Genomic DNA, 133,326 nt, shown 5'->3' with positions numbered 1-133,326 from the left:
AAGGCTATGTGGCAGGCACTGATGGTATATATGTTTGATATAGATGTTTCAATACACATCTGTATTTTGATTAATTTGTGTTTTTTTTTTTTTTTTTTTTTTTTTTTTTTTAAAAAAAAAAAAAAAAAAAACCTTAGGGTTATTTTTTTGTTGAACTTATAAACTTAATGTTTAAATTGCATGTGCAGGAGGAGTTTTATCTCCCGATATCTATAGATGAACAAAAGGCACAGCACGAAGCGTTCCAAGATATGGGACGTAAGCACCGTTCGTGGAAGCATTCTTTTAAAACACAGCTACAGATTCAAGACGGTGACACGCCTGAGACTATATGTGCAAGAGTGCCTGCCAAAGTTTTTGAGAAGTATGACAGAGCAGATGTGGAGCATCTGCTGAGAGAATGGTGTATCGAGCAAAACAGGGTACGTAGGTCTTTGATTGTATTATTATTATGTGTATTTTCAATAATTGTTCAATAAAAATTTATGTCTCATTTTAGTGTGTCAATATATGATTAAGAAATATATGTTCACTGTGTAGGATGCTTGTGAACGGATGAAGCGGATGTGAGTGCAGAACGACCTCCCTCGTTGCTTGGGATCAAAGAGCTATGCCAGATTTAATCACGATGAGGTATAGACATATATGTAGATGTTAATATATTTGTATATAATTTTTTAAACAATAATGTTCCTGTTTTTTATTTATTTTGAAAATTTTTCCATCTTCATTTTTCATTTGGATGTTGACAGGCAACAACTTTTGGCACTCCTCCTACTCTCGCGAAATCATTCGTCAAGACGCACACCAGGCGGGACGGGAGTCACTCGAACGAGGTTACACGGGTCCTATACATATGCTACTAATCTTATCGTTTAATATTTCTAAGTTATGCATGTGATAACTTATATATTGACTACATATGTATTATATATTGACAACATACTGGAGAAGATGACACAAAGTAAACCGAATGACCCTGCTGCTACCTAGAGCGTTTCAGAGGACACAGTGCGTTGGGCACCAAATGACGCGTACGAGCAGGTGCTTGGGAAGCCTGAATACAGGGGGAGGGTTCGACAAGTTGGGCCGAACGTTACTCCTGTATGGGGCACATCTTATTCCTAGTGCACCAGTTCACAGGCAGGTCCATCACAGTGTACACATCGGAGCTGCTCTGTACATGAGGGTAGGCTTGCCAAGATGGAGATACTGCTATGGGCTCAAACCGACAAGAATGACGCATTAGAGCAATGTATGAGGCACTTCGAGTCCATTCTTGCCTCCATGGGGGCACTACATACGAGCCCGGTTGCTCAACACTCTCCACAACACAACGGAGGTAGTACGTCGTTTGTCGTTGGTAGTGCCTCTACAGATATGATTACAATTGTGTAAATTGCTTATTTTTCCTCAATGCTATGGACTTAATATGCATATAGATTAATTTTTCAATTTTTTTTATTATTTACAGGTAATGCAACGACGATTGGGCCGCTGTCTCCCCAGGGTACGGTCTCGCCCCTTGGACGGCAATATTCACCATCGCCGCTCGGCCAACACTCTCCCTCTAGGACACCCTCACCTTCTACCCCGTCCCTTGCGCATCAGTCGCCCGTTGGCGAGTCAACGCCTGGTAGGGGAAATTGTGATTCCCAAAAACGTCGCTGTGAAGATTTGTTGATTTTTTGTAGTGTCATTATGTACATAAACAATAACAGTAACGTTTATTTATAAATAATTTATTGTTGTTTTGCTTCACATTTATTGCAATATTGTTCAAATTTGTATTTATTGTAAATTATTAAATATTTTGCAAAAAAATAAATTTAATGAATTATTTTTTCAAAAAGAAAAATTAAATAATTTGCCAATTTTTGGCGACGTGGATGACAGTGGCGACGTGGATTTGGACCACGTTGCCACAGGTAGCCACATGTCCATAATCGATGTGGATTTGTTCCACGTGACTGACTGTCGCGACGTGGTCCAAATCCAAGTGGCCATAGGCAGCCACGTGGCCACGTGGGTTCTTGCCATGTCGCTGACACGTGGATGACATGGATATTCCACGTCGTCCACATGTCGCGACGTGGCCAGTATGCCACATGGCCCAGTGACAACGTGGACAGTGTGGCCACGTTGCGAAATGCACATTTCACAACAACCTGATCTGCCACGTTGTGCCCACATCACGGCTGACACGTGGCGAACTGCAAATGGCCAAAAAAAACTTTTTTTGTAGTGTAATATCTCACGTCGTCATTTGTTTAAAAAAATTAATTAAAACACAACAAAAGCCAAAAGGAGTGGACAAACGTGTCCCACGCGCACATCTCCTGGCCAGTAATTCAAATTTTTCATTATTTTAAATTTTTTCAATTACTTTTTTTATAAAAAAATAAAAAATAAATAAAAAAAAAAAAAAGCTGTTGCCTATCCCGTGTTTGTAGAGAGATGTACACTACAAACAGGGGGGAAGGGGTACATCTGGAGAGATGCAGTACCCCTGCCCCCCTTTCCCCTGTTTGTTAAAAAAAAAAAAAAACAAAAAAATACTCTCGCCTCTCTCTTGTTTTCTTGAAAAAATATTTCTCAACTCTCTCGTCTCTCTTTATCTCTCGTCCCTCTCTGTCTGATCACTTTGTTTGTATTTTTTTTTTTTTTAGCAGACGACAACTGGATCGCCACTACCTGTAGAAGCTCTTTTTTGTCGTCGGTGACAGAGAAACTCTTCCCCGTCATCTCGTCGGGAGCTGGTGCGTTTTTGGGTTGGATTTCATCGGGGGAGGAAGGGGTTGGAAAACTGGCCGGTGATGACGAGGAAAAGAGGCCGGTGGTTTTTTTTCATCATCGGGAAATGAAAATCCGCTCCGGACGTTGACGGGGAAGGAAAATCTGCTCTGAATCTCGCCGGATCTCGACGACAACGATTTGGACGAAGATCCGACGCGGATCTCGCCGGATACACCGGCCCTCGTCGGAAATCCTGTGAGATATACATACGTATATCGTATACATATTGGGAAGAGAAAAAAAGAAAAGAACAGATCTATTATTCTCTTTTTTCTTTTTTCTTTTAAAAAAAAAAAAAAAAGATTTTTGGCAACATGGGTTACGGGTAGGTGGCAAAAAATACATATTTTTTTAAAAAAAATAAAAAATAAAATAAAATTACATTTAGCGACACGAGGTGGCCCTTGGCTAAAAGTCAGGTGGCTAAATAACCACGTATATGAAAAGCCACATGGCTAATTTGCATTTAGCAACATCTTTATTAGCTACACAGAACCCACGTGCTTAATTGCACGTGGTGAACCATTAGCCCCGTGGATGTGGCACATCCACGTGGCTAATTGCAGGTGGCTGAAAAACACATTTTTTGTGGTGACCTTTCGATCGATCCTGCAATTGATTGGCTACATGAGTTGCTTCTAAAATTGATCAAAATGGTAGATTGAAAGGAGGTTTTAATAAATGATGGAGGTCAAAAAAACCAAAGAGAAATTAAGCTTTTTCTCAAAATTACACAAGGGCTGAATATCTTTATTTTACAAGAGGAAAAGGTTTGTGGGTCCATGTGTGGGATCCACATGGTCTCACAGATTTAATGATAATTTTAAAAAATAAATAGACGAGAAAAAGATCAAGAGAGGATGTATAACACATCTCAATAATTAATGGTCCCACGGGCTTTATATGATGGATTCATGTCACACTTCAACACATGTACGGTGAGCTCATTCACTTTCTTAAGGTAAGACTTCTTATTTCTTAGTACACCCAATTCTTATAGACGACTTGGACTTGATAAAAAGAAAAAAGATGTCTTATCACACCCTTTCATTTTTTTTTCTTTTTAAATAATAATAATTCTTTAAGCTAAAAACAAAAATTGGGTGTGATAAGAATAATAATTCATTTTATTAACTAAATGATCAAAGCCCATCACAAAGATAAAAAGAAAGAAGAAACAGAGTTAATATATATATATATATATATATATATATATATAGAAAAGAGAGGAGAAAAGGAAGAGTCTTGCATCTGTATTCAACTTTTTTTAGGAATGCTTACACAGCAATTCAGACCGTACAACTTTATCTTTGATTTTTTTAATTTTAGAAGCTTGCATATTTGATTTAGACCATAGAGCTTCCTTTTAGTTTCTAGGTGTTGAAGTAGAAGTTGAAAAGGGTTTGGATTGGAAGAAAATGTGAGATTTGGGTTGCTTCCGGCCCTAACACAAAAGGCAAGTTTCATGTTCCAGGTCTAATGGCCTGGATTATTAAAAAAAACTATCCTCACAATTTCTCTAAATTGCCGGGGATTTTGATCCAATTTTGTGTGCATGGCTCTTTGGATTTTAATTTGGAACTCACTGATCGGGATCACTTATCAAATGATGTGAATTTATGTCGTTTCATGTATTGAACGGCATGAAAAATGCTACATATTAAAAATGTGGCACGTTAATAATGAGAATTGAGTATATTTTTATCAGGTTCTTACACTTTATGTCGTATAAAAGTTTTGAGCAAAAAACTGTCTTTTTGTTTAGTAAAGAAAAAAAGTCTCTTCAAAAGTGGAAAAAAAAAAAAAAAAAAAAAAAAAAAAAAAAAAAAAAAAAAAACCTTTCGAAATGATTTTTTTTTTTTTTTTTTGCCTCAATAACATACTGATACTCTCATATTACTTTCTATGTCCAAAAAAATATAAGCGACTTATTCCAACAGATGCACTACAAAGGATCATCACTCCGCCACATCAAATTAATTGTCCACGAAAGGACAAGGGTGGCAACTGTAGTATGTTAGAGAGTAAAGGGCATTTTTTTTTTGCCCTCTCACGAGTACGGGTGATTGGCAGATGACTTGTGACAAATGGTCTCATTACTCGACACGCATCGTACAACCAAAGTTTACCCAATCTTAGGGTGACACCTTGCCAAAACGATTATCTGAGAAGGAAGTCATGTCTTGTATAAGTGGAAAATTCCACAAAAAAAAAAAAAAAAAAAAAAAAAAAAAAAAAACTCTTTTTGCTCTATACTCTCAAAAAGTACCCCAATTGAATTAAGCATCGGAGATATCCCTCACCAACATACCCGGCAAGCACCACACTTACCTTCGACTCTTTTATAGGTATTCTCGATTGGGGTCTTTTTTTTATTTTTTATTTTTGAAACGGACGTACTTATCATCTCATTGACATAGTCAAAACATACATAAAACTTGATCCCAAAAACTGGAATCTAGGGACACAAGCGCTCCCTAACAATGATACTAGAGATACATTCTGGGCTTTCCTGTAACCAAATCTCTGCCAGCTTGAAGTTTGATGCCTCCTTTGCTAGTACATGCGCTGCACTATTGCATTCTCGGTGAACATGGGCAAATTTGGCCATCCAGAATCCTTTGATTTCCTGGTTTATGCTTTCCGTAAATTGGCCATTCTTGGATAAGTATGGAGGAGAGGAGGAGATTTCTGCAACCACCTGTGCTGAGTCCCCTTCAAAAATAGCATCTAGGAAACCCTCTGCTTTGCTAAAAAGAACCACCCAAAGTGCTGCCATTGCTTCAGTAGTCTTAGCATCCACAACTATGGATTTGAAACTACACTGTGCTCCAAGGATCTCACCCCTACAGTCTCTAGCTACAATTCCCAAGCCAATACAACCCTCCTTAACATTGATCGCTGCATCCCAATTTATCTTAATAATACCAGATGGAGGGGGTTGCCAGTTTTTTTGTCTTGCCATAGTGGGCAGATTATTACTTTCAATTGCCGTCAACTCCATATGATTACAACGTTTAAACTCCTCCAAAGTTGACACAGCCCCTTTAAACACTTCCGCAGGATGCCGAAAAATCCCTTCAAAAATCAAAGCGTTTCTTCTAAGCCAAATTTTTCTAGCAATAACGATTAGAAGCTCCACCTCTTCCTTGGAAAATCAATACATAAATTCATCTAGTAACACAGCAAAAGAAAGAGATGCAGAGCTACATTTCTGGAACCTTGACCCCGCATTCCCCCTCACATCCTGGGCTACCGAGCAGGACCAAATAGCATGGATGACCGTTTCAGCCTCTCTCTTACAGCAAAGACATAAATTGTCCTCCACCACATTCCGCTTGTGAAGGTTCACTCTGGTAGGTAACATTTCATGACATGCTCGCCAGGTGAAAATTTTTGCCTGATTTGGAACATTCAATGACCACAGGAACTTCCACAGACCTATATCCTTGGCCTCAATTGAACTTTGCCCTCCATATACTTCTCGCATTTGTGTTCCCAGGTGGTTAGCGCTCCGAACGAAAAATTGGCCATCTTTGGTCTCCTTCCATATCAGTCTATCTAGGGGAAGGCATGGACTCAGAGGAATATTCTCAATGACCTTAGCTTCTTCGGGCATGAAAATCTCATTTATAATTTCCTTCTTCCAAACTCCCTGACTGTAATCTATTAACTCCCCCATCATAGTGTTTTTGTCTAACAACTGTGGGGGAGACTGAACAGAATGCGTTCTGGGAGTTGGCAACCAGGGAGTGTTCCAGATTGTAATCGATCGGCCATCTCCAACTCTCTATATTAGTCCCTGATTTAGCGATTCTCTAGCATTACAGAGATTTCTCCAAACAAAAGAGGCTCGAGAACCCACATGTGCTTGCAGAAAAGAAGAGTTTGGATAATATTTTGCTTAAATGACTCTGGTAATTAACGAATTAGGATGCTGGATAAGGCGCCACCCTTGTTTTGCTAAAAGAGCTTGATTAAAAATGACCAAGTCTCTAAAACCTAGCCCTCCAGTTGATTTCGACCATCCCATCATTTCCCAACTCATCCAATGAATCTTGGACGTCTTGGACATGTGACTCCACCAAAACCCTTGCATCATAGCATTGATCTCTTTGCATAGCACAACGGGTAGTTGGAAGACACCCATACAATATGTAAGGATGGCTTGCACTACCGCCTTCAACAAGACTTCTTTACCTGCCTGAGAAAGGAAGTTTACCTTCCAATTTGTCAATCGCTTCTGCACCTGATCCTTAATAAAACAGAATGATTGGTTCCGATATTTTCCAACAAAAGTAGTCAATCCTAAATATGCATCAATACGGTGAGTTTCTGTTAAGCCCGACATTTGGATGATTTCCTACCTTCGATTCTGGCTTGTATTCCGACTAAAGAAAACTGAAGTTTTCTGAAGATTTATTTTCTGCCCCGATGCATTTTCATATTTTTCGAGTAGCCGCATTAATCTTCTCCATTCCACTAAGTTTGCCTTACAGAAAATGATGCTGTCGTCTGCAAAGAGAAGATGACTTATCTTCGGACCTATGAAGAGGTTGGCACTCCCGAAATAACACCTTTCTCCTCAGCTTGACCAAGCAAAGCACTAAGGCCTTCTACACACAATAAGAAGAGATACGGTGATATCGGGTCCCCTTGTCTTATTCCTCTTGACGATGTAATATTCCCCACTGGGTTGCCATTGACTATCACAGAATACCGCACAGATGTAACACACTTCATCACCAAATGAACGCATCGTGCGTCAAAGCCCAATTTGATCATTGCAACCTCCAAGAATTGCCATTCAGTCATGTCGTAGGCTTTCCTCATATCAAGCTTAATGCCCATATACCCCACCTTCCTCCACATTCTGGTCTCAACATGGATTGTGGCGCAGTTGGACTGGTAGAAGCATGCTGAAAATTCATCTGGTCCCGGGGCCTTCAAAGGAGGCATCTGGTGTATGGCTGAGGAAATTTCTTCAACTGTGAATTCTGCCATTAGAGTCTGGTTAATCTCCAAAGTCACTTCCTATCAATTGCAGCCAAGCAGTCATCCATATCCATTTCCTTCCCTGCCGTGAAAAGCTTCGTAAAGTATCCTACAAAGGAAGCCTCAATGTCCTCCTGGGAGTAGCACCACCTCCCATCCTTATCTTTTATTTTCATTATTTGAACCCTTTGATTTCTCTGAGTGGCACAAGAATGGAAATATTTTGTGTTTCTGTCGCCCAACTGCAACCATGTTTCTTTTGCCCTTTGCCTCAACTTCATATCTTCTTGTTCAAGGACAGCATGCAACTCTTCCTTAAGTGGATGTTCTGCTTCCAAGGACTCATTATTCTCATCCATTTGTAAGTGTTGGAGCTCCTGCAGCTTATCCTGAATCAACAAATCCCCTAAATTCGTTTGTTTGAGCACCCACTATTTTATAGCCCTTCTACAACCGTTAAGGTTGCCTTTAACAGTCTGCCATGGACATTCTATAATTTTCTTTCCTCGCCAAACTTGTTTGATAACTCCTCCCTACTCCTTATTCTTAGCCCAGCTAACTTCATAACGGAACACCTTATTTTTCTTCCATATTCGATCATTGGCATGAGACATAGTAACCATGACCGGATTATGGTTTGAGATAGGTTGCACCAGTACTTCCACTTGTGCCATGTTAAACATTGTACACCACTCCACATTTGCCACCGCCCTATCTAGCCGTTCTCTAGAGAATTCATTGCCCTGCCTCTCGTTCCTCCACGTATATTTTGGCTCCACATACCCCAAATCAGCCAATCTGCTATCTGTCAAGGCACTCTAGAAAGTTCTCATCTAGGTTAGGGGTCTGATTGCCTGGCTAGTTTTTTTAGCAGCTGAGGTGATTTCATTGAAATCACCTAAGCACAACCAAGGAACAGGATCAAGCTTGGCCAAATATCGAAACAACGCCCACGAATCCCCCCGCTTAGCAGTCTCCGGGTGACCGTAGAAACCCTTTAATTTCCACTGGGAGGAATCAGTCGTACCTCGTATCACAGCATTTATGTGTCTACGGCTGAAATTTTGAATTTCCACCAACGAAGAATTCTTCCATAACAGCATTAAGTCCCCGCTCTTACCATGACAATCCACCACAAAATAGTGATCAAAACCAAGCTTTATTCGAATAACATCAGCCTTTCCCTGCATTATCTTGGTTTCCATAAGAAAAACCAAGTTTGGGCGCTTTGTCTTCACCAAATGGCAAAGGACCAAACTGTCCAGAGATTCCCAAGCCCCCGGCAGTTCCAGCTCAGGACTATCATTGCGAACGGCGAGGCTGGCACCCAGCCTCCGCCTGGACCATCTAATCATCTTGGATATGGAGAATAGCTTTCCTACCCTTCTTTGTCTGCTCCTCAATAACATCTTCATCTTCATCCACCAACTTTCGCTTTCCAATAACCCTGCTATGAGATTCAGTAGATTTTCCCAATCCCGGTGAAACCCGAGTACGTTTAGTTACCTGCTTCTTAGTTTCAGATATCTGACTTTGAGTCTTCTTTGCCCTCTGTCGTGTAGGTTTGGTCACTGCTCCCTTCTGTAGATAATAAGCTTCCACATTCTCACTCCACATATCCTCTTTTTCGACACATGGGAAGTAGATGTTCGTAATCGGGTCCTTTTCAAGTTGGATAGCTTCACCCTCCTGCAAGCTAGTCCATACCATCTTGTTCAGGCCCGAATCCCACTGGCCCATGCACTTTTGTGGTAACTTTCCTGATTCAGACTTTTTCAACTCACCCTGGCCCTCAGGCGCTGACTTTCCAAAGTAGAAAATTTCCTTTCCGGACCCACCCCCCGAATTATGTTCCTTATCAGCGACACTTCCATTTTTAGCCAAATTTCCATTATCACACGATAATGGGCCATTTAAAGTTTTGAATCCCAACGGATCCGTCTCCTCCCGATCTTCCACAAGAAACAGTTCCCTTAACTCATACTGCACCATATGGGATCCATTAGCCGACTTTAATAGCTCGACATGGGAATTATCTTTATCATTAACTCCATTCCGTGATTTTTGCTCTGAATTAATGAGCGGCTCCTCCCCCAGTATGCTAGGGTTTTCGCTTGTATTGCCGCCCGTCAACTCTTCCTCCACCAAGTTCTACATTTCAATGTTCCTAGTGGCCCGAACTGTCCTTACCTGCTGACTATCTCCGTCTTCACCACCCCACCGGTTTCTGTCAGTCCATGTATCCCTCTGGTTCCCTCGTCGAATAGGGAAAGAAACTCGTAACCAAGTACCATAAGGATCTCCTTCCAGGCCAGGGTTGCGACGGTTTCCTTCATTAGCACATCCTCTCCTTCCATGCAAAATAACCCCGCACTTGAAGCAAAATTTGGGTAATTTTTCATATTTGAAAGCTATCCATATTGACCTCCCAGCTACATGCAACATTCTTCCACGGGCCAATGGAGTGGTAAGATCCACTCAGATTTTGACTTTGAGATATTCACCCCATCCCAGCTCAGTATCATGGACATCAACTTCCTCCACGACTCCCACCGAGGCCCCAATTTTCTCCCCGGCTTCCTTTCCCATGCACGCCAATGGGAGGTTATACATACGGACCCAAAACGACGTATGCTCGAACTGCATCTCCGCTGGGGGAGTGAAACCATCAAACTCTGCCAAAGCAACCAAATTTCCATCAAAGATCCATGGTCTACCCTCCAGAATTTGTATTTTATCACCCTCTTCCTCAAATTCTACAATGAACATATTACCACCAATAATCTGAAAGGTTACAGTGCCTACTGGGCGCCATATCCTTATCAACGGAGCCCGAAAATAATCTTTAGGAACTATACGATCCGCCAACAATTTACCTACCAAACACACTTTTCCTCTATGCACCATGGGTGCAGTTTCCGAGATCTGCATTGATACTCCTTCATTCTCTATCTCAGTAAGAGAGAACTTTCTCTACCTTTTCGATAACTCCTCCGCCTTCTATCGTTAGACAACTATATTCCTTACCCAATATGACACCGAGAGAACCAAAAAAACTCTAAATCCAGGTTAAGAAACTGGATCAGAGGTCAATAGCTTCACCACTTGGTTATCAGAGAGAAAACGCGTAAAGGGAAGGCCCTTGATTGGGGTCTTAACATGCGGTGATCTGCATCAACAGTTCTCATTGCTTCTAAACTTCCTACTCATGACATTGAAATATTCCATGAGCATGTTATGGATTCATTTGAATAGTATTTAACATGAATATTTATTTATCAATATGATAAATATCTTAAGCAAATTTGAAATGAAAGAACTAAAATATATTAAATCACCATTATTCTAAATTAATATTCTAACACTCATTTTCATATGTGGACTCAAATTCTCTATCAATAAGTAAGGCACGATCAACAGCTGAAATATTTAACTAAAATTAAGATAAAATGTGAAGTCAAGGTGGATCTAATAATTTTAAATTAACATTCTAATACTCCCGATCAAAGTATGAACTCAAAGTCACTCAACATGATTATTGCATGATTTATTGGATTTTCATGTATGAGGAGTATAACTAATTATTCATGTAAAAATGTTAGATCGATCAATACAACTAATTATTATCTAAATAAATAAAGACCCCATTTAAACTTTTGGCCTTTAGGCATCTTAATCTATTGAGTTGCCCTTCACATTCCTCACATAAATCTACAAGGAAACTTCAAAGCAACACAAACAAGTAATGGTACCATCGACTTTAATTATGATGGATTCATGTTGTAAAAACCAAGAAAATAAATATGAAATTTATCAATTAATAAATTATATTTATTAAATAGATGAGACTAGAAATTATATTCTAAGTGATAATATTTTCATTATGGAAATATAGTGAGTTTAAGATAGAATAATGGAGTTAAAATGAATAAATAATAATAATGGGTCATAGTTGAATAAATAATTAATTGTGTTAGTAAAAATATAATTATATCAAATATAGGGTCAGGGGTTAAATTGTTAAATGATAGAATTATTAGAAATTAAGGTCCCTTGCCATGTGTCAACACATGATTGGGTAGGAAAAGATAATATTATTTCCTCCCAACCACCAACAATTGGACAAGTGTCCCACTCACTCCCTTTCTTCCCCTTTCTCTTTCTTTTCTCTCCCTTTCCCCCCTCACGCCTCCTCCATTCTTCCTTCTTTCCCCTTCATCCCTCTTCTTTTCTCCTTTGTCCCACACACACACACAAGACCGAGAGAGACACGCAGAGAGTGAGATGCAAAGAGAGACGATGAGCCAAGAGAGAGATCGACACCGTGGGAGAAAGACTTGCAGACCATAGAGAAAGAAGAAGAAAATGGTGAAATAAATGGGTTCCGGCCATGGGGTGTATGTGAGGTAAAATCTCTAGCTTTTCCTTGTAATTTCACCCTACCCATTGATCTTAGAACTATAAAATTGTATGGGTTGTTATTAGTTTTGTATGGGTCCGAATTTAGGGTTCACTTTGGGTGAAAATTTATGGGTTCTCTCTTGTTTTGGTTTCTACCCGAAATGCGTATGGATTTCGTGGGTTTTGAAGCTTGATTTAGTTCATTTATTTTGATGTTTACCAATTGAGGAAAGGTTTGATTTTTAGTTGTGATTTTGGAAGTTTCCGATTGGGACTTTGATTGGTGTATTTTGTTGAATCCGAATTTGGAGTTGGATTTGTGGGTTGGTTGATTAGCATGTTGATGTTGAAATTTTGATAGTGTTATTTTGTGTTAAAATTCTAGAATAGGTGCTGAAATTTGGATTAGGTTCCATGGAGGTTAGAACCGATTGGGTTGAGTTTTGGAAGGGTTTGGTTAGTCTCTTTTTGTGGCTGTGTATGGAGGTAATGTTGAAAGGGTGTTTGATTGATGCTTGTGGTTGGTTAAATTCTGACTTGGAGTGTTTTAGTGAGCTAATATGGAATGGTTTATGATGGTGTTAGATTGTGGAATATTGTTAAGTGTAGAGCTTGAAGTTGGGGTATTTAGATCCTCATGGTTTAAAGGAAAAATGCGGATGAAATAGAGGATAGGTTGTTGTGATGTCTAATAGAATAAATTGAAAATTGAGTAGTTAAAGAAAAGAATAAATAGGTAAAGTGTAATAAGTGAATAAATGGATATAAAGGAAATACAAGAATTGATAATCAAGTTAGTCAAATAAACATAGATAACGAGTTAGATATTGAAATATAGTTCATAAGAAATATGGATGATTAATGAATCAATTCTTAGCATAATGTTTAGCTTAGAGTCTATGTATAGGCTCCAAGCTTTGGTAAATGGATATATTACAAATGTAATTGTAATCTAGTTTAATAAGAGTTGTTAAATTAATATGTTGAATAAGATTAAGGTTATATAATCTAAATTACTTAGATGATTAGTAATTAGTAAGAATGTAGAAGTACATAAATGTACTCTGAATCCAATAAGAGGTAATTTAGTAACCAATTCACCTATCCATGTACATAGTATTTAATTGTATCATCGGATTAGGTTTAAGAGTTGTATATGTGTGTGTGTGTGTGTATATATATATATACACACATATGCATGCATATGAGTTAAATATATATTGTTAACTTACTAAATAAGTAACGAGCTATAAAAAGAGATTAACAATGATAATATGATACAATAGTAATAAATAAGCCAAAATAGTAAACGTGTCTTAAGAGTAATAAGCGAGATAAGATATGAACCTATAACCTATGATTAATTTAATAGTAACTAAGGGTACCTAGCTAGCTTTAGAAGCAGGTGATGGGACATGTGAGCACGTGGGAAGTTTATGTGCCATAGAGTATATAGTTCAATAGCATAGCCTAACGTCATGAATGTTTGCAGGCATGCGTTATGTTTGGAAACTTCAACTTGTTTTCCAATGTAGAGTTCAAGTAACTAGAACACGGGGGAATATTCGAATCATGAGTCCTACGCAGCCAAGATGAGTATTCTACTCACTAAGAAAATTACTACTTTTAAGTATTTCTATAAAATAAATTGATGTGTTTTTATTACCGAACCGACATTATGCTGATTATATATGTTTTGGATAATTTAAGTAGTTTCAATTATGTTAAGATATAATAATGATGTTTATGAGAATTGTTACATGAATGGAAAGTGTGATTTAAATTGGTTTGAAGTGTTTGATTGCATGCTGCGGTTGAGATTTAACTTTATGTATTTGATGCATGCTTCACTTGGAAATTAAGTTATGCAAATTGTTTAAAAAAATGACATGTTGAACTGTTTATTGTTTTATGAAGAAAGCATGTGTTAAATGCATAGTTCTTGAAAAGCAAATATATAGTGTTTAAGTATTACGCATGAAGCATGTGTACAGAATAAGATAATAGTAAAAGAAAGAAATAAAAGACTGAGGCAAGCCTCCAAATTCTTCTATGTATCGTTCCAAATTGTATGAAGGGATTAGTCATTGGGGTGTTATTGCAAGCTTTCACTACCTCGGGGCAAGCCCCATACAGCAAAGAGAAAGGACTTTGTATGTATGACTGAGCCGACGCATCAAAGGCACTAAGCTTCAATGTACTTAGATATTTACGCTACCATACTTGGAATTGCTGATGTCTCTGTATAGCTAGGCATGATGCCATGTTTTCCTACTTAGACGTACATGTATGCTCGAGTCCACTCGCGTGCATGTATGCCTGAGCGATCGATTATAAAAGTGATATGTTGTAGATGAGTTTATATGTAGATGTTTCCAAGGTGGGATGACTATAACTTTTATATATATTCACAACTACATAGTATGCTTTAAATGTTTTCTTGATAGTCAGTGTTTACTATATTAGCTATAAGTGTTCTCAAAAAACAAAAGTTTATAAAAATGGGTAGCTGTTATAGTGTACGTAAAGCTAAAAGAAAAGTCGGTTCTTTGCGAAAACTCAGTGATTTTTATACTACTGAGGTCTCAGTATGTTTTATATTGAGACTTTAAACTCATTCTTTTAGCTATACGGATGTGGCTGCCACCACAACCATAAAGATGAGGTTTCTTGGTTGCAGGTACTCCAGTCGTAGTTGATGATTTTGTAGTAGTGTATTTGGGATGTTATGACTGAAGCTCATCGCGACGTCATAATTGCTGAACCACGGGTTGTCCACTATTTTGTAGGTTTATATATAGCTTGTGACGCTTGTGTCACTTATTCTTTGTAAAGCCATTCTTATTGTGTAATTATTATATTGATAAGACTTAAATAGATAGATGTTAAATGGCTCTTGTAGTAATTATATGTGATAGAGGTATATGTTATGATTTCCGCTATTCAGGTTTATGTTTCCACCGCATAGTTAGATAGACGTTACTCTGATTTACCAGGTACATATTAGGGGATATGTATCATAGGTTAGCTTTGCGACACACCGTCATGTCACTGTGAGGATTCATTTATATTTTTAAGAGATTAATGATTATGCAAATGATTTGTAAAAAAAAAAAAAAATTGGTTTATCACACTTCAACATATACAAATCGAGAGCTCATTCACTTTCTTATTAAGATAATACAAATAACTGTAAATGAAGCCTTCTTATTTCCGATCACATGCAACCACTTGTTATAGACGATAAGATCGATGAATGTACCATCGGAAAGTGGCTGTGTTGTTCTCCGATGGAGCAAATATATATATGTATGAATGTGATTACTATATTGGACCTTCAAGATTGTCTTCAAGTCCATCATCCGGATAGCAGTGACGATGAGGATGTTGCTCCCAGGAGACGTAGGGCTCCAGGACTGCTCCTATGGCCGAGGAGGACTGAGTTTCTTATTTATTTTATTATTATTATTGTGGATGTTTTGTTGGTTTGGAACACTTTAATTTTTTTTGTTAAACTGTTGAACTTATATTACTCTGTTTACCTGGGTCCTTTTGAGACCGTTAGGGGGAGTAATTTTTATTACAGTTGACTTTTTATTACTCTGTTTTACCCTTTGTCCCTTTGTGACAAAAAGGGGGAGTAATTTTCATTTTTAGACCGGGAATGTATTTTCAAACCGGTCAAATGATTTTTGTCCCAGAATGGCCAAAGGGGGAGTTTGTTAGTATTTTAGCCTTATTCTGTTTGGACAAAATTACTTGTGTGTAAAGATGCTGTAAAACAAGGATTCCACTATTTAGAGCACTCTCAAAAGACTCTGCATTGCTTAAAAGTTAGAAGAAATTCGGGTTCCCCGTCAGCCGTCCGGACGACGTGTCATCCCGTCCAGACGCCCATCTGTCCATTGTTCATGCGTCTGGACGACGTGCCATACCGTCCGGACGCTCAACAGACCAAGCATCATCCTTTCGGACGACGTGTTTTTCCATCCGGACCCTCTACTATATCGAGAAGCTTCTGTTCTAGCTTGCATCGTCCGGACGTCTCAGCAGCCCGTCCGGACGCCCATCAATAATCGATCAGCTTCAAATTCTTTCCAAGTTCAGAATAAGGGAAGATTGATACACCCATCCGGACGATGTGGTTTCCCATCCGGACGCGCCCATAAATAAGGCAAGAATCTCAATTCAAATACCATCGTCAGGACATCAATCAGTGTGACGACCCGTTTTTATTATTATTATTATTATTATTATTATTATTATTATTATTATTATTATTACAATCATAAACGAGTCCTCACAGTGGCACGACGATGTGTCGCAAAGCCAACATATGTTATATATCCCATAATATATACACCTGGTAAATCATAGTATAACATATAACTAACTATGCAGCAGAAACCTAAACCTGAATAGCGGAAAGCATATAGCTTATACATCTATCACAAGTTATTTACAATACAGAGCCATTTAACATCTATATGTTTAAATCTTATCAACATAATAATTAAACAACATGAATGACTTATACAATAACAAGTGACACAAGCGTCACAAGCCATAAACAAAACCTATAAAATAGTGGACAACTGTGGTCCTGCAATTACGATCGTCGCGGCGAGCTTTGGTCATAATATCCCAAGTGCACTCCTACAATACCCTCAACTACGACCGGAGTACCTGTAGCCAAAGGAACATCTATACGGTTGTGGGGGTTTGCCACATCCGTATAGGTGGAATTATGAGCCCACCATCTTAGCATAAATAAATACACTAAGACCTCAGAGGTATACTATTCACTGAGTTTTCGCAAAGAACCAACTTTTCCTTTTTAGTCATGCATATACTATAACAGCCACCAATTTTATAAACATTTGTTTGAAAACCCCCATAGCTGATCTAGTGGACACCGACTAATAGAAAACATTTAAACATACTTGGCAGCTAAGACTATATGTGGAAGTTTTGTTGTAGAAACAACTACGTACGATCTCACCTACGATAATACTTTAAGGTTTATTTGCTTAGGTTTACATAATCCTTACGTTAGAAATCAATGGCATTAAAATCATGCAACTATCCGATAGAAATATACATAAACTCTTTTTCATTAAAACTCTTATGTATACCAATACGTATAGCAAAACTACCCATAGTATAAAAACATCACTCATCAAAACCATGCTATAAATGATTATGCAATGCACATCATGGAAATTAATCCAAGCATCATGGGTTACCCCAAGCATCATGGAAATTAATCCAAGCATTGTTTCCCGTGGGCTATGAACCTCACTTCGACGCACGTTTAGCGTTCATATGCATATGCATCATGCCTTAAATCAATATACATTTCATTTCATGAATCATGTCTTTAACACAGGCTTTCTTTATAAAAACATAAACAATTCTACATGACATTTCTTAAACAATTTGCATAATTTAACTCACTCTAAAATCATACCCATGTTCCATTGCAATCATAGTTTTCAAAACTCCTAACCATAACATACGGTGACTCCATTCATTTAAACTCCACATATCATATTCATACTTCAAAACATCATCATAATTTAAATATACTCAAAAGTACTTAAATCATCCAAAACAGTTCATAATCAACATACAGTTGGTTCAAGTTTGTAAAACAATATATATTTTGCAATTCATCATATATGAAAATAATACTTCTCAGTGAGTAGAATACTCACCTTGGCTGCATTGGACCCATAACTCGAACTTCCACTAGATTCTAGTTACTCGAACTCTACATTGGAGAACCCATTGAAGTCTCCAATTATAACACGATCCTGCAAACATTGGTAACATTAGACTATGCTATTGAACCTAAACCCTATGACACATAAACTACCCACGTGCTCACACGTTGCATAACCCGCATGTAAAACTATTTGGTACCTTTAGCTACTATTAGGTTAACACTTAGATTTAGGTTCATATTTTATCCCACTTTAATCATAAAACGCATTTGCTATTTTATTTGTCTCCTTATTATATTTACATCATATTGTCATTATTGTTAATCTTTTTATAGCTTATTGCTTATGTACTAACTTAGCATTATTTACCGAACTCATATATATATATATATATATATATATATATATACACACACATGCAATGCTTAACAAACTTAAACCTAATCTAATGGTACACTTAAACACTTGGTGTATGTGGGTAGGTAAGTTGGGTACCAAGTTACCTTATTATCATTATTAACTATAAGTCTTATAGTTGTTTATCCATTTAAACTAAGTGTATTCGGTCCATATACATGTATATGTACATATATGTATAGAATGCTTACTAAGCTACGTATAACCTTATAACACACTTAGGTGCTTATAATACATAGATAAGCGTGCTAATTATTTTATTACATTACTAAATGGATTCGAAGTCTATTATGTATTTCCATAGTATTACTAATTTACATTTGATGTCTTAAGGTTATTTGGATAATTTACAACTCTTTCTTCTTCTTGTCTTAACCACTACACTTAACGATTACTAACCATCTATGTAGTTTAGGTTGTAGGACTTAAACGGTTTAATGGACTATTGACCTAATTAGATCGAACTATAACCCCATATTTTGTTTGCTTTCTACCATAACATTGGTACACTTATCCATTAACTCTTTCCAACCTAGAAGCTTAGCGATTTATATCTTAAGAGCTATCTTAGTATCTTTAATTATGTTAGACTAAAGTCCTACGGTCCATTTATTTAACCGTTTTGCCAATTCATTGATTTATTCATTCATTATACTAATGTATTTTATTTACCCATTTGTAATTTCTATCCATTTACAATTGTTTGCTCTTATGTGTTACTCCCTCCAATTTCCACTAACATAATTTCTCTAAACAATACACTTAGACAACCACTCGACCATAAATAATCCCTCTTCATAGGGCTATTAACACAACTTATTACAAACCCTCAATTATCAAACTCCATCAAACCAACAACAAATCTGACACAATCAAAGCCCAAAACCTTAAATACCCATCCGGCAAATGCCCAAATCAGCCAATCAAATATATTTACAAGCATTTTTCCCATCCATCACCAAGACCCACTTGTCTAACACAAAGACCCAAAACAATCTAAACAAGGGAAGATCCAGAATTTCAACCCAAGAAGAAGACTCGTTTGATTTTTTTGCACTAAGCCCACAAAAGGACCTAAAATCAAACATTAACCACATGGACATCAACTAAAGCTTACCAAAAATCAAAACTATATGTGAGGAAAACAACATTCGGCCAACTAACCAAAAATACCATGAAACCCTAGAATTTCATTTCAAGTAAAACCCATTCCAAACCCATAAAATTATTCACCTAAATTAGTGGCTTGAAAAACCCTAGGATTTCAACCTAAACCAAACCCAAAGAGAATCTGATTTTGCAACATAAAATCAATGGGCAAAGGTGAAAATACAAGGAAGCTAGGGATTTTTACCTCACCGGACATCCATGGCCAAAAACCCCATCTTTTCTTCTTCTACCCATGGCTGGACAGCATCCATTTCAAAATCTCTCTCTCACGATCTGTTCTCTCTCTTGGCATTTCTGCACTTCGGGCTCTCTCATGGGTTGCTATGTGTGCGTGAGTGCGAGTGAGAGGAGAGGAAGAAGAAAGGGAAGGGAAAAAGAAGAGGCGAGCTGCTGTGTGGGGAACGAAGGGGAGTAGAGGAGAAGAAAAAGAAAGAAGGAAGAGAGGGTGCATGCGTTTAGGTGAGAAAAGAAAAGAAAAATGTGAAGGAGAGAAGTGTGCTGCTTGTTTTTTGTTTGTCTTTGTTTATTGATTGGAATCACGTGTAAGAAGAGTGAGCCATGTGAAACTAAAAAGAAAGGAAACAAGTGTGGGCCCTATCCTAAGTGAGAAAAGTCAACAAATGGGGAAAAATGGGAGAGTGATGCGTGAACTAAGGAAAAGAGGAGCCAAGGTTATGTGATTACTAAGATACCTCTCAAGCTTAAATAGAAATGAGAATAAAGTGGGGCTAAAACTTGTCAATTTTTACATGGGCCAAGATGGTATTTTAATCCCCCTTTTTACCCATGGGCTACTATTTCTAAAACATACAAGCCCACAAAATAAAATGAAACTATCTTAAATTATTTATCACCCTAATTCCACCTATTATTATTTAATTGCAATCAACCTATTAATAATATTTTACCCATCTATTTAATAAGCACACTTTATTAATTGCTAAATTATCCATTTAATTTCTTGGTCTTTACAATCAGCATTGGTCCGGACTCACGCACAGCAGATATGGAAATTGCGTGTTGAATAATTGCCATCCGGACGCGCAAAGCCTTATATGGAAATTACTTGCAGCGGACGTGCGACCGTCCGGACGTCAGTGTCTCACCGTCCGGACGCGGCTCTTAAACAAGAAAGATTTTCAGCAAAATTCTCGAAAAATCTTGTCGCACTGTTGCTCGTCCGGACGGCTCAGGTTCACCGTCCGGACAGTTTCCGTACATATTATAGCAGTCGCCCATTCTGCACCTCAGCCTATAAATAGAGGCCCCTGGGCATTGAGAACTGCAAGAATTCGGTATTGAATTCCTCAAGTGCTCAAAGAAGTATTTTTGAGAAGCCGCCTAATTTCCTCTGAAGCTATTGCAAGTGTGTTGTTCCTGCGCTACATCTGAAGTCTATCTTAGGGGTCGACCTTAAGGTAAAGGATTCCATTGAAGACCCCTTCAGGTAAGGAGACCTGGTTGGAGGCGTTCGTGTTGGGTTACACGTTAGAAAGCAAAGTACGACTACTGCATCAGGTATATGTGAGTGTTACTATCTTGTATCTAACTTTGTCTTCTAAATAGTGGATATCCTGAGTTTGGCTGCCCCAGAGTGGTTTTTCTCTTAATTGAGTTTCCACTTCGTCAACAAAATATTTGTTTCATTTAATTCCGCATTTAATATTTTGTTGCACACTATTCACACACACAGTTAAATTTAGAAGTCCATTTCTTTTTTCAAAGTGTCATAAGTGAGTAAATGGATATAAAGGAAATACAAGAATTGATAATCAAGTTAGTCAAATAAATATAAATAACGAGTTAGATTTTGAAATATAGTTCATAAGAAATATGGATTATTAATGAATCAATTCTTAGAATAATGTTTAGCTTAAAGTCTATGTATAGGCTCCAAGCTTTGGTAAATGAATATATTACAAATGTAATTGTAATCTAGTTTAATAAGAGTTGTTAAATTAATATGTTGAATAAGATTAAGGTTCTATAATCTAAATTACTTAGATGATTAGTAATTAGTGAGAATGTAGAAGTACATAAATGTACTCTAAATCCAATAAGTAATTTAATAACCAATTCACCTATCCATGTACACAGTATTTAAGTATATCATCGGATTAGGTTTAAGAGTTGTGTATGTGTATATGTGTGTGTGTGTGTGTGTGTGTGTGTGTACACACATATGCATGCATATGAGTTAAATATATATTGTTAACTTAGTAAATAAGTAACAAGCTATAAAAAAAAAATTAACAATGATAATGTGATACAATAGTAATAAATAAGCTAAAATAGTAAACGTATCTTAAGGGTAATAAGCAAGATAAGATACGAACCTATAACCTATGATTAACTTAATAGTAACTAAGGGTACCTAGCTAGCTTTAGAAACGGGTGATGTGACGTGTGAGCAAGTGGGAAGTTTATGTGTCATAAAGTATATAGTTCAATAGCATAGCCTAACATCATGAATGTTTCCAGGCATGTGTCATTTTTGGAGACTTCAACTTGTTTTCCAATGTAGAGTTCAAGTAACTAGAACACGGGAGAATATTCGAGTCATGAGTCCTACGTAGCCAAGATAAGTATTCTACTCACTAAGAAAATTACTACTTTTAAGTATTTCAATAAAATGAATTGATATGTGTTTTTATTACCGAACCGACATTATGTTGATTATATATGTTTTGGATAATTTAAGTAGTTTCAATTATGTTAAGATATAATAATGATGTTTATGAGAATTGTTACATGAATGAAAAGTGTGATTTAATTGATTTGAAGTGTTTGATTGCCTGCTGCGGTTGAGATTTAATTTTATGTATATGATGTCTGCTTCGCTTGGAAATTAAGTTATGCAAATTGTTTGAGAAAATGACATGTTGAACTGTTTATTGTTTTATAAAGAAAGCATGTATTAAAGGCATAGTTCTTGAAAAGCAAATATATAGTGTTTGAGTATTAAGTATGAAGCATGTGTACAAAATAAGATAATAGTAAAAGAAAAAAAATAAAAGACTGAGGCAAGCCTCCAAATTCTTCTTTGTATCGTTCCGAATTGTATGAAGGGATTAGTCATTGGGGTGTGATTGCAAGCTTTCACTACCTCGAGGCAAGCCCTATACAACAAAGAGAAAGAACTTAAAAAGAGAAAACTGGGGCAAGCCCCATATATCTAAAAAAAGAGGAAAGAAATAAAAAAGATAGAAAACTTAAGCATGCATAGCTTTGTTTAGTGGAAGTGTTTAAGTTGCTTTCATGATATGTAGTAGTTTTTATGCTAGGCGTATCTGTATGCCTATGAGGCTGATATGAACAGCGCATATGTATATGTTTACGGTCGGATTGCATTGATTTAAAGGCATTGAGCTTTAAAGTACTTAGATATTTATGCTACCAGATTTGGAAACGCTAGTGTCTTGGTATAGATAAGCGAAATGTCATTTGTTTTCCAACCTAGGCGTACTTACATGCTAGAGTTCCGCTCGTGTGTATGTATGATTGAGCCGACGCATCAAAGGCACTAAGCTTCAATGTACTTAGATATTTACGCTACCATACTTGGAAATGCTGATGTCTCTGTATAGCTAGGCCTGATGCCATGTTTTCCTGCTTAGACGTACTTGTATGCTCGAGTCCACTTGCGTGCATGTATGCCTGAGCTATCGATTATAAAAGTAATATGTTGTAGATGAGTTTATATGCAGATGTTTCCAAGGTGAGATGACTGTAACTTCTATATATATTCACAACTACATAATATGTTTTAAATGTTTTCTTAATAGTCGATGTTTACTGTATCAGTTATAAGTGTTATCAAAAGACAAAAGTTTATAAAAAATTGGTAGCTGTTATAATGTACGTAAGGCTAAAAGAAAAGTCGGTTCTTTGCAAAAACTCAGTGATTTTTATACTATTGAGGTCTCGGTATGTTCTATACTGAGACGGTGAACTCATTCTTTTAACTATACGGATGTGGCTACCGCCACAACCGTATAGATGAGGTTTTTTGGCTACAAGTACTCCAGTCATAGTTGATGATTTTGTAGCAGTGTACTTGGGATGTTATGATTGAAGCTCATCACGACGGTCGTAATTGCTGAACCATGGGTTGTCCACTATTTTGTAGGTTTATATATAGCTTGTGACACTTGTGTCACTTATTCTTTGTAAAGCCATTCTTGTTGTGTAATTATTATATTGATAAAACTTAAACAGATAAATGTTAAATGGCTCTTGTTATAATTATATGTGATAGAGGTATATGTTATGATTTTTGCTATTCAGGTTTATGTTTCCGCTGCATAGTTAGATAGACGTTACTTTGATTTACCAGGTACATATTATGGGGTATGTACCATAGGTTAGCTTTCTGATACATCGTCGTGCCACTGTCAAGATTCATTTGTATTTTTAAGAGATTAATGATTATGCAAATGCTTTGTATAAAAAATAAATGGGTTGTCACACTTCAACATATACAGATCGAGAACTCATTCACTTTCTTTTCTTTTCTTTTCTTTTTTTTAATAGGAGCTCATTCACTTTCTTATTAAGGTAATACAAATGACTTTAAATGAAGCCTTCTTATTTCCCTGTCACATGCAACCACTTGTTATTGACGATAGGATCGATGAACGTACCATCGGAAAGTGGCTGTGTTGTTCTCCGATGGACCAAATATATATATGTATGAATGTGATTACTATATTGGGTACACTCTGGCGTCCACCCTCTTGAAACGTGCAAGGAATGCTAATTCTTGAATCGCCTCCGAGATCTTCTCGATGTATGGTACAATATCCATTACAATCAAAACAACCGCAGCAGTTGGTACGGTCTCCTGGAGATTGGCATTTTCCCAAAGCCACGTCGTATTGAGCAAGGATTTCAGGTTCTCCACGATCATTTTTGAGTTTACAATATGGGGATTAACTGATGTTGTCCGGGTCATCTTTTTGAGCTCTGCTGCTATTTCCTTCAGTGCTTTGCCAGATTCTGAGCAAATTTTTGCGCATGGCTCTTGGATTTTGCTTTGGAACTCGCTGGGTGTCTGAAAGGAAGAAAATAAAATTTTAATCCACTTGATCTGTGGAGAAAAGTGTCATATATATGCATGCTTCATGACATGTCTATGAAAGAGATGATCTATTTAGAAATGGGCATTGCTGATTTTACTTGGATCTTAGAGTTAAGGTAGCTGTTAAGAACGTCAACTTTGTAGGCACATTCCCGACTAAGGGCTCCAATTTTAAGGTACTGTTTCCAAGGATGACGGAACCCAAAACGACTGTTCCACAGCTCCCATCTCGCTAGATTAGCCTGATGAGACATTAAAATCAATCCATATCAGCAAACAAAAGAAGCTAGTTTAAATCTTTCTTTTGCATGTTTGTTACTGGAGAGATATAACGAGGATGACGATGACAACTTAATTTATACCCACCATAGTTTCTTCAGTGTCTTTTGAAGTGAGAACGCTTTTATATCCTTGAAGAAATGATTTATCATCCATATTCGACAGCCCTTCTTCTGGTATGTTGAAGTATTCACCCCCAAATCCTGTAAAATATATAAAATAGAAAGGAGTTATATATATGGGTTGTAAAGTATATATATACGGATCGATATTATTTTGGAAGTATATATATATATATATATACCTTCTAAGAAATTCCCAAGCTTTTCCATGTTAGTAGCTGCCAGATTGTGAAGATTCTCACCAATCCAAACAGGGCATATACAGATGCATATAACTATAGCAACAAAGCTACCAAGGATGATTGTCACAAGCCTCTGAATGGCCATCTTAATCATTACATGGAGTTCCTGCTTTCCGTAACTCGATATAGATATCATGCAGAAGGTCAATATGAATATCAACAGCCCATAATCGTATCTTGCCTTCATTGCGGGAACGAATCTCACAAATGTTACTGCTGCAGCTGCATCACGTACACCTCCAACAATCAATTGAGTTTGACAAATTTTGAACTAAACATGCATTAAGGTGAAACTACACTCACACTATTTGCAATCATACCCCCATTAAACTTTAAACAGTGATAATATACCCCTTCAAATTATCAAACACTTTCAATTTGTTCATTTTATTAGTATTCTCTATTAACTTGACGGAAAATACATCATGTGACCCATACCTGATTCAATAGACATTTGAAAGATCAAGCTTTATAAGTGAAATTCTACCTATTAAATAAGATGAATGCTAGAGCATCTACTGTGGTCCTTCTTAGATCATTACGTGCTTACTTGGTATAGAAGAAAAGAGGAATGGAGAGAAAATCGATTAGATAGGCAAAATTCGACAAAATTTGCCTTTTTGTAACGTTTTGGTAGTTTGGGGGCTAGAGTTCAAGCGTTGGAAGTTCGTGAGGCTAACTATTTGCAAAACAGTTGGCAGCTTTGAGGGCTAAATTATAATTTTTTCTTTTTTCTTTTTTTTAATTAAAAAATGATGCCAAGTCAGCATAAAATGATCCAATAAAAATCACAGTAAATGCTCTAGCATTTCTCATTAAATAATGCCAATGTCTTATTACATACGTACCTATCATAAGGGCAAAGACCCCAATTACTATGGGCTGTCCTATCGTACCCAACAGAGTTGCTAGGCAATGGACTCCAACACCTAGAGCACCACCTGATAAGGTTGCCAGCATCCTGTTCAAGCCTTTTCCCAGTGTTGCTCCTTTAAAAGATGGCAAAGGAAATGCCAAAATCATAATTGTTAGCCCCATATATGTCATAAGTTTTCTATTGTAAATTAGTTTTTCTCATAGTAAATAAATTCATCAATCAGAATTCTTGTAAACAAATTGCAAGCTTACCAACAGAAAACTCGAGGACAAGAGTGACTGTCATAACAGCCCATATTGCATTGTTTTCAAAACGAAAATCATGAGAGAGTGGTTTGATGTAGATGACTAAGGAAACCAAGTTGATAGCCAGTCCTACTTTTAGCGAATGGATAATTCTTCTTGGATCATCTTCTCCAAGTTTCTTCATCTTCTTTGCAACATCGACTGCCTTAGCCCATAACTTCTCAGGCATGGCCTTGAGCCATCCCCATCCACGAGTGAAAGGTCCACCATTTTCATGACTTAGAGATTCAATATCCATTGCTATGCGTTGAAAGGAAACAATATTGCAGTAGTTGAGAGAGAATGATGCGGTAAGAGGTCGGCCGACAAGAGTGCAAGGAGACGACGGCTTGGCAGCTATATATATATATATATATTGTGACAAACCAGTCCTCTCTAATTTGTTCGCCGGTGGGAAAATTGTTTGGTACGTCTACACTGCGTCTGCATCCATGTCACGTACAGACTCGCAATTGTTATGAACAATGTGTAAGAGATGCATGGCCAAGAAAAAAGAGATTTTTTTTGTTCCCGATCTGTAGTTAAGTTGCTTTTCTAGCGGTTTGCTAGATTGTGTAATTGGTTGGTGGTTTTATATAAATGTTAATAAATCATCTAAAGAAAAAAAAAAAAAATTAAAAATAAGAGGTGAATTACGAAAACAATGTTTGAATTTAAGATATTTTCTATGATACTATGATAATTAGTGACGACTTATTCCAAAATATAAACCAATAGAAAATAATAAGTTTAATCATTTTAGTTAATATTCTAACGAAAGAGTGGAAGGTGGTTTTGGTGCCGGCTAGGAGTGGCAATTTGTTCTTGAGTGTCGAGTTTAAGTCATGTCGAGGTATGAGTATAAGATTATATAGGTTAACCATAACCCGACCCATTTAATTAAATGGGTTAAACTCTTCAATCCTAACCTTCTAATTTTTTATTAGGTCCAACAAATCCAATGACATGAAAGATTTTCAACTTTAATTTGTTTGTATTTTGGAGCCTATTAGATAATTTAAATGGATTTCAGGCATAAGGCATTAATTAGACCTAAGTAAATCTGTGAACTGTGACTGGAATATCAGTGAGGCGTCTTGGTTGTCAACGTCAGATCGAGCTATCTCAAACGAGAGTTTAATTTGGGTGCATGGGAAACCATGGCCAAAGGTCAACAGCCATGAAAGGGCCAAAGGTCAACAGCCATGCATGAAATAGCCAAATTCATGACATCCATGCATGCGTTCCATCTATTCGGATTTCGGTATAATATAAAATTGACTAAACTCCACGCCCTACAACTTAGAAGAAATGCTGTAAACACGTGAATGTCAACGCCCCCCTCCCCATTAATATTGATGACCTATTTTTAAAGTTATTAATATTAATGACCTATTTTTATCGTCATTTTTGTATTTCTGTGGGTTCTTAACTTGTTATTAATACCATTATAGCTATAATATCAATAATAATACGTCACCTCCGGAACTCTTTGGGCTGTATATATCAGTAAATGAGAATAATAAAAAAAAAATTACATAATCGAAAATACTATTTTTTTTTTAACATAATCATGTATTACCCTTTCATATTCCTTAACCTCCTATTATGATTTTATTTCTATAAAAAGGAGTGTTGAGTAGTATGTACGTAAAACATACTGTAAAAGAGAAAAATCATACAAAGTTTTTAAATAACTAGTTTCACATATTGCAATCTCTTTATCTTGACTTGTTATTTTCTTTGATTTTACAACACGTTATCAGCACGAAGCTCTAACCAGTTGTTATGTTCTTTTAATCTTCAACATCAAAAGCTATCTGTGGGATATTATTAATTCATTATAAGTCTCTTTTAGATTTAGTAATCTTATTATCTATTTTGTTAATTAACATTCTAGCATATGCTTAGAAATTTTTATTGTTTTAAGAATCATATTATAACATCTGAATCTTATGATCCATGTGAGATTCATAAGAAATAAAATGTAATCATTATACTTCTATGAATATTAATATTATGAATCTTGGAAATACTATTAAGAAAGAAAATCAAGCATCCTAGCAGGATTACGCTAAAGTAATAATTTTTCTTCGCCATCATATGCATGATGAATTAAAAAAAAAAAAAAAAAAATTGAGTATTTTACAGTAAAAGATCCCTTGACCTTATGGAATAGTTTAAGGATGAGATACGAGTACTAGAAGACAGTTATCCTCCCAAAAACTCATTATGGTTGGATGCACCCGATCAAGTTGCACTCTTTAAAATCAACTCACAATTAAAACTATGTAATGAAAAAGTCACTTATGATGATATATATCATATTTCATGCCTCGAATGTGCTCCTGCAGCAGCAATATCGAGAATGTAATTTCACAAGATATTTTGAATTAATATTTTGTCTTATAGTGGCTGAGCAAAACAATGAGTTATTAATGAAAAGTCACTAATCTCGTCCAATGGGTTTTATACCATTTCCTGAAGCAAATGGAACCTCATTTCATGGCAATAAAGGAAACCGTGGTCGTGGACATGGACGTAGTAAAAAAAAAAAAAAAAATTATAGAGGTCAAGGGAAACATATTCATAATTCTTACCAAAAAAAAAAAAAAATGCTCCTTACCACTAAAAGTAGAACCATAATTAGACGAAACAAAATGAAAACAAAGGTTTACAAAATAAACCTACAAAAACCTATGAAGATAAATGTTACAGGTGTGGTATAAAAGGATATTGGTTGCATACCTGTCAAGCCTTCATAAAAGAGAAAGAAAAATGAATTGAAATGAATTTTGCCCATCACAACAATCCTGTAAATTCTATGGTGTTTCTTGATACTCTAAACGGATTGGGTAGACTATCTTCATGATGTTTCTAATTTCTTTGAAGACTCTAATAGAAAAACTGATCTTTTGACTGGTTATTTATATGTCAACAACAATTAATATGTTTTCATTATGTCTTAATCACATCATGTTTACATTGTCAACTTTATTTGTATTTTATTCTTTTCTTTTAGCGTAAATAGATTTAATATATATTTTGTTTATATATGGAGGCATGAGTCATACTGATGAAATGATTCAAGATAATAAATATTTTCAAAATTTAATATTAAACAAAGCTAATGTCAATACAATATTAGGTTTATCAAATATAATTGAAGGCTCTGGAAGAGTGAATATCCTGCATGTTGCCAAAAGAAACAAAATTTTATATTGACGATGCTTTGTATTCTTCTAAATGTAGAAGAAATTTAATCAGTTTTAAGGATATTCGTCTAGATGATTATCGTGTTAAAACCACTAACATGCAGATTTTAGGGGTTTTAAAATATAAAGCATGCCTCTGATTTTAAGACATAAAAAACATAATGTCTTAAAATAGAATTTAAAACTTAATAATAAGACAAAAGAATCCGGTAGCTCAATCGGGTGGGGAGCACGCCTCATGAAGCGGAGGTCACTAATTTGAATCCCCCTTCTCCAAAAAAAAAAACCCAGTTATCACTACAAAAAAAAAAAAAAAAAAAAAAAAAAAAAAAAGGCATTTATGGACGGTTTTTTTCTAGACGGTTTTTAAAACCGTCTAGAAAAAAAAAATTTGCAAACAGTTTTTTCAAAACCGTCTGTAAAAAATTTATTATGGACGGTTTTATTAAACCGTCCATAAAATTGCAGACGGTTTTAACTAAACCGTATGGAATTTAACATTTCTAGACAGTTTTGGATGAAACCGTCTATAAATGTTATTCTTAGAGAATTTTATGGACGGTTTTTACCAAACCGTCCATAAAATTTCATTTCCAGACGGTTTCATTTAAAACTGTCTGGAAATTTTTTTTTCATGCCATATCATCAATCCGTGTGATGTCCCCAAATTTAACCACATCCATCCAAATTTTTTCCCAGCCAAAATCACAACCGCCCATTTCCTTTACAGCCAAAAAAAAACATATGTATATAGAAAAATCGATCTGGCCTGAAACATCACAACCGGCCAGAAACCCTCCCCCCCATGGCCACCACTTCTCTTCATTTCAGCGTCAACCTCAGCTCCTCCGAAACCCAAACACACGCACTCACGCAAACCCAACAAAGAAAAGAGAAAATGGCCTCGCTATCGCTATTCCTATCCCCAAATTTCTAATCCCTAATTTCCTGATACCGAACCATTTTTCTCTGTCTCTGAGACTGAAACCCCAAGAATCTGAAACTGGAAATGGCCACCACGACCACGACGAGCGTCAATACAGGCGGAGAGGATCGAGTCCTGGCCACAGCGCAGCAGATCGTGAAGAGCCTCAATGCGCCGAATGTACCCCAGGGTCCATGCCGCACTTCCTTGGCCCACTCTTCCCGGCTGTCCGCCGCATCCCCACGCCCCTCCAAGGCCTTTCGACCTCTGCATGTTCGTCACCGACGGCGACGGTCCCTCCTGGCTCTACCCCAACAATGGCGACGGTCCCTCTTGGGCCCTATCCTGCTGAAACCCCCAAGCAGTGGAACCGAACCGTCCAGAGAATTTTCATTATATAATCAATTATATTAATAAAAATTAAAAGGGAACCGGAAAAAAAAAAAAAAAAAAAAAAAAAAAAAAAAAAGGTAAATCTGGACGGTTTAGGACCAAACCGTCCATAATTTTCTGGACGGTTTGGTCCCAAACCGTCCATAATTAGTTAGGGACGGTTTGGACAAAACCGTCTGGAATTCCAGACAGTTTTGTTCAAACTGTCCAGAAATTTATTTAGTGGCGTTATATCAATTCCAGACGGTTTTTTCGCATTTCTGGACGGTTTTAAACAGTCCAGAATTTGCTTTTTTTTTTGTAATGTATGCACAACTTTGTGCGGGGGGCATTTTCTCTTAAGTGAGGCTTCATCTCTTTGATACCTCGCACTTCATCCTCTATTCTCCTTTCTTTTTTAATATTTGTTACTCTTTTCTTCTTCTTACTGACTGTATAACGTAGAGAAAAAAATGAGAGATTCTGATGAGAGAAATTCCAGTTCTTTCTTCCTACTTTTTTTCTTCTCTTCGCTTCTTCTCCCTTTCTTCGCCTTCCTGGCCCATCGTTTTACTCTTCTCTATGACCCAAAACAAAGAGATGAGAGACTGTGGGAGAGAGGGAGATACCGAGAAAGGAAGAGAGACCCGAGACTTGAGAGACCCAGCCCGATCGTGGAGGACCCGTAGCAATCCGACAAACCCGGAGGAGCCGAGAAAAAGGATCGCCCATACCATTGAAAAAGGATTACAGATCATGGAGTCAAAGCCGAAAAGGAAAAGACCAGAATGGAAGCATTGAAGTTTCTGATATTGGACATGTTTTTGTTTTTTGGAATATAATGGCATTTTGTATATAGGAAAGGGTTGGACATGTAGTTTATGTAAGTAGTTGGAATTGCATGCTGATTTTTTTTTTTTTTGACAGATTTCGGTGTCTTTAAAAAATTGGACACTTTTGGTTTGGCTGATGAAAATTGGACAGGTTTGGTTTATGGTGTAGTAAATGCATGGTTTTGGTATGTTTGGACAGATTTGGTAAATGCATGGCTTTGGTATGTTTGGACAGATTTTGGTTTATGGTGTGGTAAATGCATGGTTTTGGTATGCATGGTTTTGGTGAAAGCATGGTTTTGATATGCAGGTTTTGGTAAATGGGTTTGGACAGGTTTGATTTATGGTGTGGTAATTATGCTTAACACAAAATTAGAGTGGACATGCTTGGCTACAATATCACACAACCGGACTCAAATAAGTTCAGGTTCAACACATAAAGTAACATTTAACACCACCCTAAACAACAGCACCATAAATACATACAAAAAATGGATGATGTGTACAAAATAAAATCACCATAAACCCTGCCCAAAACAACATCACCCTAAACCCTAAACATCATCACCCTAAATCTTCATGGTAACAACATACGATCATGTTTGGAATCGAATACACCCTTTGATTCTGATCCAACCATAAACAGATACACAATCATCAATATCCATGTACATACAATTATTGTCTTATAAATCTTCTTCATTGTTTGGTAATTGATCCCCTGAATCTCCATTTCTTTTCGAAGGGCAGCATTTTCAATCTCCATATTTGCTCTCGACTTTGGAACTTCAGCTTCAACTATAAGTCGGAATCGTTCCGGCTTCCTCTATCCCCATATTCGCCTTCAACTTTGTAACTTCAGTTTCAACCATTGTACGACATCGTTCAGCTTCTTGAATTAAACTTACATGCCACTCACGCAAACGACCTACCACCCTCTCTCCATGTGAACATATTTTGGGATCAACCCATTGCCAAAAACCACAAGCTCGGTTTATCTGCAAAACGATAACAAAAAATAAATCAAAAAATAAAATAAAAAATAAACAAACAGTAACAAAGGTTATTTCTAGCTTATGTTATTTGAAAATTAATCGTCATAGGTTATTTATTCACTTTTCCATATCATTTCAAAAAAACTCATTAATCTTCAAAAAATTATCAAAGGATAATACATGCTCCAAAAAAAAAAAACTACAATAGTTGCATGACAAATGGGGCCATAAATAAATAAATAAAAACGTACATTATATCTCTTAAGCCACAACTTAACCTTCATAGTACAGTAACATTTTCAACTAAAAATTTGAAACGTTACTGCCAAATAAAAATCAACCCAGTCCATTTTTTTTAAAAAAAAAAATTTATATAAGTACAGTAAAAGGTAGAATTGAACTAAGCAGCATTGTTCTTCTTAAATATTGCTGTAGATTTTCGGTTAACAGATATGCGACATACCCAGCTGAAAATATACACTTAAAAGTCTAAACCCTAAATTACCTTGTAATTCTGGCATTTTACAAACCTTCTACCGAAATTCTTTTCGGTATAGGAGGTTAACATACAAGCCGGATGCTCGCAATAACAAATCGGCTTTACTGTAGAAGTTGCCCACTCCTTGTCGACTCCGACTTCGTAGAAGCAGTGTCGATGGTTGCATCTTCGGGAAATGTTGTGAAACTGGTCAGAAATGTCGAAAATCGGAAGCCCAGTTCGAAAACCCTAGTTCCTAGTTCTTGCAGAGAGCCGTTGGTGAAGAAGATGAGAAAAATGTGCGAAAAATGGTCCCTCTCATTTCGAAAAGTCAAACACGCACGGGGGTATAAAGACTGGATGAGGCGGGGGTATTTTGGGGAGGGTTTCTGTCTTAAACGGTCACGTGACTTGCACGTGACCGACTTGCCGTCCAAACGAACGGGCGACTGGATGGAAGGTCGATTTTGTCACACGTTGGCAAGTTCGGGGGAGTCATGTTCCAATTTTGGTACATTGGGGGGTAAATCGCCACACCATGGATAAATCAGGGGGGTTAAGTGTAATTATCTCAAAAACCAAATAGAAATCAGGCTTTTTCTCAAAATTACACAAAGGCTGAATACCTTTATTTTACAAGAGCAAAAAGTCTATGGGTTCATATGTGGATCCATATGGCCTCACAGATTTAATGGTAATTTCAAAAAGTGAATAAATGACAGAAAAGACAAAGAGATGATGTATAGCACGTCTCAATAATTAATGGTCTCGCGGGCTTTATATGCTAGTGAGCTCATTCACTTTCTTTAAGGTAACATTGACGACTTTAAATTAGGCTTGGTAATTCGAGTCAGCGAGTCGGGTTCGTGTCGACCCGGCTGATCCGATTACATAATCGGGTTCAACACGAACCTGACCCGATTATTAATCGGGTCATAACTTCAAACCCGAACACGACCCAATAATGAATCGGGTTACACGACACAAACCCGACGAACACGTTCCTACTCACTGGCTCACTGGCTAGTGGCCACTGCTCACCGGCACCGCCTCATCCCACAGGCGGCACAGGCCACGAGGACGGAGGACATGAGGTAGAGTAGGTTCGACTAGGCTGTCCAAACTGGGCTTGGACAGTTGGATCCGAGAACCGATCCGGCGGTTCTCGGATCCAACTGTATTCAACTTTTTTAAGGAATACATAGAAAAGAGAGGAGAAAAGGAAGAGTCTTGCATCTGTATTCAGCTTTTTTAAGGAATGCTTACACAGCAATTCAGACCGTACAGCTTTATCTTTGATTTTTTAATTTTAGAAACTTGCATATTTGATTCAGGCCGTAGAGCTTCCTTTTAGTTTCTACGTGTTGCAGTAGAAGTTGAAAAGGGTTTGGATTGGAAGAAAATGTGAGATTTGGGTTGCTTAACTTGCTTCCATTCCATAACACAAAAAGCAAGTTTCATGTTCCAAGTCTAACGGCCTGGATTATTAGAAAAGCTATCCTCACAATTTCTCTAAATTGCCGGGGATTTTCAATTTTGATCCAATTTTGTGTGCATGGCTCTTGGATTTTGCTTTGGAACCCACCGATCGGGATCTCTTTTCAAATTATGTGAATTTAGGTCGTTTCATGCATTGAACGACATGAAAAATGGTACATATTAAAAATGTAGCATGTTAATAATGAGAATTTAGTATATTTTTATCAGGTTCTTACGCTTTATGTCGTATAAAAGTTTTGAGTAAAAAACTGTCTTTTTGTTTAGTAAATAAAAAGCCTTTTGGATTTTTTATTTTTTTATTTTTTGTCTCGATAACATGTTATATCTTTAATATGTAGCATTTTTCAAGCCGATCGATGTAAAAAAGTGTTTGAATTTATATAATTTGATAATTCAAAATTTCTCTAAAATTGTAGAGGATTCTAATCCAGAACTCACTAGGTGTTTGACAAGAAAAAAAAAATAAAAAGAAAAGAGGAAACTTCACTTAACCCCTTTAAATTGTTGTTTTTGCAATTACCTTTCTAAACTTCAAAAGCTCTCAATTTAGTGTATCTTTTAAATTTTTTTCAATTTCACCCATCCACTAAAATTACAAAAAGTTTAAGAGTATAATTGTAAAAGTGATCAAACATAAAGAGTGGTAAGTGTAATTTTCTCTCATAATTTTCAAGAATGTTTTCTCCCCTTTTCTTTGATTGTGAGAAATGAATGGTCCCAAGAAAGAACCCTATGACTCGAATTAGGCTCTTTTTTTTTCTTTTTTCTTTTTTCTTTTTTCGATTACGGACTTAAAAGGGAAATATAAAATCTTTCAAGGGGACATGACTATTTAAATCTGTGACTTTGAAGGGCAAGAAATAGGTAGAGTTCTTTGTATTAGTTTTGTTGAGTATTCTTTTGTCAACAAGTGAGCTTGTTTAGTAGATCAAATGTGCAATACTTCATTAGGCTCTGAACCGTCTGAAACTGATCATTGTGATAAAGACGAGCTTGAAACAAATGTTAAAACTCATTCAAATGAGTTGATTTCTTGTAAGCGTCATAGAGAGTACGAGATCTACGCGATGACGGGTCTTGATCTACTATTTTACCATTCAAATTATGTCTATGTAGTATTTTTTCCAAGAATAATCGGTGCTTTTATGTAGGGATCAAGCGATAGAATACATGAAGAGGGCTGATCTTGTGATCAGAAGGATCTTAGATGTGCTATTGAAGAGACTGAACGTGAGAGACATTGACAAAGCAAAGGAATATATGTTAGTGGGGGAAATGAGACTTAAACCTCATTTACTATCCTTGCTGTCCAAGCCCCGAGCTCACGGCCGGAGTAAGCCGTCACTCTGATATATCAATGATAACCATCCTCCTTCAAGATGAGACCGGTGGGCTTTACGTGCGAGGAAGTACTAGAGAGGATAGCTGGATACATATCCCCCCAGTTCAGGGATGCAGCTCTTATCATCAACATTGGGGATGTGCTACAGATAATGAGCAATGACAAGTACAAAAGCATTGAGCACCTGGCATTTGTAAACAAAAGCAAGAATAGAGTTTCAATCCCCATTTTTGTTAACCCAGGACACGATGCCATTATTGGACCTTTGCCGGAAGTTTTAGAAGGTGGAGAGAAACCAATGTACAAGCACCTTGTCTTCTCATATTACTTCAGGCATTTCTTCAGTAAGACTCACGATGGAAAGAAAACCATCGAATTTGCCAAAATATGGATCTGTACACTTTCTATTTCATCTGAATAATACATTCGGACACTAAATACTTTTTTAATGGTACATTTTAAACAGCTAGAGCTAGCATTCGGGTTATCATCTCAACAATATAAGAATATAAGAGATCCCTGTATCTTATTACTAAACTACATTATGATCGATGGAGGTGCTCGTAGCATGAATTACTGAAGGCAGACAAAGACAGCATTCATTGAGAGAGAGAAGCTTTTTATTCAATACCTACAATAAATTGTCAAAATTGATGCTATCTATTTGATCTGCCTTGGTCATTAAAAACACAGAATATAAACACAGAGCACCTATCAAAAAATTAAAAATCAATATCAGAGAAAGCAAATGAGAGGTGATAAATACACTCGTCGAGGTTGGCAATCCCCCTTTTTCTTGCAAGGGAATCGCCTAGTACTCGCTGCTAGCAGTTACCACAAAATCTGCTCCAACCTACAGTAAAGCACAATTCCAAAAAGAGATTACCAAATCACTTCCCACCCAGGGACTTTCCCTTGTATTCATTTCTCTTTCTTAGCCCAGGCCTCCCCTTTGCACTCACTCCCAGCAGTAACCACAAAACCTGCTCCAACCTGGATTGAAGGGCAAAGTGAATCTAACAATGAAACACCATCCACAAGCACGCATGAGAGAGAGAGAGAGAGAAAGAGAGATTACTTGGCAATCTTTCAATACAACACGCTCTTGGAGCTGTACGTTGCTGCAAATCACAGAACCTTGAATCGAACATCCATCCGCAATGGTGACGTGATTCATAATAACTGAATTAGCAACCTAAATAAGAAGGAAGAAAATCCAAGAGTTGAGACAAATATCTGAGTTTGAATCTCTTTTTCATCATAACTATATGATAGACAATCCTAAGCATGCCATTGTGGCAGTCAGTTATACTGTAGTCTACAGATAAACAAAGCTGATAATATATACTATTCTTCTGTCCATCAACATTGAAAAATCATCATACCTTTACATTAGAACCTATCCTGCAGTGACGGCCAATAACAGAGCGTTTCACACTACATTTGTCACCCATTTGTGAACCTTCGCCTAGCATACAATGTGGTCCCACCTAAGACCATTAAACCCCATGATGAGTACACCAAGAAATGACCCCAACAATGGATATTAAGCAATCAACTGACTGGTGGTAGAAGTAAGGCTGTGTTTGTAGAGCATTCAACTCACAGTTGTTTTTGACCCAAGCACTGCTGAAGGATGGATGATGTTGTTTTGAGGAGAGAAGGAATACCCTGAGAGATGACTGGCCTCACCTATGACCTGACCCATATAGAACAGAAAATAAGCTCAACCAGATTAAGCATCATAGCACCCAACGCAGGCTTTAACTGTGTAATTGACTCACATCTCGATTTACGTCACTGAATGCTTGAATGGAATTTAAGCGCATGCAGTACTTGCTGTTACTGGCAATATAAACACAGCATTTATGGGTTCTTCGAGCAGAACCGTTGGTACCCAATCCATAGAGTTCATGAAAACTTGGAGTAGACACATTAGCAAGGATTTGGGACAGCATTACTTGGTTCTTCTGGGGATTAACCTTCTCGTTTCCATTTTCTTCTGCTTGTGGTGCACCATTTAATAATACTTCTGACTTCTAATGTTTGTGAAAGCAATATGAGCAGGTTCAGAGACTATAAGAAAGGTAAGTTTTTCACAACAACCTAATATGCAGAGACTATATTGAACTAACCAGCTGGCTCCGGACAAGATAAGGCAAGACATCCTGCCTTAAGCTTTGAAATGTATCCTTTTGATCTAAAACTTCTTGTAGAACAGACCTGGGATATAATCAAGGAGGATATATTCAAGACTATAACACAACCAATTTAAAAAAGTATGCTAGGAAATCATTGGGAAGCAAATAAAGTAACATGTTAAACCTCTTGAATGCATACAAATGAGCATCCATGAGATCAGCTCGGATTTCCATCTACATTAAGGATGAAAATAACAGAAAAGTGTTAGAACAAGTGGAATCATGCAAACATATACCAAAATTAGGCACTGAAATTGGACACTTTCCTTTTAAGGAAGAAAAGAAGGCCAAAACACATATATAATGAAGTTCATCATAAGCCCATTTGCAGCTGCAAAAGGTTTAGCAAAAAAGAAAAAAAAAAAAAGGACTCAAGGCAATCCATTACCTGGCCAACCGCACGGAGTATGTTCTTCTGTATTCGAATATCATTTTCTAGTTCAGCACCTGGCAAGGGTTGCAAGATGCTGCATCAGGAACACAACTGCAAACATCCTAAATAAAACACAATCTTGAAGATCTAACCTGTAGCTATATATAATAAGAACTGCTTTGTGGGATCCAGCCCTATAATGTTGTAGCGTCCTGGCTTCTTAGTTTTGTCTTTTCCACCAGAGGAACCAGACTCCGAAGGTCCACTAACAGGAGCAGAACATAGCATTGCAGTCACTACTGCATCATGCCGTCTATGCGCAGCCGCTACTGCACCGGGAGGAACGTTAGAAACAAGATCACCACTCACAACCTGCAGAAACATAAGAAGCCAACAGCTGTAAGAAAAAACTTTCTAGAGGTCAATAGCTATAAATTTTGATAAGTATCAATAGCTATAAATTACATGCTAACCATGATGTCCTTCGCAGTCAGGCGGTGGGCAATGGCCCGAAGTGCACCAGCTGTTCCAACATCCTCCGCGACTGCAGCAACCTGAAACGTTAGGGTAATACTTAAGCTCTATCTATTTGGAGCATCAAATTAGGTTAAGCAGCACATGGTGCAGCTAATATAGATGACTTATGAGTATCATGGCAATCATCTAATCTTATACTACTGAAAAACTGCATTTCTATGAGACAAAAAAGGAATCTACAGCCTGCTGACTTTAAGAACTGTGAAAATGCATAAAAGAAATCATGCTTGCATGCACAAGAGAGTAACAAATTTTTTGTACTATTTTTCACTGCCCACAATTAATTTTTCATCATCTGAAACAACACTGGAATAACACAGATGCCAAAGCTATTCAGAATTGCAGCATCAACCATTGACCAGCCGAGCAGTACAGCAGTAACAAAATATTTGTATGCGTAATTACCTACAAACTTAATGCCATTTATCTCGTATGTAGGATCCATTTCTATTTTAAAAGAAAAAGAAAGAGGTTTTCTAAATCTAACTAGAATCAAGCCTACATAAAGCAATGGCAGACTTAAACCTAACTCAAGGAAAGTTTTCTCACTAGGTAAGGTTCAACTAGAAACTAAAAATCACTCTAGCCCATGAGCAGATTAGAACTAATGCTATTGTACCTCAGGCTGAAGCTGAGTGATCTCAGGGATGTGAGATTTATTTTATTGATTCATTCCCATAGATTGAGCCGGGGAGGGGAAGACAAGATTCACTGGGCCCCTTCCAAGAGAGGGATGTTTGCCGTTAGATCATTCTATAACGTTCTTGTACCTCATTATAACACCCCCTTCTCTTGGAAATGTATTTGCCAGAAAAAGATCCCTTCAGAGCGGCTTTCTTTGCTTGGACAGCCGCCTTAGGGAATATCCTTATCATGGATAACCTTAGAAAACAACATGTCATTGTAGTTGAATAGTGATGTATGTGTAAGAGGAGTGGAGAGTCTATGGATCATCTTCTACTCAATTGTGAGATTGTCAGTACCTTATAAAATGCTATTATCAGATGTGTTGGTTTAGTTTATGTTATGCCTAAAAAAGTAGCAGACCTTCTCGCTTGTTTGAAAGAGGTGTGCGGCACTCCTCAAGGTGTAGCAGTGTGGAAGATACTTCTATCATGTCCTTTGTAGTGTCTTTAGAGGAAAAGAAATTATAGAAATTTTGAAAACCGCAAGAGGACGGTGGTGGAATTAAAGTCTTTCTTTTTCAAAAAAAAAATTCCGCTAGACAACTACTCCAGATCTCAATGTGCTTAGTTTTCTTGATTTTCTTAACCCTCTACCTCTTTCTGGGTAGGTGTTTCTCTTCTATACTTGGATTGCCCCTTTTATGCTTTTCAATGAAAAAAAAACCCATGGGTGGTCGACCACCCATTGGGGTGGTCGGCCACCCACCAAGAGCCGGGGGTGGCCTCCCACCCTCGAGGGACTTTGGGGGTGGCCGCAACCACCCCCGAAGCCAAACCTGGGTGGCCTATGCCACCCCCCAAAAGCTCCGGGGGTGGTCGCACCACCCCCGGAACGCCTCGGGGGTCCACCACGAGGTGTTCCGAGGGTGGTGCGACCACCCCTAGCTCCATATATATAAAAGAAATAGTTTTTCTGAAAATTATTGCATTTACCCCAAGGAATAGATATTCTTCTTCGTAAATGAATAGGTATTCCAATGAGAATAATTATTCTAAGGAATAGACCCATATGAAACAAAAGTATGACTATTCCTATGGAATAGTCATTCCATTTCAAGGGTCTATTCTGCGAACCAAACGGGGCCTTATTGTATTGGAATCTACAAAGAAACAATCCAATTGATCATGATACACAATGTTGATTGTATCCATACGATTTTGCACTTCAGCTTGGAGAAGAGATAAGAGGACCCTATGGAAAATGTGATCAGAAATCTATAACAGAGTCCAACCACAACAACCAAATCGATTATATTCATGCATAAGGATACTAGATTCCCTAAGAGCTAAGACCATTCCAATGCTCTTTTTCGCCATTCATAAACTGCACCAATATTTAGGATAAGCATGAAAATTAAAGCTTCTATAAATATAGATATACCTAATACATCAAAACTCATTACCCGTGGATAAAGCAAAACCTTTGGTCAAACCAAGAGCACCCTATTCCTATATAAATAATATAACCAAAAAAAAAAAATGGTGGATGTAAGAATCCACAGCTGACCATATCCTTCACAGAAGTAAAACCAAAACACCCATCGCAAACTATCTAGCCACTCATTATATCCTACATCCAAGTATCTCTTCCAACCTAGCAGGAAGATCCACCTTATTTCAAATTGTTTCAAACAGTTTGTCCAATTTCTAAAATTAAACACAAGGCACGCCCTTTCCTCCAAACTTAAGAATCTAGACAAACAAGTGGCAAGAACTTCAAGGTTCAAGCTGATGGAATGCATTCCTTGTACCACTTGGACTTGTAACATCAATCACATTATTTTCCTAATATCCTTTATTAATTGGTGCATTAGTTAGTCAACTTAATTACTTGACCAAAAAGCAAAAACAACCAGCATTATCACCCCCACTTTGTGCACTATTTTACTGCTACTTTCGCCATATTTTTCATTATCAACAGAAGCTGATACCGAAACATGGATGCCAAAATATCATGTTATATTACTTCCAAACTTCCAAATTCATCTTCCACATGGATTTTGATCATTCGCCAATTGTCAGTACATCAAGATTACTGCAAAGTACGCATTCATACAATTAAGCATGAAATTCTACAAGTATGCAGCAAAAGTTATTCCTTTCTAACGCGGGAAATACCTCGACATGCAGGCGACCAACATAAGCCCCAGTTATCCAACCACCAACCCGAACAGCCGCATCTTGCCCTTCAACCACCTAAACAATCATACATATAAACAAATCAACAAACCAGAAACCAAACAAAATTTCAATCATTTGTACAACAAATTAAAAGAAAAGCATAGAGAAAAAAATAAATTAAAGATGAAATTAGATTAAATAGCAAGTAGAACAGGAACCGTACAACGATGAGATCCTTAAGGTTACTTTGCTCTAACAGCTCCAGAACGTACGAGAGAACCGGCCGGTTCGCCACCGGAAGTAGAGGTTTCGGAACCTCCTGCATTCAGAAAACCATTGCAGATTGTAGGAATTTGTTAGAGAAGAAAACTGGAGGCTAAATACAAGGAGGACATTAATCAAGGGACCGTCTGTTTCTGGGGGAAATCGAGAGGGAAAAGAAAAAGGGAAAGGAAAATTTGAATTCGGAGAGACCAAAAGCAAAGCAAGCAGAGAGAGGGACAGAACCTTGGAGACGAGAGGGATGAGATTCTTGGAGGCGCCACCGGCCAGAACTACCACTTGGAAATCCATCGGAGCAAAGCAGAGCAGAGGAGAAATACCAGAGAGAATTAATTAGGGGTTTCTCTTTCTCTCTCTCTTTCCCTGTGTGTCTTCTGCCTTCTCACTTCTGGTATGGACTACGGACTAGTGAATTGTATATATAGAGGTTATATTATACTTTAGAGAGTAGTTGACATATGGGGATGTAGCTCAAATGGTAGAGCGCTCGCTTTGCATGCGAGAGGTACAGGGTTCGATACCCTGCATCTCCAGCTTTTTAAGTTTTATTCATTTCTATTTTTAACTTGTTTGAGCAGGTCTGAGACAGTGCTCGAGCAAGTGGGATCCATAAAGACTATCTCACATTTGTTACCTTAATTGCTAATAACTAAGGATACAAACCCAAAATATAAACTAATAATGCAAAAGGCCAAACCTTTCTAGATTATCACAGATTCACAGGTCAGATTCTCTCCCTTTCATTAAAAATTAGAGAAATAGCATTTCATGGTCTAGATTTTATGTTTACATATTTAATGGTATATATTGTCATACTATTTAAAATTTTAAATAAAGTGACACTATATATACCAACATAACACGGAATAGAATTCTTTTCATTTTAAGTAAAATGAAGATGAGTCATTTTATAGGAAGAATTTTATTTTGTTACATCTAACGGTGTACATCATATCACGTCATTTAAAATTTTTAAATGACCTGACAACATGTTCTTCATGACATCATGTACACGGTTAGATGTAGTAAAATAAAATATTGACCATAAAGTGGTTACTCTTCATTTTACTTGAAATTGAAAGAATATTTGTCAAAAAAAATTGGAAATGATTTATTTTATGGTTTAAATTTTATTTTATGGTAACACAACAAAACAAAATTTAAATCATAAAATAAATCATTTCCAATTTTTTTTTAAGCATAATGCATAGTAGCATGAATAATTAGTTAAGGCACCAATTTATGAGTATAAGCTCTCAATGTTCAAATCTTCTTTTTTTTCCTTTTTTTTTTTTTTTTTCTATTCAATAGGGGAGAGGGAAAGGAGAAATATTAAAATCTCATTTGTTACTACTTTGTGTGGCTTCTCTTTTGCCAATATATGCACATATATGCAGGATCCATGTACAATTATATAAGAGACGTATTGTACATTCTCTCTTGATCATTCTCCCATCCTTTTATTTTTCAAAATGAGCATTTGATACGAGGAGACTGTGTATTCAATGAGAGGAAATGAATCATTTCTCATTATATAATTACAGAATAATAAAATCAAACACAAATCATTATTGGATTTTTTTTCCTAACTCAAGTGTAATTTCTCTCTCCCAACACATGAATCGCTGAAATCTATGGCATTGATTTGGTATGCAATTGGTCTTTCTATGATTGGGATCTCCAGTAATGTTACAATTTAGTCAGTATATTGTGACAGTTTATATAAGACCCACCTACCCAAATAAATTTTGAATTTTTCAACTCCTTACTCGAACAGATAGATCTTATGTGAACTCTCTCACATGTATTGTCCAAATATTTAAACAATAAACTACTCGAGATCCTTATCAGTCTCTCTATCTCTGGCATGGTTGCCTACCAATTGGAACTCTAAGCTTTTACCTGAGATTTGTTTGCCTAGGGTTTGCTTGTCCTTCTCAGTTTCTGATTCACTAGAAGTTTTGAGAATTTTTGGTTTTCACTGGAATTAAGGGAAATTAATTCCCGTAGGGCGAAGGGTATCGGGTTAAATTTTAGGCTTTTCAAGATTTTTGAGGATTACTAAAGAATGTCAGTTTGACTGAAATTTGGAAATTCAAAAAAAAAAAAAAAATCATATTTAATTGATCAGATAAAGCATGAAAGAGGACACCTGCATGCCTATTCTCACTCTCCACCCTGATGAGATTGGGATAAGTATTCTCAGTATTTTTTTTTATTTTTTTTTAAATTGCTTGTAATTTAGACAACACATATAAGAGAAGTCACATGGACTTACTTGGCCAAGTACGTGACCGGACAGTTAAAAATTTATTTCAGTAGATGAATCTCATATGAATTCTCTCTTAATATCCTTCCGATCAGCATGTGAATTGGGAGCATCCAAAGAAAGAGATCAAATTCACTTCCCGTAAGCCTTTCAAAGATAAGGTTATGGGTCCTACAATCCAGGTTTCTTGTCACTAACTGAATCCCAAGAGCCTTTCAAAGATAAGGTTATGGGTTCCTTCAATCCAGTTCTTCTCACTGACTGAATCCCAAGAGAAAATGAAAATAAGGAAGAACATGAAAAACTGAAGTGGATGTGAAGGATGATTCTGACAACATGACTTCAATTCACATCCTAGCAAGGAAACAATTCTTTTCATTTAGATCTTTTTGTTATTACTACAAATATGTTTTAAAGTAATTGAAGGTTTAAAACTATAGCTTTATCAATACAAAAAGTTGTAGACTTTTATAGTATCTTAAAGTTAGAATTCATAAATAATAATAAATAAATAAAAATTAGGGTTACGGCGTAATTGAACTGAGAACGGCTTAGCTCGTGATAGAATATAAATTAAATTATTAAATATTTTATTTTCTATCAACTTAAGCTTTTAAGATAAGTGATAATTTGATATGGTATAAGAGTCAAATATCCTAAATTCGAACCTTAACTCCGTTTTTTACCTTTCACCTTTCATTTCAATTAAATATTCTATATGATGTTATCTCACCAGTTAAGGGTTTGTTAAATGATTAACTTCATTTATTTCTATCCGTCAATTTTTTTGAAATAAGCGATAATTTAACCGCTCATATTGTTTGAATCATGTTTGTTCAAATAATTTTGGGTATAGTTGAGTTTTTTTTTTTTTGTCATTTTTCTTTATTGTTTTATTCAATGATGATAAAATGATTTATGTATCATCTTTAAAATCGGAGGAATAATTTTCAATTTGATTGACTTGTAATATGTTACCCTCACGACCTCCCCTCAGATTTTGGGTTTCTTTTTTTAGTTGAGTGAAAATAACATTATAACAGCAATTCTAAGCAAAAGAAAATTACAAATAACCAAAAAAAAAGGCCAAAAAATAACACGCTCCATTGTAGCAATTTGTTTCACACCTCTGCGTGAGAGGAACCTCAAGATGGAATGAGTAAGAGGGAAAGCTGCCAATGGTTCAAGTGGTAGCTGCCCATGCTCGTATTTGTAAGTGCAAAATGCACATGAAAAATTCTTAGTTTCAGACCAACTACGGATTGGGCTTTGAAAATTATGAGATTAAAGTACATTCAGATAATGAAATATCATGGGTTGTGAAACAAATAACAGCAAGGCAATATATTTTGAGGTCTACAACTGGATTTAAAAGTTTTCTTATAGGTAAAGAGCTAGAGGAGGATGGATACCGATAGGAACCCACGACTAATTGAATAGAAATAGATAAATAATGACTCCTTTTGGATAGGAGAGACCACAATTTCTCACTTAGGGTAGAAGAACACCACAATACTCTACTTAGAGTAGGAGAAGACCACAATGACAAATGTTAATACAATATTCAATAATTCCATTCTCTATAATCTAGACCTTGTTTTATACTAGAGCTACTAACACACGACCACTATATGAAATATAACTACCCATTACCATTGAATATAACTTATACTAACCTATCACAATATAACTTCTATCAACCCACTAATACCAACTTTCCTCAACCTCCTCCATGTGAAGATCATGGGCCATGGGCTGCTTTGCTGCCACTACTAATAGCAGTTGAGACAAGTTGCTGCCACTACAACAATCAAGTACGTGGGTTAGCTTGGGACTCCATCAGATACAAAATCATTGGATCTACGGGAAAGAACCAAAAAGGGTGCAACAAATAACGTCCGAGGACCGAGTCTAATTATTTTCTAATTCTTGAGATGCGAAATTACTAACATAGTATGCCTTACATGTCATCTACTTTTAATATGGAAAATTTCACTTTAGGGTATTGAACTATAAGCCTATTTAATTTAAGGGTACTGAATTTCAAAATGTTTCAAATTAAGATATTCAATTTTTCAAACGTTTCAATTATAGGTACTCCGTTATGATTTGCTATTAAATCCTACCAAAATTCTTAAAATACCCCTAATTTTTTTTTTAAGAAAAAAAAAAAATTGCTAGGATTTAGATGCTGGTCAAAATCTAACAGAATTTACAAAAATACTTATGCTTGAATCTTTAAAAAAATTTATAATTTTTTTTAAAAAAAATAAATACATGAATATTTTAAAAACAGGATTTAACGACAAATCTTAACGAAATATTTGTTATTAAGATGTTTTAAAAATTAAATATTCTAATTTAAGACGTTTTGAAGTTCAATAACTTGAGTAAAGTTCCCAATTTTCAATTTTAAATTTTATTGATGAATGTTTTAATATTAAAATATTGTAAATATTTTTTAATAATGAAAATTGGTTGTTAAGCGCTGTTCAACCTGGAACCACCTTCGAAAAAGGTTTGTGGGTTTCATCACTCCCAATTCCCAAAACAACTTTAGGTAGGTACGACAACCTTTGGAATATGCTTAGACTAGTCGCATTCAGTTCAGCAAAATTACTCACAATTTTAGCTTAAAAAAAAAAATATATATTTTTTCATTTTAACTACCATACTTTTTCAAAAGAACCTACATTTAACTCTTTATTTTAGTTATTAATTTTTATTATTCTATTTAAATATTCATTTTTAATGATTTCTTTATTATTTCCTTGAGAGGACAAAGAATGTTACAAATTTTTTCAATTTTTTTTTTTTTAAATATATTTGGTGAGTAAACCAATTCACCAAATGTAAATCATTTTGGTTTCCATTTTACCCTGGATAAGAATGCTCTCAAGGGTTGTCACCACTCCCTTGACATACCACCTTACATAAGTCTTGGGGAACTCCAATTTTCAATACTAAGAAAATATTTAACAATAAATATAAATATTATATAATATTAATTAAATTTATAATTAAAAATAAACAACACGTTGGACCATGTAACCACATCAGCACAACTAGCTCCCATTCTCCCTCCATAAGTAGCTTTTCTTAATTCCATCATATTTATTTCCTCACATTAAAAGCAGCAATAACCGTCCAGAAGAAGAAGACAACCAATGAAGTAAAGAAGACAGGCAATTAACCACACACAATTTTGTCCAAACACCATTGTAGCCCATACCCAAATTCCTAATCTTAAAAAAACCTTCAATTAGATAGCGCCAAATTTGCGCCAAAATAGGGCCAATCAACACACTGTCTTCCATATATGCACCCAAAACGACGCTTTCCCCCATAATCCCTAAGGACACGCGCAACGACAATCACCATGTACGGTGTGCAGGTTGCGAAGGTCCCCCCTCGGCCCCCCTAACATGCGCCATTCAGCACTCCACAGACACACAGGCGGCGCGTCGAATCACCTCCGGCAGATCCGCCGCTCTGCTCCACTCTCCGCCAGAGGAGTCATAGACCAACACAAGCCCTTCTCTCAGACCCCTCGAACTCCTCCCACTCCGCCGCAACAAGTCGTCAATGCAACCGGTGACTTGCACCAACACTACCTTCTCGCCCACCCCCACGCAACTGAACCTAACGGTGCTGTCTAGTCTAACTTGCGCCGGTAGTGGAGGGCTCTTTAACCTACACCACTCCCCAAACCCACTATTGCCACTGCTACTGCTATTGTTACTGTTAGCGTTGATATTACCAATGCTTTTTCTTCGCGCGTCGAATCTCCAAAACGATAGCTCCACGGCGTGGCTGGCGAGGACGTACACGTGTCCGGCAGCGGCGCAAGCCGCCACTGCGCAGCCGCCTCCGGGTACGGCTCGGCTTCTCAGCCACCCACGCGCCTCCACGTCGTACAAATCCATTGAGCTCGCGTACACGTGGGCCTCCGTGTTGGCAGTGGTGCGTGAGGGCTCGTTCCCCGATGCGCCGATCTTGAGCCCCCCGATCACGTAGAACACCCCGTCCACCGAGGCTCCGATGCAGCCGTACCGCCTCCTCGGAGCGTTGGCGACCACGCGCCACGTGTCGGATCCAGGATCGTACTCCTCCACCGCGTTCGGACCCCCTCCGGCAGCGTAGATCTTGCCGGAAACCACGGCGGCGGCGAACTTCTTCCTCGGGAAGATCATCGCCGATCTCGGAACCACCGTTCCGGACCAAGTGTCGTAACGCACCATCGCGTTCCGACCGATGATAAAAATCTTAGGACCCACCGCGGACAGGCGAGCGTGGAAGAGCAACCCATGGAAGTTCCCGAGAGAAACGGCGTTGTCGGGGAGGAAGAAGGCGACCTTCCAGAGCGCATCGGTCTGCAAGCGCAGACTGGCGGCGTAGAGGCCCGAGTCGGTGGCGGAGACCGCGAAGACAGAGTGGTGGAGTAGGCGGTAGGAACGGCGGAGATCCAAGAAGTGAGAGGAGTCGAGGAGACGGGCCCACCTGGGGCAAACGGCGGAAATGGAGGGCAGAGAAGAAGGTGGGACCCGCGAGAGGCACTCCAGCAAGAGGTCGTCCGGTAGAGAGGAGACAGTGGTGGTGGCGCATTGGTCGCCAAGAATGTGGGTCTGGGATAAGGATTTGGTGTCGTTTGGATTGGGGAAGCAGGATTTCATGAGCCACGAGAAGTGGCGAGAGTTGCAGCTCTCTGACATGTGTGGCGTTTATTAATTACACTGAGACTGAGAGTGAAGCTTTCGGGATTTAATGGAGGATAGGATGGGGGGAGACTGGGCGATTTCCTTCACAAAAGGCAAGGAAAGGAGATGTGTGGTGGACTGCTTTTGACTGCTATTTACTTGCCATTTACAGCTGATATTGACGACTGCCTTGCCTTCAGGTACAAAATACAATTATTAAAAAAAAAAAAATTTAACCATTTAATTTCCTTTTAAAAATAAAAACTCATGAAATTAGCATTTAAATCACATCCTTTGCCGCTTTCCTTGAAATAAAATGTTTTCATATGTGTTTAATTTCTTGAATAAAAGTTTCATAGAGCTTTTATTTATAGGTTGGTTACATATTAGATAGGTCTTATTTTTCCTCTTAAATTTATTAGAGATAAGGTATCCGTTCAGTTAGAATTACAAACTAGCGGTTTCAAATAAGTTCCCTGCAAATTTGGGTTACTATAGTTTTTATTATAATTTTTTTCGAATTAATATGTACCTGACACTTATTATATCGAGTATTATATCGATCATTAAAACATAAACTATCACGTGACCGGTTACATCACATTTATTATATTTGCAAAGTGATGTGATAATTTACGTGACACTTATCACACTGACCACTAAAATGTGGAATAGCACATGAGTCATGACAATGACTAACTAGGGATACTAAAATTATTACAAATTAACTTGTTAGTTCTGTCATACATTGACTATTAAAATGTAAATTGTCAGGTGACATTCTTCTTAATGCTTATCATATTTATATGGGAAAAATACATATAACATCTTCAAATTACCATCTCATTGTCATTGTTCCTTCCTAAACTACTAAAAAATGTCAATGTCCCCCTAATTACAAAAATACTCTTCATAAAACTATTAAAATAAAATAAAAACTAAAAAAATTATTAAAAAATAATAAAATAACAAAAATTTATACCAAATAATAATAATAATTTAAAATTAGTTTTTTTTTTAAAAAAAATTGTTTTTATAATTTTCAGTTATTTTTTCATTTGTTTTTTCTTTAAAAAAATCGTTATTTTTCCTTTTTTTAATTTAATAAAAAAACTTGTTTTTATTTTTTTCATTTGTTTTATTTATAAAAAAAAAAATCTTTTTATAATTTTCAGTTTTTTTTTCCTTTTTTTTTGGTCAAAAAAAAAAATCTTTCTTTTGTTTTTTTTTTTTTTTTTTTTTTGTTTTTTCGTTTTTAAAAAAAGTTTTTTAGTTTTTTTTTTTCAAATTTATAAGGACATTTTTGTCTTATTCAAAAAAATTTAAGGTCATTTTTGTCTTTTTATTGGTCTTAAGGGAAACATTGATATTTTTTGATAATTTGAAGATGGACATTTACATAATTAATAATTTGAAGGGTGCATTGACAATTGAATATAAATTTTAAAAAAATATGTGTACTTTTTCTTATTTATAAACTAATATGACAATTTACATAACATTTATTACATTAACTGAGAAAATGAAAAATGTGGCACGAAACAATTCACGTGACATTAATTTTCATAAAATATAGACCGTCACAAAATTTGCAAAGAAATTATTAAGCCCAAGTATTTTCTTTCAAACAACTTCTGATTTATTATTATTATTAGTCTTATTTTCCTATCTAATTGCTACAGCTTTTAATTGCCTTAAAAGTCAAGAAGCCGAAATAATAAATGAGGCATTCATAGTACTGCGTGGAATAGCACGTGACATTATAATTCCTCTGTAGGCTATGCATGTGATCTATTTCTTGACAATGACATTATGAATAAGATGAATATAATCAACATAACAACAACCATAATAATCAATAAAAATAATAAACCACGTGACTTCTCCAATGAGAGCAACAAAAAGACCGACTGCATGCATTATTTATTTCATATTTCCTACTTGATATGATTGACTTACCACCGAAAGTTTCCCCAGTCTTATATGCATGATTCCCTCTTGAAAAGGATAGAAACTAATTAATATATTGGAAATGATTAACCACACTTTTATCTCTAATTTTGGCTAAACGTATGATAAATTATTGTTTACTTTTTAATTTTTAATTTTTGCTGTTTGAATTTTTGTGAATTTAAAATAGGTTATTTTGTTTCTTTTCCGTTCAATTTTTAGACATTAATATTTTTGTCAAATCACTTTAAAATAATATATTTTTTTATTATTAGAAATTAAAATCTAAAAAATAAAATCCTTAAAAAAGTCTTAAAAGAGAAGGCATTTCCACGGCTAACTAATTCAATAACATCATGAGTCTTCTTTTTAGTATTATTATTTTGTGTTTTTTTTTTTTTTTTTTTTTACACCATTCATTGGATTCTTTCTCACCAAGTACTGGTTCTTTCTCCTTCGTAAATTACATTTCTGCATCAAGCTGATCCAGATTCTCTCCAAAAAAAAATCACATGCAAAAGATATATTCCACAGTGCACATCTATTATGATGTACTGCCCCCATGTGCCATAAGCCCTTATGCATTTGGATCCTCTCCGGTTCAAATGAATCGGAGAGTATTCATTTATTATAAAAATAAGGATATAATTGTCTAACAAAAAAGTGAAAGAACAATTATGGTCTCACTTTTAAACTGGATACAATGAACCGGAGAGGATCCTTTTTCCAAGGTTATCTAGTGTACTCAACTTTTCATGCACAACTAGCCTATAGGATAAATGCGCCGAATAGTTGACCGCATGTTAAGGTATCAATTGAGAATGCCCGTAAAGAGAGAAATTAACAAAAAAAAAAAAAAATGCTTATCAGAGCGAACCAACGAAAAATAGCTCTAAAGTATGAATAAAATGAATAGCAAATACGATAAACAAGATGCTTAATTATATAACAAATTCTTCCCTAACATCTTCATTGGAAACCAACCTTATGGCTAATATTCCATGTCTCAAGTCCCACGATTTCTCGAATCTCCTCGCACCTCTTACCTCATGCCGAAAATCATGGAGGCAGTTATTGACATGACTTGGAAAGAAGTTTCACACAAAACTATCCCGATGTTCTCGGATTCGCGGGTTGATAGATCATCGGGCAGGGTCCACATGCCCAACATACACGTACGTCCAGGGACACTATTATAAATTAACCAAACAAGTAGAAACCATTCTGCCTTCTAAGTCCTCGATCCAAGCACTTTCCACAGAGGTAAAACCCTTTTGGTGGGTGTCTTCTGCCTCCATATATAAACCGATGACTATCGCATTGGCCACGTCCAATGATTACCGTCTACAATTTGCTGCACTTTTTGCATCTTTCCCTAAGCCTATATACAAAGGAATGCCACCATTCCCAACTTCATATTCAATTGGCTTCTTGCATAGCCTTTAATAACATTACATGTAACCCAATCGTACCATATGCCATTCCAAAAATCGGTGCATAAGTTTCATATGTGCTTCATCATTGCAGCTTTGTTTCATTCTTTCCTTCCTTTTGATACCCAGAACCCGAATTCACTTCTAGGTAAACACACGGATTCCCAAGCAACATTGACACCTAGTTTTCAATTCAACCCTTTTCCATAAAAATGCCCTCAATGGAGGAATAAACATGTTTAACCAATGGAGGACCAAACCACGTACCGATGAGCCTCTAAGCCCAACTGCGAAGAAAGCCCAAATAAACACTACAAAAAACATTGCTTTTAGTCACGTGGCTACAGCATCCGGTATTGTAGCCACATGGCGATTTAGCCATGTGGATAATATACCACATGGCTAAATGATTTGTGTAGGTAATTAGCCACTTGATTTTTTACCAAGTTGCCAATTGGCTACATGTTTGAGAAGCCACGTGGCCAATTTATTAAAATTATTTTATTTTTTATTTTTTTTATACTTATATTTAAAAATTTTAGCCATGTGGCTTATGTGCACGTGGCCACATGGCTATTCTGAGATAGATCTGTGGTTGAAAACGGAGCTGGAGTCCGGAGAATCACAGCCGGAGAGGTAGAGATCGAGATAGACTGATTCTCAGAGATGGAGGAGATTCGGCCGACTCACGCTCGCAGACCGGATTTTGAATTTGATTTTGGGTTTTTCTAGTTTTAGTTTGATGATTTTCGGCGAGTGGTTGAGTGGGCGACTGGGTTTTTGTTGTTTAGGTTTAATGGCCGGCGAATTGGGTTTTTTTTTTTTTTTTTTTTTTTTTTTTGGTTTGATTTCCGGTGACTGGATTGTTGTTGTTTTAGTTTATTTTTTTTTCCATTTTGGGTTTTTGTATTTTTGCCGGTCCTGGCCTGGATGTATGCTGGATTGGAAGAAGAAAAAAGAAAAACAGAACATAAATTTGTGTTCTGTTTTTTTATTTTTTTTTAAAAAAAGAACCAAAATTTTAGTCACGTGGCTAGAATTGCCTATTTTTTTAGAAAATGAAATTGCATTTAGCCACTTGGGATGGCACGTGGCTAAACGTCACATGGCTAAATAACCACATATATAAAGGGATAGATGGCTAAAAGTGCATTTAGTAACAACCGAATTCACTGTGTGTAATGTACGTGGCTAACAGTTAGCCATGTTGATATAAAAAACTAATATTGGCCTCAAGCTGCCTTTTATGGAGGAGTTTCAGCTGCAAAATAAGCGAAAAGACTGCCGGTCTAAATACCAGAAATACTCTGACGCCCAAATCACTAAAACCCTAGTTTAGAGAGAGTAAAACTAGTAAAAGCTAAGTAAAATAGGGGTAGAAGAGAGCCAGGATGTGGTACTGCGTAGGGTATATATATGGTGGACCTTTCACTAGGCTAATATGTACGAATCTTAGGCCTCCTTAAACTTTCTTAGTAGATGGGCCTTAGAAGGGTGTCAGTATGTAATATCGTACTGCATGTCCTCCACCTTTAAACAAGTTGAAACGTCCATTCTGATGCAAACATATATGTTCTTGAGAATTAGAAAGCAAATTTCTTGGGTCAATGGGATAGCTTAATGTGATCTCAAATGTCTGTTTCACATTTTCAAAGAATCAAAAACATAAACGTTCTCTTCATCTTTAGAAACCCCACAACTCTTTTTCCTTTTTCTATTTTTTTTTTCTCAACAAGCCCAAAACCCCATTTTGGGATGAAAACTCCATTGTTTTGGGCATTAAAGAGCCAATTCCCAATATATATATATATATATATATATCATTAATTAGTTTATTTTTTCTCAGCATCTATATCATCAGAATAGGCTCTTCAACTGACCTTTTTGGACCAGCAGGCCACATGAAAGGAGAATAAAGACAGACGCTCCTAATGGACTTTCCGCGCGCATTTGATTTCTGCTTTTGCCTTCGGGTCTAGATGACAATAGGCCAGCGTGGGATTTTTTTTTTTTTTTTTTTAATTTTTTTATTTTTTGGAGCAATCATAATTCATACATAATCATGGATACAAATCCAAGCAAAACTGCCACGGCTGCCATTGCCAGTCTTACGTGTCCATTCTAAAAGTTTTTTTTTTTTTTTTTTTTTTTTTAACTTTAGAGCTTATTTTCTTAATATATAACTTGCTAAAATATTCCTTATTCTTAATGCATTTCTCATAGAAAAATAGATTTCTGTCATTACCATCTTTACATTATTACATACAAGCCTTTCATTCAATAAACGGAATGCTTTTTTTTTTTTTGTTTTCCCTGCATCTTTTTTCTGATACAAAAAAGAGTGGAATTTGAATAAATTACATGGGGAAAGGCTAAACCTTATGCAGCACCAATGCAATTTTCATTCTACTGGCCACAACACTTTTATTTTAACTTGGCGAGCCAGCTGCTGGGTTCTCGTATGCCCCATTGGACACTTCCTGGCTCTGTCACTATTCGTAGGCCAAGAAAAAAGTCATCGTAACTAGCTGTTTTGCAATACAAGTCTAGCACATGGCGTCTTCCGTTGAGCTGCAGAAGGTGGAACCCGAGGCGGCAAACAGGTCGAACTTACTGCAGCGAAGAGGGTGGCACTGGTATCGGTTCAGTTAGGGTCCATGAAAAGGACGTCTACGACGATGTTCAAAGATCATGGCGCTCGGCAGTTGATGCATAAAGAACATTGTTGCTTGGCTTCCATTAACAAAAGGGGGGCACCTACTAAAATGAGACAAACAAGAAGGGAAAACAAGCGGACAATAAAAATATTAGCCATAGATTTGCCTCTAAGGTGGGCAATGTGCGAGGGGGTAATGAAGGAGGAGTGAGGTGAGGGGACAATGGCGAGGCGCGTGAGCATTTGCGGTGGACCGAGGGAGCCGGGAGGGCGGGAGGAAGGGAAGCAAGGGAGGGTAGCTCCAGCCTCCTCTTCCTCCTCCCTGAGATTCTCACAAAAGAGAGGAGGAAGGTCTCTTAAGGAGAAGTTCTTTTGCTTTGTAGGGGAAGACATGTGGTAACTTGACTTTCCCGGCAGTGGTAGTTGCTTTGGGAGCCTTAGAGATACGAAAATCAGGCTCCTATAATTGGCATATTGTTAGATGGTATTCCTGGAGTGGTTGCAAAGGTTTCTACTATATCTCGTTGGGTTGGAAAGGAATCATCCAATGCAGAGATCTTCAATGGGTATGGTTTTTGAAAAACATAAAGATATGAAGAAATTAGAACTTTTTGAAAAATAAGATTTTCAAAATTCCAAATTAGTTGAAGAAATTTCTTTTAATTCAATCTATTAAATTAACACTTGTCTCAAATACATGTCATTCTCATGTGTAGCAGACAATTGCAATGCTTTATTTGCTTCTTGCTCTTTTCATCATCAAGTAAAGGGATCAAATTACTGCTAGCTCCGGTGAGTTATTGTCGGATTGATGCTTTGGCACTTTGAAGCATGGAAGCTAGAGGACATCCAATAACTTATGGTGCAGCCAGCATTCAGCCTCATCTGTTGGGTCATATCCTAATTTATTAGAATATTAATTAAACTATTGAATTTATCATTTTTTTTTTTAAAAAAAAAATTATGCTTTTGAAATAACCGATGATTTAACATGATATCAAAGCAGAAGTCCAAAACTTGAATCTTAAAAAAAAAATATTAAAATATTAATTAAATGATTAAATTATCATTTCTCATCGACTTAACTTTTTGAGACAATGTGTAATTTATCACAATTGAAGTGTAGGTTTAGGTTGAACTCTAACTATCTTTTGTTAGCCAAATTTAGTTTCTGCTTAGATAAAAAAAAAAAAAAAAAAAAAATGAGTAAGTAATTGGCTCCAAAAAAAAAAGAGTCGTTTTTTTTTTTCTTTTTTATTTTATTTTATTTTAAGTAATCGAAGAGACATTTTTTTTTTAAAAAAAAATTATTATTATTATTATTATTATTATTATTATTTTTATAAGTTTATTATTATTATTATATAGCCCTAAATGAATTCACTTACAAAATTCGATCTAATTTATCAGTCCACCTGCAGTGGACAGTTTCCGATAATCGATAACATTGATTGGGCAATCAAAATCCCATTTACTCCTAATTTTTATATATCTATTGCCAAGTTAGAATGAAATGGGGAAGTAATTGGTCCAAAGTGAAGTCGTGGTTTTTTTTTTTTTTTTTTTTTCAAAAAGGAAATTGCTAGATACTATAATTTTATTCAATAATCATCAAACAATGCTAATATGACACTCCTAACCAACTCTTATATTAATTCTTGTCAAATAAATAAATAAATAAAGATCTAATAGTTGGTTGTAAGTGCCACATCAGCATTGTCGAATGAATGTTGAATAGAATTATAATAACTAGCCTTTCTCTTTTATTTTTTATAACAAGTAATTGCCCCAAATGAGTTCACTTACATGATGGCTCGAGAGTCGAAACTAGCAAATAAAAAATAAAAAATTTGAACCAATCGACCATTCTACCTATGGTGGACGGTTTTTGACAATCAACAACATCAACGAGTAATCATAATATCATTTACCCCTAACTTTTATCTATCTATTGATAGCATATACTATTATGGTTTGAGTACTTTCACAATGGCACATTATATAAACAAGTTCTTTCAAAAAATAATAATAATAATAATAATAATAGGAAAAATTACAGTTTAGCCTTTCAAATTATCACCCGTTTTGCAAATAGCCCTTTAAACTACCATCACTCCGACTCCAGCCTACCAAACTATCAAATCTTTTGAAAAAGGCCATATTTGACGAAATATCTCCATATTACCCTTGCCACGTGTCATTTTTTAATTAAAAACTAAAATAAAAAATAAAAAATATGGGTTTTTGGGGTGGCTTTCGGGCTCGGGGGGTGGAGCACGACCACCCCTGGGGCCAGGGGTGGCCGTGCGACTACCCCCAGTGGCCGCACGCCACACACCGAGCCCTAGGAGGCCACCCCAAAATCCGGCCCTAGGGGTGGCCGCGCACCACCCCCTGAGCCCTAGGGATGGCTTTCGGGCTACCCCGAAACCCATTTGAGGTGGCCCAAAAGCCACCCCTAGGGCTTGAGGGGTGGCGCGCGGCCACCCCCCTCCCCAAGGGGGTGGCTCGGCAACTACCTCAAAAACCCATATTTTCTTTTTTTTTTTAAAAAAAAAATTATTATTATTTTTTAATTGAAAAATGACACGTGACAGGGGTATTATGGAGATATTTCGACAAATGGGACATTTTTCAAAGGATTTGGTAGTTTGGTAGGCCGGAATCGGAGTATTGGCAGTTTAGGAGACTATCTGCAAAACGGGTGGTAATTTAGAGGGCTAAACTGTAATTTTTCCATAATAATAATATAAACAAGTTGGAGCGGCCCGAAACACTAACCCACCCGAAGGCCGTACAACTAACGGCTAGAAAACTCCGAATCTTAAAAGCGTGCATTGCCATATAAGAGAAGAGTACCCTACCGTTGGATTTCACATCCATCAAACGGCCAGATTTCGATAAAGAATAAGACCGTTGGGCTTGCAGCGTTTCATATATTTCTCCTTGAGCATTCTTTAAAATTCAAAACCCAGAAGAAAATTTGAAAGCAACACAGCGAAGCCGAAAGCAAGAGAAGTCTCAAAGGGAAAGAAATCAATAGAATCTGGGAGAGAGAAAACTTGAGAGAGAGAGAGAGAGAGAGAGAGAGATTGTGGTATTTGGGGTCGACGAGGTGGCGACCACAGACGCTGAAGAAGGAGAGACGCACAACAGTCGTCTCCAAGTGTTTCTGTCGTCGTTGTTGTCGAGCTTTGGAGGAGTTTTTGGCTATAACACTCAAGAACAAGAACAAGAAAAAGAAATGGCCTCAAGACCTATTGTTCCTCTGCAACAGCCCGGAGGTACTTCCAATTCTTTTTTGAGTTTCGACCCCATATCTGTTCGTAATATCTCTGTTAGTTTTTGTGATGCCTTGGGTTTTGATTTCTTTCACACTAGTAGATTGAATATGAAACTGGATTTTCATTCGATATTTATCCATTTCTTTTTTGGGTGTTTTGATTTCCTTTGGAATATTTTATTGAGTCTGCCACCGGGTGTTTGTCGGAATTTGTGTCCTGTTTGGGTGTTTTGATTTTTTCGCACTTTGGATCGAATCGGCAACTGGATTTTCTTTTTGAGATTAGTCCATTTCTTCTTTGGTTTCTTTTTTATCTATTAGTGGGATCTATAATAACTGGATTTTGATTTCGAGTGGAATATTGGATTGAATCTGAAACCGGGTGTTTATTTGGCTATCGCACTTGCAACGATTTTATGAAATTAGTGAAAAATTATATTCTTTGGTTGTTGATTTCTTGACTTTTCGGTTTTTTTAGTAACTGATAGAGAAGAACCGCACAAAATTAGCTTCTTTTGATTCTTTGAGTAAAGTTTAATTTCTTATTTGTTCGTTCCATTATCGTGATTTGATGAAAAACAATGAGATCTGAGTAATTTCAGTTCTGAGGGATTTTTGTTTGATGCAATTTGACGGCTAATAAGAACGAAGCGTTCTAGTTTTTTCTTTAATTATTGGAGGGCTCTTTTTGGTTTTCTTCTGTTTAGAGGGTTCCTTGTTTCTTTCTTTAATCCATATTTGTTGCTGACTTACTACTCTCCTTATCATCAAAGTTCGATTTCGTACTCAATTTGTATTTCTGGGCTATTCGATGTACCAGATTCATGTTTATTTTGATTTTACGGTATTTTCAGGTGAAGGGAAACTGAAAAATATGCCAGTAGAAGGAAGGAATAGGCGGGTTCTCCAAGATATTGGTAATCTGGTTGCTAAGAGAGCTGTGGAAGGGAAGCCTCATCATGCTCAGATTTCTCAGAACAATGCAAAGTCTGTCTCTGTCTCTGTCTCTGTCTCTCTCTCTGCTTGCTCATATAATAATAATAATTCTTGCCTTGCAGGGAACTGGCTAATGCACAAGCAGCTGGTAAAGGCCGGGCAGCAACAAAGGTGGTTGTACCTAAGAAGATTGTAATCAAGAAGAAGCCCATACCCGAGGAGGTGATAGTGATTAGCTCTGATGAAGAGGACGAGGGTAAAAATGCTGGTGGAAGAATATCAAGAGAAGGTTCTACAAGGAAGAATGGAAAGACCTTCTCTTCAACCCTTACTGCCAGAAGCAAGGTGATTTTGTTTCTTCTGGTTTTTGAATGTTGATAATGTTCTGTCTCTTTGTTTGTTGTATACTAAACTAAACGTATTGACAACCTCAGGCTGCTTGTGGACTCACCAAGAAGCCAATCGAGAACATCGATGTAGCCGATGTCGACAACGAATTGGCAGTAGTTGAATACTTGGATGACATGTACAGCTTCTACAAGCACACTGAGGTAATGTTTCAATCATACATTCTGAGTCTCTTCTCTCCCTTAATTGTTTTTGTCTGATGTTAGAATTTACTGCGGCAGTGTGCGAGTGTAGTGCACGACTACATGGTTAAGCAGCCAGACATAAATGTTAAGATGAGAGGAATCCTTGTAGACTGGCTGATAGAAGTTCATCGCAAGTTTGAACTCATGCCTGAAACCCTCTATCTCACAATAAACATTGTGGATCGGTTCCTTTCTGAGAAAGCTGTATCTAGGAGGGAACTTCAGTTGGTTGGAATAAGCTCCATGCTCATTGCAAGCAAATATGAAGAGATTTGGGCACCAGAGGTAGTAATATTCCTTACTTTCTTCATCTACTTTATTTTTTACAAGATTTTCTGTTTGCTCAATCTTGGGTTTCTTGGACAATGGCAGGTCAATGACTTCGTTTGCATCTCAGACAATGCCTATGTGAAAGAACAGATTTTGGTCACTGAGAAAGCAATCTTGGAAAAGCTGGGATGGTTATTGACTGTCCCTACTCCCTATGTCTTTCTTGTTCGATATATCAAGGCCTCTATTCCATCAGATCAGGCGGTACATAAATTCAGAATTTCGTTTCCAAAATTCAGATTTCCTTCAGTAAGAGGAAATTTGGATAATAATTAACTGTTTGATTTTTGTGCTAATGTGTTTGTAGATGGAGAACACAGTGTATTTCCTAGCTGAACTTGGTTTAATGCACTATCCTACAATAATTTCGCACTGCCCTTCCATGATTGCTGCCTCTGCTGTATATGCTGCAAGATGTACACTTGAAACGACCCCTTTCTGGACTGAAACTCTAGAGCACCACACAGGCTACTCGGAAGATCAACTAAAGTAAGCTTTTCTCTTTCTTCTTCTTACTTGTTGATTTTGATGGACATTACTCTCTCCATGGACTGTATAATAATAATTAGGGATTTTTGCCATGTAACAGGGAGTGCGCAGAGGTCTTGGTGAGCTTACATTCAGCAGCTGAAGAGAGCAAGCTGAAAGCAGTGTACAGGAAATTCTCAGGTTCGGATAGGGGCACTGTGGCTCTTCTCACGCCAGCCAAAAGCCTTTCAAGCAAACCATTGAACTCCTTCTCAAGTTAGATAGTTTGATGGCACTTGTGCCACTGGTGTGTTAGATGTGAGACAGTGTTGAATAGGGGGAGATCATTTTGCTGTTATGATCAGTATAGCTTTCATTGTTGTTATATAATCATCTTCTCTAGTAGCTACAAAAACAAAGTGTTGACTTCGAGTTTTTTTTACAGTCATTACTAAAATTGAGCTTCATTTGTGATCATTTTTCTATACTAATAGAAGATCATGTTTGTTTGTCTTGTTTTGGGTGTTCACTCACATTTCATTGTACATACACACACCTGTTGTATTTGGGCTACTCGATTTACGTGAAGTCCCAAACTCCCAACTGTTTTAGTTTTTTTTTTTTTTTTTACAATTGCTCTTGCCATCTAATTTTGTATGTCAATTTTTTTTTTTTGAATTAACGCCTATTTTTACACATTTCTTGGTTTTTACACATTTCTCTCCCCCGTAGAGATGGTTCTGTGTTGAGATCGATTGGGTCGGTAGACAGTTTGATTTACGAATGAACTGAAAAAAAATATAAAATGGAGAAAAAATCAAGCTAAAAAGTTTGCTCATCGCCGACAGAGGAAGATAACTCTCGCCTTCGTCTCAGACGGATATGGGGGTGGGCAAAATATCTGATCAAGTCACCAATAATAACCATAGACCAACAACCGACTTTCGGTGGTCAGTAGGCGGAATAAAAAAAAACAGTATGTACTCAGGTTAGTAATCATTTTTAAGGGTGAGATCGTTACAAACTTAAGAAGCGGAATAAATCATGTATTGGGAAGAAAAGTAAGAGTGAAAAATGAAAGGTCTTTTTTTCATTGTTAGCGTAAAAGTGGTGCAATTGGGTTTAAATGGAGTTTAAGACTTCTTCGCTTCAAACAATCATCATCCATTGTCGGTTAACCGACCGACAATTAACCGAGTTAGTTGATTAACCTGCATTGTCGAAAGTACTCGTTGTTGGTATAAAATCAGTTAATTAACCAACTTCACACCGAATTTAATTGATACTCGGCCCTAATTTAGCCCTCACACCATTGGATCAACTCACAAAATAGCAGAAAAACCACAATCTTTGTTGATCTAAAGGTGAAAAACCAAAAAATGTTAATAAATATATAAAATATACTTATACTTATAAACCACAATCTTTGCCGAATCTCCGATCCAATAAAGTCGAAAACCCCCTCCCCCACTCAACCAACCTACCGGCAGATGGAGAAAAAAACCCGACCAAAACCCATTGATTTGGATTGGAATCGTCGGGTCATTCAGTTTGGGCCAACCCGATGAACACACACCCCAATAATTGAAGAGAAAAAGCTCATGAATCATGATTAGACTAACACAAAGAAAGGCATTCCTTGAAAAGCTAACATTAATGATAGCATTTAACCCGATTCCAATCCATCGACTTGAATTGGAATCGTCAGGTCATTCGGTTTGGGCCAACCCGATGAACACACACCCCAATAATTGAAGAGAAAGAGCTCATGAATTATGATTAGACTAACAGAGAGAAAGGCATTCCATGAAAAGCTAACATTGATGATAGCATTTAACCACTAACCACGCAACTCTAAACTTCAAATATAGAGAAACTGATACAGAAAGTAAAGTTTGAAATCAAACATACACACAACTTTCTATCTCCCAACCACTAATATCAGACTACGAGGAAAACTAGGCACTTTCCCAACTCTTTACCATCATTACCGCAAGTAGTAGATTTTTTGCCACCGTATATGATAATGCACTAGGAAAAAACTTTTATATCTCCCACACCTCCTTACATCTCCTCCTGCACACCTTCCTCCTCATCCTCATACTCAAGCTCCTCCTCAGCTGTGGCATCTTGGTACTGCTGGTATTCAGATACAAGGTCATTCATGTTGCTTTCAGCCTCAGTGAACTCCATTTCGTCCATGCCTTCCCCGGTGTACCAGTGCAAGAAAGCCTTCCTCCTAAACATAGCCGTGAACTGCTCGCTCACCCGCCTAAACATCTCCTGGATGGAGGTTGAGTTTCCAATAAAGGTTGATGCCATTGAGAGGCCTCTAGGAGGAATATCACATACGCTTGATTTCACGTTGTTCGGAATCCACTCAACAAAGTACGAAGAATTCTTGTTCTGTACATTGATCATCTGTTCATCCACCTCTTTAGTGCTCATCTTGCCCCGGAACATGGCTGAAGCTGTGAGGTAGCGACCATGGCGTGGGTCTGCGGCGCACATCATATTCTTGGCATCCCACATTTGCTGGGTGAGTTCTGGGACAGTTAGAGCACGGTACTGTTGAGACCCACGTGAGGTAAGAGGAGCAAACCCAACCATGAAGAAGTGCAGACGGGGGAATGGAATGAGGTTCACTGCAAGTTTCCGGAGGTCAGAGTTAAGCTGGCCAGGGAATCTCAGGCAGCATGTAACACCACTCATGGTTGCAGAGATCAGATGGTTCAGATCACCAACTGCCAGAGGCAAATAAATCAAAGTTAATCAGCATGCATCATGGTAGAGATAAAGGAGAGCACTTCAAAAAAATCTGAAACCTTTCAATTTAAAAACACATTATACCAATAATACCAAAAAAGTTTGAAGCATTATAACATTTTTTACGGCCTGTTTAAACCCCCAAAGGATAACAACTTTCCATTTTAGTAAATCATAAAACAACTTCATCCAACCAAATGTCAAAAATAATTTCATAAGATATGGTGGATCCAGCATCAGTGAAAGATATGGCATATCTTGGTCCTTGATGATATAAAATTCATCACACTACATACAAGAAGGCTCAGTACAACTATTATGCAGTACCATACACCCAAAAACAAAGCCAGTCAGTGTCATAAGGCATTGGACAACGACATCTTACCAACATAACCAAGTATCCATTTTTCCCATGCCTACACCTGTATGTATCATGCAACATCCACTGTGGATCCCACATTCGAAATCACTCAAAGCACAGACTCACAAGTCAGTTTCAGCACATGCCATCATACCAAGTTATTGAGATAAGTACAGTTCAAGCATCAAATGAACCTAATGAATGCTACCAAATAAGGTTCATTATGATAATCGGGCAGGCAACAAATTGACCCCACAACATATTGCAACCAATCAAGCAGGTGTAATCAATGAATGATAAAACTTTTCATCAGGACAACAGCTGTCCACCACTAACCGTAAGAATTGACAATACTCAGAACACAACAAAGCCAAATATAATGTGAGCTACCAGGGCACATGGGCTTCAAGTGAAAACAAATGACACAGCAAACGAGTAGCAGTCCTATCCATCAAATCATGTAAAGAGTTTATACAATAATAATCTATAAAATAAGGACATGATTAACATCTCTGAGTTTTTACTAAGTATTTTAACTTTTCCCCTTTTGATAAAATGGGCGAGTATATAATTTTTAGCATGCAATTAGCATACAGAAACTTGATCAGTAAGTAGCGCGCACACACAAGATAATTTAACATGTTCGACATGATCCTAAATAAGCTTGGTACTTGTTCCAATTTAACCAGTTCACATATGACAAACTCAAGACAACTAACTTGGCATAAGAAAACTGCATCACTAATTTCTTCAAAATAATGCCCATCGATAAGCCTCGACACTCAACTGAACTAAAATCCTAGCTTCTACTCTGTTTCAGTGGAATGTAATAAACTTACAGCTTGGAGTGGTTAACTTGAGAGTCCTGAAACAAATATCGTACAACGCCTCATTGTCCAACACCATGCACTCATCTGCGTTCTCAACAAGCTGGTGAACAGAAAGTGTGGCATTGTATGGCTCAACAACAGTATCTGAGACCTTTGGCGATGGGAACACAGAGAAAGTAAGCATCATCCGATCAGGGTACTCTTCCCTGATCTTCGAAATAAGCAGAGTCCCCATCCCAGAACCAGTTCCTCCACCGAGCGAGTGGCATACTTGAAAACCTACAGTACAAGTAAGATCAAAACTAATTTCTATCAGACACGAAAGTTAGAAAAAAAAAATAAAAAAATTGCTAGGCCACTTTTAATGTCCAGAATTAGATTCAAGAACTGAATTTGGATTAGATTACAGACGGTATGCAATATAAAATGTGATTTCCCAAGTTTAATAAGCACAATAACTAGCCTGATAGCGTGCTTTTTTCTGATTCTTTAGTAAGTTCCAAAATCATATTGACCACAGTTCTCAGGCATCAACTCCTGACTTCAGATTCAGATCAACTAAAACCCATATAAATTCCTAATTCCATTTGCAGCAAATAATTAAAAGTAACTGAACACAAAAGGAAAATCGATCAGAAACGAGAAATAATACCCTGAAGACAATCGCAATTTTCAGCCTCCTTTCGCACAACATCAAGAACCGAATCAATGAGCTCCGCTCCCTCGGTGTAATGACCCTTGGCCCAGTTGTTGCCAGCACCAGACTGCCCAAAAACGAAGTTATCGGGCCTGAAGATCTGGCCATATGGACCGGTCCTTACGCTGTCCATGGTACCGGGCTCCAGATCCATGAGCACAGCACGAGGGACGAACCGCCCACAGGAGGCCTCGTTGTAGTACACATTAACGCGCTCCAACTGCAGATCGGAGTTCCCAGTGTACCGACCAGTAGGGTCGATGCCGTGCTCGTCGCAGACCACTTCCCAAAACTTTGATCCGATCTGGTTGCCGCATTGCCCGCCCTGAACGTGAAGGATTTCCCTCATTTTCTTTCTGGAAACTAAGCACAAGTACAAGCGCAATAATCAAACAGCAAAATCAGTGAAATTCAGTTAAAAGCCTAATGATGAATATGGAGGAAATAAGAAAAACAATAACAGAACTGTATTATGATCTCTGAAACGTAAATCCCTCATTTCTTCCATTGCTCAGTTGCTAAACATATTGAGGAAAAAAAATCACGGAAGAGAGTTCAAAATGAGAATTATGTTCTGACAAACCAGAATAAAGACAGAGAAATACAAAATTCCAGCATTAAGCAAGAAAACTAGAATATCTAGACCGTTTGGTTGCCGAGAAAATAAAGGGAAGCAAAAGAAAGTTAATTAACACATTCCAAAACGTAGAATCAAAAATACGCTTTTTTCGCTTTTCCTTTCCTTTCCTCGGTTTTCTGAGCAATCAGACACAGTAAAATACATGCCAGATCTAAGAACTGGAACTCACCGATGAGTAATCCGGCGACTAGAAGTGAGTATCCCGGCGGGGCTCCGGTGAAGTTCCGGCGATCGAGCACTGGCGTGACTCGATCGGATTATGAGTGAGTGAGTGAGAGAGAGAGACTGAGAGTGGGTTGGGAAGACGAGCAGTTGAAATGTGGGGTTATATAATGAAGCAAGAGTGCCAGGTTGTAAGATCGGAGGGCCAGCGTTATTTCCCTCTCGTTTCGTGTTGCCCCGTTGGATGCCGTCGATGGACAGAATATAGGGTGTGGATCGAGCTAGTTACGGTGTGAAATGGGGGTTTTGTACCTATAGACAGAAATGACCTTGTGCTTATTGACTTCACTGTCCCTTGTCATTTGGTACCCAATCGTTATCTATTCCCTTCTTCTTCTTCTTTTTTTTTTTTTAAAAAAAAATTATTTATTTATTATTATTTATTACTTAAGTCTTAGGACAGAAAAACTTCATCATCGGTTTATAAAAATTTTATGGGTCTCTTTTACGTGTGAAAAGTACGTATTTTTTAAATAGAAATAATAGAATAAAAGAAATTTTATTAAAAAAATATGTGTCTTTTCCAAATTTTTTCCTTATTATTTAAAAAACATGTGAGAAAATCTAGAAAATCTTCTTCAATTTTTTATTTTTTAATTTTTTGGGAACAAATTCCATTCATATTAAATAAAATCATAGCACCGGCTGGGGTCCACACATAGGGTCAACAAGTTCCGTGATTATAATATTTATAATATTTTGGTAAGTAAATGAAAATTGGAATATTTATTTGAATAATAGTATGAAATGATTGATGTGATATAAAATTTGAGAATGTTTTATAGAAAAGTGTTGTAGTGAGTTTTTTTATTTGAATAGTAATAAAAAATTATTGATGTGACGTAATAAGTGTAAAAAAGTTGGAATGTTTTTTATTTGATTTTTTTGAGATAAGTAAAATGGGAATTGGAAATTGGAAATATTAGGATGGGTTACCAAACAAGCTCAAAATCATAGATTTGGAGAAGAATTTCTTTCATCAAGATTGTGTCTACAATATGAGTGACAGCTTCTCATGCTAAACACATGACATTTCATAGATTAGGTTACAAGAAAATTTACGTCAAAGAAAGAATTTTTTTTTTTTAACATGGATAAGACATTTGGCAAAACCTTTGGTTAGCCAAAATGCAATTTTGGGTGAATATAGAAATATATTCAATTAATTGCTTTAAATTAAAAATTGGTGAGCTGCTCCTGTGCTTGCCAAATTAAATAGAATAATACAAGTAAATAACTAAAATAGATAATGAGACGTAGATGTTTCAAAAAGTTCATATCTAAAAAATAAAAGAAAAGATTTTTTTACCTAAATTTAAGAGAAAATTTGCTGAGTCACATGTCAAATAATTAGGCTTGGCAATTCGGGTTGTCGTGTCAACCCATTTGGTTGGCGTGTCAACCCATCGGGTTAGCGTGTCAACCCATTTAGCTAATTTGGTAAAAAAATATGTAATTATTACGTCATAAATATGTTATAAACGGGTCAATGGGTCATAAACGGGTCATAAACAGGTTAGTGGGTCACAAACGTGTCATTAACGGGTCATAAACGTGTCATGAACGGGTTGACGGGTCATAAACGAGTTATAGCATAAACCCAAACCCTATATATTCGTGCCGTGTTCGTGTCGATTTCGCAGATCGTGTCAAAATTGCCAAAGTCTACAAATAATGTTGGCTATATTTATGTCCTTTCAAATAGACATAAAAAAAATACTAAAAACAGCTTTGGCATTCATCTTTTTCATTATACAACAGGTTTTACCTTATACATTTTGGTATTTAGTATGGACGGCTGTAAATAAGTTGAAATTAATTTAAAGTTGATTTGATTTGTTTAGTAAAGTGTTGGTTCAAAATCAAAATGAACAGAACGTGCTTTTTGACTTGTATTATTTTCTTTTGGTTGTCTCCATATATATAACTTTTTAATTTAATAACATTAAAGATCAAATGGTGATTGAAATATAGTGGATGGTAAGTCTCAATCAAGTAAACAGTTTAACAAATATTCAATTTCAATTCAATGATATGCCTAATGGATTGACTGAAATCCTACATTATCTTTAATGGCGCCGAATCATTACAAAATTTTGAATAAATTAATAAAGAATTTGAGTTCTAATTATGTGGTAAAATTCAATTGTTTGTTTGATCCGATAAAGACATAATAATTTAAAAGGATTGATTGTTTATTTATGTGTTTGTTCTCTGTCTTTTGGTTTGGTTCTCAAAGACAAATATATTAACAAACACTATAAAACACTTAAAAAAAAAATTTAGATTTATGTCACGTTATAATACTTTTTTCAAACTAAAAATAAAAAATATTCTAAAAAACAGATGATCAAACATACTCTATTTTTGAAATTAACAACTTAGGAAGATTAGGACCGAACTAAAAACTTAACTTTAAAGGGATTAGATTGCATTGATTTATTTATTTTTTATTTTTTTAAAAAAAATTAGGCTATCATAATAAGTTTTTTTTTTTTTTTTTTTTCCCCTTTTGTGGGAGGAGGGGGGCCTATAAGGGGCCATGGCCGCTCTTCGTCCCCCTTTGGTTCACTCCTACAAGGGACTAAATTAAAATTACATGAAAACTTTTATGTTTCGTTTGTTAAGATGTAAAATATTTTTTGAAAAATATTTTTTGTGTTTTTCGGTGTTTAGTGCAACAAAAAATGATGGTGAACAAAAATTATTTTCAATTTGACAAAAAAAAAACCTCTTTAATTTTTGGAAAATAATTTTATGGTTTTAAAAATCGTAAATCGTTTTTTTTTTTTTAAAAAAAAATTAAACTCTTCATTCTTACACGCACATTTGTGAGAATTCGCCATCGCTGAATATTAGAGTTTATTGGCGGCCCAAATTTGAGCCGAATGTTTCAGGATTTTGGGATCCAGGCACCAAAATCTGGCGAAAATGGCTCCCGAATTCTAGTCACTGTCGTTGAAATCCGGTCAGCCAGTGCCGAAATCTAGCAGTTTGCACCGGATTCCAACCAACATAGCCAGAATCATTTTGCACCGGATTTCGGTCTTGTTGCCAAAATCTGGCAATAGTAGCCAGATTCCGACGAATTTGGCCAGTACAACCGGAACTGGCAAGAATCCGACTGTACTGGCCAAATGCGTCGGAATCTGACTACTATTGCCAGATTCCGGCTGCATTGTGCTAGATTCAGACGAAACTGGCCAGAATTTTGTCGATTGACGACGGAATCTGGCTAGTGCTGCTGGATTCCTGCCACAATCGCTAGAATTTTGTCATCGTTTGTTTTTTGCATTTTGTAATTTTTTTCATACAAGTCAAATACCCAAATACCAAAAATTATTTTTAGAAAAATTATTTTTTCTAAAAAAAATTGATTTTGTTGAAAATATTTTACTACAAAAAACAATTTACATCGAAACATACAGAGCATTAGACTAAGTTTCATTTTTTTTTTCCTACTCATCATCTATGGATATTTGTTAAATAAAACCTAAACAATGATTGAAACAAATTATATGCTATTAAAGTTTAAACTTTGGTAAGTGTTTTTCACTATGGTGTTACATCCATTTCTTGAAGAAGCAATGGAACTTGTTTTGTGTTACATTAAACAATGATTGAAAACCTAATATATGGGGTCAAGTAAAGTTAATCAATTATATTATTGGCAAAATTCCACTCAAGAAAAACTTTTTCATTTCTCAATTAGACTGGAGGGCAATCGAGTCAATTCATTAAACTACTTTGAAGAAATGAAGGTCTTTTTTGTCAACTCAGCCGGCATAATTACAATTACTAATTCAAAGAATTGCTGGCCGTGTCCAAAACTATGTACAAAAGGACAGAAAAAGGTAGGAAAAGCTTTGCTGTAAGAGTCACATGAGATTATGGATTGGGGCATGTGACCTGCCAAGTGCCAACCAACGTTATAAGCCTATCTAATCTCACACCACACTCCACTGTACCTAAGCTCGATTAACACATGTTCTACTTTATTTTATTCCCGACTTGATCTACCTTTAGCTTAGAGTTTAGGTTACTTATTATGTCCCAACCGCCTCAATATATGCTGCTCATTATCTCTATATATTATTACTCAAAGAGGTTACCTTCCATAGGGCCATCTTAATTAATTACCAAAATTAATTAACCTTGTAAAAAGATTGTTTTTTATTTTTTTATAAAAAAAAGGGAGAAAAATTCATTATGTACAGCTAACCACAAGATATATTATTATAACTTAGGAGTAAACTCAAAGCACTTGAACTGTCCCACACTTAAACAATAGGTTAATCACGAGATTTGATTCTCGATTAATAATATGAGAAGCATACTCCATCACGTAAACCTCGATCTCGAAAGACTAAAGATTCTGTTTGGCTCTATGAATCTATAATTTCGTAGGCCAAATGTGTATTTTAAACAAAATTGTTGAAAGTGCCTCATTTGAAAGTACGTTTTTCAAAAGTTGCAGTTTGAAAACGTAAAATAATATATAATTTTAAAGGCTAAACCGTTATTTTATCAAACGCTTAAGTGCATTTTGAAATTGCTATTTTTTAAATCGCTCATTTTGAAATCACAAAACCCACTCGATAGCGATCTCATATTAACTTTAGCACAAATTGTGTTTGGACTAACTTGTTGAAGGAAAAAAAGTGGATCATATTACCTAAATATATCTTATATGAGCCATTTAGTGATATGCTTCAGATGCTCTAAGAGTTTTATATCCACTTTTTTGCTACTTTTTTTTTTTTTTCTTTTCTTCTTATTTGACAAGAATGATAGAACAAAAATAAACTCAAAATAATTGGTAGTCTAATCGTTGCTCATAATTCAACAAGTGAGCATAGAGGTCCTCCAAGGAGATCATGGGTTCGCGGGTAGTAATTGAGGTTGCTAAAAGGATTTATATTCAGCTATTAAGACCAAGAACATAAGAGATAAGCTTCCAATCCTTTAAAAGTCCTTCACAGAGGGTTAATATATGAGACATATTTTGAGCCTTATGGTTTAAATAGTCAGCCACGAATAGGCTGCCCTTCTTCATTGTTGCTAATTGGTGGCGGGTCTGCATGTTGCCGAGCCTTGGATTGAGAAGCAAACATTTTTTCGAGGAGATCGAACCGACACTTCACGAGAAGTTTGAACTCCGACGACGTGCGTCAATACTCCTTCCGTGAGAGAAGAAATTATGGCACTGAGAATGAGTTTATCCAGATGAAACCAGACTGCAACGTATACTTTTATAAAATTCTGTTTTCTAAACACAATATCAAGTGAAAATCAATTTTCAAAACATGACTTCAAGTAAAATCATGTCTCATGCAAAACCATTATATGTTCTTAATTTCTTAAATAATTTTGGAACTATTATAAATATTTTTTAATATGTTCGAAAAACAACATTTTTTTTCTTCTTCAACAGGAGTCAAGATCTCATCCTCGTATACAACATATGTGGTCCCAAAATCTACTCTATAGATTAATTAAACAACTCTTTGTCCCAAGAAAACGTTGCCATGGTCCTTACTCACATGCTATGACCCATTGATCATGGAGAAACCTCTTATTTATACTGCAATAATAGATCTGACCACGTGACTTTCATTGATTCTGTTTAAGAAGTATGCCTTTTGTGTGGAGAGTCTGGAGACAGAGCTCCTTTGCCAGATCTTGTGATTAGAAATTAAACTCTGGAGACGACTCCAGCGACCCCGACGATGGCTCTGACAGCGAGTGAGAGAGAGTGCGTGTGAGACGGAGGTTGGGTACTGTTGGTCGAGAATGAGAAGCTCAAATTCATAAAATGGTTTAAAAACCGTAAACCATTTTACAAGAATTAAAGAAGGCTAAAAATGTTTTTGGTTTGACCACGATTTTTTATTGTACCAAACAATGAAAAAATAGGGAAAATGTTTTCCAAAAAACTTTTATGTCTAAAGGTTTTGACAGAGCCTTAATGCAACAATTTTCAAGTAATGTATTCCAAAAATTTCTCAATTTTGTCTATGTGACAGATAATTACCCGAATTTCTAATTTTGATAATTATAGGGAGTTTGTACTCGTTTGTTTGCACTTAAGTTTGGGAATGTGAATTTCCTCCCCAATGATGATGCCTTTGTTGTGAATGTGAATTCATTTTAGAGAAATGAAAATTCACATTCCCTTACTTGGGAATGTGGTTTTTTTTTTTTTTTTTTTTTTTTTTTTTTTTTTTTTTTAAATTCTTTTAATAACAAGAATGGCTATCCTATACTCTTTTGCTTCTTGTGCATGCAAAACACTTTCTCCCGGGATTTGATTTATACACAACACCATTACAACAACTCATCACATGAGGGTGGGTCCCAGACATGAGGGTGGGTCCTAGTGTGTGGAGTCCACCCTCATGTGAGGGGTTGTTGTGTTGGTGTTGTAAATTTAACATTTTCCTTCTTGAAAATCCATTTTCACATTGTTGTATTGAATATCTGCCCCCATCTACTCATATTTTGCTATATGCCATATATGGGCGAATATCGGAATGGGTATTTGCTCACCTAGGGTTAAGGGTTGGAAATATGTCTATAAGCAATGTAGGTGGACGGATATAGTAGAGGCAGGCTAATTTTTATTCGGCCTGCTATACACTTCTAAAGGAAAACTTGTCGCTTATTATATTGTTCACATTAGACCAATAAAAATGTGACACATGTATCCAAAAACACATCAACATGCCATACAAGTAATTACGCTAATAAAAACAAAAATATCCATCCCATTGCAACCCTCCACCCCATAGATGTAAGTGGAGGAGTGTGGCTCTAGCCCCACACACCTCATAGAGGGGACGGTAAGGGTGGAGATCCACTCCACATAGGAAAAAAGGGTGACCGAACTCCTTTCAAGGGTTACCCACTTCTAAACCGACCGTAGGGAGTGGTCGAAATCATCCTTAAGACAAACGGGGTGTCCGAGCCAAACCTAAAGGTCATTTTGCTATTTGGGAAGAGGTGGTTCGGCCACCCTTTTTTATTTATTTATTGTTTTGAGAATTTTTATTTTTATTTTTATTTATTTTTATTTTTTTTAAGTAGGCATATCGTCACGTGGCATTTTTTTTTGATTGGTTTCTTGTGAATTTTTTATTTTTTTAAAAATTTGTTAAACCACGTGGAAAGAAGGTATTTAACCAAAACCAAACAACAGGAAATTTGCCATGAGAAGGCAACCGTGAGAACGAAGACCGGCCGGCAATTTCTAACACCGTTTCGGTTTCTCCATCGCAGGTAAGCAGAGATCTCCTTTTGTCTTTCACTGCAATCTCCGCTCTTCATTGCTAACTTCGATGGATTCGTTATTTATTTTTTTTATAATCGAATTCGAAATAAAAAGGAGTTACAGAAGTATCATTTGTAGCTCTAGGTAAGGTGATCCTTAAAGAGACTCAACATCATATAGCTGAGCAATTTTGTTATATTTGTTTGCTTTTGGCTGCCAATAAAATGGTATCACTTCCATTGCTTTCAATTCTCAATTCTCAACTCTAAGTTTATCTTTTTGTGCTAGAAGTCCCCCCTTTCGTGCATCAGCCTTGCTGGTCTTGTATTAGCCAATGTTTCATAGTTGCAATGAGGTCTTCTATAAAGTGATGGATGATGATGAAATTACATGAGATTGAAGTTATTAAATTGATTTAATTGTAACTATTAAGCACAGGTGAAATGTTATCTTGTCATCATCAGGTCTAGGAGTCCAGTCATACTGAAATTTATTTTCATCTTTCTTTTTAGCTTTGATAAGATTCTGGGGTTGGTCTTTGTACTGGAAGTGAGCAATGACCCTTGGATTGGTATTAACTGGAGCCGTATGGCCAAACCGATAGGTTTGTAGGTGGAATCCGGCCACCGACCCTGAATCAACCATCCTATGAAGGTGAACCGCAGCTTGGCTGGTTGGTTGTGCTGGGCTTAGGCCAATCACCTGGGATTCAACTTCTACAGCAGAGTCAAACACCCCAAAACCTCTGCCAACTCCTCCTGACAAACTATGCCCTGTTATAACAACTGCTTCAGCCTCAGGTGGTTTGCCACGCAATTCTTTTGCGCCTTCATTATCTGCTTCACGTCCAAGAGACTACAAACCCTTGTCAAGATCTTTGGACTGTTCCCCAACCTAGACCGCCTTGCCTCATTGATCGGCCACCCAATGTGGCTCATGCACTGCCTCTTTTCTAGCATCAACCCTATTGCCTTCAACACACACCTGCCATAGTTGCTTGTGTCATTGGAAGGGTTAAGGGTAGGGTCAGCTGTGGGGGTGGGGGAGGGGTTGGTATTGCCAAACCACAGGGGCCTGTTCGAAGGAAAAAATCCCTACCGATGTCAACCTGTTGCTTGTTGCTTGGAATCCTTCGGGGTTGGGTGGGTTGATTACTCACCCGAAATCCATACTTCCAAGTCCTTCTTAGTGTTTCTAGCAAATATTCTTCAATTTTTAACTCCTTTAATTGTATCTGTAAATACAGGAATACATTATTAAGCATTGAGGAAATTATACTTACATTCCTTATGGTTAGCCCTTAAAGCATCAATCCTCTATCGCGGTTTAGTTTGTGATACTTATACCCCTTGTGCCTGTCTCTGTCACATTTTTGCAGTTAAAAACACACCGTATTTTATCCATATGATATGCACATGATGCTTCTGTTTCCTAGTTGACAAAAATAACCTTGCTGAGGTCCTTTGAATGTGAATACCCATCCTATCTCATCCATAGTTGCCATTGTAAGGGATGGAAAGGGGATACTGTCTATTTTTGTGTTTATCTTATGAACATTGAGGTGCAGAAGTCACAAAAAAAGAAAAAAAGGAAGGCATCGGTGGGTTTGGAATTGCATAACTCGGTGATGGTTTGGCTATGCATAGTGGTGGGTGATAGTGCACGCCAATGGCCACTTGAGAATGTATTGGAGAGGGTGAAGGTGTGTAACCATTGGTGTGGCTGATGGCCTCAATTTGTGTCAACCTAGGCATTGTATTACCCAACCCCGTCTCATTTTCCCTCCTTCCTTGCTTTTAAAAATTATAAATAAAAATAATAATTAACAATACAGGGGCACTTGTAGAAGAGGTAAAAAGGGGAAGGGGTTAGGAAACATGACGACATCATGTAATGGGTATGGTCCAATTTTGTCTATTTGCGGATTTCTACTGGGGATATGTGGTAAAATGGGTTTTATTGAAATTGTATTGGGAATACTTGGAATTGGAATTTATTGGAGACTTTCAAGGTGGCTAGATGTTTGGGAACAAGAAGAATCTTGATTCTATTTGTTACAATGTTTGGGTTTTTCAAAAACAAATCAGATTTTATCTTACTTTTTCTAATATTATCTCAGAAAATCAGACTATCCAAACATCTTTTTCAACTTTATGTGCTTCTGAATTCGCGCACTAAATTATAGTTGAATTCAGATTTCAAAAAATCGAACACCCAAACGTGCCATAAGGTTTCTTCTCTCTCTCTCTCTCTCTCAATCTTTTTCCAAGTATTTATGCGTTTGGGTATTGTTAACTCCATTTCTTCTTTACTTTTTTTACTTATGGTTTTTTATTCTCCTTTCTTTAGTTCAGTGGGTGATCTTTAAGGATCTTGACAGTTTTTGGGAGAAACTATATGGACTTTGTTGAGATGGAAGGGGTGGAGTATTGGAGGGAAAAAGATGTGTTGGTGGAAAAGGGTGCGTTTGTTAATGTATTTGTAGAGCCCTGTGCACCCACCCTGGGGTACCAGGGGGTTGCAAAAGGAGGTTAAGTGGGTTGAGTTCTCTCTCTCTCTCTTTCTCTCTGCTCTAGAGAATTAAAATGTTTGATTGCTTGCTGAGTTAGTGAGGATATTGTTCTAAATTCAATCTCATTTTAAAAGGCATATCTTTTACCTCCTTTGTTTGACCACATGGGTACAAGTATCACAAAAAAAAACCACAAGGGATGTCCGTGTTTTAAGGGCTTAGCCACAGGAGTTGTTGCTAGGTTTGTTTATCTTTTACATGTAATAAACAGAACATGTCAACATGGTTTGCTACATGTTTGAAAATTTTCAGGAATCAGGAATGTATTGTAAGGTATACCAGACTCGTAGTTGCAATGCTAAAGATAACGTAAAATACATGACATGGACGGGTGAGATGGATCGCTGTCTTACAGAGACACTTGTTGAGCAAGTGAGAAAGGGAAACAAGATAGATAGCACTTTCAAGCCTGCAGCATACAGAGCAGCACTTACAGCCTTACATGAAAATTTTGGGCTTGTTTTGACAAAAGAACATATTCGAAATCGGCTAAAAACGTGGAAGAAGCAGTTTGGGATTTTAAAGGAGCTCCTTGGTCATAAAGGATTTAAGTGGGACGAGACACGAAAGATGGTTATTGCAGATAATTCTGTATGGAATGCCTACATCCAGGTGCATTCATTCACTCTGATGCAATAATTATGCACTCGAGCAGGGTGATACTAAGTTCTTATTAATTGATCTTACTTTACCTGCAGGCACACCCTGATGCCAGGATTTTCCGATCAAAGTTCATTGAAAATTATGATGAGTTGTGCATTATCTTGGGCAATGATCAATCAGTAGAAAGCTGTTCTGATAATGATGCTGAAATTGATGAAGACTTGACAGTCAGCAAGGAGGGTGTGGATGCAGGCATTGTGTCTGAGATTCAGAGTGATGACAGGCATACAAAAAACTTAAGGTGGACAGAAGAAATGGATCGTTGCCTTGGTAAGATTCTTGTGGAGCAAGTGAGAAAGGGGTATAAAATAGACAATATTCTACAGCGCGAGGCATATGACAGGGCTGTTTTGGCTTTAAATGAAAAATTTGGGCCTAATTTGTCAAAAGAACACATTAGGAATCGCCTTAGAACTTGGAAGAAACAGTATGGGATCTTAAAGGAACTCCTTTCTAATCCTGATTTCAAATGGGATGAAATGCGGAAGATGATTGTTGCAAATGATTCAGTGTGGGATGACTATGTCAAGGTATGCCTAATTTTGATAAAACACTTCTAATTATGATATCTGTAGGACCTTTTAAGAAACATATCCAGATTGATTTGTTCAAATCTCATTTTGTAGTAGGCAGCAACATTTACTTTCGTGGATATAATGTTTTTGAATTATTATTATATTGCAGCAAACAATTGTGTATCAAATGACATATTTCAACTTATTAATTTTTTTTCTTAGAAGGAAAAACCAAACAAAGCATTAATTAAAAGCAAGATGTGTAGGTGGATCGACTCATCAACTCATTGAAATAGGATCTGCACAAGGAAAACCCCTTTCCGTTCGTTGTTTATTAAACAATTGAAGGGATGCTAGCAACATATGAAGAATTATGGAAAAGAGGCGAAACAAGCGTACTATGTCAAGAAACTCATCCATGTGGAAAAGACATAACTTTAAGTGCATAAATGTTTAATTCATTTCAGACATGCTTGAAAGAAAACATATACATTTCTTTGCAATATAATCAATTTCTAATGCAAAAGAAAACTGGTCTTGCATTTAGTTGCTTTTTGAATACTGTGAGAAATAAAGGATGTGAAGGCGTGAAGCCACAAAGAGAAGAAAGAAATTTAAAAGTATCTCATCACCTTCTAACTTCAAATTTATCATACAATTCATTCTAACTACTTATAACTTATGCAGTCATAAACAGTATAACCTTATTCCCTTTCAACTCAATTTCTTGATTATGCGGTATCAATATAAAAGGTCTATAAAAGTATTCTATACTTTGAACAGCCAAAAAAGAAAAAGAAAAAAACAAAAAAAGAGGTGAGTCTTATATCTGTGACACCCATCTGTCATAACCTAGTTGACATTCGATTTGAACATAGTCGGCCCTCCCACACTCATAGGAAGTCATATAATTTGAATGGCTGTAGAATAAAATAACCATCGTGCCACTTTGATGAAGTATTTCAAAATGGGAAGGAGACAACCCAATCAGACCATAGTGAAAGCCTTTAGGCAATTTAACCTACATACAGAAGTAACAGGACATGATAAAGATTCAAGTTTTTGAAATCCAAGTTTGAATCTGATTTTGCTGAAGTAGCAAGTCTCTTTCTACGGTTGAAGATCAGATGTGAATTTAGCTAGGATTCATGATGGTCACTCTCTTTTCCCTGAATAAATTTCAAGTATGTACTATGTTGCATTCAAATTAGATTCTTCCCCTCCTGTTTTAGTGCATAACTATGACCATATCATCTTGCTAAGTCCTCTAACTACCCTACAGATTCATCCTGATGCCAGGAGTTTCCGCAATAAATTTCTTCAGAACTACGATCAGTTGTGCATTATCTTTGGCAATTATAATGAGGCTGCAGAGGCTATTAATGCTTCCCCTATTCAATGTGGTGGGAAGGCAAAAGATCAAGGGAAGAGCACGAGGTGGACAAATGAAATGGACTGCTGCCTTGGCAAAGTTCTTGTTGAGCAAATAATACTCGGAAACAAAAATAAATTAGATAACAAATTCAAACCTGCTGCATATGAAGCAGCAGTATTGGCTATAAACAAAAGATTTCATCTTGATTTGACAAAGGACCACGTCAGGAACCGTCTGAAAACATGGAAGAAACAGTATGACATTCTGCAAGAAGTCTTGGATCAGAGCGACTTTGAATGGGATGAAAGACAGAAGATGGTAATTGCAGATGACTCTGCATGGAATAAATATATCAAGGTACTAACACACTTGACAGATTTGTTGTAATAGTATTTCCTAAAGAAAGTTTCGTGTTGATCTTTTCATCATGATGCTTACAGGGGGGAGTATTTTATTTTTGCCCCCTTTTTTGACAGATAAACCCTGATGCTAGGATAATTCAAGGACGAGTCATCAAAAACTACGAGGAGTTGTGTGTTATCATTGGTTGCATTGATCCACCTGAAATCTCCCTAAATATAGGAGAGGATAATTTGGATTTGGTTGCTCAGAATGAAGCTGTAGTTGCTGAGGAAACATACTACAATCAAAGTGATAATGCAAATGACAGAGGGAAGTACGTATCTTGGACAGACGAGATGGATCGATGCTTAACACAGTTGCTGGTCGAGCAAGTGATGCTGGGAAATAAGCTTGAGAAAAATTTTAAGCCTATAGCTTACACAGCTGCTCTTACAGTTTTAAATGACAAGTTTGGGTTGGACTTGACAAAGGAAAACATAAGAAACCGGTTGAAGACATGGAAGAAACAGTATGGACTTGTGGCGGAACTCCTCTCTCATTGTGGGTTTGAGTGGGATGAGAGATATAAGATGGTTGCCGCAAATGACTCTGATTGGAATGAATATATCGAGGTACTTAATTTGTTCCTTCAAATTGACTCAATGTTTCTGATGCTTTTCTTTTTTTCTTTTTTTTCTTTTTTCGATCATTTATGTTATGTTCCACCACTGTAGCTTGTTTGTGCAACTTCTGAAGATCATGACAAGTTCATTTTCCAGTCTCTAGGACACCACTGATAAAATGTTTTGGATGTAAAGGCTCTTCTCTGGAAATGCATCATGTCAACTATTGTAGGATGACCCTATTTTGTGTGTGTGTGTGTTTTTTTTAATAATATATTCATACGTTTACTTTTTCTTTTTTTGCTATCCCTTTTTGAAAATAAGTAAAGGAAAAAGTGGAACCTTCTTTTCCCCACTTGCAACCAAACACTTCATAGATTTTGTATTCTCTTTTCCATTTCTTTCTAAGTTGTGATTGGTGCACAACACAAGACACATGAGGTGGGACCCATGTGGTGGGTTCCACTCATGTGTCTTGTGTTGTGCAAAAATATTTTCCCTTTCTTAATTAACATGTATTCATTTCAGAGACATCCGGATGCAAGGCAATTGCGAGCCAGGTCTATTGAGAATTGGGATGAGTTACGGATGATCATTGGCAATGAGCAGCCTGGTGGACATTTGTCTGAAGCTGGTGCCAAACATGACAGCAATCCTCCTATCAACGAGGAAGACGATGTTGAAACTCCCGTAGGGATGTTTGCTAATGAAGAAATGTGGCATGATAATGCTAGTGATGGCATGCAAGGTTCATCTCAGCAGACAAGGGCTAGGCCTTCTTCATCCTCACATTCCAAACAACCATTGAAGAGGAGATGGTCAAGTGATATCATGTTAGAAATGATGAGTGCCATGGCTGCAGATATTGGTAGGATAGCCGATGCATTGACGGAAAATAATAAGAGTGTGTGCTTGGATGAGCTATTTGAAATGGTGCAGGCCATTCCTGGCTTTGATGATGATCTTATCATTGAGGCATGTGAATATCTTTCTTTTGACGAACGGAGGGCGATGATGTTCATGAAATTAAATGAGAGATTGAGAAGAAAGTGGGTGTTAAAACGTTTGCGTGGTTAGGGTCATTAGAGTACCCTGTTTTTTGTGCTCTTTTTGTGAATGGATTGAATATGAATAAAATATTCATTTTTCTTCTTTATTGGTTTACCAGTGGTGTTTGATATGAATTGAACTAGTGAGTTTTCTTGATTAGCATAAAATATTCATTTTTTCCCTGCTGTTTTATATTCCCTCCTTCTCCCACCATAGGTGGACACGCAAGGTCAGATTATTGTTGAAGCATGGGCATGTTTTCAATATATTCATGTATTTTGGGTTAAGCATGTACACGTTCTTTGGGGAATTAGATTTGTTTTTTTTTTTTTTTTTTTCACCAATAGACTTCCAGGTAAAAGTTGCGTGAAACAGTCACATTCATTTCATACCGGTTGATGTGTCATATTTTACGTACTTTATTTTTATTTTTTTAAGTAACTAATCACTTAAAATACATCATGTCTGGAAATATAAAAATACTGTGATAAATAAATAAAAAGAGTAACATTACTCAATGTTTAGGTCATATATTTTTTATTTATTTATTTATTTTGTATTTAGGAGTGAGATCTCGGAGTTTGACGCTTTGTTGCAGTTATCAAAAAGAAAACTACCACAGAGCGACAAAAACTATCACAGTGCAGAGAGCAAGACAAAGGCTCGTGTGTTGTGGAGGAGGGAAGCATGCTTTCCTCCTCCCATGGTGTTTTGGGTATTGGTTGTTAGAATTGAATAGGGTGTTTTCTTTCTAGGGCACTTGTCAGACCTTAGAGGACAATGTAGTATTTTCTCGTCCTATTCTGGAATGGAGAAGTAGATTTCTATCCATCACCTTCGAGCAAATATCCCGTTCAACACCTTCCTGGCCTCCTCCCTCCTTGGAAGTTTCGGTTTTCAGATTCTGCAAGGCGCTCCTACCCCAGATTCAATATCTACAGAAGTTTCTGGATGTTGAGTTTTTCAAACACAGATCTGTCCACTTCAGGAGGTTTTTTCGCCACAAGCACAATCCCACTGTGATCCGAGCCCCCTACATTCTGTTATGCCGCCACGAACTTCCAAATCCGGCAGATTTGTATTGTTGCGTGCATTACACGCGCTCGCGAGTAAATCTTACGCGCGGGCGCATGTCCCACACGTACCGACGAGTGCTCAGTGTAGAGTCGCGCATGCGGGTCCTCCTCCGCCTCCCACAGCTGATTCCGGCCTCCCGTCGAGCTTCTGGCGTTATCATTGTTCGTTTGTCTTGCTTCGGCAGTGCGCAGTCATCACGCAACAGCAGGTGTCCGATGAGCCGCCGGCTAGTGTTGTTGATTTTTTTTTTTTTTTTTTTTTTGTGTTTTTTTAGTGTTCTTATGCAGCCTGGTTTGTTTTTTTAGATTAAACTTGGTCTGTAAAAACTATTTTATAGCTCAGAATGTGTGTCCTCTCCTAGATCAAGCAGATGCTCATGTTAATGTAAATGCATCTTCTGTTGTCTAGGTTATTTTGTCGTAACTATGGTCAGTAATGGTTTGAGTCTGACTTTATCTGGATAGATGAAACTCTACCCCTTGTGTCTCTGATTTAATTTATTAAGGAATCTTTATAACCATTAACATTAGACCGTTTGATCTCTTTTATATATGTTTTGAAAGGGATCTTTGAATAAAAAGAAAAAAAGAAAAAGAAAAAAAAGTTTAGGTCCCATAACCAAAGCTCCTCTCCAGTTCTATCTCACACAAGTATTTTTCGAGTTTCCTTTCAATACCATTGCCCGTATGTGACTACCATAAACACACGCATATTACTAACGCCGATTTTCAGAACGCCAGAACCTTGTCTCCATTCTTCTATGTCCCACCACCAGGCACGCAAAACTCTCTCTCTAGTCTCAACATTCTCATGCAAATCTAAACAAACCCAAACCCACATTGTCTCTCTCTGTACTGACACCGCAACATGTACTCACTCCCACTCGAATCTCCTTACTCTCTGCTCCAACGCCCGATCTCTTCACCAAACCAAGCAAGCCCACGCCTCTGCGCTTCTCAACGCCTGGCTTCCCAACAGTGTCTCTCTCTGTGCCTCCCTCATGCTCAGCTACTCCACTTTCGGAGACCCCACTACCTCTCGCTGTCTATTCGAACAGACCGTTGAGCATTGCCGCACTGCCTTCCTGTGGAACACCCTTATTCGGGCTAACTCAATTGCTAAAGTGTATGATGGGTTCGAGCCTTATAATAGAATGGTTAGGACCGGTGTTCGGCCCGATGATCATACCTTCCCTTTTGTTCTCAAGGCGTGTTCGGACTTTTTGGAGGTCCGGAAGGGAATGGAGATTCATGGGATTGTGTTTAAGCTCGGGTTTGACATGGATGTCTTTGTTGGGAATACCCTCTTGTTGTTTTACGGTAATTGTGGAGATTTGGGAGATGCCAAGAAGGCGTTTGATGAAATGTCTGAAAGGGATGTCATATCGTGGAATACGATAATTGGGGTGCTTTCGGTTAATTTTTGTTATGTGGAGGCACTTGATCTTTTCAAAGAGATGAATTTTAGGTCTGGGTTCAGGCCAAATTTGGTAAGTGTTGTTAGTGTGTTGCCGGTTTGTACCGGGCTTGAAGATGCGGTCATGGTGAGTTGTATTCATTGTTATGTTGTGAAGGTTGGTCTGGATCGTCACGTGAATGTTAACAATACTCTGGTTGATGCGTATGGAAAATGTGGGGCTAAAAAAGCTTCTGAGCAAGTTTTCAGTGAAATGGTTGAGAGAAATGAGGTTTCTTGGAATGCGATTATCAGTAGTCTTTCTTTTACAAAGCATAATATTGACGCCTTGGAGATATTTAGGTTGATGATCGATGCAGGAGTTAAACCGAACTCTATCACCATTTCTAGTATGCTACCCGTGTTGGTTGAATTAGAACAATTTAAAGGAGGAAAGGAGATTCATGGGTTCAGTATGAGGATCGGTATTGAGTGTGATGTTTTTATTGCCAACTCACTGATCGATATGTATGCAAAATCAGGCCATACAACTGAGGCGTCTAATGTGTTTTATAAGATGGGTGAAAAGAATGTTGTATCTTGGAATGCCATGGTTGCTAATTATGCTCAAAACAGGCTTGAGTTGGCCGCCATAGGACTAATAGGACAAATGCAAGCTCATGGTCGAACTCCCAACTCTGTCACCTTCACAAATGTTCTTCCAGCTTGTGCACGACTGGGTTCTCTTCGTCCTGGAAAAGAAATCCATGCAAGGACAATTCGAATGGGATCTGCCAATGATATATTTGTTTCTAATGCTCTGACAGACATGTATGCAAAATGTGGGTACCTAAATCTTGCTCGAAATGTCTTTAACATCTCCCTTAGGGATGGAGTATCTTACAACATACTAATTGTGGGGTATTCTCAGACTAGTGATTGCTCAGAATCGCTGCGTTTGTTTTCAGAAATGAGGCTTACAGGTATGATGCATGATATTGTTTCCTTTGTGGGTGTTATATCAGCTTGTGCAAACCTAGCAGCAATGAAGCAAGGCAAAGAGATCCATGGATTATTAGTGAGAAAGCTTATTCATGCTCAGCTCTTCATTGCAAACTCTCTGTTGGACTTCTATATCAAATGTGGACGAATTGATATAGCTAGTAAGGTCTTTGACCAGATTCAGAAAAAAGATGTAGCCTCTTGGAATACTATGATTTTGGGTTACGGAATGCTAGGTGAGTTGGACACTGCTATCAATCTTTTTGAAGCAATGAGGGAATATGGTGGTGTAGAATATGATTCAATTTCGTATATTGCAGTTTTGTCAGCTTGTAGTCATGGAGGGCTCGTTGAGAAGGGAAATAAGTACTTTGAGGAGATGCAGACTCAAAATATTAAGCCAACGCAAATGCACTATGCTTGTATGGTTGATCTCCTTGGCCGGGCTGGCTTAATGGAAGAAGCAGTTGATCTTATTAAAGGCCTGCCTATTGTGCCGGATGCCAATGTCTGGGGGGCTTTGCTTGGGGCATGCCGAATCTATGGGAAAGTAGAGTTGGGGTGTTGGGCAGCAGAGCATCTGTTCAAGTTGAAGCCTCAGCACTGTGGGTACTACATTCTTCTTTCAAACATGTATGCAGAAGCCGGGAGATGGGAAGATGCAAACAGGGTCAGGGACCTGATGAAGTTGAGGGGAGTGAAGAAGAATCCTGGCTATAGTTGGGTTCAGATTCGTGACCAGGTGCATGCTTTTGTAGTTGGAGAGAGAATAGAGGGATTAGATTCAGATATTTGGCTTGCAGAATGCAGTTAATTTGTTTTTACATTTTAGATTCAGTTTGAGGGTTCACCTAAGAAGATGGTATATGGTGTAAATATTGGCTCTTTGGAATGACATCGAGAGACAAGTCCGGATAGTTAAGATAACCATCACCATATTTCTTAGCTAATTGGACTGGTTCACCTTCAACACTTCAATGTGGAGATGGATGCTAATAGTGAAGCTGTGGATGGAAGTGACATTCTACTTCTGAAGTGACAATGCAAATGAAAAAGAGAAGAACATAGCGTCAACAGGTGACTGATGCTTAAGAAAATTATGCTGCGACTTGTTGTTCATAAAAAAATAAAAAATAAAAAGTTTGTGCTGAGTTTAGCTTTAGAAAATTTCCAGGCTGCAGCTTATACATGCTGCTCTTACAGTTTCTAAATTATGAGTTTGAATTGGACTTGGCAAAGAAAAACATCAAAACCTGTTAAAAACATGGAAGAAACAGTGCGGACTTGAAACTCTCTCTCATAGTGGACTTGAGTGGGATAAGAGAGATATAAGAAGGTTGTTAAAGTATTATGGATGAAATGAGTACATTTAGCTTAGTTTCATCTTACGGTCAATTTAAGTGTTCAAAGAAAATTTTATATTGAATAACGTCTATGTGCTATAATAGTAGTGTAGTGTGCAATTACTCAGACATGTAGGTGAACTCACGATCCAGTTTCTTGGACATCACAAATAAAAATGATTTGTGCAATAGCAACAAAGCCAGATTTGATCTCTGTTTTGCTGGAAAAAGGATCTTGTCTACAAACATGGAACATATGATTTTTGTTGTTCTGAATTAATACTGAAATGTACTCCTATAAGCTAAAGATAAATTCTGGGAGGCCTATAACTGCCACTGTATATGTTCATAGTGATTTGTGCAATAGCAGCAAAGCCAGATTTGATCTCTGTTTTGTTGAAGCTTGTAAGTAATTTTTCTCGGGTTGCTTCCAAACACATTTTAATATTTATGACCATTGCAGGTTAGTTAGATGAGTTAGTATGTGAACCCTTGCAAAACACAATGCATGCTTTCCTTTCAACATTGGAAAGCTTGCAGAAATTGCGGTGAAAAGATATTGGCTGCTGAAGAACTGAGCGATAATATGCTAGTGATAACATTCAAGCTTCATCTCAGCAGACAAGGGCCTGTCCATGATTTCACTCCAAACAACTATGACATGTCGTTTGAAAAAAGATTCATCTCATCTTAAGAAAAATGTGGTTCAATTCTTGAAATATTGTTTGTCTGTCAGGGTGCATGGGATGTTACTTGATACCGCCATCATCTAATCAAACTTAAAAATTCCTGCCAATTGAAAAAAGAATGAATTAAAAACTTTTTCTTAGAAACATTCAAATTTTTTATGACATGGAATTCCTACAATTTGAATCATCAATATTGTTACAAAAGATTCCAACAATGTCCAACTATTACAAATGAGAAATGCTTGGTTGTACACTCTCATCCCACTCTTATCCCACCCTTGTGTACTTGGACCAATAATGTGAGAGATAGTAGAGAGAGTATAGTGGGACCCTATTTTTTTAACAACATTATTGGTCCACGTAGACAAGGGTGGGATAGGAGTGGGATAAGAGTGTACAACCAAGCATTTCTCATTACAAATTATTTAAATGCTTGTGTAGGTGAGGATAGATAAAATGTTGAATAGCATTTTTCTTGTTCTATTTATCTCTTGGAGGATAATTTGTTGTCTTTGAATACAAACTTGTGTTTCTTTTATATGGTAATTGTTTGGACTAAAACGGAGCTTGGGGGGTTGCCGGTAGGGGCATGGCCCCCCTCCCAATTCATTTGAAAAAAAAAAATATCAAGTATAGTTTGATTTTCAGTCTATTAGGCTCCTATTCATTAAAATTTTTGGCCTTGCCCATTAGAAATTTTGGCCCATTTTTGCTGTTAAAAATGTGGTGGAATAAGCATTTTAAAGTTTATCTGTGTTGATTGGTTCTTTGTGAAACGGTCTATAATTTGTGGAGAAATATAAATGAATTCAAGTAAGGGTGCAGGCCGAAAACAGAGGAGCAAATTTTTCAACATATTTTTTTGGAGGTTCGTTCTTGAGTGCTGAGAACTTGGGAAGATGAAGATTAAAAAAAATAAAAAAATAAAAAAATAAAAAAATAAAAAAAATCTTGAGAATATTGGTCTTTGCAGGAGTTGGCCAAGCTTAATGAAGAAATTATGGATTAATAGACGGTTCAGTCACACAGTGAAAAGCACCACTCCACCATATTGTGACTGATATTACTTGTTGAATGAAAGAAAATATTGGTTTGTGTTGTAGATGATGTAGTGCAGAGTTGAGAAAAAGAAAGAAGAAAGGTGTTGTAGAAATTAAAAGATGGGTTTTATTTTTTATTTTTCTTTTCCAAGCACAAAAAAGACTTAAGAAGGCGTTGAAAATTTGAAGATGAAGAGATACCAAACTCACTCAATATATTTTGTATTTATACTTTAATCACATATTTTAATTTATTTTATGTTTGGCCGCCTCCTAGCCAAATGCCTGGCTCTGTCCTTGCAACTTAGTGTATTGTAAATTTATTTTATCTGATCAAAATTAACGATGAAGTTTCATAAATGGACAGACTTTTACCTTTGCGTAGTGGCCAATATTGTGGACGTACACTAACTTCACTGGCCGGTGACGTTCATATGTAAAAGTTCTTCCATACTTAATAATAACAGTCTTCCATATTACTCCTCTATTGATAACCAAACTTAACATATATCAAAAAAAAAAAGAGTGAGAGAGAGAGAGATAGGCATTTAATCCGATCAAAGTATATGATGAAATAAATTATGCAATTATGAGGAACTCTCTCTAGCGCAAACACAAATGTGCTAGCTAGTACAACTAATCAGCACTAAGAACGTATTTTACTCGTAATTTATCCATACATTCCGTCGCCCAATAGATGAAGAATTTGCACTGTGTACAGTTTAGGGCCACATTTCCATCAAAAGTTTCACCGCAGCCATCACAGGGAGGAGAGACCTTAGTTCTCAGGACGAAAGTTAGAGGATGTCGGTGAAGCTGCTCTATATATGTTTTTCCATACTTAATGTAGGGATGCCGCCCAACTATGCATCGAGCATGAGCAGTAAAGTTACATTATGCACAGTAATAGAACCAATGGTCTGAATTTCTTTCTTCTTCACAAATTAGACAATAATATTCTTCAGAATCATTTTTGGCAATAGTGTGAGTGAATGAGAGGAGATGCGGGTGATATTCATACTTAGCTTTGAGCGGGAGTGTTGCACATTTAAAATCCAATGCAAAATTGCATTTAGTGCATACAAATAGACCAGGACTGAGCCAACTCACCGACTTGTCACAAGCATTGCACCTTTCAACAGAACTTACGGCAAGGAAAAGAGAGTGTTGGTGACCTTCATGTTTAAAGGTTTTTGGAATCGAAGAGCATCGGATGTCAAGGCTGTAGTCACAGTTGTGACATTTATAAGAGAAGCCATGGCTATGTTGATTACAAGCATTGCAAAATACGATGTGATCATCAACAATGTGCTCTCCCCTTGCGGAGAGGGTAAGCAGATGTGGGTGACTTAGGTATCGCTTCTTTAAGGGTAGTCGAGCACACTTGCTATGGAGAAAGTAGTCGCATTGCTCACAACTATAAAATGGGGCGGAAATTGATTGGATACAACCTTCACAGAGCTTATGATCATGAACCTCGACTTCGTTGCGGCTGATGATTAACTTATGTTCATGATCGAAATGTTGGAGCTCCTCTAGTTCTTCTTTCTCTTCAAAGTCGATACCATCCTCAATGAGATCTATGCTTGAGTCTATGGTCTGTCTAGGTCTAAGGGCGCATCCCAAGTGGGCTACGAAATCGCATTCTTGGCAATAATAACCCGCATAATTGGGGTCGAGCTTTTTATAGCAAAGCTTACAGAATACATTGTCGTGCTCCTTAATCACTTTACCAAGTGAATAGATGAGAGTGAGCAAGTGACGATCTGCTGTAATTTTGATGGTACTTGGCTTCAGAGCACATAGACTGTCAGCCAAGAGTTGACAAATGCGGCATACCTGGGCGCCAATAATGTTGCGATCCTCACCACATAATTCACAAGTGAAGTGGAACTGCTGAAAGATGGGAACGAATTCATGTTGGTGACCGTCGTCAGGTTTAGTTGGCAAACTGGCCGAGACACATTCGATGTCAAGGTCGAAATTGCAACTATGGCACCTGTAGGAGAAGCAACTTTTGAAACGCCTACCGCAGGCATCACAATATCTATCATCTGACACTGGCGCTTGAAGGAGGAGGGTGTGGTTTGGATGCACAGGGTGTTGTATCTCAGGGGGTAACTCTGCGCATGACTTGTGAAGGAAGAATTTGCATTGAGAGCACTTGTAAGCAGGACCACAAGATACTGATTTCTCGCACCCTGAGCAAACAACTTCATTCTCGCCATCATTTTCTAACTCTTCCACCAGCATCAATGGATGCTCCTCGTGGCTAAAATGTTGGACCTCCATCTCTCTCTCTCTGTCTCTAACACAATCCGCCACCCGACAAATAGGTGATCAACAAAAAAGTAACGCTGCAAGCACAGAACAAGAGCTTTAGAACCAGAGATTTGTACGTTGACTTCTCACTTTAAATCTCCTAATAGGTATACATACAAATGAGCTTTAATTAAACAAACACTCCTAAAGAAGAGAGAAATGAACAAAAGAATCTTCAGAAGGCTCACCTGAAACTGAATGTAACCGAGATCGGTAGATCGAGAAGAGGACCCAATGAAAACCCCAATAATTGTCCGTTAAATAATGGTTTAGTGGAACAATAATTGTTCATTGAATAATGGTTTGGTGAACCAATAATTGTCCGTTGAATAATGGTTTGAACGCGGACAAACACAAACGACAACGTTAATAGTCTGCCGGCCAGTTGATGTCCACTGATGAATCAGATTAGAGGGATTAACTGTTAATCAAATATTAATTGCTCAAGGACAATATAATGGAAGCCCGTGATCAAACCTTCAACTTAATTTTTGTTGGCTTACGCAATTAGCTCAAAAAAATGGAGGACTATTGAAATGGAGGCCAACTATCTTATTTTCAACTTAATTCTTGTCTGCCTACACAAATAACCCAAGAAAATAGGGGCTAGTTGAATGGAGGCCAATAACCGGTCGGCCTAATATCCAAACAGCCCAAGCATGATTGTAGGGCCAATTAGGGACCGCGAGCCCAACAAACATTTGACTTGAGACACACGTTGCTAAAATCTCTATAATTATGAAATAACAAATTACCTCCTAAAGAAGAAAAGAACACCTACCAAAAAGGAATCGCTTACGCATCTCATTTTTAAATCAATCATTGTATTTATGAGACTTACATTGAGTCCTGCAAATCCAATCATAAATTTAAAACTTAGTTGTATAAAAATGGTTAGGGAATGAATGTCTAACCTGTAATACTCCACTAAAGACAATGATACTCATTAGGAAGGTGAATTCTAAAGTAAACTTACAACGTGATAAAAGTCTTGGTCAGCAAAATAAATCACTAATTGAGGCATCCAATCAAACCAAGACTATATCTATATAAGGTTAGCTAAAGGAAAGGACTAGGTATGCTCTCATGCTCCAATCTCTATCCATTTCTCTGATTCTCTTATTTACCATACTTCTGCACTTTTGCTGACTTAAAGCATTTCAAAGAAGCTGGAAATGAAGATATATATCAATTTGATAACTTCATGACTGATAATCAAATGCACCATAAAATATCCATATTTACCTTGGAGAAACAAGAAAATTTCTTGAAATAAAAGAAATCCCAGATGATTCAATCTCTGAGATTCACTGTATCTCTCTCTCAATGAAAATTACTTTCTCTGCACTCTAAGTGGCTGTCCCGTTATGGGATTTGTTGGCTGGCCATTTCTTTCTCTGTTTGTTACTCTCAACCCTTTGTGGATTATTCTCTTTTTTATTTTATTTCTTCCTTTTTCATTTGTAGGAGTGGTAACTGGTAAGGGAGATAACCAAGAAACCAGTTCCGTTGAATTTGTGAGATGATATGATTAACAACTAGGAAACGAAGACATATATAAATAAGTCGTTTGATGTCTTCTGGATGGATGCATGCTTTGGAAATAAGGACTAATCACAACAACTGCAAGATGCGGTAATAGAAGTAAAAGGGGGCACGAACCTCGAAATGTCCTTCAACTATGTCCAAACCCACGCTTGGAAGATGCAACAATTGCCGGAAAGAAGTTGTTGAGCTTGAGGGAGAGGCACTGCCGATATCCAATTGGGAGACATCTACATAGGAACAAAGACTAAAATCCGGAAAACCAACAACAATAAAAGGGAAAAAAAAAAAAAAAAAAAAAAAAACCATAAACAACATAAATACAATAAGAAACCAAAACACTGCAGCATCGGCGGAAGAGGGTGAGGACGGGGAGGCGCGAGGAGTGTTTGAGTTAAACGCCAAGAAAAATAAAAATATTTTTAGGCGTATAATACGATTTGTGCAATAGCAACCAAGCCAGATTTGATCTCTGTTTTGTTGAAGCTTGTAAGTAATTTTTCTTGGGTTGCTTCCAAACACATTTTAATATTTATAACCATTGTAGGTTAATTAGATGAGTTAGGATCTGAACCCTTGCAAAACACAATGCATGCTTTACTTTCAACATTGGAAAGCTTGCAGAAATTGCGGTGAAAAGATATTGGCTGCTGAAGAACTGAGCGATAATAATGCTAGTGATAACATTCAAGCTTCATCTCAGCAGACAAGTGCCTGTCCATGATTTCACTCCAAACAACTATGACATGTCGTTTGAAAAAAGATTCATCTCATCTTAAGAAAAATGTGGTTCTTGAAATATTGTTTGTCTGTCAGGGTGGGATGTTGCTTGATACGGCCATCATCTAATCAAACTTAAAGATTCCAGCCAATTGAAAAAAGATTGAATTAAAAACTTTTTCTTAGAAACTTTCAAATTTTTTATGACATGGAATTCCTACAATTTGAATCATCAATATTTTTACAAAAGATTCCAACAATGTCCAACTATTACAAATTATTTAAATGCTTGTGTGGGTGAGGATGGATAAAATGTTGAATAGCATTTTTCTTGTTCTATTTATCTCTTGGAGGATAATTTATTGTCTTTGAATACAAACTCGTGTTTCTTTTATATGGTAATTGTTTGGACTAAAATGATAATTCACTTTTCTTTCTGATAGTTGATTTCTTCTTCCGTTTGATTGCCTATTTGGATGTTCCACTTTCATGGTTGGTTGTCTTCTATTTCAGCAAAATGCAAGTTAGACTAAAGGTTAGTATCAGGATGGAGTTGGGGGGTGGCTGGTAGGGCCCATGCCCCCCCCCCCCCCCCCCCCCCCCCAAGTTCATTTGAAAAAAAAAATAAACAATTAATAAGTATAGTTTGATTTTCAGTCTATTTCGCCCCTACTCATTAAAATTTTTGGCCCTACCCGTAAGAAATTTTGGCCCATTTTTGCTATTAAAATGTGGAGGAATAAGCCTTCTAGAGTTTATCTGTATTGATTGGTTCTTTGTGAAACGGTTTATAATTTGTAGAGAAATATAAATGAATTCAAGTATGGGTGCAGGCTGAAAACAGAGGAGCAAATTTCTTGGCATATTTTTTTGGAGGTTCGTTCTTAAGTGCTGGGAACTTGGGAAGATGAATAATTTATTATTTTTTTTTTTTGAAAAAAATCTTGAGAATATTAATCTTTGCATGAGTTGGCCAAGCTTAATGAAGAAATTTTGGGTTAATGGGCCGTTCAGTCACACTGTGAAAAGCATCACTCCACTATATTGTGACTGATATTACCTGTTGAATGAAATGAAATATTGGTTTGTGTCGTACATGATGTAGTGTAGAGTTGAGAAAAAGAAAATAGAAAGGTGTTGTAGAAAAGATGCATTTTATTTATTTATTTATTTTTCCAAGCATAGAAAAGACTCAAGAAGGCGTTGAAAACTTGAGAACGAGATACAAAACTCACCCAGTATATTTTGTATTTATACTTTAATCACATATTTTAATTTATTTTTTGTTTAGCTCCCTCCCAACCAAATGTCTGGCTCTGTCCCTAGAACTTAGTATATTGTAAATTTATTTTCTCTGATCAAAATCAACGAATTGAAGAAGTTTCATAAATGGACAGATTTTTACCTTTGCGTAGTAGCCAATATTGTGGACGTACACTAACTTCACTGGTGACGTTCATATGTAAAAGTTCTTCCATACTTAATAATAACAGTCCTCCATATTACTCCTCTATATATTGATAACCAAACTTACAACATATATCAAAAAAAAAATAATTAAGAGAGAGAGAGAGAGAGAAACAAGCATTTAATCCATTCAAAGTATATGCTGAAATAAATCATGTAATTATGAGGAACTCAATCTAGCGCAAACACAAATGTGCTAGCTATATAGTACAACTAATTACAAAAAGATATTTTTCTAATCAGCAACGTATTTTACTCCTAATTTATCTATACATCCTGTCTCCCAATGGACGAAGAATTTGCACTGTGTACAGTTTAGGACCACTTCTCCATTAAAAGTTATACCGCAGGCATCACATGGAGGAGAGACCTTAGTTCTCTTGACAAAAGTTAGAGGATGTTGGTGAAGATGCGTTAGAAATGTTTTTCCATACTTAATATAGGGATTGCACCCAACCACGCATTGAGGATGAGCATCAAAGTTGCATTCTATACAGTGATACGACCAATAGTTTGGATTTCTTTTTTCTTCGCAAATTAAACAATAATATTTTTCAGAATCGTTTTCGGCAGTAGTGTGAGTAAATGAGAGGAGATGTGGGTGATATTCATACTTAACTTTGAGCGGGAGTGTTGCACATTTAAAATCCAATGCAAAATTGCATTTAGTGCATACAAATTGACCAGGACCGAGGCAATCCACCGACTTATCACAAGCATAGCACCTTTCAACAGAACTTACGGCAAGGAAAAGAGAGTGTTGGTGACCTTGATGTTTAAAGGTTTTTGGAATCGAAGAGCATCGGATGTCAAGGCTGTAGTCACAGTCGTGACATTTATAAGCGAAGCCATGGCTATTACGACTACAAGCATCGCAAAATACGATGTCATCAATGTAATTTCCCATTGCAGAGAGGGTAAGCAGATGTGGGTGACCTAGGTATCGCATCTTTAAGGGTAGTCGAGCACACGTGCTATGGAGAAAGTAGTCGCATTGCTCACAACTATAAAATGGGACGGAAATTGATTGCACACAACCTTCACAGAGCTTATGATCATGAACCTCAACTTTGTTGCGTCTGATGATTAACTTATGTTCATGATCGAAATGTTGGAGCTCCTCTAGTTCTTCTTTCTCTTCAAAGTCGATATCCTCAATAAGATCTTTGCTTGAGTCTATGGTTTGTCTAGCTCTAGGTGTGCATTTCAAGTGGGCTACGAAATCGCATTCTTGACAATAATAACCCGCATAATTGGGGTTGAGCTTTTTATAGCAAAGCTTACATAATACGTCGCCGTGCTCCTTAATCACTTTACGAAGTGAATAGATGAGAGTGAGCAAGTGACGATCTGCTGTAATTTTGATGGTACTTGGCTTCAGAGCACATAGAGTGTCAGCCAAGAGTTGACAAATGCGACATACCTGGGCGCCATTGTTGCGATCCTCGCCACATAATTCACAAGTGAAATGGAACTGCTGAAAGATGGGAACGAATTCATGTTGGTGACCGTCGTCAGGTTTAGTTGGCAAACTGGCCGAGACACATTCGATGTCAAGGTCAAAATGGCAACTATGGCACGTGTAGACGAAGTATCTTTTGCAACCCCTACCGCAGGCATTACAATATCCAAGCTCTGACGTTGACGCTCGGAGAAGGAGGGTGTGGTTTGGATGCACAGGGTGTTGTATCTCAGGGGGTAACTCTGCGCATGACTTGTGAAGGAAGAATTTGCATTGAGAGCAGTTGTAAGCAGGACCACATGATACTGATTAGGACCGGTGTTCGGTCCGATGATCATACCTTCCCTTTCGTTCTCAAGGCGTGTTCGGACTTTTTGGAGGTCCTGAAGGGAATGGAGATTCATGGTATTGTGTTTAAGCTCGGGTTTGACATGGATTTCTTTGTTGGGAATACCCTCTTGTTGTTTTACGGTAATTGTGGGGATTTGGGAGATGCCAAGAGGGTGTTTGATGAAATTTCTGAAAGGGATGTCATATCGTGGAATACGATAATTGGGGTGCTTTCGGTTAATTTTTGTTATGTGGAGGCACTTTATCTTTTCAAAGAGATGCATTTGAGGTCTGGGTTCAGGCCAAATTTGGTAAGCATTGTTAGTGTGTTGCCAGTTTGTACCGGGCTTAAAGATACGGTCATGGTGAGTTGTTTTCATTGTTATGCTGTGAAGGTTGGTCTGGATCTTCACGTGAATGTTGACAATACTATGGTTGATCCGTATGGAAAATGTGGGGCTGAAAAAGCTTCTGAGCAAGTTTTCAGTGAAATGGTTGAGAGAAATGAGGTTTCTTGGAATGCGATTATGAGTAGTCTTTCTTTTACAAAGCATAATATTGATGCCTTGGAGATATTTAGGTTGATGATCGATGCAAGGGTTAAACCGAACTCTATCACCATTTCTAGTATGCTACCTGTGTTGGTTGAATTAGAACAATTTAAAGCAGGAAAGGAGATTCATGGGTTCAGTATGAGGATGGGTATTGAGTGTGATGTTTTTATTGCCAACTCATTGATCGATATGTATGCAAAATCAGGCCATACAACTGAGGCGTCCAACGTTTTTATAAGATGGGTGAAAAGAGCTTTGTATCTTGGAATGCCATGGTTGCTAATTATGCTCAAAACAGGCTTGAGTTGGCCGCCATAGGACTAATAGGACAAATGCAAGCTCATGGTCAAACTCCCAATTCTGTCACCTTCACAAATGTTCTTCCAGCTTGTGCACGACTGGGTTCTCTTCGTCCTGGAAAAGAAATCCATGCAAGGACAATTCGAATGGGATCTGCCAATGATATATTTGTTTCTAATGCTCTGACAGACATGTATGCAAAATGTGGGTACCTAAATCTTGCTCGAAATGTCTTTAACATCTCCCTTAGGGATGGAGTATCGTACAACATACTAATTGTGGGGTATTCTCAGACTAGTGATTGCTCAGAATCGCTGCGTTTGTTTTCAGGAATGAGGCTTATAGGTATGATGCATGATATTGTTTCCTTTGTGGGTGTTATATCAGCTTGTGCAAACCTAGCAGCAATCAAGCAAGGCAAAGAGATCCATTGATTATTAGTGAGAAAGCTTATTCATGCTCAGCTCTTCATTGCAAATTCTCTATTGGACTTCTATATCAAATGTGGACGAATTGATATAGCTAGTAAGGTCGTTGACCAGATTCAGAAAAAGGATGTAGCCTCTTGGAATACTATGATTTTGGGTTACGGAATGCTAGGTGAGTTGGACACTGCTATCAATCTTTTTGAAGCAATGAGGGAATATGGTGGTGTAGAATATGATTCAATTTCGTATATTGCAGTTTTGTCAGCTTGTAGTCATGGAGGGCTCGTTGAGAAGGGAAATAAGTACTTTGAGGAGATGCAGACTCAAACTATTAAGCCAACTCAAATGCACTATGCTTGTATGGTTGATCTCCTTGGCCGGGCTGGCTTAATGGAAGAAGCAGTTAAGCTTATTAAAGGCCTGCCTATTGTGCCGGATGCCAATGTCTGGGGAGCTTTGCTTGGGGCATGCCGAATCTATGGGAATGTAGAGTTGGGGTGTTGGGCAGCAGAGCATCTGTTCAAGTTGAAGCCTCAGCACTGTGGGTACTACATTCTTCTTTCAAACATGTATGCAGAAGCAGGGAGATGGGAAGAGGCTAACCGGGTCAGGGACCTGATGAAGTCGAGGGGAGTGAAGAAGAATCCTGGTTATAGTTGGGTTCAGATTCGTGACCAGGTGCATGCTTTTGTAGTTGGAGAGAGAATAGAGGGATTAGATTCAGATATTTGGCTTGCAGAATGCAGTTAATTTGTTTTTACATTTTAGATTCAGTTTGAGGGTTCACCTAAGAAGATGGTATATGGTGTAAATATTGGCTCTTTGGAATTACATTTAGAGACTAGTCTGGATAGTTAAGATAACCTTCACCATATTTCTTAGCTAATTGGACTGGTTCACCTTCAACACCTCAACGTGGAGATGGATGCTAATAGTGAAGCTGTGGATGGAAGTGACATTCTACTTCTGTAGTGACAATGCAAATGAAAAAGGGAAGAACATAGCGTCAACACAGGTGACTGATGCTTAAGAAAATTATGTTGCGAGTAGTTCATAAAAAATAAAAATAAAAAGGTGCTGAGTTTAGCTTGAGAAAATTTCCAGGCTGCAGCTTATACATGCTGCTCTTTCAGTTTCCAAATTATGAGTTTGAATTGCACTTAGCAAAGAAAAACATCAAAACCAGTTAAAAACATGGAAGAAACAGTGCGGACTTGAAACTCTCTCTCACAGTGGACTTGAGTGGGATAAGAGAGATATAAGAAGGTTGTTAAAATATTATGGATGAAATGAGTACATTTAGATTAGTTTCATCTTACTGTCCATTTAAGTGTTCAAAGATCAAATTTATATTGAATAACGTCTTTGTGCTACAATAGTAGTGTAGTGTGAAAATTACTCAGAAAGTCAGACATGTAGGTGAACTCACGATCCAGTTTCTTGGACGTCACAAATAAAAATGATTTGTGCAATAGCAACAAAGCCAGATTTGGTCTCTGTTTTTCTGGAAAAAGGATCTTGTCTACAATCATGGAACATATGCTTTTTGTTGTTCTGAAATCATACTGAAATGTACTCCCATAAGCTAAAGATAAATTCTGGTAGGCCTATAGTTGCCACTGTATACAGTTTTGTTGAAGCTTGTAAGTAATTTTTTTTGGGTTACTTCCAAACACATTTTAATATTTATACCATTGCAGGTTAATTAGATGAGTTAGGATCTGAACCCTTGCAAAACTCAATGCATGTTTTACTTTCAGCATTGGAAAGCTTGTAGAAATTGCGGCCAAAGATATTGGCTGCTGAAGAACTGAGCGATAATAATGCTAGTGATAGCATTCATGGTTCTTCTCAGCAGACAAGGGCCTGTCCATTATTTAACTCCAAACAACTACATATGACATGTCGTTTGAAAAAAGATTCATCTCATCTTAAGAAAAATGTAGTTCTTGAAATGTTTCTGTCAGGGTGGGATCTTATGTTGTCTTTGAATACAAATTCATGTTTCTTTTATATGGTAATTGTTTGGACTAAAATGATAATTCACTTTTTTCTTTTTGATAGTTGATCTCTTCTTCCGTTTGATTGCCTATTTGGATGTTCCGCTTTCAGGGTTGGTTGTCATCTATTACAGCAGAATGCAAGTTAGAGGACACTTGTGGAGGTAACTAAAGGTTAGTATATTGCAAATTTATTTTCTCTGATCAAAACGAACAAGTTTCATAAATGGACAGATTTTTACCTTTGCGTAGTGGCCAATATTGTGGACACTAACTTCACTGGTGACGTTCATATGTGAAAGTTCTTCCATACTTGATAATAACAGTCTTCGATATTACTCTTCTATGGATAACCAAATTTGCAACATATATCACAAAAAAATAAAAATAAAAATAAAAAATAAAAAAAATAAAAAAATAAAAGAGAGAGAGAGAGAGAGAGAGAGAGAGAGAGAGAGAAGCATTTAATCCAATCAAAGTATATGATGAAATAAATTATGCAATTATGAGGAACTCTCTCTAGCACAAACACAAATGTGCTAGCTAGTACAACTAATTACAAAAAGATATTTTTCTCATCAGCACTAAGAACTTCTTTTACTCCTACTTTCTCTCTACATTTTCGCTTCCAATGGACGATGAATTTGCACTGCGTACAGTTTAGGGCCAGTTCTCCATTAAAAGTTATACCGCAGGCATCACATGGAGGAGAGACCTTAGTTTTCCTGACCCAAGTTAGAAGATGTTGGTGAAGATGCGTTATAAATGTTTTTCCATACTTAATGTAGGGATCCCACCCAACTATGCATTGAGAATGAGCAGTAAAGTTGCATTCTGCACAATAATAGAACCAATGGTCTGGATTTCTTTCTTCTTCACAAATTAGACAATAATATTCTTTAGAATCGTTTTTGGCAATAGTGTGAGTGAATGAGAGGGAATGTGGGTGATATTCATACTTAACTTTGAGCGGGAGTGTTGCACATTTTAAATCCAAGGCAAAATTGCATTTAGTGCATACAAATCCACCACTGTTGTGTTTCAACCTATCACAGGCATTGCACTTTTCATCTAAATTTAGAGCATAGAAGAGAGAGTGTTGGTGACCTTCATATTTAAAGGTTTTTGGAATCGAACAACATTGGATGTCAAGACTGTAGTCACATTCGTGACATGTATAAGCGAAGCCATGGCTATAACGAAGACAAGCATAGCAAAATACGATGCCATCAATGTACTGTCCCCTTGCGGAGAGGGTAAGCAGATGTGGGTGACTTAGGTGTCGCTTCTTTAAGGGTAGTCGAGCACACGTGCTATGGATCAAGTAGTCGCATTGCTCACAACTATAAAATGGGACGGAAATTGATTGCACACAACCTTCACAAAGCTTATGATCATGAACCTCGACTTCGTTGCGGCTGATGATTAACTTATGATCATGATCGAAATGTTGGAGCTCCTCTAGTTCTTCATCCTCTTTAAAGTCGATATCCTCAGTAAGATCTATGCTTGAGTCGATATCTAAATGTTTAGGTGTGCATTTCAAGTGGGCTACGAAATCGCATTCTTGGCAATAATAACCCGCAAAATTGGGATTGAGTTTTTTATAGCAAAGCTTACAGAATATATCGCTGTGCTCCTTAATCACTTTACGAAGTGAATAGATGAGAGTGAGCAAGTGAGCAGGATCTGCTGTAATTTTGATGGTACTTGGCTTCAGAGCACATAGAGTGTCAGCCAAGAGTTGACAAATGCGACATACCTGGGCAGCATTGTTGCGATCCTCGCCACATAATTCACAAGTGAAGTGGAACTGCTGAAAGATGGGAACGAATTCATGTTGGTGACCGTCGTCAGGTTTAGTTGGCAAACTGGCCGAGACACATCCGATGTCAAGGTCGAAATTGCAACTATGGCACCTGTAGGAGAAGCATCTTTTGCAACCCCTACCGCAGGCATCACAACATCTACGATCTGATATTGGCGCTTGGAGAAGGAGGGTGTGGTTTGGATGCACAGGGTGTTGTATCTCAGGGGGCAACTCTGCGCATGACTTGTGAAGGAAGAATTTGCATTGAGAGCAGTTGTAAGCAGGACCACATGATACTGATTTGTCGCACCCTGAGCAAACAACTTCATTCTCGCCATCATTTTCAAACTCTTCCACCAACATCAGTGGATGCTCCTCGTGGCTAAAATGTTGGATCTCCATCTCTCTCTCTCTCTCTCTCTCTCTCTCTCTGTGTCTGTCTCTTACACAGTCCGCCACACGACAAAAAGGTGATTAACGAAAAAGTAACGCTGCAAGCACAGAACAGCAAGCTTTAGAACGAGAGATTTGTACGCTGACTTCTCACTTTAAATCTCCTAACAGGTATATATACACGTACATGAGCTTTAATCAAACAAAACATGCACTCCTAAAGAAGAGAGAAATGATCAAAAAAGGAGGCTCACCTGAAACTGACTGTAAACAAGATCGGTAGATCGAGCGGAGGCACCCAATGAAAACCCCAAAGACAGAAACTGAGAGAAAGCTCAGAGGGATATATATTTTTTTTTTGTTCTTTGAAAGGTGGAGATGACTGAGGGGCGAGGGGGACTTGTGTGTGTGATCCTTCACAATGATCAAAATAAGAAATTGCCGTGGACAGCAATTTTGACACACAAGGCTAAGAGCATGCCACGTAAACCCCTTACTAAATTGAAAGTTTAGGTGTCCACATGTTATTTCAGAGTATCCACGAACGTTGACGTTAACTAATTGTCTGCCGGCCAGCTGATGACTCAGATTAGAAGGATTCTTCAAAACGATGCAATTTAATCAAAGATTAATTGCTCATGGAATGGAAGCCCACGATTCAATCTTCAACTTAATTTTCATTGGCCTACTCAAGTAGTTTAAGAAAATAGGAAACGGTTGGAATGGAGGCTAATGATCTTATTTTCAACTTAATTCTTTACGGCTTACACAAATAGCTCGAGGAAATAGGGACTAGTGGAATGGAGGCTTACATTCCACATTGGCCCAATAACCGGCAGGCCTAATATCCAAACAGCCCAAGCATAGTTTTAGGGCCACTTAGGGACCCGCCAGCCCAACAAGCATTTCACCATAGAGGCAACAAATCCCCCATGATTATAAAATAACAAATCACCTCATAAAGAAGAAAAGAACGCCTACCAAAAAGAATCACTTACCCATATAACGTAGCGAGAAGCGATAGACGTGATTGAGAAACATTGTTCTTGTTGGGGAAAATATTGTACTCCTCGATAGCCAGGCCCAGCCCGAACACAAGGCCCATTGGGTCTATCCGACCGGGCCAGAGCAGTTCAAGAAAATTTCATCCATCCAAGCCCGCCAAGATCATCAGGGTCTAACTTGTTCAGTCGACCCGACTATCCGACCCAGATGTAGCCGATCTGGGTACCAATCGATACCAATGTCCGCGTATATCTCAGGAGTACCCAGGATTTAAGGGACACGACGCATGACACGAAACTAGATCGTGCACCCGGAGCCCCACCAATGTCATGTCGCCCGTATAAGATTGTGCGCCCGGGATAAGCGGTCATGGAACCCGAAATATCCGTGCGCCCGAGGCCACGTCTTCTTCAACTACCGAGTCCCGTATATACATGAAATAATCTCAACTGCACTTCAATCTCTAAATACCAAGGTCCCCTTAAATATTAAGGTACGCTAATTAATCCCTAGCATTACTCTGCACATTTACTCTCAGAACAATACACTTACTTAAGCATCGGAACGGGATTGTCGGCACACCCCCCCCCCCCCCCGACGCAGCTTTTACCTACAGGGTTAGAAGAAAGGAGCATACGGGTGAATTACTAATCGACACGTCACCTACTGGAATCTGTCGCAACAGTTCTCAATGCACAAACTCAACAACACGTCGAAAGAGAATAATTGATATTCTTATTGATGACAAAACTATTTATTCCAATACAACTATTCCGAACTAATAGTAAAAATCCTACGGCTACAACACGAATAAATCCTCTAAGACTGGAAATAAAACAAACAAGCATAATATCAGTACAAAAAAATTGGCATTTTGCCACTTGCGTTTCGCCACGTGTATTTTAATACACGTGTCCAATTGGCCACGTGTATTAAAATATACGCGGCTAACTGTCAGCCACGTCTAAAATACACGTGGCGAACAATTAGCCACGTGTATTAAAATACAAGTGGCTAACATTGACCACATGTATTCAAATACACGTGGCTAAATGCATTTTTTTTTATACGTATTCTTAACACACGTCGCCAAAAACAATATTATTGCTTAAAAAAGAAAGAAAGAAAAGAACAGATTCTGTTCTTCTTCTTTTTTTTTTTGTTTTTTTCCTTCCTAATACGTATACGATATACCCATACGAAACACAGAACCAACTCGTCAACGATGTACTGGCTGGCCGGAGTTTGGAGAGATAGAGAGAGATACAGAGAGTGAGAGAGACAAAGAGAGATACAGAGAGAGAGAGGTATTAGAGAGAGAGAGTGAGAGGGTATTGTTGTCTTACCCGCCGGTGATGTACTGGCCGGCCGAAGTTTGGAGAGATAGAGAGAGAAAGTGAGATATAGAGAGAGAGAGAGACAGAGAGAGAGCGAGCGAGATATTAGAGAGAGGGCGTGTCACTGGAGGGAAGGCCGACCACGCAGTAGTCGGGGAGGTGGCTGGTGGTACAGTACACTGACACAGAGAGAGAGAGAGAGAGAGAGAGAGAGTGAGAGACGTCGGGAAGGCCGGAGGAAAGGCCGGCCACGCGGTGGTCGGGGAGCTGGCCGGTGGTGCAGTACTGACAGAGAGAGAGAGAGAGAGAGAGCGATACAGAGAGTGTGACGACCCGTTTTTTTTTTTATAAAACGTAAAACGAGTCATCGCAGTGGCACGACTACGTGTCGCTCAGCCAACATATGGCACATGCCCCATAACATGTACCTGATAATCAGAGTATAACATACATCTATCTATGCAGCGGAAAACATAAATTTGAATAGCGAAAATTACAACTTATACATCTATCATAAGTTAATTACAACAAAGAGCCATTTAACATCTATATGCTTAAGTCTTATTAACACAATAACAATAATGGCTTAACAAAGAATAAGTGACACAAACGTCACAAGCCATACCAAACCTATAAAATAGTGGACAACCCGTGATCCGACAATTACAACTGTCGCGGTGAGCTTCAGTCATAATATCCCAAGCACACTGCTACCGACCCATCGACTATACCGTAGTACCTGCAGCCAAAGAAACATCATCTACACGGTTGTGGTGGTATCCACATCCGCATAGGTGAAATAGTGAGTTCACCGCCTTAGTATACCTCATACTAAGACCTCAGTGGTATAAGACTAACTGAGTTTTCACAAAGAACCAACCTCTATTTATTTTTAGTCGTGCGAGCACTATATTAGCCACAATTTACCAACAGCTAATGCAGCAAACACCGACTATTTAGAAAACATTTAAAACATACTATATAGCTGTGAAAACATGTAGAAGTTCCAGACATCCCTCCTTGGAAGTTTCTACATATAGACCCATCTATAATAATACTTTTCACCGGTCGCTTGGACATATGTGCACACGATCACTCCATCACAGATATCACGTATACACATAAGTCTTCAGCAAAGAACATGGCATCTTACTTTTCCGTACTAGGATAACATCCTTCAACAAAACACTCGCAACACCATCTCTAATCGTATTCCAGCTTCGTGCCTTGACGTCAGTAGATCATGAGAGCACTAGAGTTAAACTCAATCATGCTAACACGTCTTTCCTGAAGAACAAGAACAGTCAACCTTCCTACTCATAGACATGCCATTACTCGCACCTGGGTAGTCATGTATCCATGTACTTTCAAGTTCAATGTATGCTATTAACACATGACTATCCGATAGAAATATACATAAGCGCTTTTCATTTAAGACACTTATGCATACCAACACGTCTAGTAAAATCTACTCATAACATAAAAACCTCTCTCACAAAACAATGCTATATATGCTATGCATGAACTGGGGCTGATACTGTTATGCTGCTGATACTGATACTGCTGATACTGATACTGTTCTGCTGCTGATATACTGATACTGCTGGTATGTATGCTCTATACTACATGCTCAATGTTCCGTGCTTGACCAGTATATATTTCCTACTGTGTCACGCTGAAATTATGCAGTTGTTAAATCACGTCCTCTCAAAACAAAACAAATCCAGCATTTTACCCAACACTTTGAAATCATTCAAAACTTAGTTTCTTTATCAAATCTACGCAGTTTCAACATTACATGTTCTCAAACAATTTGCATAATTTAGATCTCAACCGCAAAACATACTCAAAACACTTTAAATCAATTAACACCTTTCCCTCATGCATCAATTCTTAAACATCATTGATAATATTTGAACATAATCGAAACTAAACAAATCATCTCAAAGCATATACATTTCATCATATGGTTGGTTCAGTTTCAATAACAATATATATATTTTTTATCAATCCAATACATATAAAAATATATATTTTCTCAGTGAGTGGAATACCCACCTTGGCTGCATTAGACTCCAACTCGAACACTCCTTGGACTCTAGTCATTTGGACTCTACATTGGAGAACCCATTGAAGTCTCCAATTATAACACGATCCTGCAAACATTGGTAGCATTAGACAATGCTATTGAATCACATACTCTATGACACCCTAACTACCCGCGTGCTCACACGTCACATCACTCGCTTCTAAAGCTAGCTAGGTATCCTAAACTATTATTAGGCTAATCATTGGTTATAGGTACTTATTATATCTTGCTTATTAATTAGGAGGTGTATTTACTATTTTATTTGCCTACATATTATTTATTACATCACATTACCATTGTGAATCCATTAATGGTTTGTTGCTTATTTACTAAGTTAACAATATATATTTAACATGTATGCATGCATATGTGTATATGTACATATATACATATACATATACAATACTTAAACCTAGTCCATTAATACACTAAATTACTTAGTGTACATAGATAAGTAAATTGGATACCAAGTTACCTTACTATCATTATTAGACATTATGCATATGGTTTGTTTATCCATTTAAGCTAAGTGCATTCGGTCCATATATATATACATATAATGTTTATCAAGCTAAGCATAACCTCATAACGCACTTAGATATTTTATACTGCATAGGTAATTACATTAATCACCTAATTATATTACCACTAGACTTTGGAGCCTATTCATGTATTTCTATAATGTCACTATTTTATATTTGTTGTCTTAAGGCTATTTGGATCATTTACCATTTTAAAGCATTCTCATCTAAGCATTACACTTAACACTTAATCCTTGCTAATTACTAGTTATCTATGAAACTCTTATTCTTTCATTACATAAATACTTGAGTACTTAAACTATATAGCCCAATCTTATTTAACATGTTATCTTAATAACCCTTATTTCAATTTATGTGAATCTATGTATTTGATTTTAGCCCTCATCTCATTCGGCCTTACCAATATCATGTAATCCAATTTTAACTTCTATCCATAGTTAGTCCTATAACAAGTCTCTATATACACTAACTTCAACATTAAAACTTCAACTCTTCTTTAACAACCAACTTAACCAATCTAAATAAATTCAACCATTAAACATCAATGTCAATAATTACCCAAATCAACCCATACATGAAACCCAACCTATCTTAGAACATTAACATAAATCTAGCATCACTAAAAACCGAAACTCCAAGAGAAATACACTATTGTCCTAAGCCATTCATACCAAAATAATATCAATCCCAAATCAGCCCCCCATGAAAACCCTAGAATTTCATTTCAAGCAAAACCCATTCCAAACCCATAAAATTATTCACCTAAATTTGTGGCTTTAAAAACCCTAGGATTTCAACCTAAACCAAACCCAAAGAGAATCTGATTTTGCAACATAAATAAATGGGCAAAGGTGAAAATACAAGGAAGCTAGCGATTTTTACCTCACCAGACGTCCATGGCCAAAAACCCCATCTTTTCTTCTTCTACCCATGGCTGGACAGCTTCCATTTCAAAATCTCTCTCTCACGATCTGTTCTCTCTCTCGGCATTTCTGCACTTCGGGCTCTCTCATGGGTTGCTATGCGTGCGTGAGTGCGAGTGAGAGAAGAGGAAGAAGAAAGGGAAGGGAAAGAGAAGAGGCGAGCTGCTGTGCGTGCGTGACAAGGGAGAAGGGAGGAAGAAGAGAAAAGAAATGGTGAGGGCTGCTGCTGCCGTGAAACAGGGGGAGAGAAAAGGGGAAAAGAGAAAAAGAAGGAGAAAAGGAAGAGAGAGAAGAAGTGGGAGGGAGAGAAGTGTGCTGCTTGTTTTTGTTTGTCTTTGTTTATTGATGGGAATCACGTGTAAGAAGAGTGAGCCATGTGAAACCAAAAAGAAAGGAAACAAGTGTGGGCCCTATCCTTAAGTGAGAAAAGTCAACAAGTGGGGAAAATGGGAGAGAGATGCGTGAATTAAGGAAAGGAGGAGCCAAAGTGATTACCAAGATACCCCTCAAGCTTAAATAGAAATGAGAATAAAGTGGGGCTAAAACTTGTCAATTTTCACATGGGCTAAGATGGTATTTTAATCCCCCATTTTTACCCATGGGCTACCATTTCTAAAACATACAAGCCCACAAAATAAATGAAACTATCTTATATTATTTATCACCCCAATTCCACCTATCATTATTTAATTGCAATCGACCTATTAATAATATTCTACATTTGTCTCTTCACTTTTTTTTAATTAAATCATCAAGTGTGATTTTACAACACTAGATGAGCTTATTTTTAGTTAAACAAAATAAATCAATTATTATTATTATTATTCTATTTTAGCTCCATTATATTATATCTCCATAATATAAATATTACTACCTAGAATATAATTATTTGTCCCATCTATTTAATAAACACAATTTATTAATTGCTAAACCTCTATTTATTTTCTTGGTCTTTACAGAGAGAAGACCTAGAACACATGCACCGTGACCCGTGAGAGAGAGAGAGAGAGAGAGAGAGAGAGAGAGAACGTGTGCAGTACGTATATATAACGATTTTTTTTTCTTTTCAAATATTTAAATATAATATATATGTATATATATATTATATTAGAAACTTGAAAGTAATAATGCTCATGTGGGCGCGAGACAATTCCCGCGCGCCTACCTACACAAATTCTCTTATACATATACATATATATTTTTGGGGAGTGATCCTTACACTTACAATGCACAACAATGACACAACACTAAGGCATAATGAAGTGGGGCTCATGTGTGGGTTTCACTCCAGGAAAATGTTAGATTTACAACACCAATACAACAACTGCACAACAACCCCTCACATGAAGATGTGCCCCACACACTGGGGCCCACCCTCATGTGAGGGGTTGTTGTGCAGTTGTTGTGATGGTGTAGTGTAAGAATCAAATCCCTTCACTCCATTGTGCCTTAGTGTTGTGTCATTGTTGTGTAGTGTGAGTGTTTTAATCATTTCCCTATATTTTTTACAAAACTTTAATAAAATTTGTTTTTATTAATATATTTTGATAAAAACAATTAGCCACGTGTATTAATTACGCGTGGCGAATTGGCCACGTATATTAATGTCACGTGGCCAATTGGCCACGCATATTAATACACGTGGCTAACTGCAATCTGGCCACGTGTATTTATTACACGTGGCCAATTGGCCACGTGGCTACAGTAACAGCTACTAACATTTTTTTTTTTCTATATATAGAAATACTTGTTGTCAAAGGATATTTCCAAATTAATGGAAATACTTGGTGCCAAAGGAAAATCATATTAGGGATAACTTCATGATGGATAATCAAATACTCCATAAAATATCCATATTTACCTTGGAGAAACAAGAAAATTTTTCGAAATAAAAGAAATCCCAGATCATTCAATCTATGAGATTCACTGTCTTTCTCTTAATGAAAATTACTTGCTCTGCACTTTGAGAGGCTGTTCCCGTTATGGGATTTGTTGGCTAGCCATTTTTCTCTGTTTCAGTCATGTTCTCTGTTTGTTAATCTCAACCTTTTGTGGATGATTCTCTTCTCTTTTCTTTTTTTCTTTTTCTTTTTTTCTTTTTTTCATTTGTAGGAGTGACCAGGGAGATAACCAAGCAACCAATTCCATTGAATTTGTGAGATGATATGATTAACAACTAGGAAACGATGACATATATAAATAACTAAAATAAGTCGTTTGATGTCCTCTGGATACTTTGGAAATAAGGACCAATCACAACACCCATCCACGAATGTACAGGCTTAGCTTCAAATAATCGTTTAAGTTTAAGAAGCGTCAGTTTCAGCACAACTGAAAAACATTATCAAGATCTAGTAGATGAGATTCAAACTGAAGCCACAATAATGTCATTGTAATTCCCGAACCAAAGGCACCAAAAGAATCTACAAGAATGAATCAGAGCATTTTTTTATTTATTTTTTTTTCTCATCAATATGGGGATGAGGCCGGTTACAAGGTAAAAAAACACTAAGCGGGAGTAGGCTCCCAACAACAAACCTAAGTGGAAAACACAATGCCGAAAATTAGATTAGTAAATAGGAAACGGGTCCATAAATGATCCCAAAGGGATAACAAACAACTCGGTCCTCTGTATCTTATGCAAAAGCTTCGAAAATGGCCGTAGGATGCGGTAATAGAAGCGACAGGGGCACGAACCTCGAAATGTCCCTCAACCCTTTCCGAACCCATGCTTGGAAGATGCAATAACCGCTGGAAAAAAGTTGTTGAGGGAGAGGCACTGCCAATATCTAATCGGGAGACATCGACGAAGAGGAATGAACTCTGGTTGCATAAGTCACAACTACTAAATAAAACCACGTAGGAACAAGAAGACTAAAATCCACAAAACTAACAACAATAACAGAAAAACAACATAAGCAACAGAAATATAATAAGAAACCAAAACATTGTAGCATTGGTGGAAGAGGGTGACGACGGGGAGGCGCGAGGGCCATTTGAGTTAAATGCCAAGAAAAATAAAAATATTTTTAGCCGTTTAATACAAACGCCAACTAAAATTTTCTGGAATTTTCATAATAAACACCAGAAATATTTTTCTCGGATTTTACATTAAACGCCATAAAATTTGTTGGTGTTTCCATAAATGTAAACAAATTAAAAGTTTTAATCCGTGTTTATTTTAAGACGACAAAAACCAATTTGCAACAGAGAAATGATTTTTGCACATCTCTTTGTACATATTTTGTACATCACTTTTTTAAATTAACAATTGGATTTGTAGAACCCACAAGGATCCACATTTGGGTCCTACAAATTCAATGGTTGATTTAGAAAAATGATGTATAAGAGACGTACAAGAGATGTGCATGTAACATGTCTCTTCCCGACACACAAAACTCACCCCTTCTAATATGCGAAGAAATAGACGCAAAAAAAATTTATGGGCGTTTGTACACTGATTTCTAGCGTTTAAAATACGCCAAAAACCCCATTTTTCTTTTCTGTTTTGTTGTGTGTGTGAGAGAGAGAGAGGGTCCTGTCTAGTTGTAGTTGATGCAATGTTTGTGTGCTAGGGAAATGAACAAACTAATTGAAATGAACCGAAAACAAAGTTTAACAATTCTAAAAAGAAATGAAGCTTAATATAAGAGCATTTCAAAGCACAGATAGAAGCGTGTATTTCCATTTAAAAATTATTACCATCCTCGCCCTCTTGTGGCACTATCTCCTCTGTTTTTGTTCAGTACGTATGTGAAAGCAAAGCAATCATATTCATCTCTTTTTTTGCTCGCACATCCTTTTTTTTTTTTTTGCTGCCTTCCAAAGCAAACAAGAAGCTAAAACAGCCAAAGCTCTCATTCTATCCATTCATTCCTCCACCTTTCGAAGACAGATAAGCTGCAAACAACTATGGATTTGCAACTAGATTTGTACCCTTTCACCTAACTAAACTCTCTCCTGCCTTCATAAAACCCCTCTCCTCCTTCCCACACATATCAAACACACTCACTTGCAATTCTAAATCTCCCAAGCAAACACAGCTGCACGCCCACACAAATTAGTAAAACTATAAAGATGACCAAACAGGCCGTCTCCTCCCTTTCCATTCTACTTGTGTTTCTCTTCCATTTCATCACAACCTCAGCCCAGCCCGCTGCGGCTCCAACCCAGCCCGCCAACGCCCCGACCCAACCCACCAATCCACCGGCTCAGCCGCCCAATCCCCCAGTCCAGCCTGCCAAAGCCCCAGCACAGCCTGCCCAGGTCCCGGTGCAGAAGGGTCCCATCGACGTCACCAAAATCCTTGAAAAGGCTCATGGCTACTCGGTCTTTGTCCGCCTCTTAAAGAGCACAGGTGTGGCTAAGCAACTTTATGGGCAGCTAAACAATTCAAACATTGGGTTTACCATCTTTGCTCCTACTGATTCCGCATTTTCGAACCTTAAACCGGGCACAATAAACTCTCTGTCTGACCTACAAAAGACCCAACTAATACAGTTTCATATTTTGAACACCGTTGTTACTCTGTCAAACTTCCAAACCTTGAGCAATCCAGTGCCGACTGAAGCCGGAGATGTTAGCGCCGGTGCATTTCCACTAAACATTACCACCGCTGGAAACCAAGTGAACATCTCGACTGGCCTTGTAAACACCACATTGGGCGGTACAGTGTATTCGGATGACCAGCTTATTATTTATCAAGTGACCAAAGTGCTTCTTCCGCTGGACATTTTCAGTCCTAAGGCTAAAAAAGTAGCTGCAGCCCCCACACCAACGCTGTCGAAGCCTAAGACGACAAAGGAGGATGCTCCGGTGAGTCCGTCTGGTGCTGCCAAAGTGGATGAGGCTGCGGCAGTAAGTCTCAGCAGGCATGAAATGTTAGAATCTATTGGAGTTGCCGTGGTTGCATTCTTTGTGATGAAAGGAATTTGATGGTTTGTACGTACCACCTTTATTAGCTTATTTGCTATGGCGGGTCCCATTGTCGAGGCACTGCAAGAATTTTTGAGTTGGGTTCAACGGTCATGATCAGCACCAAGTGCTTTCAAAATAATTGCCTTCTTTCCTTGTACCAACTGTTTCTTTTGTTGGCTAAGCTTGTCCATGTGAGTGTAGGGGCATTTTATGTTTATACTTTTTTTTTATCTCTATTGTCCTTTCTGGTTTTCTGATTTACATATTCTATATAGTTGGTGATTTTTATATATATATATATATATATATATATATATATATATATATATATATATATATATAAAAGTTGTGTCACTAGGATATATTAAGCATTCATTTCTCTCTCTCTCTTCCTTTTATGAGAATAATAAGATTATATGGGAAAAATACACTTAACTCTATGATTAAGATCACTTTTGCTTTTTAACTTTTCGAAGTTCAAAAAATGACATTCACCCCACATAGAATCAAATGTTTTTTTCTTCTTTCTTTTTTTGGTGATGGTTTGGCTATGACATGGTGGTGGGCGATAGTGCACACCAATGATCACTTGAGAATGTATTGGAGAAGGGTGAAGGTGAGTAACCATGGCTGTGGCTGATGGCCTCAATTCGTGTCAACCTGGGCATTGTATTATCCAAATTAACCCCATCTCATCTTCCCTACTTTCTTGCTTTTGAAGATTAAAGATCAGGTGTTGGTTGAAAAGGGTGGTGTTGTTAATCTATTATGCAGTCATTAATCTTAAGGCAGTGAAAAATGTGTTCAAGTGGGTGGGTTGTATAGTATTTTGCTGTTAATTAATAGTCAGCTGTTTGTAATTCTTTTATTTTGTACGTTGTTAATTTTAATGGAGAATTTATCTCTTTTGAGTGATCTAGAGATATACTATCTGTTGACACAGAGGGTCCAGACTCGTAGTTGCAATGCTAAAGATAATGTAAAATACATGACATGGACAGGTGAGATGGATCGTTGTCTCACATAGATACAAGATTGATAGCACTTTAAAGCCTCCAACATACAGAGCAGCACTTAACAGCCTTGAATGAAAATTTTGGGCTTGTTTTGACAAAATAACATATTAGAAATAGGCTCAAAACGTTGTAGAAACAGTTTGGCATTTTAAGGAGGTCCTTAATTGATCGTAAAGGACTAGGATCGACATTAGGAGCGCTACAATTTAAATGGGTTTTTTTGGGGGCTTAGTCCATGGAGCGAAGAGTCTAACTTATTTATAGTTGCTTTTGTTTTTTAGGATTCTGTATTGTATTGACGCCTCATTTTTATATCACATCAATTATTTTTTATTACTATTCAAGTTAAAAAAAACCCACTACAAATCAAAACCTTTTCACTTTTTCCTACAGAAAAAATTAAAAAAAAAAAATTCAAACTTCATTTTATTTTGTATCACATCAATCACATTTTATTCCTAATAATAAAAAAAAATTAAAAAAAAATCTCTCCAAAAGGATTACCAAACAGGGTCTTGATATCATGTTAAATCACCGCTTATTACAAGAGCTTAAGCTTCTAAAAAGAGATAAATTTAATCATTTAATCAATAATTTAGACAATTTAACCCCATAGAGATGTTTGCTACTGAAGAAATGTGGCATGATAATGCTAGTGATGGGATGTAAGGTTCGTCTCACTAGACAAGCACTATACTACCAAAAAAATGAGATTTCTAGACGATTTAAAAAACCGTCTATAAAAAAAAATTTATAATCGTTTTTTTTTAACCTTCAGGAAAAACCAAATTCCGGTCGGTTTAATTTAACCATTGTTAAAAATACAGACGGTTTTATTTCAAACCGTCCATAAATATATAGACGGTTTGATATAACCGTTCATAACCTAATTTTCTAAAATGAGTATTCAAGATTGATCCCCTGCTTCTAGCTCTCTCTCTCTCTCTCTCTCTCTCTCTCTCTAGCTGAGGATCCGTCGGTCGACTCTCTCTCTTTCTCTCTCTCTAGCTCGTACTCCGTCCGGCTCCTATCTCTGTCAGATCGAGAAGACGTCGGCCCACCCTCAGCTTCTTCGGCAACACCCGACTCGTCCCTACAGCTAGCAGCCCCGAGAGCCCCACCCCCGATCGACGCCCGGTGCGTGTAAATTAGGTAAGTGCTTCAATTTTTTTTTGCTTTTTTTTTGTTTTTTTTTTTAATTTTTTTTTTTAATTTTCTTTTTCTATTTGTTGTTTTATGAGTTTGTGCTTTTAGTTTATATGGTAGTGGTTTCCGATTTGCAAGTCCTGATGGGTGTTATAGAAAGATGTAGGATACAAGTACTGAAGATTTATGATACATTTAACATATAAAGGGTTTTCGTATCATCTCTTGCTTAACCTGGAGTCAACGAATCTAAGCCAGCACATGCCCAAATTTAATTTTTCTCAACTCCCTACCCAAGCCGAAGCTATATATTTTGATCCATACCATACCCACAGACCTCCTTGTGTAGGCCAATTATTTTCTTTAATTTTTTTTTTCTTTTCATATTTTTTTCCTCCACTGATTGAATGAAGCTCATCAAATAAATTTGATGGGGCAAATGTAAATGCATATGCAAATGCAATTAGTCCTTAGACTACTTAAGGATCAATAACTACTGCAAAGAACCAAAACAACAGTACAACTAAACAAATCCATCACTATGGCCCAGCGAAGTAACTCTAATTACCAATAGAACCATTGAAGAGAAGACGTTCAAGTGATATCAGAGAAAACTTCACCTATAACTCTTGATCTTTCATCACTTTTGAAGAAGAAAAAAAATCCATATTTTAAAAATGTCAATTTATGGTATTCATCTTTCAATTTATTTTTATTTTTATTTTTTCAATTTAAACCTTTCATTAAAATTTTTCATTAAATCCTGTCAAAATTTACAAAATAGCCCTATTTTATTTTAGGAAAAAAAAAATTCTAGGATTTAGGTGTTGATCAAAATTTAACGGAATTCGCAAAAATACTCATACCTGAATCTTTAAAAATTTTATAAATTTTTTTAAAAAAATAAACACGAGTATTTTGAAAATTTTGATAAGATTTAACAAAAAATTATAACAGAGGGTTGAAATTAAAATAAAAAATTAAAAAATGAATACCCTAAACTGATACTTTTTAAAGTTTGACTTTTTTAAAAAAAAAATAATGAAAAATCAAATGTTATAAGTAAAGTTTTTCCAGTGATATTCCGTTCGAAATTTACTGTTTAAAATGGTGCAGACCATTCCTGGCTTTGATGATGATCTTATCATTGAGGCATATGGAATACCTTTCTTTTCACCAGAGGGAGATGATATATATTCATGAAATTAAATGAGATTGAGTAGAATTACTGGTTAGGGTCATTAGAGTACCCTGTTTTTATGTTCCTCTTTTTGTGAATGAATTGAATATGAATAAAATATTCATTTTTCTTCTTTATTGGTTTACCAGTGGTGTAACTGGTGTTTGATATGATTTAAACTAGCACGTGATAGATGATTGATGAAGCATGGGCATATTTTCAATATATCTCTTCTTGTTCATGTATTTGGACAACAGATATAATCCAGATTTTGGATTATATATATATATATATGTTTACGCCGTATGAATCAAAAGCTCTTATCTATCAAAGATAAAAATGTACTCTTTTAACAAGTAATATTTATATTTTTTTTTCTAATTTAAAACTTTTAAAAATATTTGTCGTAATTATATATACTCATGAGACGAATATACCAATCCACCGGTTGAAAGTTGAAAGTTTATTATTGCAAACGCCAACAAGAATTTTTTGGAGTTTTCATAATAAACGTTAGAAATATTTTTCTTGACGTTTGCATTAAATGCCATAAAATTTGTTGGTGTTTCAACAAACGTCAACAAATTTAAGTTTTTATCCGTATTTATTTTAAGCCGACAAAATCAAATTCCCGACACACAAAACTCGGCCTCGCTAATATGCCATAAAATATAGAGAAATGTTTTTTTCGCATACGCTTTACACACACTTTGTTTTATTTTTATTTATTTTTAAATAAAGTGTGTATAAAAAAAATTTGTCACCTAGGACTTCGTGTGCAAGAAACATTTCTTTAAAATATAACGCCAAGAAAAATACACCGATTTCCGGCATTAAAAAAAATGCCAAAATCTTGGTTTTTTTTTTTGTTTTATTTATTTATTTTTATTTTTTGAGTAAGAGAGGGAGGTTCTATCTAGTTTTCTTTTTTTCTTTTTTTTTTCTTTTTCAAAAGTAGAGGTTCTATCTAGTTGATGCAATGTTTCTGTGTTAGTGAAATGAACCAAATGGAGTCTTTATCTAACTGAAATGAACCGAAAATAAAAGCTTAACATACTTAAAACAAAAAAAATAAATAAAAAGAGAGAGAGAGAGAGAGAGAGAGAGAGAGAGAGAGAGAGAGAGATGGAAAAGAAATGAAGCTTAACATAAGTGCATTTCAACGCAAAGATACAAGCGTGAATTTCCATTTATATAAGAAGTGGTGTACTTATCAATTTTTCTCCCTTAAAGTTGGTTTTAAAGTGATGTATCACCATTATCTGAGATGGGGACATATTTTTTAAAGGACAAAATTTTTTTACAAACCCGTGACACATTTTTTAAAGGATGAAAATTTTTTACAAATCGGTTTGTAGGAAATTTTTTATAACCCACATATAAAATTGATACGTGTCCTTTAAACATGTGAGAAACACATGTTGTTTTATTAAAGCTATTTAAAAAGCATGTAAGAAGTACATGCTATTAAAACATGTGTTTCTCATATGCTAAAAGGCACATGTCAATATTATATGTGGGGTATAGAAAATTTCCTATAAACCGGTTTGTAGGAAATTTCGGTCCTTTTTTTTTAAATAATAGATTACAAGTGATGGCCGGTCACACATCATTTGAAAAGCAACTTTTAGAAGAAAAATTGGTAAGTATATAATTTTTCAAAAATTATTACCATACTCGCCCTGCAAGTAATTGTAAAAGACCACATATGAGACCCACATAACCGGATAAGTGGTTCAGTAACTTAATTTTTATTTGATTAAGTAAGTCCTATAAGTTATATTTTACAATCACCTATAAATTTTTTTAAAATTCGAACAAATAATTGTAAAGCATCGTTATACTCCCCTCCCCTTGAGTACTGTCGCCTAACTCTTAAAAGAGGAAAAACAAAGTTTTAAGTACTTGTTCCGTTGTGCGTTGTGTACGTAATATTACAAATTCTATCTCCTCAGTTTTTGTTCAGTCTGTCACGTCTGTGAAAACAAAGTAAACATATTCTTCCTTTTTTCAGTTTTTTGCCCGCACATCCAATTGACATCCACTCTCTTTTTCCTGCCTTCCCAAGCAAAGTACTAGCAGCTAAAGCTCTCATTCTATCCCTTCATTCCTGCAATCCTCCACCTTTCCTAGACAGAAAGCTGTAAACAACTAAGGATTTGTAACTATAATTGTAGCCTTTCACCTAGCTAAACTCTCTCCCGCCTTCATAAAAGCCCTCTCCTCCTCCCCACACATATCAAACACTCACTTGCAATTCTAAATATCCCAAGCAAACACAGCTGCCCACACAAATTAGTGAAACTACAAAGATGACCAAACAGGCTATCTCCTCCCTCTCCATTCTACTTGTGTTTCTCTTCCATTTCATCGCAACTTCAGCCCAGCCTGCTGCGGCTCCAACCCAGCCAGCCGATGCCCCTACCCAACCAGCCAATCCTCCGGCTCAGCCTGCCAATCCCCCAGTTCAGCCCGCCAAAGCCCCAACCCCAGCCCAGCCTGCCCAGGTCCCGGTGCAGAAGGGTCCCATCGACGTCACCAAAATCCTCGAAAAGGCTCATGGGTACTCGGTCTTTGTCCGCCTCTTAAAGAGCACAGGTGTGGCTAAGCAACTTTATGGGCAGCTCAACAATTCAAACATTGGGTTTACCATCTTTGCTCCTACTGATTCAGCATTTTCGAACCTTAAACCGGGCACAATAAACTCTTTGTCTGACCTACAAAAGACCCAACTAATACAGTTTCATATTTTGAACACCGTTGTTATTTTGTCAAACTTCCAAACTTTGAGCAATCCAGTGCCGACTGAAGCAGGAGATGTCAGCGCCGGTGCGTTTCCGCTAAACATTACCACAGCTGGAAACCAAGTGAACATCTCGACTGGCCTTGTGAACACCACATTGGGTGGTACAGTGTATTCAGATGACCAGCTTACTATTTATCAGGTGACCAAAGTGCTTCTTCCGCTGGACATTTTCAGTCCTAAGGCTAAAAAAGTAGCTGCAGCCCCCACACCAACGCTGTCGAAGCCTAAGACGACAAAGGAGGATGCTCCGGTGAGTCCGTCTGGTGCTGCCAAAGTGGATGAGGCTGCTGCAGTAAGTCTCAGCAGGCATGGAATGTTGGAGTCCATTGGAGTTGCCGTGGTTGCATTCTTTGTGATGAAAGGAATTTGATGGTTTATACGTACCACCTTTATTAGTTTGTTTGCTCTTGTGGGGTCCCATTGTTGAGGCGTTGCAAGAATTTCTGAGTTGGATTCAACGGCCGTGATCAGCACCAGCCACCAAGCACCAAGTGCTTTCAAAATAATTGCCTTCTTTCCTTGTACCATTTGGTTTTTCTTTTTTCTGTTTTTTCTTTTCTTTTCTTTTCTTTTCTTTTTTTTTGGCTAATAAGCTTGTCCATGAATTTCTTAGCACGCTGGATGAGATGAATTGATCATTGGGGTAAAAGAGAAGATGAAAAATAAAACAGATATGTCAATTTTCTCATATTAAAATAAAGGTTATTTACTTTTTAATTCCCTGTAGAGGCATAATTTATTTTAGTTTTTCTTTTCGACTATTTTTTATATTGATGTCTCAAAAAATATATGTTGGTCAAATGTAAGAGCCGTGTCTTGCTTATTTTGTTGAGATTTTACTAACTAGAAACTGAGGATGTTTGAGATGGTTACTATGCCACGTGGCACAGCGGCGATGTGAACAACGTGGTCACGTTGCGAATAGCATATTTCGCAACAACTAGATCTACCACGCTGCCCATACATCACAAATGACACGTGGCAAACAGTTTGCCACGTAGATAGGCCCCATACATGTGGCAAATGGCAAATTGCAAATTGTAAGTGGGGAATTGCAATTTTTTTTTGTAATGTCTTACTTACCGGAAATTCTTTCAATCAAAACAACTTTTGTTCTGTGCTTGAGGATAAGCAACATGAGTTTTTTTTCTTTTTCTTTTTCTTTTTCCTGTTCAAACCAAAAAAGGTAACAAATAGAATAAAAAATAAAAATAAATAAAAAGAAAAAGCATTATGAAAGGACAATTTTTGGTTGGTAACTAGGCTGCTTGAAACACGATCACATGCAAGTTGATTCTTGCAAAAAAGAAAGAAATGAAGCAAAAAAGCTTGTTAGGATGTGCCGGTTAGGAACAACTCTGATGCCTAAATCAGATGTTGTTCAAGGGATGGAAGATGATAAGAACAAAGAGAAAGAGTTTTGAGACTTAGGAAAAATTGGCCAAAATATATCCTTTTTTACTTTGGCTGAATGCAGTTTATATAGGAGTTCGATATCGAATGTAGCCATGATGGCCAGTCCCCCTACCTCCTAGATCCTTTGACTAGGAGGGGGCTCTAGCAGAGCCAAGTAACACGTCTCAACAGTTTATAGTGTCATCATCTCTCGATTTGAGGAATTGATGGGACATTAGTCATGTCCGAGTACCGTAGAGGAACACGTGCACTGCAGCTATACCCTTTGATCGTGACATAGTGAAAGCAATATACTTAAAAGAGAAACTGTGTTCTCAATGCACAAAAATCAACACACATTGATAGAGAAAACTGATATATTATTAAAAGCAAAAAAACTGATTATTCCATTACAATTTATATATCCCAATTTATAATGAAACCCTAAAACTACAAAATGGTAAAATCTTTTAATAATGGAAATAAAACAAAAGAAGTAAAATATAACAATTATGGAAATACTTGATGGTTACATAAATCTAAAGATAGAAATATTCTAAAGGAAATTAAGAGAATTATTTCAGTGATCATCCTAGAGATCTTCATAATTAGTCAATCAAATCTTTCCTTTTTGGATGACTTCTAAGTAATCGACCATTTCCTTTCATGCTTAAATATTCTTGATTTGGTATATTAATATGATGAATTGTTATGAATGTAAAAAATCAATCTTGTGGCCACATCATAGACCAATTAATTACTAAAAGTCTGGCCGATAATTTTTCACTCATGCCCGTCTGTTGTTTCTCACTCTTCATCAACCCGGTTTGTAGCCTTTTCATTTTGTACTTCCATCGCTAGATATTAGCTGTCCTCATATCTACTTGGTGCCGACGATATGGAATGTTCCACTTAAAGTAGTTAACTCGTCAGAACCTATTGTTTGGTTCCAATAGTAAAACCTTTTTATCATGTGTGACGTTTCACTGACTACCACATCGTCTGGGAATGGAGATGTGCTTATATGTATAAATGCATTCTTCTTTACACAACGCGTTTTAAAGCCGTGATGACTATGAATATATCAGAACTCCGCAGTTAAGCGTGCTTCTGCGAGAGTAGTACCAGAATGGGTGACCTCCTGTAAAGTCTGGTTCGGAAGAGCCAAAAAACGAACAATATTGTGTCGTTGGGAGTGAGTCGTTACATCCTGACTTTCTAATAAGCCGTCAGTAAAGTTCTTTGTCCAACGGTAAAATTGCTCTTGCATAAGCTCATTGGTTAACAATCCCGATCGATGGCAAGACAAGCCCTCTCGATAATAAGAGCCCCTCAAAAAAAAAAAAAAAAAAAAAAAAGACAAAATTCTTGTCCTACATCATATTGCCGAACCAGAGAGAGAGAGAGTCCAAAGACCTTCTTTTTAACATGACATTATAATATGAGCTAGTGGAAGTTTTTTCTGGCGATCGTGGTGGGTGCCTAGATCCAATCCTCGATCAGCAGTTAGCTTTGTCATCAAAGAGATTAATTAATGGTTCCGATAAGCACCAAGTTGGGGAATGCATGTCGTTAGTGGGCTTCGATCAATAGCAGGCTTTACTTTATTGGCCCTTCTTATAATTACAATCGGGCTTATTTCGGACGGCCCAATTCCCAAGACATTACATATAATTTCCTTCATTGGCCAGCTATGCCAGTGGGGTACTGAAATATTGGCATTATCAGCCCTAAGATGTCACGTTCCAACAGAAATAATCAAAATAAATTTAATAATTAGCACAAAAAAAAAAATCAAAATAAATTTCATGACCATGGCATATGTTCTCTTTTTGTGAATTATCCTCTCTTTCTTTTTCCCCATTTTTTTTTTTTCTCTTTTTCTCTTTCTGTAAGTTTTCTTGAGGAGCATAAAGCTGAGACTTATTCCCCGGCCTGCTGTTTTATATTCCCTCGCCATAGGTGGAGGATAAAGGATATGGGACAAGCAAGCAAACAGGAATGGTCCATGTGCATATTTTCAATATCTATTATTGTTCATGTATTTGCACAACAGATTTTGGGTTAACCATATACATGCTAGCCCGTTGGGGAATTGAAAATTATTTTATCAATAGACTTGCAATCAGTCAGAAGTTGTGTGAAACAACGAAATAGAGTAGGTTACTTTTCACACATATTTCATGCTTACAATCTGACGTAGCGTGCTTTAAGTATAACATGGGATGCCATTTAAAACATGCAACATCATTTAGTGTAAAATGAGTGTGATAAATGGGTGTAAAGAATAAAATTACTCAATGAATATGTTTACGTCATAGAAACCAAAAGCCCATCTGCAGCTCTATTTCATACAAGGTTTTTTTTTTTTTTTTAATTGAATAAGGAAATGTTTATAGGGGAGTATCATTCTCACTCCTAATACAAAAATGGGATAGACTCTCCAACAACAGACCCATCACAAATTACAACAGCGCCAAAATAATTACACCGAATGAGCTGAGTGACTCGATCTTCTCTTTCTCCTTGTTTAACTCACTAATTAAGAAAGTTCTATTGTCTTATCATGATGTATAGTCCTCGACTGAATGTATTATCATTTGGGATTAAAGATAAAAAGGCAATTTTTTAACAAGTAATAATTATTTCTTGAATTCCTATTTAAGATTTTTAAAAATAATATTTGTCCCAACTAAACAGACAGAGATGAATATACCAATTATCCGTGGGTTGAAACAATCTAGTAGCACTGAGATAGCTCATGATGTAGGACGGGTTGGCCCATGCCGAAGGAGTACGCCGATAGTGAGAGGGAGGTTGATGCAATGTTTGTGTTAGTGAAATGAACAAACAGAGGTCTTAATTTATCTAATCGAAATGAACCGAAAGTAAAAGCTTAGCATGAGCATTTCAACGCATAGATACAACTTACAGGCATGAATTTCCACTTAAAAATTATTAGCATATATACTCTCCCCTCTTGTACCACTCATATAGCTTATACGTTACTTACTGTCTCCTAACTCTTAAAAGGATCATCTCAAAAACAAATAAATAAATAAAAAATCTTGCAAATTACAAATACTATCCCCTCTGTTTTTGTTCAGTTTGTGAAAGCAAAGCAATCATATTCATCTCTCTTTTCCCCGCACATCCAATTGACATTCACTCTCTTTTTGCTGCCTTCCCAAGCAAACAAGCAGCTAAAACAGCTAAACCTCTCATTCTATCCATTCATTCCTCCACCTTTCCAAGACAGATAAGCTGCAAACAACTAAGTATTTGTAACTATAACTGTACCCTTTCACCTAACTAAACTCTCTCCCCCTGCATAAAAGCCCTCTCTTCCTTCCCACACATATCAAACACACTCCCTAGCAATTCTAAATTTCCCAAGCAGAGACAGCTGCCCAAACTAAGTTACACTACAAAGATGACCAAACAGGTTGTTTCCTCCCTCTCCATTCTACTTGTGTTTCTCTTCCATTGCATCACTACTTCAGGCCAGCCCGCTGCGGCTCCAACCCAGCCCGCCAACACTCCCACCCAACCCGCCAATCCTCCAGTCCAACCCGCCAATCCTCCTACTCAGCCTGCCAATCCCCCAGTCCAGCCCGCCAAAGCCCCAGCACAGCCCGCCCAGGTCCCGGTGCAGAAGGGTCCCATCGACGTCACCAAAATCCTTGAAAAAGCTCATGGCTACTCGGTCTTTGTCCGCCTCTTAAAGAGCACAGGTGTGGCTAAGCAACTTTATGGACAGCTCAACAATTCAAACATTGGGTTTACCATCTTTGCTCCTACTGATTCCGCATTTTCGAACCTTAAAGCGGGCACAATAAACTCTCTGTCTGACCTACAAAAGACCCAACTAATTCAATTTCATATTTTGAACACTGTTGTTACTCTGTCAAACTTCCAAACCTTGAGCAATCCAGTGCCGACCGAAGCCGGAGACGTTAGCGCCGGTGCATTTCCACTAAACATTACCACTGCTGGAAACCAAGTGAACATCTCGACTGGCCTTGTGAACACCACATTGGGCGGTACAGTGTATTCGGATGACCAGCTTATTATTTATCAGGTGACCAAAGTGCTTCTTCCGCTGGACATTTTCAGTCCTAAGGCTAAAAAAGTAGCTGCAGCCCCCACACCAACGCTGTCGAAGCCTAAGACGACAAAGGAGGATGCTCCGGTGAGTCCGTCTGGTGCTGCCAAAGTGGATGAGGCTGCTGCAGTAAGTCTGAGCAGGCATGGAATGATAGAGTCTGTTGGAGTTGCTGTGGTTGCATTCTTTGTGATGAAAGGAATTTGATGGTTTATACGTGCCACCTTTATTAGTTTATTTGCTCTGGCGGTGTCCTATTGTCGAGACGCTGCAAGATTTTATGAGTTGGGTTCAACGGTCATGACCAGCACCAAGTGCTTTCAAAACAATTGCCTTCTTTCCTTGTACCATTTCTTTTCTTCTTTTTTTGGCTAAGCTTGTCCATGCGGGTGTATGGGCATTTTATGTTTTTACTTTTTCATCTCTATTGCCCTTTCTGGTTTCCTGATTTACATATTCTACATAATTTGTAATTTTATATATATATATATATATATATATATATATATATATATATATATATATATATGTAAATCTTCAAAAAAGTTGTTCGAGTCAATGCAATACAAAAAAAATTAAGGCATAATTTCTTTTTTCTCCCATAAATTACCGGCTATTATCAATATACTACTACGAACTGACATCCTTATCAAAAGAGAGGATTGAACTATCATTTACATATCAAAACCCCACTTCCTTTAGTCAAATTCTTAAAAGGACTTGAATACCCTAACTTTTTTTGAGAGGAAAAAAAAAAGTTAGGGTATTTAAAATCAAAACTTATATAAAATACCCTCAAAATTAAAAATTAAAAATTAAAATAAAAATAAAACAAAAATGGAAAGAAATGATGGAGGCGGCCACCCCCTTTCTTTTCCCTTTTTTGTTTCTTTTTTTAATAAAAAAATTACATATTAGGTTTAATATTTTTTATTAAATTACTGTTTGATGACATTTCTGTCTTTAAACAAAATAGCCTAAAAATAGCATATTCCGTTCAATTTAACAAGATACCCTAACGGAATTGGGGTTTTGGCATATATGTATATAATAGTTCAATGCTCTCTTTTGGTGAATGTGTCAATTCATGGTGGCATATTAACAATGGCCGGTAGTTCATGGGGGAAAAAAGTAATTACCTCAAAAATTAATGCACTTAATCCTTCCGAAGTATGACCACTTTTGCGTTTTTGCTTTCAATGTTCAAAAAGACATTTGACCCCATAAATTATCAAATTGTGACAAGTTATCCTCTTTGTTTAGTTTTTTCGTCGTTTTGAACGGAATATCATTCACTTACATCGCACATGACTTTTAACCATCTAAACCCTCTAATATGCCTCTGGGAAGCGGGTAAAGTGTAAAAACAATGGTTGAATACAAAATCTTTTGGTTGGGTGATCTCATGTAGTATTGTGGAAATACTACTCTTCCATATGGAATCTATAATCTTTTTATTTAATTAAAATAACATGAAATAACTCCTTGTGATAAATTTAATGGGAATTGATTATTTTGAATCTCTCTCCAAAATATTTTAGTAAGAGATACTAAAATTAAATTTACAAATTGAAATTTGATTTGAAAAGTATAAGAATAATCAATAAATTAAATTAGGTACTCAATGATCAAGAGGTAGTGCATTTATGTGACAATTTATTTATGACTTTAATTCAACTACGATTATTTCATGGAGGGGTCAAATACAATTATAAGAAGTTATTGGGAGTATTGAATAATCAAAATAAATATTAAAGTACAATTACAATTATGTAGATGAATTAATTGTAAGTAATAATAACTTATGACAAGTGCCTTATGCCTATTAGAGGTAGTTTTATTTTTCCTTTTGATCCATTTTCAATCTTAGTATTACCCATATTGGGCTTGACCTGATCATACAAGAGAATAACCCTATGTGGCCTTGTACATGGGATGAAAGCGAGGTTTTTATTATTATTATTATTTATTTAAAGTCAAGTGTTCTCTTTCATTAAACTTGGAAAAAATATATATACCCAACTCAAACTACCACCACATTATCAATATCCTCATAAACTACGTACCAATTGTGTCAATGTCCCTCTTAAACTATCAAAAAATGTCCAATGTCCTTCAATGACAAAAATATCATTCATAAACTTATATTAAAAAATAATAATAATAATTGAAAAAACCAAGGAGCCACTCCCTGTTCTTCTTCTTTTTTTTTTTTTTTAATTTATAAGGATATTTTATTTTATTAAAAAAAGATTATGGTCATTTTTGTCTTTTTGCTTACCTTGGGAAACATTGACATTGTTTTTGTAGTTTAGAGAAGACATTGACATAATTTGTAGTTTTCTTTTAGGGGAGGACATTGATAATAGGGTAGTAGTTTGGGACGAGCATGTATACTTTTCCCTTAAAACATCTTGACAGGACACATTTTTTATTTTTTTTTTATTTTTCTATTCAAATATGGAAAAATAGGGAAAGGGGAAAATTACAAAGGAGGATCTTTTCCACTCTTTAATCTGATAGAGGAAATGAAAAGTGAAATAGTGGGAATACTTTCGAACACAAGGTAGGAAGCGGCCCATCCAGCTACAAGGTGTGCATCAAGATTGCCACATCTAGATATCTTAATAGCACTCCAAATATTTATAGAATGCAATTGAACAAGAGAGTCAAAAATTACTGGTGCAGAGATCCAGTTTGAGAAAAGTAAATGATCATTTAAAGCCATAATAGTGAGGAGAGAGTCTCCTTCAATGATCAATGGGAGCAGCCCATTGAGACAACCAATCTAGATGCCAATAAGGCTGCATGGCTTCACCCATCAAGGTATCAATTGGGGGCAGTTTCAGAGTATTGACTGCCATGAATTTTTCAGAGTGATCTTGAAAAATTGCGGCAGTAACTGCAAAAGTAAGACGGATGGCCACATCAAAATTGACTTTAAAAGAACCTAAGAGAGGAAGATCTCAATCAGCTAAGTTACTATTATGCCTAGCCATCCAGTGATGCTAAGTGGTGTTCTTGATACGTTTAAGAGTATTGAGAAGTACGGGGGTAATGGCCTCATGAATAAGTTTATTCTTAGCAAACCCGATCTGATCATCCTTTAGCACCAAAGCATAAATTTGAAAACTATACACATCTTTCACCGAGATGCCAAGAAAGAAATGAGGCCAAAGTAAAGCCTTAATCCAATCAACAAAACGCATATGAGAGAAAGAAACGTTGTGCAAATACAATAGAAACATTGCATCTACTAGATAGAATAGAACCTCTCTCTCTCACACACAAACATTGTATCTTAGTTGACAGGACACATGTTGTGTTGTCACCTAAGATGCAATGTTTGTGTGTGAGAGAGAGAGGTTCTATTCTATCTGGTAGATGCAACGTTTCTGTTGTAGTAAAATGAACCAATTGATCAGGTCTTTATCTAATTGAAATGAACCGAAAATAAAAGCTTAACATACCAATTTTAAGAAAATTAAAATAAAAATGAAGCTTAACATACGCATTTCAACGCACAGATACAAGCATGAATTTCCAATAAAAAATTATTAGCATACTCGCCCCTCTTGTTCCGTTGTGTAATCCCCGTTTAATAACCCCTCCCCTCTCCCTTCCCATTATTTTCACATCTCCCAAAAAACATCAACTCAAAACATTTTTAACCTTTTTTACTTTTTATATCACATCAATAATTTTTTATTATTATTTAAGTAAAAAAACCACTACAATACAAAATTTTTTACTTTTCTATATAAATTCTTTCTACTTTACTTTTATTCAACAAAAAAAAAATTCTCCATAAGGAGAGGGGAGGGGAAGGGGATTACTAAACGGGCCAATTTGTATCCACAATATTACAAATCCTAACTCATATAGCTTTTTGTTCAGTCTGTGAAAGCAAAGCAATTATATTCATCTCTCTTTTGCCCGCATGCATGCACATCCAATTGACATCCACTTTCTTTACATCCCAAGCAAACAAGCAGCTAAAACAGCTAAACCTCTCATTCTATCCATTCATTCCTCCACCTTTCCAAGACAGATAAGCTGCAAACAACTATGGATTTGTAACAACATTTGTACCCTTTCACCTAACTATCCCCCTGCATAAAACCCTCGATCTCCTCCTTCCCACACATATCAAACACACTCACTAGCTAGCAATTATAAATTTCCCAAGCAAACACAGCTGCCTGGCCATACTAAGTAACACTACAAAGATGACCAAACAGGTTGTTTCCTCCCTCTCCATTCTACTTGTGTTTCTCTTCCATTGCATCACTACTTCAGGCCAGCCCGTTGCGGCTCCAACCCAGCCCGCCAACACTCCGGCCCAACCCGCCAATCCCCCAGCCCAACCCGCCAATCCCCCGACTCAGCCTGCCAATCCCCCAGTCCAGCCCGCCAAAGCCCCAGCCCAGCCCGCCCAAGTCCCGGTGCAGAAGGGTCCCATCGATGTCACCAAAATCCTTGAAAAGGCTCATGGCTACTCGGTCTTTGTCCGCCTCTTAAAGAGCACAGGTGTGGCTAAGCAACTTTATGGGCAGCTCAACAATTCAAACATTGGGTTTACCATCTTTGCTCCTACTGATTCCGCATTTTCGAATCTTAAACCGGGCACAATAAACTCTCTATCTGACCTACAAAAGACCCAACTAATACAGTTTCATATTTTGAACACCGTTGTTACTCTGTCAAACTTCCAAACTTTGAGCAATCCAGTGCCGACTGAAGCAGGAGATGTCAGCGCCGGTGCGTTTCCGCTAAACATTACCACAGCTGGAAACCAAGTGAACATCTCGACTGGCCTTGTGAACACCACATTGGGTGGTACAGTGTATTCGGATGACCAGCTTACTATTTATCAGGTGACCAAAGTGCTTCTTCCGCTGGACATTTTCAGTCCTAAGGCTAAAAAAGTAGCTGCAGCCCCCACACCAACGCTGTCGAAGCCTAAGACGACAAAGGAGGATGCTCCGGTGAGTCCGTCTGGTGCTGCCAAAGTGGATGAGGCTGCTGCAGTAAGTCTCAGCAGGCATGGAATGTTGGAGCCCATTGGAGTTGCCGTGGTTGCATTCTTTGTGATGAAAGGAATTTGATGGTTTATACGTACCACCTTTATTAGTTTGTTTGCTCTTGTGGGGTCCCATTGTTGAGGCGTTGCAAGAATTTCTGAGTTGGGTTGAACGGCCGTGATCAGCACCAGCCACCAAGCACCAAGTGCTTTCAAAATAATTGCCTTCTTTCCTTGTACCATTTGGTTTTTCTTTTTTCTGTTTTCTCTTTTCTTTTCTTTTCTCTTTTTTTTTTTTTTTTTTTTTTTTGGCTAATAAGCTTGTCCATGAATTTTTTGGCACGCTGGATGAGATGAATTGATCATTGGGGGAAAAGAGAAGATGAAAAATAAAACAGATATGTCAATTTTCTCATATTAAAATAAAGGTTTATTTACTTTTTAATTCCCTGTAGAGGCATAATTTATTGTCATTCTATTTTAGTTTTTCTTTTCGATTATTTTTTATATTGATGTCTCAAAAAATATATGTTGGTCAAATGTAAGAGCCGTGTCTTGCTCATTTAGTACGTTGAGATTTTACTAACTAGAAACTGAGGATGTTTGAGATGGTTAGAAATTTTTTTAGTCATGCATGTCTTACTCGCTAGAAATTCTTTCGATCAAAGAGAACTTTTGTTCTGTGCTTATGGATAAGCAACCTCAGTTTTATTTTATTTTTTTCTCGTTCAAACCAGGAAAGGTAACGAATAGAATAAAATAATAAAAAAATAAAAGCATTATGTTAGGATAATTTTTGGTTGGTGACTAGGCTGCTTCAAACACGATCACATGCGAGTTGATTCTTGCAAAAGAGAAAGAAGTGAGGCAAAAGAGCTTGTCAAGATGTCCAGGTTGGAAACAATTAACTTCGATGCCTAAATCAAGTGTTGTTCAAGGGATGGAAGATGACAAGAATCAAAAGAAAGAGTTTTGAGACGTAAAGGAAAATTGGCCAGAATCCCTTCTTACTCTGGCTTAATGCAGTTTATGTAGTAGTTGGATATCGAATGTAGCGGGTTTTAACTGTAACATGATAAGCCACTTAAAACATGTAACACCAGTTTGTGTAAAATGAGTGTGATAAATTGATGTGAAGAGTAACATTACTCAAAGAATGTGTACGACGTCATAGATACCAAAAGCCTCTCTGCAGCTCCATTTCATACAATTTTATTTTATTTTTCATAATTGCATACAGAAATGGTTACAGGGAAGGATCCTTCCCACTCTTGAATTCTAATTGATCAGATTTCTAAAAATATTTGTCCTGACTATACAGACAGAGATGAATATACCGATTCGTGGGTTGAAACAATCTAGTAGCACTGAGATAGCTCAAGATGTAGGACGGGTTGGCCCAGCCGAAGGAGCTACGCTTGATTTGCTTCATTGATTTGTTTCCTTTCAGTATTTTCGTTTCCTTAGCAAAGTTTCAGTTTTCCTTTTATTGTAGGATACGTCAACTTTTAGTCTAGTACTTATTCAGTAGTAAAGGGTTTGTAAAACAACTTGGAATTTAAATCATTTTAATAACATTACTTTGCGGAGTTTATCGTTCATTTCAAGCCTTTGGCTTGTGTTTTCCTTTTTTTTATCATAAGACAAAAACGCTTCTGATTGTGTTTTACTAGCTTCCGCTAGATCAAGTGGCATCAAACCAAGCGTTATCCACTTATATATCTTGAATGATGGCCAATCAGCGCAACAGTGTTTACACCTCCAACGACGCCGATAGTGAGAGGGAGCGATTGATGTGGGACAAGAATTTCATCTTGTTCCCGAGATGCTTTTATTACCGAGTGGGCTCATCTTGACATCGGGATGAAAAGGTTTTATTGTCGGAACCAAACATTAGGTTCCGACGAGTAAACTACTTAAAGCGGGACATTCTGTATCGTCGACATCAAGTGAACATGAGAACATGCAACTAATATCCGGCGGTGGAAATACAAAAGGAAAAGACTACTGGCCGGGTAGATGAAGTGTGAGGAACAATTGACGAGCATGAGAGGCGAAGATATTAATTCTTTTACCCCCATAACAGATATCATATTAATATATCAAATCAAGAAAATTTAAGAAAGAAAGGAAAGCATCAACTACCATATGTCGTTCAAGAAGGAAAAAAAAAAAAAGTCTATTGACAGATTTTGGTTTGGACGATATTCTGCACAATAACTTTTCCTAAAATTCCCGATTCCCTTTCTAGACGATTCTCATATTTAGATTGACGTAATCGTCAAGAATTATCTTAGTTATTATATTTTTCATTCGTTGTTTATTTCATTTCTTAAAAGATTTTACTCTTTAATAGCTTTAAGATTTTTACATATTTCGGCTTATGTAGCTACCAAGTATTGCCGTAGTTTGTTTCTTTTGTTTTATTTCTATTCCTAGAATATTTTATCATTTTTGTAGTTTAAGGGTTTCATTATAAATTATGGACAGCTGTAATGGAATAAACAGTTTAATTTTTGCCATCAATGATATTATCAATTTTTTCTATCAACGTGTGTGTCGATTTTGAGCATTGAGAACACAATTTATCTTTTCACGTTGATTGTTTCTCGTTATGTCAGAGGTTCTTTTGAGAACCGAGTTCCTAGAATTCCAACAAGAAATGCAGCAATCATTGCGTCGGTTGCAAGAAACTCTAGAACAATTGTAGACCGAACCCATTCAGAATCAAAGGGACGATGATGCCCATAATTTGTTTGTGTTTTCATAATAAACGCCATAAATATTTTTCTTGGCGTTTATATTAAAACGTACGCCATAAAATTTGTTGTCATTTCCATAAACGTCAACAAATTAAGTTTTGCATTGGCGTTTATTTTAAGCCGACAAAAACTAATTCCCGACGCACAAAACTTGGCCCTTCTAATTCGCCAGAAAATAAACGCCAAGAAATTTTTCTTGGCATTTATACACTGATTTCCGGCGTATTAAAAAATTACAGATACCTCCATTTTTTGTAGAGAGAGAGGTTCTATCTAGTTTTTTTTTTTTTTTTTTTTTTTTCGAAAATGAGGTTCTATCTAGTTGGTGCAATGTTTGTGTTAGTGAAATGAACAAACAGAGGTCATTATCGATCTAATTGAAATGAACCGAAAGTAAAAGCTTAGCATGAGCAATTCAACGTATCTAAAAAGCTTAGCATGAGCAATTCAACGCATAGATACAAGCATGAATTTCCACTTCGAAATTATTAGCATACTCTCCCCTCTTGTACCACTCATATAGCTTATACGTTACTTGCTGCCTCCTAACTCTTAAAAGGATCATCTCAAAATAAATAAATAATCTTAATAGGAAAAAGAAAAAGAAAAAAAAAAAAAAACGAAACGAAAAAAGGTTGAAGTACTTGTTGTTCTATACGCAAATTACAAATCCTATCCCCTGTTTTTGTTCAGTTTGTGAAAGCAAAGCAATCATATTCATCTCTCTTTTTCCAGCACATCCAATTGACATTCACACTCTTTTTGCTGCCTTCCCAAGCAAACAAGCAGCTAAAACAGCTAAACCTCTCATTCTATCCATTCATTCCTCCACCTTTCCAAGACAGATAAGCTGCAAACAACTAAGTATTTGTAACTATAATTGTACCCTTTCACCTAACTAAACTCTCTCCCCCTGCATATATAAAAGCCCTCTCTTCCTTCCCACACATATCAAACACACTCACTAGCAATTCTAAATTTCCCAAGCAAACACAGCTGCCCAAACTAAGTAACACTACAAAGATGACCAAACAGGTTGTTTCCTCCCTCTCCATTCTACTTGTGTTTCTCTTCCATTGCATCACTACTTCAGGCCAGCCCGCTGCGGCTCCAACCCAGCCCGCCAACACTCCCACCCAACCCGCCAATCCTCCAGCCCAACCCGCCAATCCCCCGACTCAGCCTGCCAATCCCCCAGTTCAACCCGCCAAAGCCCCAGCACAGCCTGCCCAGGTCCCGGTGCAGAAGGGTCCCATCGACGTCACCAAAATCCTTGAAAAGGCTCATGGCTACTCGGTCTTTGTCCGCCTCTTAAAGAGCACAGGTGTGGCTAAGCAACTTTATGGACAGCTCAACAATTCAAACATTGGGTTTACCATCTTTGCTCCTACCGATTCCGCATTTTCGAACCTTAAAGCGGGCACAATAAACTCTCTGTCTGACCTACAAAAGACCCAACTAATTCAATTTCATATTTTGAACACCGTTGTTACTCTGTCAAACTTCCAAACCTTGAGCAATCCAGTGCCGACCGAAGCCGGAGATGTTAGCGCCGGTGCATTTCCACTAAACATTACCACAGCTGGAAACCAAGTGAACATCTCGACTGGCCTTGTGAACACCACATTGGGCGGTACAGTGTATTCGGATGACCAGCTTATTATTTATCAGGTGACCAAAGTGCTTCTTCCGCTGGACATATTCAGTCCTAAGGCTAAAAAAGTAGCTGCAGCCCCCACACCAACGCTGTCGAAGCCTAAGACGACAAAGGAGGATGCTCCGGTGAGTCCGTCTGGTGCTGCCAAAGTGGATGAGGCTGCGGCAGTAAGTCTGAGCAGGCATGGAAAGTTAGAGTCTGTTGGAGTTGCCGTGGTTGCATTCTTTGTGATGAAAGGAATTTGATGGTTTATACGTACCACCTTTGTTAGTTTATTTCCTAAGGCAGGGTCCCATTGTTGAGGCATTGCAAGACTTTCTGAGTTGGGTTCAGCGGTCGTGATCAGCACCAAGTTCTTTCAAAATATATATATATATAATTGCCTTCTTTCCTTCTACCGTCTGGATTTTTTTTTTTTTATTTGGGTGCTAAGCTTGTCCATGGTGAGTGTAGGGGCGTTCTATGTTTATAATTTTTCATCTCTATTGTTCTTTCTTGTTTTCTGATTTACATATACTATATATATATAAAATCTCCAAAAAAAAGTTGTACGTGTCACTGGTATTAATCATTCATTTTTCTCTGTTCTTTTTCTTTTCTTTTTTTTAGGATAAAATATAAAATTAAAAAAAAAAAAAAAAAAAAAAAAAAAAAAAAAAGCTCTCTCAATTAACAGCTGATTTTAAAATAGTCTCATGAATTTTAAAGTATGCTAAAGTGACCCATCAAACTATCAAAATGTACCAAAAATACCAC

General features: G+C 37.1%; 14 protein-coding genes, 2 long non-coding RNA genes, 1 other non-coding gene and 2 pseudogenes across 18 annotated transcripts; 11 read left to right on the top strand and 8 right to left on the bottom strand.

Annotated features, from left to right (window-relative positions):
• Window positions 1-16,611: 16,611 nt before the first annotated feature.
• LOC133878616 (uncharacterized) lies at window positions 16,612-19,980 on the bottom strand. The gene is made up of 3 exons (XR_009901936.1): window positions 19,690-19,980; window positions 17,910-18,008; window positions 16,612-16,896 (listed from the first exon to the last, which is right to left on the bottom strand). It is a non-coding gene; the product is annotated as an uncharacterized LOC133878616 (long non-coding RNA).
• Window positions 19,981-24,210: 4,230 nt separating this feature from the next.
• LOC133876688 (aluminum-activated malate transporter 2-like) lies at window positions 24,211-26,648 on the bottom strand. Its single transcript, XM_062314947.1, has 6 exons — window positions 26,357-26,648; window positions 26,077-26,217; window positions 25,169-25,450; window positions 24,952-25,067; window positions 24,684-24,827; window positions 24,211-24,558 (listed from the first exon to the last, which is right to left on the bottom strand). Exons 1-6 carry the CDS (start codon window positions 26,646-26,648, stop codon window positions 24,211-24,213), a joined length of 1,323 nt encoding a protein of 440 aa, XP_062170931.1.
• Window positions 26,649-35,856: 9,208 nt separating this feature from the next.
• LOC133878604 (feruloyl CoA ortho-hydroxylase F6H1-3-like) lies at window positions 35,857-36,598 on the top strand (annotated as a pseudogene).
• A 53-nt stretch (window positions 36,599-36,651) lies between these two features.
• LOC133878603 (uncharacterized) lies at window positions 36,652-42,628 on the bottom strand. The gene is made up of 13 exons (XM_062317170.1): window positions 42,475-42,628; window positions 42,191-42,286; window positions 41,965-42,042; window positions 39,097-39,177; window positions 38,776-38,995; window positions 38,639-38,697; window positions 38,375-38,424; window positions 38,185-38,272; window positions 37,834-38,088; window positions 37,656-37,748; window positions 37,435-37,539; window positions 37,128-37,244; window positions 36,652-37,042 (listed from the first exon to the last, which is right to left on the bottom strand). The coding sequence occupies exons 1-13, from the start codon at window positions 42,538-42,540 to the stop codon at window positions 36,971-36,973; spliced, it is 1,380 nt and encodes a 459-aa protein (XP_062173154.1). The 5' UTR covers window positions 42,541-42,628; the 3' UTR covers window positions 36,652-36,970.
• An 81-nt stretch (window positions 42,629-42,709) lies between these two features.
• Window positions 42,710-42,782, top strand: TRNAA-UGC (transfer RNA alanine (anticodon UGC)). Its single transcript has one exon. It is a non-coding gene; the product is annotated as a tRNA-Ala (tRNA).
• A 4,710-nt stretch (window positions 42,783-47,492) lies between these two features.
• LOC133878330 (F-box/kelch-repeat protein At5g26960) lies at window positions 47,493-49,373 on the bottom strand. Its single transcript, XM_062316856.1, has one exon. The coding sequence runs from the start codon at window positions 49,228-49,230 to the stop codon at window positions 47,953-47,955; it is 1,278 nt and encodes a 425-aa protein (XP_062172840.1). The 5' UTR covers window positions 49,231-49,373; the 3' UTR covers window positions 47,493-47,952.
• Window positions 49,374-58,234: 8,861 nt separating this feature from the next.
• LOC133877751 (G2/mitotic-specific cyclin S13-7-like) lies at window positions 58,235-61,361 on the top strand. The gene is made up of 8 exons (XM_062316148.1): window positions 58,235-58,538; window positions 59,392-59,524; window positions 59,596-59,818; window positions 59,908-60,024; window positions 60,103-60,351; window positions 60,439-60,600; window positions 60,704-60,885; window positions 60,986-61,361. The coding sequence occupies exons 1-8, from the start codon at window positions 58,499-58,501 to the stop codon at window positions 61,143-61,145; spliced, it is 1,266 nt and encodes a 421-aa protein (XP_062172132.1). The 5' UTR covers window positions 58,235-58,498; the 3' UTR covers window positions 61,146-61,361.
• Window positions 61,362-62,666: 1,305 nt separating this feature from the next.
• LOC133877304 (tubulin beta-5 chain-like) lies at window positions 62,667-66,486 on the bottom strand. Its single transcript, XM_062315558.1, has 4 exons — window positions 66,328-66,486; window positions 65,474-65,881; window positions 64,831-65,100; window positions 62,667-63,608 (listed from the first exon to the last, which is right to left on the bottom strand). Exons 2-4 carry the CDS (start codon window positions 65,865-65,867, stop codon window positions 62,929-62,931), a joined length of 1,344 nt encoding a protein of 447 aa, XP_062171542.1. The 5' UTR covers window positions 65,868-65,881; window positions 66,328-66,486; the 3' UTR covers window positions 62,667-62,928.
• A 7,116-nt stretch (window positions 66,487-73,602) lies between these two features.
• LOC133878031 (uncharacterized) lies at window positions 73,603-80,904 on the top strand. Its single transcript, XM_062316511.1, has 6 exons — window positions 73,603-73,658; window positions 76,475-76,834; window positions 76,921-77,415; window positions 78,683-79,132; window positions 79,252-79,749; window positions 80,269-80,904. Exons 2-6 carry the CDS (start codon window positions 76,484-76,486, stop codon window positions 80,815-80,817), a joined length of 2,343 nt encoding a protein of 780 aa, XP_062172495.1. The 5' UTR covers window positions 73,603-73,658; window positions 76,475-76,483; the 3' UTR covers window positions 80,818-80,904.
• A 1,607-nt stretch (window positions 80,905-82,511) lies between these two features.
• LOC133878440 (pentatricopeptide repeat-containing protein At4g14170-like) lies at window positions 82,512-85,709 on the top strand. Of its 2 annotated transcripts, XM_062316997.1 has the most exons (2): window positions 82,512-84,500; window positions 84,585-85,709. In XM_062316997.1, exons 1-2 carry the CDS (start codon window positions 82,628-82,630, stop codon window positions 85,076-85,078), a joined length of 2,367 nt encoding a protein of 788 aa, XP_062172981.1. In that variant the 5' UTR covers window positions 82,512-82,627; the 3' UTR covers window positions 85,079-85,709. The 2 variants fall into 2 exon arrangements, with proteins under 2 accessions (XP_062172981.1, XP_062172980.1); XM_062316996.1 differs by having other exon boundaries at window positions 82,513-85,709.
• Window positions 85,710-87,883: 2,174 nt separating this feature from the next.
• LOC133877067 (uncharacterized) lies at window positions 87,884-89,911 on the bottom strand. The gene is made up of 2 exons (XM_062315303.1): window positions 89,847-89,911; window positions 87,884-89,693 (listed from the first exon to the last, which is right to left on the bottom strand). Exon 2 carries the CDS (start codon window positions 89,626-89,628, stop codon window positions 88,231-88,233), a length of 1,398 nt encoding a protein of 465 aa, XP_062171287.1. The 5' UTR covers window positions 89,629-89,693; window positions 89,847-89,911; the 3' UTR covers window positions 87,884-88,230.
• A 4,711-nt stretch (window positions 89,912-94,622) lies between these two features.
• On the top strand, window positions 94,623-98,789 carry LOC133878409 (pentatricopeptide repeat-containing protein At3g57430, chloroplastic-like; annotated as a pseudogene).
• Window positions 98,790-98,927: 138 nt separating this feature from the next.
• Window positions 98,928-101,050, bottom strand: LOC133878166 (uncharacterized). The gene is made up of 2 exons (XM_062316675.1): window positions 100,922-101,050; window positions 98,928-100,765 (listed from the first exon to the last, which is right to left on the bottom strand). The coding sequence occupies exon 2, from the start codon at window positions 100,674-100,676 to the stop codon at window positions 99,021-99,023; it is 1,656 nt and encodes a 551-aa protein (XP_062172659.1). The 5' UTR covers window positions 100,677-100,765; window positions 100,922-101,050; the 3' UTR covers window positions 98,928-99,020.
• A 2,437-nt stretch (window positions 101,051-103,487) lies between these two features.
• LOC133878013 (uncharacterized) lies at window positions 103,488-106,997 on the bottom strand. The gene is made up of 3 exons (XR_009901822.1): window positions 106,523-106,997; window positions 105,068-105,165; window positions 103,488-103,769 (listed from the first exon to the last, which is right to left on the bottom strand). It is a non-coding gene; the product is annotated as an uncharacterized LOC133878013 (long non-coding RNA).
• Window positions 106,998-110,433: 3,436 nt separating this feature from the next.
• On the top strand, window positions 110,434-111,780 carry LOC133878429 (fasciclin-like arabinogalactan protein 12). The gene has a single exon (XM_062316983.1). It carries the CDS (start codon window positions 110,641-110,643, stop codon window positions 111,496-111,498), a length of 858 nt encoding a protein of 285 aa, XP_062172967.1. The 5' UTR covers window positions 110,434-110,640; the 3' UTR covers window positions 111,499-111,780.
• Window positions 111,781-117,095: 5,315 nt separating this feature from the next.
• Window positions 117,096-117,998, top strand: LOC133876687 (fasciclin-like arabinogalactan protein 12). Its single transcript, XM_062314946.1, has one exon. The coding sequence runs from the start codon at window positions 117,135-117,137 to the stop codon at window positions 117,996-117,998; it is 864 nt and encodes a 287-aa protein (XP_062170930.1). The 5' UTR covers window positions 117,096-117,134.
• A 4,458-nt stretch (window positions 117,999-122,456) lies between these two features.
• Window positions 122,457-123,335, top strand: LOC133876686 (fasciclin-like arabinogalactan protein 12). Its single transcript, XM_062314945.1, has one exon. The coding sequence runs from the start codon at window positions 122,457-122,459 to the stop codon at window positions 123,333-123,335; it is 879 nt and encodes a 292-aa protein (XP_062170929.1).
• Window positions 123,336-127,357: 4,022 nt separating this feature from the next.
• LOC133878608 (fasciclin-like arabinogalactan protein 12) lies at window positions 127,358-128,508 on the top strand. Its single transcript, XM_062317173.1, has one exon. The coding sequence runs from the start codon at window positions 127,358-127,360 to the stop codon at window positions 128,234-128,236; it is 879 nt and encodes a 292-aa protein (XP_062173157.1). The 3' UTR covers window positions 128,237-128,508.
• Window positions 128,509-131,906: 3,398 nt separating this feature from the next.
• LOC133878553 (fasciclin-like arabinogalactan protein 12) lies at window positions 131,907-132,881 on the top strand. Its single transcript, XM_062317113.1, has one exon. It carries the CDS (start codon window positions 131,937-131,939, stop codon window positions 132,813-132,815), a length of 879 nt encoding a protein of 292 aa, XP_062173097.1. The 5' UTR covers window positions 131,907-131,936; the 3' UTR covers window positions 132,816-132,881.
• The last annotated feature ends 445 nt before the right edge of the window (window positions 132,882-133,326 follow it).

The sequence above is a fragment of the Alnus glutinosa genome, chromosome 9, assembly GCF_958979055.1.
Source record: "Alnus glutinosa chromosome 9, dhAlnGlut1.1, whole genome shotgun sequence".
In the NCBI taxonomy this organism is placed as follows: domain Eukaryota; kingdom Viridiplantae; phylum Streptophyta; class Magnoliopsida; order Fagales; family Betulaceae; genus Alnus; species Alnus glutinosa.
Note: the sequence above shows the minus strand (reverse complement) of the source record. Positions and strands in the feature narration are given on the sequence as shown.

Coding starts and splice junctions, on each gene's coding strand:
- LOC133876688 (XM_062314947.1), bottom strand. CDS start 26,648: ATGGATATTGAATCTCTAAGTCATGAAAATGGTGGACCTTTCACTCGT. Junction 24,828..24,951: donor AAGACACTGAAGAAACTATG/GTGGGTATAAAT, acceptor ATGTCTCATCAG/GCTAATCTAGCGAGATGGGA. Junction 24,559..24,683: donor ACCTTAACTCTAAGATCCAA/GTAAAATCAGCA, acceptor TCTTCCTTTCAG/ACACCCAGCGAGTTCCAAAG.
- LOC133878603 (XM_062317170.1), bottom strand. CDS start 42,540: ATGGATTTCCAAGTGGTAGTTCTGGCCGGTGGCGCCTCCAAGAATCTC. Junction 37,540..37,655: donor TGCTTGGGTCAAAAACAACT/GTGAGTTGAATG, acceptor TAATGGTCTTAG/GTGGGACCACATTGTATGCT. Junction 37,043..37,127: donor TTGTATTGAAAGATTGCCAA/GTAATCTCTCTT, acceptor CCTTCAATCCAG/GTTGGAGCAGGTTTTGTGGT.
- LOC133878330 (XM_062316856.1), bottom strand. CDS start 49,230: ATGTCAGAGAGCTGCAACTCTCGCCACTTCTCGTGGCTCATGAAATCC.
- LOC133877751 (XM_062316148.1), top strand. CDS start 58,499: ATGGCCTCAAGACCTATTGTTCCTCTGCAACAGCCCGGAG. Junction 60,352..60,438: donor AAGAGATTTGGGCACCAGAG/GTAGTAATATTC, acceptor GGACAATGGCAG/GTCAATGACTTCGTTTGCAT. Junction 60,886..60,985: donor TACTCGGAAGATCAACTAAA/GTAAGCTTTTCT, acceptor GCCATGTAACAG/GGAGTGCGCAGAGGTCTTGG.
- LOC133877304 (XM_062315558.1), bottom strand. CDS start 65,867: ATGAGGGAAATCCTTCACGTTCAGGGCGGGCAATGCGGCAACCAGATC. Junction 65,101..65,473: donor AAATTGCGATTGTCTTCAGG/GTATTATTTCTC, acceptor CTTGTACTGTAG/GTTTTCAAGTATGCCACTCG. Junction 63,609..64,830: donor CAAGTTAACCACTCCAAGCT/GTAAGTTTATTA, acceptor TGCCTCTGGCAG/TTGGTGATCTGAACCATCTG.
- LOC133878031 (XM_062316511.1), top strand. CDS start 76,484: ATGTATTGTAAGGTATACCAGACTCGTAGTTGCAATGCTAAAGATAAC. Junction 76,835..76,920: donor TATGGAATGCCTACATCCAG/GTGCATTCATTC, acceptor CTTTACCTGCAG/GCACACCCTGATGCCAGGAT. Junction 79,133..79,251: donor CATGGAATAAATATATCAAG/GTACTAACACAC, acceptor CTTTTTTGACAG/ATAAACCCTGATGCTAGGAT.
- LOC133878440 (XM_062316996.1), top strand. CDS start 82,628: ATGTCCCACCACCAGGCACGCAAAACTCTCTCTCTAGTCTCAACATTC.
- LOC133877067 (XM_062315303.1), bottom strand. CDS start 89,628: ATGGAGGTCCAACATTTTAGCCACGAGGAGCATCCATTGATGCTGGTG.
- LOC133878166 (XM_062316675.1), bottom strand. CDS start 100,676: ATGGAGATCCAACATTTTAGCCACGAGGAGCATCCACTGATGTTGGTG.
- LOC133878429 (XM_062316983.1), top strand. CDS start 110,641: ATGACCAAACAGGCCGTCTCCTCCCTTTCCATTCTACTTGTGTTTCTC.
- LOC133876687 (XM_062314946.1), top strand. CDS start 117,135: ATGACCAAACAGGCTATCTCCTCCCTCTCCATTCTACTTGTGTTTCTC.
- LOC133876686 (XM_062314945.1), top strand. CDS start 122,457: ATGACCAAACAGGTTGTTTCCTCCCTCTCCATTCTACTTGTGTTTCTC.
- LOC133878608 (XM_062317173.1), top strand. CDS start 127,358: ATGACCAAACAGGTTGTTTCCTCCCTCTCCATTCTACTTGTGTTTCTC.
- LOC133878553 (XM_062317113.1), top strand. CDS start 131,937: ATGACCAAACAGGTTGTTTCCTCCCTCTCCATTCTACTTGTGTTTCTC.